This window comes from Artemia sp. Qi Xiang Cuo, chromosome 2 (genome assembly GCF_049724085.1).
Source record: "Artemia sp. Qi Xiang Cuo chromosome 2, ASM4972408v1, whole genome shotgun sequence".
Taxonomy (NCBI): domain Eukaryota; kingdom Metazoa; phylum Arthropoda; class Branchiopoda; order Anostraca; family Artemiidae; genus Artemia; species Artemia sp. Qi Xiang Cuo.
Window position 1 is genome coordinate 96,216,169 of NC_142795.1, and position 144,179 is coordinate 96,360,347.

At 34.4% G+C, this 144,179-nt stretch overlaps 1 protein-coding gene across 1 annotated transcript; it reads right to left on the bottom strand.

Annotated features, from left to right (window-relative positions):
* Window positions 1-3,322: 3,322 nt before the first annotated feature.
* Window positions 3,323-115,071, bottom strand: LOC148955860 (uncharacterized). Its single transcript, XM_089108388.1, has 5 exons — window positions 114,940-115,071; window positions 111,542-111,670; window positions 98,258-98,428; window positions 22,725-22,930; window positions 3,323-3,620 (listed from the first exon to the last, which is right to left on the bottom strand). The coding sequence occupies exons 2-5, from the start codon at window positions 111,668-111,670 to the stop codon at window positions 3,437-3,439; spliced, it is 690 nt and encodes a 229-aa protein (XP_088964514.1). The 5' UTR covers window positions 114,940-115,071; the 3' UTR covers window positions 3,323-3,436.
* Window positions 115,072-144,179: the final 29,108 nt, after the last annotated feature.

The following is a 144,179-nucleotide window of genomic DNA, read 5'->3' on the forward strand; positions in this document are numbered from 1 at the left end:
CAAAATCATCATAAATATCTTCGCGTAATAAACTTTTACTTTTAAGACGAACCAAAATAATAGTCACGATTCCTCAATCAGTGTCAGATGGCAATTTGTTTCCACTAGGCAGTTTTTTCCTAAACATGATTTTTGACTTTTGATTCTGACCGTGTTAAAGAATTTATAGTAAATTCTCCCAACGGACTAATGAAACTTGCTAAGGGGCCTGGGAGAGGGAGTATATGGGGAGGGTTTCTTGTCAATCTCCAGTTAAGGGTTTTGAAACATAATTATTACAATGGTACCGTTTTATACTTTGAAGCTTTTCAACTTAAGAAGTGGCACAAAAGATACCATTTTTTGTTCTATTTGCAACTAGATTTAAATCACGTAGATATGAGCAATAGCTTTCAAATCAGTCATTAAACATCTCTCTAAGAAGTTCTGGCAGCCCACTAGCCCCTAGCTTAGCTACTTGAGACATGGCATCAATAGTGCCATTTTTGGGCCATTTGGCAGTTGCAGGTTTTATAAATAAAACTCAGATATGAGAAATAGCTTTAATGTGAGCTATTAAACATGTGTCTACGATGTTTTTGTAGCCCGCTAGCCCCATCTCTTGAGAAATGGCACATAATGTGCCATTTTGTGCCATATGGCACTTGCAGATAGTGGAATTTATAAAAACCACCTAGATGTGAGAAACAGCCTTCTAATGAGCCATCAAGTATCTCTCAATGATGTTCTGGTAAACCGCTAGCCCTGGAAAAAAGGGAGAAAAAAAAGGGAGACAGATCAGTGCTACCAATACAAAAAAAGTGATTTTTCTTGTTTTTCAAGGGTAGGGACTGTAATTTCCCTGAATAAGGTTTTCGACTATGCTGATTCCAATGGTACACTTTTTATTTGGATCTGAGGCCATTTTTGAGTGGTTTCAGTCTTTTTTTTGAATTAGCCATTAGTTTCTTTTCGTAATAAACTTTTATTTTTAATACGAACTGAAATAATAGTTACCATTCCTGAATCATTGTCAGATGGAAATTTTTTCACTAGGCAGTTTTTTTTCTAAACTCGTTTTTTTTACTTTTTTTACTTTTGGTTACTATGGGCTGTTGTTCGCTCTTTGCTAGGTTGCAGCTGCCGCTGCAACCATGATTAGCTTTATATCTTACTGCTGTTATCAGCAAAGAACAAAAAAACTAAATAAAAATATAAACTAAACTTGAAACCAAAAGTTAGATTTAGAAAACTACAAAAGATAAAGTTAAATCGAAATTAGAAAAAAAGTCTAGCGTCATGATTTTAAACGAGCTTGACCGAGACTGCGTTTAGACCAAAGTATAATCACCTACGGAACAAGTACTGACAAAACTCCAAAAATGACCCCGCGTACCTCAGCGCCTCTAGACGCAAAGTGCTGTGCTACTTAATCACTCCGAGCCAAAATACCGAGTGACCGGGATGAATTGTGTAACTATGGGTTTTAGTTGCCAGGTTCGCATAGGTATACAGAGGGTCACTTTTTTTGTGTGGAGAGGATAGGTTTTGTCAGTACTTGTTCCGTAGGTGATTATACTTTGGTTTAGACTAACTAACAGTTTACGTAATCTTCTATTATTATGGTTGTTTTTCTGTCGCCAGCCCGTTGCATCTCCTAGATATATATCGAGGTTGACTTTTTGTTGATTAGATATCGGATTGGGTTTTGATTGGATAATGAATGGAAACTTGGATTCCAATAATGTAAAAAACTGTTACATCATATGTTATATCATCAACTGTTACAGTCATACTTCTAATCAAACTAATCACTTTTTTATGAAAGTAATGCTTACAAGTTAAGAATGCATTGACCCAAGTTTCTGTTTTAAGGCGTGTTACTGCTTGAACATTTAAACTGCTTCACTGCTTATTAATTTAAACTGCTTCAGGGATAGCAGTTGGGATAGCACTTATAGCTGAATAGAAAGATATGGATTTGTTTTTCTAGACTCAAGGCTATAATGTCTGTAATACCACAAAATAACATCAACCAATCTTAGAGGAGTTACTGTTGAACTGTTACTGTAAGGAATAGGAGGCTGCTAGAGGTGAATCACCCCTTACTTCCTGGATTTTCTTGAATATGATAACACAGGCAAACACACATGAGATTAAACAAGGTTTTTCAAATGAAACTAAAACTTGGACAATTTGTTTGTTTCTGTTGTTATTTTTAAAAAGTCATGAAGCCCTTTCTCCCAAAATACAAGTTAGTAAAGATGCCTCATATGCTATCTAACCAAATATACTGCCTAAGCCACTAACGCCGAAACTATTTTTGGTGGACCGAGATTTCGAATGATATATAACCCTATAATGATTTGCGTGCACAGATAAAAACCAAAAATCATTGATAATTTTTTGTAAAATATTTGAAGCTATAAAAAAAACATAGTGATCTCAAGATTTTCGTTGAGCCGTGGAACAAGGAATTTCCGCTTTTCGCGTGTGTCCGTGCTATTAACAACTAAGCAAAGAAAATCTGCCGCTGTGACTCTGCTTCCAGGAGATTAAACACATTTTTATAAATGTAGGACGAAACGGTACTTGAGTATTAAATGTACGCTTTTATATAACGAAATGAAACCAGTCACGAAAACCCGCTAAAGATGGGCTAATTCAAGAGACCGCTATAGAGTCATGCAATTCAAAGCTTGGTTTTCATTGCGTTTACGATATTTAAACTGTTGTTTTTTGGGGTCGGGGGGGGGGGGACGGTACCTAAGTTAGGTTTGGTTACGTATTTAATATTTTATATGATTTACCCCCCCCCCCCCCACCCCCTCTAATGTCCAAATATATAGCCAAAATGTGTTTCTAAAATATTATATATTCATCCTATTTTATTTTATTTTATTTTACTAGCATTAACCAAACTTTAGCAGTACATAAAAGAGTACGTTTAATAATCAAGTACCGACGAAACTAGAAACTAAATACTAGTGTCCTTATGCTGAAAACTGCATTGTGGGGGGGGGGGGATGAGCAGGCAATTTGAACTCTGTGGTTTGGCTTTCAACTAGATTGCACCCTTATTTTGAACATCAAATTTGATAGCCAGCTTTAACCTCAATAAAGTTTTCTTCATGTTCATAATTTAAAGTCATTTTTGTGGTTCTATGACTATTTTATCAACCACACGGAAACACATAATGGACTCGTTACATATATAAGAAGAATACGTAAAAAGAATATGGCCAAAAAGTTGAATTTATCAAAATATATTTAGTTGAATTGACTTAAATAGAACTTATAATAAATAAATAGTTGATAATATATAAATACTTGAAAATATATCTAAATGTTTGAAAGATTTAAAGGTTAAATTCATCCTATTTAAGTGCGTGAGTTTTTACATTCACTGCATCAAAAACTTTTTTTAAGCACTGAATTATCAGAGGCTAAGCTTCTGTTAGAAAAAAAAACTCTCCCTGAGAATTGATAAGAGTTCCTCATCAGACATCGAGCACTTATGCCTCAACTCACTATTACAATCTTCCTTGTACCGCCCTTTCAGCCAGGCACCAAAAAGCTTATTCAAAGGTAAATGAGTTAGGTCCTTCACGTCATATTTTTGTAGATATTGTTCAAAATCCCTGAAAAAGATTCAAATCATATCCTTTAAAAACAGTCAGATTAAAAAAAAGAAATAATAATCAGATAAAACTTATAGGATAAGCAAAATGTGCACTGGAATCAAACTTTATACGCCCACAATAATCATTTGTAGTGTAGAAATTCATGAGACGCCGTCGAATATTCTTTGGTTTTTAAACCGATTCCAATGAATCATAGAGTCTAAATTCTGATGAGATTCCCAATTCTTAGACAAATTGAATATGTTTTATTATGAATATATTTCATGAACGCTTAGAAGGAGGTCCAGGGGTGTCTTGGTTCTATCACGCAATCATAGGCAGCGCAGTAGCACTGCCTAAGTAAAGAACGATATTGCCACAATGCATTATTATTTTTTTTCCATACCCGGGCACTTCGTATCGAAGGAGTTGTCGTAGAAACTTCGAAAAGTGCTCATTCGATTGGAAATTGGAGTGGCTAGTGCCCTTTTTAATAGTCGAAAGTGATGGGAAGAGAACCAAAACCCTTCCACGCCCACCATTTCCCGAAAAACATCCAATAAAAATTTGGAGATAGCCATTTTGTTCAGCGTAGTTGATTTCCAGATAGAAATTATGTTTTTGAGGAGGACAGTCCCCCACAGCCTTCAGAACAAGGGTTGTAAGTTATGCTCTGGGGGCATATAAGGTTCTTATGGAAGGCGTTTTCGTAAAAACTTCAAAAAATGCTCATTCAATTGGAAATTCAAAGGGCCATTGCCCATTTTAATAGTCGAAAGTGATGGGAGGGTAACTAGCCCCCCCCCCACGCCCCACGCCAAAACATCATTCCCCAAAACATATCCAATCAAAATTTTGAGATAACCATTTTGTTCAGCGCATTTGATTTCCAGATAGAAAATATGTTTTTGAGGAGGACACTCCCCCACAACCCTCAGGGCAAGGGTTTTAAGTTATGCCCTGAGGGTATATAAGAACGATGTTGGCACATAGTACTATTTATTATTTTTTCTGTTTAGAGCAGGACACTTCGTATCGAAGAAGTTGTCATAAAAACTTTGAAAAGGGCTCATTCAATCGGAAATTGGAGTGGCTTGTGCACTTTTTAATAGTCGAAAGTGATTGGAAGGCAAATAACATCCGTCCCACGCCCACCGTTTCCCGAAACACATCCAATCAAAATTTTGAGATAGCCATTTTGTTCACCGGGGTTGATTTCCAGATAGAAATTATGTTTTTCAGGAGGACACTCCCTCACAGCCTTCAGGACAAGGGTTGTAAGTTATGCCCTAGGGGCATATAATGTTTGTATAGAAGGCGTTGTCGTCAAAAAAGGCTCATTCGATTGGAAATTCAAAGAGCTAGTGCCCTTTTTAATAGTCGAAAGTGATTGGAGGGCAACTAGCCCCCCCCCCCCCCCTATGTTTCCAGATAGAGATTATTTTTTTGAGGAGGACACTGCCCCACAGCCCTCAGGGAAAGGGTTGTAAGTTATGCCTTGGGGGCATATAAGGTTTTTATAGAAAGCGTTATCGTAGAAACTTCAAAAAAGACTCATTCGACTGGAATTTTAAAGGGCTTTAGAACGCGTTGTCGTAGAAACTTCAAAAAGGGCTCATTCGATTGGAAATTGAAATGGCTAGCACCCTTTTTAATAGTCGAAAGTGATTGGAAGGCAACTAACACCCCTTCCACGCCCTCCATTTTCCCAAACTCATCCAATCAAAATTTTGAGATAGCCTTTTTGTTCCGCGCAGTTTAAAGTTCAGAAAATTATACATTTGAGCAGGGCACTCCCCCACAGTCTTCAGGCCAAGGGTTATAAGTTATGCCCTAGGGCATATAAATTTTTATCGAAATCTTTGTAAGATTTAAGATTTTTTTAAGGTTTTTATAGAAAGCGTTTTTGGTAGAAACTTAAAAAAAGGCTCATTCGATTGGAAATTCGAAGGGCTAGTGCCCTTTTTAGTATTCAAAAGGGATTAGAGGGAAACTAACCCCCCTCTCACGCCCACCATTTCCCCAAACACATACAATCAAAACTTTGAGATAGCCATATTTTCAACGTAGTTTTAAGTTCTGTAAATTATGTCTTTGAGGATGACAACCCCCTCACAGCCCTCAGGGCAAGGGTTGTAAGTTATGCCCTGGGGGCATATAAAGTTTTTATAGAACGCGTTATCGTAGAAACTACAAAAAGGGCTCAATGGATTAGAAATTGAAATGGCTAGTGCCGTTTTTAATAGTCGAAAGTAATTGGAAGGCAAATAAGAACCCTTCCACGCCTACCATTTCCCGAAACACATACAATCTAAATTTTGAGATAGCCATTTTGTTCATCGTAGTTGATTTCCAGATAGAAATTATTTATTTGAGGAGGACAATCCACCACAGCCCTCGGGGAAAGGGTTGTAAGTTATGCTCTGGGGGCATATAATGTTTTTATAGAAAGCGTTGTCGTAGAAACTTCAAAAAACACTCATTCGATTGGAATTTCAAAGGGCTTTAGAACGTGTTGTCGTAGAAACTTCAAAAAGGGCTCATTTGATTAGAAATTGAAATGGCTAGTACCCTTTCTAATAGTCGAAAGTGATTGGAAGGCCACTAAAACCCCTTCCACGCCCACCATTTCCCCAAACTCATCCAATCAAAATTTTGAGATAGCCTTTTTGTTCCGCGCAGTTTAAAGATCAGAAAATTATACCTTTGAGCTGGAAACTCCCCTACAGTCTTCTGGCCAAGGGTTATAAGTTATGCCCTGGGGCATATAAATTTTTATCAAAATCTTTGTAAAATTTAAGATTTTTTAAGGTTTTTATAGAAATTGTTTTTTTGTAGAAACTTCAAAAAAGGTTCATTCGATTGGAAATTCGAAGGGCTAGTGCCCTTTTTAATAGTCGAAAGTGATTGGAGGGCAACTAGCCCCCCCCCACGCCAATCATTCCCCAAAACATATCCAATCAAAATTTTGAGATAGCCATTTTGTTCAGCGCATTTGATTTCCAGATACAAAATATGTTTTTGAGGAGGAAACTCCCCCACAACCCTCAGGGCAAGGGTCTTAAGTAATGCCCTGAGGGTATATAAGAACGATGTTGGCACATAGTACTATTTATTATTTTTTCTGTTTAGAGCAGGACACTTCGTATCGAAGAAGTTGTCATAAAAACTTTGAAAAGGGCTCATTCAATCGGAAATTGGAGTGGCTTGTGCACTTTTTAATAGTCGAAAGTGATTGGAAGGCAAATAACATCCGTCCCACGCCCACCGTTTCCCGAAACATATCCAATCAAAATTTTGAGATAGCCATTTTGTTCACCGGGGTTGATTTCCAGATAGAAATTATGTTTTTCAGGAGGACACTCCCTCACAGCCTTCAGGACAAGGGTTGTAAGTTATGCCCTAGGGGCATATAATGTTTGTATAGAAGGCGTTGTCGTCAAAAAAGGCTCATTCGATTGGAAATTCAAAGAGCTAGTGCCCTTTTTAATAGTCGAAAGTGATTGGAGGGCAACTAGCCCCCCCCATGTTTCCAGATAGAGATTATTTTTTTGAAGAGGACACTGTCCCACAGCCCTCAGGGAAAGGGTTGTAAGTTATGCCTTGGGGGCATATAAGGTTTTTATAGAAAGCGTTATCGTAGAAACTTCAAAAAAGACTCATTCGACTGGAATTTCAAAGGGCTTTAGAACGCGTTGTCGTAGAAACTTCAAAAAGGGCTCATTCGACTGGAAATTGAAATCGCTAGCACCCTTTTTAATAGTCTAAAGTGATTGGAAGGCAACTAACAGCCCTTCCACGCCCTCCATTTCCCCAAACTCATCCAATCAAAATTTTGTGATAGCCTTTGTGTTCCGCGCAGTTTAAAGTTCAGAAAATTATACATTTGAGCAGGGCACTCCCCCACAGTCTTTAGGCCAAGGGTTATAAGTTATGCCCTAGGGCATATAAATTTTTATCGAAATCTTTGTAAGATTTAAGATTTTTTAAGATTTTTATAGAAAGCGTTTTTGGTAGAAACTTAAAAAAAGGCTCATTCGATTGGAAATTCGAAGGGCTAGTGCCCTTTTTAGTATTCAAAAGGGATTAGAGGGAAACTAACCCCCCTCTCACGCCCACCTTTTCCCCAAACACATCCAATAAAAATTTTGAGATAGCCATTTTTAAACGTAGTTTTAAGTTCTGTAAATTATGTCTTTGAGGATGACAACCCCCTCACAGACCTCAGGGCAAGGGTTGTAAGTTATGCCCTGGGGGCATATAAAGTTTTTATAGAACGCGTTATCGTAGAAACTACAAAAAGGGCTCAATGGATTAGAAATTGAAATGGCTAGTGCCGTTTTTAATAGTCGAAAGTAATTTGAAGGCAAATAAGACCCCTTCCACGCCCACCATTTCCCGAAACACATCCAATCTAAATTTTGAGATAGCCATTTTGTTCATCGTAGTTGATTTCCAGATAGAAATTATTTATTTGAGGAGGACAATCCACCACAGCCCTCGGGGAAAGGGTTGTAAGTTATGCTCTGGGGGCATATAATGTTTTTATAGAAAGCGTTGTCGTAGAAACTTCAAAAAACACTCATTCGATTGGAATTTCAAAGGGCTTTAGAACGTGTTGTCGTAGAAACTTCGAAAAGGGCTCATTTGATTAGAAATTGAAATGGCTAGTACCCTTTCTAATAGTCGAAAGTGATTGGAAGGCCACTAAAACCCCTTCCACGCCCACCATTTCCCCAAACTCATCCAATCAAAATTTTGAGATAGCCTTTTTGTTCCGCGCAGTTTAAAGATCAGAAAATTATACCTTTGAGCTGGAAACTCCCCCTACAGTCTTCTGGCCAAGGGTTATAAGTTATGCCCTGGGGCATATAAATTTTTATCAAAATCTTTGTAAAATTTAAGATTTTTTAAGGTTTTTATAGAAATTGTTTTTTTGTAGAAACTTCAAAAAAGGTTCATTCGATTGGAAATTCGAATGGTTAGTGCCCTTTTTAATATTCGAAAGTGATTGGATGGCAACTAACCCCACTCTCACACCCACCTTTTCCCCGAACACATCCAATCAAAATTTTAAGATAGCCATTTTGATCAACGTGGTTGAAAGTTCTGGAAATTAGGTCTTTGAGGATGACAAACCCCCACAGCCCTCAGGGGAAGGGTTGTAAGTTATGCCCTTGGGGCGTATAAGGTTTTTATAGAACGCATTGTCGTAAAAAGTTCAGAAATGGTTCATTCGATTGAAAATTGAAATGGTTAGTGCCCTTTTTAATAGCCGAAAGTAATTGGAAGGCAACTAACACTTTATATAGCCTTTTTTTCCACGCAGTTTAAAGTACAGGAAGTTATATCTTTGGTTAGAACACTCCCCCCACAGTCTTCAGGGCAAGGGTTATAAGTTATTCCCTGGGGATATACAAGTTTTTTTGAAATCTTTGTCGTAGAGACTTGAAAAAGGGCTCATTCGATTGCAAATTCAAAGGACTAGTGCCCTTTTTAATAGCCTCGAAAGTTATTTGAGGGCAACTACCTCCCCCCCTCTCACGCCCACCTTTTCCCCAAACACATCCATTCAAAATTTTTTGATAACCATTTCATTCAACGTAGTTGAAAGTTTTAGAAATTAGGTCTTTAAGGATGACAACCCCTCCACCCCCACAGCCCTCAGGGCAAGGGTCATATGTTATGCCCTAGGTGCATATAAGGTTCTTATAGAAAGCGATGTTGTAGAAACTTCAAAAAGGCCTCATTCGATTGGAAATTGAAAGGGCTAAGAAACTAAAAAAAATACAAATGAATGTACATTGTCAGTTTAACATACATATACTGATATTTAGTAATCCAAATGTTAATATTATTTGATTTATTAAAGTTATAAAAGTAAAATCATTTATATTTTTTTCAGTAAAGTGCAAGTTATGTTCTGGCCTTGGGAAGGCATAGGGGTTTATCGCCCAACTTATGTTAATTTCTGCTCGTTTTGAGTTTTACTCGGTTATTTATTGTAATTTCTGTTCGTTTTGACTTACATTTGATTATCGATGCTGATTTCTGGTAGTTTCACTCTTGGTAGATTATTTGATATTATTTTTGCTCAACTTTTGTTTTAAGGAGTTCTTTACTTTCCTTTAAAAAACTTATTTTGTGCAAAAAGTTTTTTTTAATTAATCTATAAAATACCAATGTACATGTACAAGTGTAATTTTTCTTCCAAGTAAAGTTGAGTTCTTATTTTGACAAACTGCATCAAATCAACTAGTATTACTACCGGCACTACTATTACTGCTACTAAAGCTAAGGGTTTCAAGGTGAAATTTTCAGGCAATATTGAAACTGTATTGAAGTAAATTGAAACATGCTCACACAGGTTGTTAAGAGGACACCACCAATTCTTCAGGAACGGTTGATGGTATTAAGATTTTATTTGAAGCTTAATCAATTAAGTTGAAGCTTTCAAGGAATCTTTAGGCAGATGTTGAACTATATCAAAAGGTTTGTGCATGCTACTACGTATTAAGGTGGGACTTTCAAGAAATATTTAGGTGGATGTTCAAAACGAACTATGCTCATGTAGATTTTGAAAAAGGTGACGAAGCAATATCAAAATAACGGGTTTCATTATTAAGTTAGATCTTTCAGGGTAAGGTAAGCCAGATTTTGACCTAGCCAGAAGACACTATGTGTATGGTATACTTTTAATGCTGCTTCTACGTTTACTGTAACTAATGACACTAGGGGCATTAAGTTGAAACTCTTAGGGAACGTTTAGGGGGAGTTATAATTGAACGAAAAAAATCTATGTATGTATATATTAAAAGGGCATATAAGCAATATTATAGGCAGCCCTGCTCTATTATAGTTAGTAATATCATTGAAATTTTTAAAGGAGCTATTTTGACTGGAAATTAGTATTATTGGGTCAATCTGTTTAACGACACACATGCCCAATCATTCGTACGACACACATATTCTATCATTCCTACGACATATATGTATCCTGTCATTCCTATGACATACAAGACCCATTATTCCTAAAACACACACATCCTGTCAGTCCTACGACACACATTTCCTATAATTCCTACGACACACATATCCTTTCTCTCCGAGCGGATATTGGAAACATCAAGTTTGACTAGCATCTGGTTTACGGAAATATTATTATCAGAGTTTCGTGTGCCAAGAATGTCGTTCAATAATAAAACTGACTTTGGGGTAACATTATGTCTAATAAATGAAGTTCTAAGATGAATTGTAATAAAAAATTGGATGAGATCTTTTTTCTACTCTGATGGTATCGACCTGATTATCGATTATTGACTATTGATAATTGATAAGGACTACAACAGGGCAAGTATCATTATTGTAATGTAATGGTCCTATACACACCAGTTTTCCATTACCGGGATTGCGCAGGAGTTTGGGTCCCCACAACCTCATCCAGGGCCCTGAGTACCCCCAGGGCCCCATCAGACCACTGCAGGGCCTTAATTTCCCCTCCAGACCATTAAATTATTTGCCTTTCCTCTCCATTTTTCCTTAGAATTAAGAAAAGACGGTTTTTTTGAACTTTTTCCTGTTTTAAAATGACATGCAATCTGGTGAACATAGTTTTTGGAGGCGATATTGTTAACTATATTAGTAGATAGTGTCAAGTTTTGTTTTCCAACGATACATTTTTTAGCTTCTAAGCAGTTTTCCATTGATTTTATAAAGTTTATGTCTAAGGTATCAATCGAACGTGAAACCCATATGGTAAAACAACAACACGTTACTTGACTGAGTCAAAGAGTCATTAATGAAATTCAGACTTTAGAAATACATTCTAATGCATTTAATGTATTGCTTCCGGGTCGTTGACCAACTGATGTTAAACTTCTCTACATCGTAACAAGTTATTTACGCAATCGATTACTCAATTGTATTTATGGTAAATGTTGCCCCCCCCCCACATTATTCTTAGAATAAACACAAAATTATTTTACTTTTTTCATGTCTTGAAATGACATGCAATCTGGTGAACATAGTTTTTGGAGGCGATATTGTTAACTATATTAGTAAATGGTGTCATGTTTTGTTTTCCAACGATACATTTTTTGTAAACATAACACATACATAACAAAATACAACAAAACAGAAGACACTTTGAAAAAAATAGAGGTGAAACCTAGCAAAACAGAAAACACTGAAAAAAAAACTTTTAAGGTGAAACGTAACACAACAGAACACTTTGAAAAAAAACTTTTAAGGCGAAATGTATCAAAACAAAAGAAACTTTAAAAAAACTTTTAAGGTTAAAGTAAAAAAACAGAAAACTTTGAAAAAAAACTTTTAAGGTGAAACCTAACAAAAAAGAAGACACTTTAGAAAAACATTTAAGGTGAAACCTAACAAAGCAGAAGACACTGAAAAATTTTTTTGTGTAAAACCTAATAAAACAGAAGACTGAAAAAATAACATTTAAGGTGAAACCTACCCAAACAGAAGACATTTGAAAAAAAAACTTTTAAGGTGAAACCTAACAAAACGGAAAACACTGAAAAAAACTTTTCAGGTGAAATGTACCAAAACAGAAGACACTTTGAAAAAAACTTTTAAGGTGAAACCTAACAAAACAGAGGACAGTTAAAAAAAAGTTTGAAGGTGAAACGCTACAAAAAAGAATACACTTTGAAAAAAAACTTTGAAGGTGAAACCTAACAAGACAGAAGACACTTTGAAAAAAATTAAGGTGAAGCTTAACAAAGCAGAAGACACTTTTAAAAAAACTTTTAATGTGAAACCTAACAAAACAGAGGATTGAAAAAAAATTAAGGTGAAACCTAACAAATCAAAAACACTTTGAAAAAGACTTTTAAGATGAAACCTAACAATACAGAGGACTGAAAAAACTTTAAGGTGAAAAGTAACAAAACAGATGACACCTCAAAAAATTTGAGGTGAAACGCATCAAAATACAAGACACTTTAAAAAAAACCTTAAGGTGAAACCTAACAAAACAAAAAACACTGAAAAAAATTTAAGGTGAAACGTAACAAAACAGAAGACACTTAAGAAAAACTTTTAAGGTTAAACTTAACAAAAAAGAAGACGAAAAAAAACATTGAAGGTGAAACCTAACAAAGCAGAAGACACTGAAAAATTTTTTTTGTGTAAAACCTAATAAAACAGAAGACTGAAAAAATAACATTTAAGGTGAAACCTAACAAAACAGAAGACATTTGAAAAAAAACTTTTAAGGTGAAACCTAACAAAACGGAAAACACTGAAAAAAACTTTTCAGGTGAAATGTACCAAAACAGAAGACACTTTGAAAAAAACTTTTAAGGTGAAACCTAACAAAACAGAGGACAGTTAAAAAAAAGTTTGAAGGTGAAACGCTACAAAAAAGAATACACTTTGAAAAAAAACTTTGAAGGTGAAACCTAACAAGACAGAAGACACTTTGAAAAAAATTAAGGTGAAGCTTAACAAAGCAGAAGACACTTTTAAAAAAAACTTTTAATGTGAAACCTAACAAAACAGAGGATTGAAAAAAAATTAAGGTGAAACCTAACAAATCAAAAACACTTTGAAAAAGACTTTTAAGATGAAACCTAACAATACAGAGGACTGAAAAAACTTTAAGGTGAAAAGTAACAAAACAGATGACACCTCAAAAAATTTGAGGTGAAACGCATCAAAATACAAGACACTTTAAAAAAAACCTTAAGGTGAAACCTAACAAAACAAAAAACACTGAAAAAAATTTAAGGTGAAACGTAACAAAACAGAAGACACTTAAGAAAAACTTTTAAGGTTAAACTTAACAAAAAAGAAGACGAAAAAAAACATTGAAGGTGAAACCTAACAAATCAGAAGATATTTTGAAAAAAAATATAAGGTGAAACCTAACAAAACAAAAACACGGAAAAAAACTTTTAAGGGGAAACGTAAGAAAACAGAAGATACTTAAAATAAAATTTCAAGGTGAAACGTAACAAAATAACACTGGAAAAAAACTTTAGTGTCAAAACTAACAGAACAAAAAACACTGAAACTTTTTTTAAGATGAAACGAAACAAAACAGAAGACACTTCGAAAAAAAAACTTTTAAGGTTAAACTTAACAAAATAGAAGACAAAAAAAACGTTGAAGGTGAAACCTAACAAATCAGAAGACACTTTGAAAAAAACTTTAAGGTGAAAGCTAACAAAACAAAAAACACTGAAAAACTTTTAAGGTGAAACGTAAGAAAACAGGAGATACTTTGCAAAGAAAACTTTTAAGGCGAAACATAACAAAACAACACTGAAATAAAAATTTCAGGTGAAATCTATAATAAAAAAGCATAATAAAGCTCAAGACACTTTGAAAAAAACCTTAAGGTGAAACCTAACAAAAACAAAATACTGAAAAAATTTAAGGTGAAACGTAACAAAACAGAAGACACTTAAAAAAACTTTTAAGGTGAAACTTAACAAAACAGAAGACGAAAAAAACATTGAAGGTGAAACCTAACAAATCAGAAGACATTTTGAAAAAAACTATAAGGTGAAACCTAACAAAACAAAAAACACTGAGAAAAACTTTTAAGGCGAAACGTAAGAAAACAGAAGATAATTAAAAAAAACTTTTAAGGTTACACTTAACAAAACAGAATTCCAGTGAAAAAAATATTGAAGGTGAAACCTAACAAATCAGAAGACACTTTGGAAAAAAACATTTAAGGTGAAAGATAACAGCGTGCACGCACGCTTACTGAGCCCAAATGAACCTAACTCAAAATCAGTTAGCACAACGTAACCTAAGTAAAAAATCTGTTTTGTTGTCATCTATAACATAAAATCATCTTTTTCTAATGAGCGCCAAGTAAAGAAAAAAACCACATGGAATTACTAGGTTTCACCTCAAAAATTTTTTTTTATGGTTCTGTTTTGTTAGGTTTCTCTTAAAAAGTTTTTTCTTTCGGGTATCTTTTGTTTTGTTACATTTCACCTGAAAACTTTTTAGGTTTCCCTTCAAAAATTTTCCCTCCGTGCCTTCTGTTTTGTTATGTTTCACATTAAAAAAATTTTTTCAAAGAAATTCTATGTATTTGATATGATTTCTATGAGATTTTACTGGATTTCTATGGACCGGTTATGATTTATACATTTATTTTCTTGGTGTCCGTGGTTTGGTCTGGATTCTTAGGCTTGACCCTAATTCTTATGAATCAGTGTGGTTTTTCTATGCATTGCTTATAATTTCAATGAATTCTTCCGGATTTCTGTGTATTGGCTATAATTTCTATAGGATTTTTCTTGATTTCTATGGACCGGTCTTGATTTCTATAGTTTTGTCTTTATGTCTTTGGCTTAGTTTGAATTTATAGGGTTAACACTGATTTTATAAGAATTTGTTTGGATTTCTAAGCAATGCTTAAGATTTCTATGAGTTCATCCTGAACTTTTAAGGTGAAACTTAAAAAACAGAAGACACTTTGAAAAAAAACTTTTAAGGTAAAAAGTAACAAAACAGAATCGAATTTAAAAAAAACTTCTAAGGTGAAACCTAACAAGACACTTTAAATTAAGGTGAAACCTAATAAAACAGAAAACACTGAAAAAACTTTTGAGGTGAAATGTAACCAAACACAAGATATTTTGAAAAAACTTTTAAGGTGAAAAGTAACAAAACAACACTGAAAAAAATGTTTAAGCTAAAACGTAACAAAAAAGGAAACACTTTAAAAAAACTTTTAAGGTTAAAATTAACAAAACAGAAGACTTAAGAAAAAGATTAAAGGTGAAACCTAAAAAATCAGAAGACACTTTGAAAACAAACATTTAAGGTGAAAGCTAACAGCGTGCGCATGCGCTTACTGAGCCCAAATGAACCTAACTCAAAATCAGTTAAAATAATGTAATCTAAGTGAAAATTTATTATAGTGTCATCTATAACATAAAATCATCGGTTTTTAATGGGCGCCAAATAAAGAAAAAAGACACATGGAACTATTAGATTTCACCTTAAAAGTTTCTTTAGTGTTCTATTTTGTTATGTTTCACCTTAAATTCTTTTCCTTTCAGCGTCTTCTGTTTTGTTACGTTCCAACTTAAAAGTTTTTTCAGTGTCTTCTGTTTTGTTACGTTCACCTTAAAAGTTTATAGGTTTCCCTTTAAGAAAAATTTTCTCAGTGTCTTCTGTTTTATAGCGTTTCACCTTAAAAGTTTTGTTTTTCAAATCATCTTCTGTTTTGTTATGTATCACCTAAAAAGTTTTTTTTCAAAGTGTTTTCTGTTTTGTTAAGTTTCACCCTAAAAATTTTTTTCAAAGTGTCTTCTCTTTTGTAACGTTTCACCTTAAAGTTTTTTTGTCAGTCTTCTTTTATGTTAGCTTTCATCTTAAAAGTTTTTTTTCGACGTATCTTCTGATTTGTTAGGTTTCACCTTAACTGTTTTTTTAGTCTTCTGCTTTGTCAATTTTACCTTAAAGGTTTTTTAAAGCATATTTAGTTTGGTTATGTTTCACCTTAAAAGTTTTTATTTTCAAAGTATCTTCTGCATTGTTAAGTTTCACCTTAATTTTTTTTCAAAGTGTCTCCTGTTTTGTTATATATCACCTTAATTTTTTTTGCAAAGTGTCTTCTGTTTTCTTACGTTTAACCTTAAAAGTTTTTCTTAAGTGTCTTCTGTTTTATTACGTTTCACCTTAAAAGTTTTTTTCAGTGTTTTTTGTTTCGTTAGATTTCACCTTAAAGTTTATATTCAGTGTCTTCTGTTTCGTTATGTTTCAACTTAGAAAATATTTTCAAATTGTCTTCTGTTTTGTTATTTTTCACCTTAATTTTTTTCAAAGTGTCTACTGTCTTATTATGTTTCACCCTAAAAGTTTTTTTTAGGTCTCTTATGCTTTGTTACTTTTCACCTTAAAGTTTTGCTTTCTGTATTCAGTTTTGTTAGCTTTTACCCAAATTTTTTTATCAAAGTGTCTTCTGATTTGTTAGGTTTCACCTTAAATGCTTTCTTTCAGTCATTTGTTTTGTTACTTTTCAACTTAAAAGTTTTTTTTTCAAAGATTCTTCTGTTTTGTTCCGTTTCACCCTAAAAGCTTATTAAGGTTTCTTCTGCTTTGTTACTTTTCACTGTAAACTTTTTCTTTCAGTCTTCAGTTTTGTTAGCTTTCACCTTAATTTTTTTTTTCAAAGTGTCTTCTGATTTAACAGGTTTCACCTTAAATGTTTTTTTCAGTCTTCTGTTTTGTTAGGTTTCACCTTAAAAGCTTTTTTTTAAGTATCTTCTGTTTTGTTACGTTTCACCTTAAACGTTTTTTAACTGTCTTTTGTTTTGTTACGTTTCACCTTAAAAGTTTATTTGGTGTTTTCTGTTTTACTAGGTTTCACCTTAAATGTTCTCTTTTTCTTCAGTCTTCTGTTCTGTTAGGTTTCACCTTAAATGTTCTTTTTCGAAGTGTCTTCTGCTTTGTTCGGTTTCATCTTAATGTATTTTTTAAGTTTCTGCTGTTTTGTTACGTTTAACCTTAATTTTGTTTTAAAGTATCTTCTGTTTTTTACGTTTCACTTTAAAACTTTTTTTCAAAGTGTTGTTTTGTTACGTTTTACCTTAGAAGTTTTCTTTCAAAGTATCTTCTGTTTTATTGCGCTTCACCTTAAAAGTTTTTATTTAGTGTTTTATTAGGTTTCAACTAAAAGTTTTTTCAAAAACTGTGTTCACCATATTGCACATCATTTAAGACACGAAAAAAGTTCAAAAACAATTTTTCGTTTGCTCATTCTAAGAAAAAGGGGGGGCAAAAACACGGAGGGGCTTGAAGGGGGCCTGGGGTCCCAGGAGTAGGGATAAGGGACCCTGGGGGAACTCGGGGCACTGGATGAGAATGTGGGGCTCAAACTCATGCGCAAGCCTCGTAATGGAAGACCGGTGTAAATAGGACCATTATATTACAGTAATGATAGTTGCCCTGTTGTAGTCATACCAAAATAACAATAGTCAAAAATCAATAATTGGGTTGATACCACTAAAGAATAAAGAAAATCTCATCCAATTGTTTATCAGAATTCATATCAGAACTTCATTTATTAGACATAATGTTAATTAAAAGTCACTTCTATTATTGAACGACATTCTTGGCAAACGAAACTATGATAACAATGTTTCCAAGAATTTTCTTTATCGCACCAGTAGTGACAACGCAATACCAGATGCTCGACAGACTTGATGTCTCTTATGTCCGCTCGGAATGAAAGGATATATGTCGTAGGAATCATAGGAAATGTGTGTCGTAAGAAATGACATATCTGTGCCGTAGGAATGATGGGGCATGTATGTGGTTAAACAGATTTACCCAATACTACTGAAATTAAATGTTATAGTGTTATTTTGAATGAGGGCAAACAGCCCTCTATTTTAGCCCAAAAGCTTCCAAACACGTCAGATCAAAATCTTGAGACAGCCATTTTACTCAGGATGGTTGAACGGTCCAGTAGATATGTTTTTAGAGGTATTCGGTATGTCACACACCCCCACAGTTATGCATTTTGTCTTCTTTGCTCTTAAACTACATGTTGTTTTAAAACTAAATCAAAAAGTATTTTTGTAAACGGGTTGCCAATAAGACATCTCAGCAATTCCCAAGGACGACTGAGGGTTTTAAGTTACAATTTAACTAAATCAAAAGAGTGTGAAAGCATCTAGGTTGTCAAAGATTATAGATAGAAAATTTTGGAAATGGTATTAAGTTTTATTTTTCACGACAAATAGAGGAGGTATAAAACTAAATTAAACAATACTATTTGTGTCAAGATTTTCAATAGGGTGTATATTGCTAAAAATCATTGAAAAAACTCTCCAGCATACAAATAGCAAGTCAAACTATGAATTCATACAGAAAACCAAATACTTTAAAATTTTTATTTCCTTTCTACATGAAAAATACTATGTCAATAAAAAACCGAACAGAAGTCAACAGAAAATATTTTTCCACATAACAAGTTTTTCCCAGAAAAGTAAAGAACTCCATTAAACTAAAAATGAACAGAAATAAAATCGAATAATCTACCAAGCATTTTGTAAAACTACCACAAGTCATCATATATAAAGAAAAGAAACCCAAAAAGAACAGAAATCACAATAAATAACCGAGTCGAACTCAAAACAAGCAGAAATTTACATGAGCAGGGCTGATAACCCCCATGCCTTCTCAAGACCAGAAAAAAATTGCGCTTTACTGAAAAAATACAAGTGAATATGCACTGTCAGTTTAATATACATATGTTGATATCTATACCTTAAAGTCTTGATAATTTTTGATCTATTTAAGTTAAAAGGTTAAAATATTAAAAAAAAATTTTTTTCAGTAAAGTGCAAAGTATGTTCTGGTCTTGAGAAAGTATCGGGGGGGGGGGGGTGTCAGCCCTGCTCATGTTAATTTTTGCTTGTTTTAAGTTTGAAACTGTTCTTGTTCTTATCTTAATAAGTCCAGCTGGAGGTGTCTGAATCTGTTAGTCAAAATGTCGATACAATAGTAATTTTTTAACGTTTTAACATTGAAAGTTGCAATTTGTATAGTTTTTTAAGCTATTGAAAGCATTATACCCTCGGGAAAAGCAATGGTCCCAGAACTAGTGCATTATGGGAACTAAAACATCCTCTCAAGTCTATAGGGAGCCCTTAAGCCAGCTTAAAACCGGACAGTAAAGATGTCCCTGGGACCTTCAGTATGGATGAAGGTTTTGTGCAATCTTGGGTCATGCTCTTCTATCAACAAGATTCGAAACCCTCCCTAAGCTATCTCAAGCCTATTACGTTCCATTACCTCCCGCTAGATAGAATCCGGCCCTTGCAATTTTGATGAGTCTACGAGAGATCAATAAGTCAATAAAATTTTCTGTTTCGCTTCTCAGTAGATTCGGCCTCATTCTGATGCCTATATTGTTATTTGAAATATCATAATGCCATTTATTCTTTTCAAAAAGATCTGAATTTTGTAGTTTTCTAAGGGCGTTACACTTTGGAAGACCTGCCTATATCTAATATTTTTAAACGCCATCAATATCATGGGGAGTGTGGTAAAAATAAAAATTGGTGTGGAACTCTGAATCGTTCAAGTGGATAAAAACCTACTACTACCAGCAAAATATCACAAAAAAACAGGTTATGCAATGAAAATACCACTAAGAATGAACCACATTTTGCTCATCCTTAGGAATCTAACCATAGCCGTCGGATGTTGTGTTCAAATGCATGAATCACTTGGGCCATAAGCTCGTACTTTATGTGCTCGGTCTTTTAGGCAATTAAATAAAAAAAAAGTTTTTTTTTTAACTGAAAGTAAAGAGCGACGTTAAAACTTAAACGAACATAAATTATTCCTTATATGAAAGGGGCTGTCCCCTCCTCAACGCCTCGCTCTTGACGCTAAAGTTTTTTATTGTTTAAAAAAATAGGGTTGTGGGAAAGTCAAACTGTAGCGTAAAGAGCGAGGCGTTGAGGAGGGGACAGCCCCTTTAATATACCGAATAATTTATGTTCGTTTTAAGTTTTAACGTCGCTCCTTACTTTCAGTTAAAAAAAACTTGTTTATTTTATTTAATTTTTGAAAGTTTTTGAATTAGTGCAGGCTTTGAATTTGGCTCAGCGTACATGAATAATCAACACCAAATTTGCATATTAATTTTTACTTTTATTTGGTAAAATTGCTTTCTCGAACGTTGTTTAATTTTATTTACGAACGTTTTTATTAGTAATAAATATACGTGACTAACGAATTAGCTTACGCAACGAACTTCTATATTCGTATATTTTTAAAACGTAAATTAGAGGGTTCATCCCCCTAGTCAATACCTCGCTGTTTACGCTAAATTTCGAATTTTGCTCCAATTCTTTAAAATTTTCCCCTTAATTACAAAGGCCGTTAATTATAATAAATAGCTCTTATGAAAGTACTAAAAAATCTTTGGCTTAAAGAGCGAGGTATTGACTAGGGGGCGAACCCAATCATATACGTAATATTGTCTGTTCGTTTTAAGTTTTGATGTTGCTCCTTACTTTCAGTTGAAAAACTAGTTTTTTCTATTTAATTTCTTATCCTTTTTTTAAATTACGCTGGGAAATCCGGCAACCCCTTCATAGCAATTTTCCTTCCCACATGCAAACTTCCTCCATGTAAAGATCCTCCCACATAACCCCTGAACCATCCCCCCACTACCAGAAAAAAATCCCCCTGAAAACGTCTGTATACTTCCCAATAACCAATACTATATGTTAACATTCGGTAAAGTTCCTAACTTTTAGCCCTCCCCCCGGGATTTTTGGGGGATTAAGTCATCCTAAAAGACATATTTATCATATTATCGACCATGCTGAACAAAATGGCTATCTCAAAATTTTGATCGGGAGACTTTGGGGAAAAAATGAGTGTGAGAGGGGGCCTAGGTGCCCCCCATTTTTTCGGTCACTTAAAAAGGGCACTAAAACTTTTAATTTCCGTTCCAATGAGCCCTCCCACGATATACTAAGACAACTGGGTCGATATGATTATGCCTAAAAAAAAAAAAAATAAACACGCATCCGTGATCTTTCTTCTGGCAAAAATACAAAATTCCACATGTTTACAGATAGGAGCTTGAAACCTCTACAGTAGGTTTCTTTGATACGCTGAATCTGATGGTATGGTTTTCATTAAGGTCCTTTAATTTTTAGGGGGTCTTTCCTCCTTTTTTCATAAATCAGCCAAATTTTCTCAGGCGCGTAACTTGTGACGGATAGAAATAAACTTGATGAAACATAAATATTGTAAATCAGCATTAAAATTTGATTCTTTTAATGTATCTATTGGTATCAAAATCCCGTTTTTTAGAGTTTGGGCTACTATTGAGCCGGGTCACTCCTTACTTACAGTTCGTTATCACGAACTGTTTGACAAATAATCATCATACACAACCAGCCAGCTTAACTTTGAATTACACCTAACTGACTTCAGCTGTTCTTTTGCCCTTATATCAGACTCAATAGTGTTCGCTTAGTAAACAGTGATGTGTCCCTATTGTTTTATCCCTTCCCTATCGGCTATCTCATGGAATGAATGGTCATAGAAATTTGGCAAGGGACTCATTAATCACTGCCTATATTACAATATATTTATTAAGGGCTGATACTGTGTGAATGCCAACCTGCCACCACTTCAAATCTCTGTCTATCCTGCAGCCCTAAAAGAAATTATATCAAGACAGTTTAATCAGAACGATCAGAATGGTGCCTCCAGGATCCATACAATAGTTGAAGTTCCTAGTTTAAGGGATCAAATTCTGTGAAACAGCCCAAATAAAATTAAGGCTTTATAGCATCCAGTTTAACTGAAAAGTGGATGATTACACCCTGGTTAAACCAGTCTCGTAAAGATTCTCAAAAACAAAAAAAGATAGAATAACTGACAGTAAGGCCGGTCAGCCCATGACCTCTATAATCTCTCCAAGTTTCTTAGCGAGAAAAACTTGGATCTTAGTTCCTTAAGACCCATTGGTTGGGTTTATGGCTTCAACAAAGCCTCTCCACTTATCCTTAAGCAATGCTGTACTCGTAACATATTCCAATTAAAGTACTAACGAGGTCGCCATCCTTATATCTCAGTCCTAGGCTCTTCGTAATGTGTTAAGTTTTTTGGGGACACACTCGTCGTCTTAGGCCATTTAAGGAACAATCGAAAGATGTCAAAGAAAGGTGGTTTGGTTGCATATGAAAGACGTGTCCCAAATACGTACACCTCTTCTTCTTTAGAACAGCAGTTGCCTCTTCTTCCTTAATTGTCCCATCCAATGCGGATTTCGAAATCACCGACTCTTTGTTTCCAGCTTATGTTTAAAATTTTACTTAAGCACACATTTTCGAATGGGAAAATAATGTTTTCATACTACTGGCTCATTTTCCAACACAGAAGAGTTTAGAGAGTACGTTGTTATCTAAGAGATGTATCTTTAATCGCAGGAAATTGAAAGCTCTGGATGTCTGTCCAATTCTACATTTAATGTCGGTCATTATTTTGCCATCTGCATCGAACTAACTACCCAGGCTCTTCAGCTCCTTGACTTTCTCTATGTTCTTATTCTTGCAATGAAATCTTATTCTTATTCCTACTACTTACCGAAATGACTTATTTATTCTAGAGCCATAAGTTCCAAGCTCAATTTTGCTATGCGTCAAGGGTGACATGCAAACAAGTTTTTGGAGACAACAACCTTCATTGATCTTGTTTTCTCTTATCTTGTATAAGCTTGTTTCTTTGACTTTTCTTTCCAGCTCCATAATGGTGAAAATAATGTTTTCCAACATTGAATCAGTCAGGGAGCGCTGCAAAATAATATTAGAGATATGAGATCTCATGTGGATCAAATATATATGAGATCTCATGTGGGCTACAGAATGAAAACGGCCTGTGCTCAAAAATTTATTAGCCCCTGATGACCAAAGATCGGTAAGCAGAGACCATCTGAAATTTTGAACTAGTTTTTTGAGATAGAAGCTGTTGGCTACCATTTTTTCTTCTTTTTGTTTTACCTTAAACAGGGTAATAAGTGCTCTAAAGCAAAAAGGTAATACGATTTACATTGTGTTGACTGGAAAATAAATTTATAAGAACAGAAAAGCTTTGATAAGTGATAGTAGAAGACAGTACGAAAAAGTACGAGAAAATAAAACCAGACAATGGAAAAAAGTTTATATAATAAACAGGTTATAGAAAAAAGTTATCTTAGTAAAAGCGATAAATCTTCTATGTATTATTTTTTTTTCTTTTAATCAGGGCCCTTCGTATGGAACGAGAGGTCATAAAAAATTTCTGAAAAAGGTCATTGAATTGAAAAATAATAGTTCTAGTACCCTTTATAAGAGTCAAAAGTTATTGGAGGGTATCCAGCTCTTTCTCACTCATGTTTTAGCTACCCTCTCAGCCATCAAATACGTTCAATCAAAGAACTGAGATTCCCACTTTATTCGCAATATGTGGTTGGTCTAATACCTATGCCTCCAGGGATGTCATGACCCCCACAGCCCCTGGGACAAGGGCTAGTTTTATTATTAAGAAAGGGACATGTTTGGTCCTGGGTGTTCGAAAAGGCTAAGGGCATTAAGGTGAAACCATCAGGGAACGTTGCACCAAATAGAAAGATTTATAAAACATAAAATCGCGAAGAAAACGAGGACAATTAACTGCCAGTAAAAAAATTATGCAAATATTTCGGTCAAGACCTCCGCTTGGCCGTCCTCAGTGCAGAATAAAACTAATAAAATTATAAAAAACCAAACCTTAAAATAAAAACACAAAATTAAAATTGGACGACCCTTTCTGAGTAACGGTGAAAGAGTTACTGAATAAAAAACACAAGTCTAAATGGCATTTTACAATTTCGTTTCACGTAAAGCACTCTTGAAGGCCAATCGCTTTCCAGTTAGATTATTATTGGAGATATTATTTGATTGCCCAATATAATTTTGTGGGTGTATGTAAAAACGATCAGAATTAATAATTTCAACATAAATCGGACTTAGAAAAGTTTCTCCAGTGTCTCTATTGAGAGCTACCTTTTCAGTTTTTCGGTCAAGCGGAGGTTTTGACCGAAATATTTGAATAATTTTTCAATTTTTTCACTGGCTGTTAATTGTCCTCGTTTTCTTCGCGATTTTATGTCTTATCATGATTGCCCAGTGTGGTCTCAGAAAAAAAGGTAGCTCTCAATAGAGACACTGGAGAAACTTTTCAAGTCCCATTTATGATGAAACTATTAATTCTGATCGTTTTGCATGTATTCACAAAATTATATTGTGCAATCACATAAAATCTCCGATAGTAATCTAACTGGAAAGCGATTGGCCTTTAAGAGAGTAGGGATACATCAGAAGGCACTGTACGAACAACTGTACGAACAACTTGGACGAACAAGATTACACACCTCTTTCTAGGTCAATGGCAGGGCTATATTACTGTCGGGGCGATGTGACATCACCAGACTCTATGGAATTTCAGCATTGAATTTATGTAATTGTTATATCACAATGTCACCCCGTGAACATTCCATGATAACAATTATCATGAATTTGCAGGCAGGATGATGTGTAATTAGTACAGACATGAAGTACGTTGAACTTATAGAGCTCCGATTGTGTAAGAAATCATGACAGAAAAATCAATGGGCTGCATATGAATTTAAAATGTATCTGGGCACAGTTGCCAGAACAAAGTAAACGTCAGAGATGAATTGATATTTTAGGGGATTATTTGGGGTGAAACAGTTTGAGACATCTGACTTGACATAGCTTTACTTCTCGACTTTGGCCGCTATAATAGACAAATACACAATATGGGATTAGTGAGATGGTTATGGATTTGAACCATCAAGGTATGCAACCACCAATGACCCTAGCCACCATGGATCTTAACCTCCAAGGTTCCCTCCCCCAAACCTCCAAGGGGCCCCCTCCCTCCAACTTTTTGGACCCATCCCCCCATTTTGTTATACTTTTTGAAGTTTATTTTTTTTAACATGGCAATTTTTTTCAGTTTTGTTACATGTCTTAGAATGAACAAGTACACAATATGGGATTAGTGAGATGGTTATGGACTTGAACCATCAAGAACCGCAACCAACAATGACCCTAGCAACCAAGGACCTCAACCTCGAAGGTCCTCTCTGCCCAACCTCGAAGGGCCCCTCCCCCCTCCAATTTTTTGGGCCCATCCCCCCATTTTTTAATACTTTTTTTATACTTTTTTGTAGTTTATTTAATAAAGTTGGGTTTTAATTTTCAGAAATACGAACATCCCCGTTTAAAATGCATCTGATTTTATTAATAAAGTTGGGTTTTAGTTTTCAGAAATATGAACAACCACGATTAAAATACATGTGATTTTATTAATAATACTTGATTTTTTTTATAAAGTTGGGCTTTATTTTTCATAAATATGAACCCCCATGTTTGAAATACATGTGATTTTATTAATAATATTTGATATTTTAATAGAGTAGGGATTTAGTTTCCAGAAATAAGAACACCCACGTTTAAAATACATGTGATTTTATTAATATTATTTGATTTTTTAATAAATTTGGGTTTTAGTTTTCAGAAATAAGAACACCCACGGTTAAAATACATGCGATTTTATTAATAATATTTGATTTAGTTTTTAATAAAGTCGGGTTTTAGTTTCTAATTTTTTCAAAATAAAAGGGTTCCTCTTTTCATTTTTGAATTTTCTCAAAAAAAAAGTTACACATCAATTCTGATTTTTCCGATGAAAATAAAAAAGTTCCACTTCAGTTCTAATTTTCTTAAAGAGGTGAAAGTTCTATTCTAAATTTCTCGCAAGAGATTGAAAAAAGTTGTACTTTGATTTCGAATATTTACCATGAAGGTAAAGAGTTCCACCTTAATTCTAAGATTTATCAAAGAAAAGAAAAAAGTTACGGTTCAATTCTATTTTTTTCCAAAGAAAATAAAGAAGGTTCCACTTCAGTTTTTAATTTTCTCAAAGACATAAAAAATTTAAAGTTCTGTTCTAAATTTTTCCTCAAAAGATAGAAAAAAGTTATACTTTGATTGTGAATATTCGCCATGAAGATAAAAAAATCCAGTTTAATTCTAAGTTTTCTCAACAAAGTGAAGAAGAGTTCAAGTTCTCTTCTGAATTTTCTTAATGAAAAGATATAAGTTACAGATTAATTTTATTTATCTCCAGAGAAAATAAAAAAATTCCACTTTAGTTCTGATTTTTCTCAAAGATGTGAAAAAAACATTTAAACTTCTGTTCAAAATTTCTTATTAAAGATAGAAAATAGTTACACTATGATTGTAAATATTTGCCATGAAGATAAAGAGTTTCACTTTAATTCTGATATTTTCTCAATGAAGTGAAGAAAAATTCAAGTTCCCTTTTGAAGATAAAAAGTTCCACTTTAATTCTGAGATTTCTCAATAAAGTGAAGAAAGTTCAAGTTCTCTTCTGAATTTTCTCAAAGAAAAAAACAAGTTACAGATCAATTCTATTATTTGCTAGAGAAAATAAAAAGGTTCCATTTCAGTTTTGATTTTTCTCAAAGAGGTGAAAAAATTTTAAGTTCTGTTCTAAATTCGTCGTAAAAGATAGAAAAATGTTATACTTTGATTGCAAATATTCACCATGAAGATAAACAGCTCCACTTTAATTCAGAGTTTTCTCAAAGAAGTGAAGAAAAGTTCAAGTTTTCTTCTGAAAATTTTTCAATGAAAAGAAAAAAGTTACAGTTCAATTTTAATTTTCTCCAAAGAAAAAAAGCTTCCACTTCAGTTCTGATTTTTCTTAGAGGTAAAAGAAATATAAAATTCTGTTCTAAATTTTTCTGTTGAAGATAAAAAAAAGGCATACTATGATTGTGAGTATTTCCACCAAGATAAAATGTTCCACTTTAAATCGTAGTTTTCCCAATTAAAGAAAGAAAAGCTCAAGTTCTCTTCTGAAAACTTCCCAATGAAAAAAAGTTACTGATCAATTCTAAGTTTTTTCTAAAATAAAAAGGTTTCTCTTTTCATTTCTGAATTTTCTTTAAAAAATGTTACAGATCAATTCTAATTTTTTTAAATGAAAATAAAAAGATTCCATTTCAATTCTGTTTTTTTACGAATAGGTGAAACAAATTTTCATTCGCGTTCCAAATTTCTCGTATGAGATAGAAAAAAGCAACACTTTGACTGTAAATACTCGCCATGAAGATAAAGAGTTGCACTTTAATTATAGGATTTTTTAAAGAAAAGAAAAAAGTTTCAGTTCAATTTTAATTTTTGCAAAGAAAATAAAAAAGGTTCCACTTCAGTTCTTAATTTTCTCAAAGACATGAAAAATTTAAAGTTCTGTTCTATAATTTTCCATAGAAGGTAGAAAAAAAATTATACTTTGATTATGAATATGAAAATTTATCAATGAAAAGAAAAATTTACAGTTCAATTCTGATTTTCTCCAAAGACAATAAAAAAACCTTCCACTTCAGTTCTGATTTTTCTCAGAGGTGAAAAACTTTAAAGTTCGGATCTAAATTTTTCTATTGAAGACAGGAAACTCATACTATTATTGTGAATATTCTCCATAAAAATAAAAAGTTCCACTCTAAATCTGAGTTTTCTCAATGAAGGAATAAGAAGCTCAAGTCTCTTCTCTCTTGAAAATTTCTCAGTGAAAAAAGTTACGGATCAATTCTAATTTTTTCAAAAATAAAGGGATTCCTCTTTTCATTTCTGAATTTTCAAAAAAAAAGTTACAGTTCAATTCTAATTTGTTCCAATGAAAATAAAAATGTTCCACTTCAGTTCTGATTTTTCTCAAAGAGGTGAAAAAAAATTTAAAGTTCTGTTCAAAATTTCTTGTAAAAGCTATGAAAAAGTTATACTTTGACTGTGAATATTCGCCATGAAGATAAAGAGTTCCACTTTAATTCTAAGATTTCTCAAAGAAAAGAAAAAAGTTACAGTTCAATTCTAATTTTTCCAAAGAAAATAAAAAGGTTCCACTTCAGTTTTTAATTTTTTCAAAGACATAAGAAATTTATAGTTCTGTTTGAAATTTTTCCATAGAAGATAGAAATAAGTTATACTTTGATTGTGAATATTCTCCTTGAAGATAAAAAGTTTCACTTTAATTCTAAGTTTTCTCAACAAAGTGAAGAAAAGTTCAAGTTCTCTTCTGAATTTTCCCAATGAAAAGAAATAAGGAAAATTCAATTCTATTTTTTTCCAAAGAAAATAAAAAGATTCCACTTCAGTTCCGATTTTTCTCAAAGAGGTGAAAAGATAAAGTTAAAGTTCTGTTCTAAATTTCATATTAAAGATAGAAAAAAGTTATACTATGGTTGTGAATATTCGCCATGAGGATAAAGAGTTCCACTTTAATTCTGAGATTTCTCAAAAAAGTGAAGAAAAGTTCAAGTTCTCTTCTGAATTTTCTCAAAGAAAAAAATAAGTTACAGATGAAATATAATTTTTTTCTAAAGAAAATAAAAAGGTTCCACTTCAGTTCTGATTTTTCTCAAAACGGTGAAAAAAAAATTAAAGTTCTGTTCTAAATTTCTCGTAAAAGATAGAAAAAAGTTATACTTTGATTTTAATTTTCACCATGAAGATAAAGAGTTCCACTTTAATTCTGAGTTTTCTCAAAGAAGTGCAAAAATGTTCAAGTTCTCTTCTGAATTTTCTTAAAGAAGAGAAAAATGTTACAGTCCAATTCTAATGTTTTTCAAAGAAAATAAAAATCTCTGACTATTTAATAAACATTCTAAGCATTTGACATGCTAGCGTATCATAAAATAATGGAAATATAACAAAGTAATGCACAAAATGTTTTTATTGAAATAACAACATTTAGAATATTAACATAAAAATATGTTACATACATTATTTATACGTTATTAATATTATTGAGCAAATTTGGACATTTTGAATCTGTTCCTTAAAATAAATCATCATGTTCCCTTTTGATACTAGAGTTACTCGCTTCTCTTAGTTCATAACCACTAGAATAATCATTATTCCATTTTGAGTCCAGTACAGTTTTTACTGGGGTGTCACCTACAGGTTCAATACGCGTTTCACCCTTGGTATTATTTGATTCATTGACTGTATGATCATTGGTTGTAATAATGCAAACTTGTGCAATATTCTCCATTAATTTATCTTTATATTCATTAGTGAAATTGTCTGCCAATGCCCTTTTTATTTTGCCAGCGATTTCTTTGTCTATTATCACATTTTTTTTACAGAGGTAACAGTTCTCACACGTAGACAAGATATGATTTATGATATTAGTGCAGCAGTATGCATGTCTTCTATTTCCCTTTGCTTTCATTCGAATGCTAACACCGGAAAGATGACGATAAGATCTATCAATGGGTAACATGTTACCAGAACCATTAGCTAGAAGTTGCCCCTCTTCATCGACTATTATTTTTATTTTCGCATTCTCTTTGAGTGCTAACTTCTCTGGAAATGATATTTTCACATATCCACCATTTGCATGATGGAAATTCTTTGGTACTCCAAAGGAATTTAACTTTCCGAAGAAGATCTTCCGAAGAAGATCTCCACCACTACTTGTTTAATAGTTCAAATATATCTCTTTGTCAGCATTCAAGGCAACAATGACTTTATCATGTGTACACACTTTCCTTGAATAATTAATTTCCACTTTTTTTTAAATATGATGACGGTGATTATCCCTCCAATGGGCGAAAATTACTGATTTAATACATACAATAAACTAGGTAGTCTCGATAACCTACCATGGAATACCACTGGGAAAGCCCCTTTTGATGTAAGAGCAAGCATAGAGTACGATTTGTACAGCCGCAAGCATATTTCATGACATTTTAAGATTCGTAAAAAAAAGTTGAATATTTTTCTAAGTCCAAAAATTCCGTAAAAAAAAGGTTAGACTGGTTATAGATGACAGCACACCCGCTCAGACACACAGTCATAGTGAGAGATATGCACAAATTTAGGTTAATTTAGGTTTACTTAGAGTGGTGCGCCACTCTAAAAGAACCTAAATTAACCTGACTTTTTGCATGTCTGTCTCACTATGAATGTGTGTCTCATTTCGAGAGAAGTATCATTTCCAGAGAAGTTAGTACTCAAAGAGAATGCGAACATAAAAATAATAGTTGATGAAGAGGGGTAATTTCTAGCTAATGGTTCTGGTAAAAAGTAACCCGTTGATAGATCTTGTCGTCATCTTTCCGGTGCTAGCTTTCGAATGAAAGCAACGGGAAATAGAAGACATGCATACTGCTGCACTAATATCATAAATCATATCTTGTCTACTTGCCTCTGTAAAAATAATGTGATAATGGACAATGAAATCGCTGTCAAAATAAAAAGGGAATTGGCAGACAATATCACTAATGAACATGAAGATAAATTAATGAAGAATAAAGCACAAGTGAACATTATTACTACCAATGATCATACAGTCAATGAATCTTTTACGAGAAATTTAGAACAGAGCTTAAAAATTTTTTCACCTCTTTGAGAAAAATCAGAACTGAAGTATAACATTTTTATTTTCATTGGAAAAAATAAGAATTGATCTGTAACTTTTTTTTAGAAAATTCTGAAATGAGAAGAGGAACCCCTTTATTTTTGAAAAAATTAAAATTGATCCGTAAATTTTTTCATTGAGAAATTTTCAGAAGAGCACTTGAACTTTTCTTTCCTTCATTATGAAAACTCAGATTTAAAATGGAACTTTTTATCTTGATGGAGAATATTCACAATCATAGCATGACTTTTTTCTATCTTCAACAGCAAAATTTAAAACAGAAATTTAATTTTTTTCACTTCTGAAAAAAATCAGAACTGAAGTGAAAGCTTTTTTTTTATTTTCTTTGGAGAAAATTAGAAATAACTGTAACTTTTTTCTTTTCATTGAAAAATTTTCATATTCATAGTCAAATTATAACTTTTTTCTATCCTCTATGAAAAAATTTAGAAGAGAACTTTAAATTTTTTATGTCTTTGAGAAAATTAAGAACGGAAGTGGATCAGTTTTTATTTTCTTTGCAAAAATTAAAATTGAACTGTAACTTTTTTTTTGAGAAATCTTAGAATCAAATTGGAACCCCTTATCTTCATGGCGAATATTCACAATCAAAGTATAACTTTTTTCTATCTTTTACGATAAATTTATAACAGAACTTTAACTTTTTCACCTATTTGAGAAAAATCAGAACTGAAGTGGAAGCTTTTTTTTATTTTCTTTGGACAAAATTAGAATTGAACTGTAACTTTTATCTTTTCAGTGAGAAATTTTCAGAAGAGAATTTGAACTTTTCTTCACTTCTTTGAGAAAACTCTGAATTAACGTGGAACTCTTTATCTTCATGACGAATATTTGCAATCAAAGTATAACATTTTTCTATCTTTTACGAGAAATCTAGAACTTTCACCTCTGAGAAAAATCAGAACTAAAGTGGAAGCTTTTTTTTTCTTTGGAGAAAATTAGAATTAACTGTAACTTTTTCTTTTTATTGATAAATTTTCAGAAGAGAACTTGAACTTTTCTGCACTTCTTTGAGAAAACTCTGATTTAAAGTAGAATTCTTTATCGTTATGGCAAATATTTGCAATCAAAGTATAATTTTTTTCTATCTTTCACGAGAAATTTGGAACAGAACTTTAAATTTTTCATTTCTTTGAGAAAAATCAGAGCCGAAGTAGAACCTTTTTATTTTCTCTAGAAAAAATTAGAATTGATCTGTAACTTATTTTTTCTTTGTGAAAATTCAGAAGAGAACTTGAACTTTTCTTCAATTTATTGAGGAAACTCAGAATTAAAGTGGAACTTTTTGTCTTCAGAAGAGAACTTCATATTTTCTTCACTTCTTTGAGAAAACTCAGAATTAAAGTGCAACTCTTTATTTTCATGGTGAATATTCACAATTAAAGTATAACTTTTTTCTTTTTCTTCCTTGAAAAATTCAGAAGAGAACTGGAACTTTTCTTCACTTTATTGAGAAAACTCAAAATTAAAGTGGAACTTTTTGTCTTCAGAAGAAAACTTGAAATTTTTTTTCACTTCTTTGAGAACACTCAGAATTAAAGTGAAACTCTTTATCTTCATGGCGAATATTCCAAAATATAACTTTTTTCTATCTTTTGCGAGAAACTCTTTTTACCTCTTTGAGAAAAATCAGAACGAAAATCAGCAAAACAAAAGTGGAACATTTTTATTTTCATCGGAACAAAAAGAATTGATCTGTAACTTTTTTTGAGAAAATTCAGAAATAACAAGAGAAACCCTTTTATTTTAAAAAAATTAGAAACTAAAAACCAACTTTATTTAATCAATATTACTAATAAAATCAAATATTACTAATAAAATCACAAGAATTTTAAACGTGGGTGTTCTTATTTCTGAAAACTAACACCCAACTTTATTAAATAATCAAATAATATTAATGAAATCACATGTATTTTAAACGTGGGTATTCTTATTTCCGAAAACTACAACCCAACTTTTAAAAAAATCGAGCATTATTAATAAAATCACATGCATTCTAAACGTGGTTGTTCATATTTCTGAAAACTAAAACCCAACTTTATTAATAAAATCAGATGTATTTTAAATGGGGATTTTCGTATTTCTGAAAATAAAACCCATCTTTATTAAAAAAAATATACTAATAATAAAATCAGATGTATTTTAAACATGGTTGTTCTTATTTCTGAGAACAAAAAACCCAGCATTATTAGAAAATCAAATATTATTAATGAAACCAGATATATTTTAAACGTGGACGTTCATGTTTCTGAAACTAAAACCCAACTTTATTAAAAAAAAATATGCAAAAATGTACCTAATGAGGTCTTTGATCGTCCCCCACTCCCGAAACATTATTAAAGCTAATCATGGGTTTCATACAACAAACATTTATGAACGGCTATGAAACCTAGCTCAGAAAAGTGGGAAATAGTAAACCAAGTATCTCAAATCATAGGTTTCAGACAACATGCTTCTACGAAATGGTAGGAAATCTAGCTCAGAAAAGTCCAAAATAGCACAGCCCTTGGAGGTTGGGGAGAGGGTACCTTTAAGGTTGAGGTGCTTGGTGGCTAGGGTCATTGGTGCTTGCGGTCCTTGATGGTTCAAATCCATAACCATCTCACTTATCTCATATTGTGTACTTGTTCATTCTAAGACATGTAAAAAAAAGGCATAGAGTACGATTGGTATAGCCACAAACATATTTAATGTCATTTTATGATTCGTAAAAAAAAGTTGAATATTTTTCTAAGTTCAAAAAATTCAGTAAAAAAAGTTAGACTGGTTATGGATGAAAGCACACCCGCTCAGACACACAGTCATAGTGAGAGAGACATGCAAAAAGTTTTTCACCTCTTGTCACTAGTTTTTCACCACCTGTTGTCAATTTAAAATAGTTAAGAAATAAAAAAATTATAAAAAAAATGGTTGAAGTGTTTTGGGGGGAGATGGGTTGATTGTGTACTGTATAATACACAAGTGATGTTTGGACAGTGTTGTCAATTTAAAATATAATTCGATTTGTTGTCAATTTAGAATAGTTAAGAAATAAAAAAAATTTAAAAAGAATTGGATGAAAAGTGTTTTGGGGGGAGAAGGGTTGATTGTGTACTGTATAATACACAAGTGATGTTTGGACAGTGTTGTCAATTTAAAATATACTTCGATGTGTTGTAAATTTAAAATAGTTAAAAAATAAAAAAATTAATAAGAAATGGCTGAAAAGTGTTTTGGGGGGAGATGGGATGATTGTTTACTGCATAATACACAAGTGATGTTTGGACAGTATTGTCAATCTAAAATATACTTTGATGTGTTGTCAATTTAAAATAGTTAAGAAATAAAAAAAAATTTAACAAGAAATGGCTGAAAAGTGTTTTGGGGGGAGACGGGTTGATTGTGTACTGTATTATACACAAGTGATGTTTGGACAGTGTTGTCAATTTAAAATATACTTCGATGTGTCGTCAATTTAAAATAGTTAAGAAATAAAAAAATTTAACAAGAAATGGCTGAAAAGTGTTTTGGGGGAGATGGGTTGATTGTGTACTGTATAATACACAAGTGATGTTTGGACAGTGTTGTCAATTTAAAATATACTTCGATGTGTTGTAAATTTAAAATAGTTAAGAAATAAAAAAAATTTAACAAGAAATGGCTGAAAAGGATTTTGGGGGGAGATGGGTTGATTGTGTACTGTACAATACACAAGTGATGTTTGGACAGTGTTGTCAATTTAAAATATACTTCGATGTGTTGTTAATTTAAAATACTTAAGAAATAAAAAATATTAACAAGAAATGCCTGAAGTGTTTTGGGGGGAGATGGGTTAATTGTGTACTGTATAATACACAATTGATGTTTGGACAGTGTTGACAATTTAAAATATACTTCGATGTGTTGTTAGTTTAAAATAGTTTAGAAATAAAAAATTTAACAAGAAATGGCTGAAAAGTATTTTGGAGGGAGATGGGTTGATTGTGTACTGTATAATACACAAGTGATGTTTGGACAGTGTTGTCAATTTAAAATAGTTTAACGTTATACTATACAAAGAAGTTGATACAAAAGGGGTGTAGATGACAAGAAAAGAATTGTAATAACGGATAGCTTTACTTCTTCAATGTGTTCCATATAATACATAAGTGGTGGAGTGATGGGAGCGGGGTGTCTTAGAGTACTTATAGTGTGATTGTAGAGGGGGGAGTTGCGAGTACCAAGTCACACGATACTTACGCTATTATGAAAAATAATTTCAAAGTACCAAGTCACATGATAGTTACGCTATTGTAGAAAATAATTTCAAAGTACCATGTCACATGATAGTTACACTATTGTATAAAATAATTTCAAAGTACCTAGTCACATGATAGTTACACTATTGTATAAAAAAATTTCAAAGTACAAAATCATATGAAAGTTACGCTATTGTAGAAAATAATTTCAAAGTGCAAAGTCACATGATATTTACACTATTAAATAAAAGAATTTAAAAACACCATGTCACATTATATTTACGCTATTGTAAAAAATAATTTCAAAATACCAAGTCTAATGATAGTTACACCATTATAGAAAATAATATCAAAGTACCAAGTCACATGATAATTACGCTATTGCAGAAAATAATTTCAAAGTACCATGTAACATGATAGTTACGCTATTATAGAAAATAATATCAAAGTACCAAGTCACATAATAGTTACGCTATTATAGAAAATAATATCAAAGTACCAAGTCACATGATAGTTATGCTATTGTAAAAAATAATTTCAAAGTACCAAGTCACATTATAGTTACGCTATTATAGAAAATAATTTCAAAATACCAAGTCACATGATAGTTACGCTATTGTAGAAAATAATTTCAAAGTACCAAGTCACATGATAGTTACGCTATTATAGAAAATAATTTCAAAGTACAAAGTCACATGATAGTTAAGCTATTATAGAAAATAATATCAAAGTACCAAGTCACATGATAGTTACGCTATTGTAGAAAATAATTTTAAAGTACCATGTCACATGATAGTTACTCTATTGTAGAAAATAGTTTCAAAGTACCAAATCACGTGATAATTACGCTATTGTAGAAAATGATTTCAAAGTACCAAGTCACATGATAGTTACGCTATTGTAGAAAATAATTTTAAAGTACCAAGTCACACGAAAGTTACGCTATTATAGAAAATAATTTTCAAAGTACCAACTCACATGATAGTTACGCTATTGTATAAAAGAATTTCAAAACACCAACTCACATGATAGTTACACTTATGTAGAAAAAAATTTTAAAGTACCATGTCACATGAATGGGAAGATTGTGTATACTATTTAGATAATGTGGCCAGGAACATGAGATTTAATCTACTATATAAGCTATTAAAAAATTATAAATTAACATAATTGTATTGCGATTGAATAAAATAATTACAAAATGTATAAAAACCGGACATATACGCTATTGTTTAGAACAATTTCAAAACAACAATACACAGGATCGATACGCTATTATATAAAATAATTTCAAAGTACCAAGTCTAATGATAGTTACTCTATTATATAAAATAATTTCAAAGTACCAAGTCACAGGATAGTTACGCTATTGTAGAAAATAATTTAAAAGTACCAAGTTATATGATAGTTACGCTATTTTATAAAATAATTTCAAAGTACCATGTCACATGATAGTTACTCTATTGTAGAAAATAATTTCAAAGTACCAAGTCACATGATAGTTACGCTATTGTAGAAAATAATTTCAAATTACCAAGTCACATGATAGTTACGCTATTATAGAAAATAATTTTAAAGTACCAAGTCACATGATAGTTATGCTATTGTAGAAAATAATTTCAAACTACCAAGTCTTATGATAGTTACTCTATTATAGAAAATAATTTTAAAATACCAAGTCACATGATAGTTATTCTATTATAGAAAATAATTTCAAAATACCAAGTCATATGATAGTTACACCATTCTACAAAAAAATTTCAAAGTACAATGTCACATGATAGTTACAATCTTACATAATATAATTTAAAAATACCATGTCACATGATATTTACGCTATTGCTTAAAATAATTTAAAATTAACAAGTCACAAGATATTTAGGCTAGTGTATAAAATAATATCACAGTACCATGTCCAATTGTAGTTACGCTATTTTAGAAAATAATTTCAAACTAAAAAGTAAAATGAATGTAACACTAGTGTAGAAAATAATATCAAAGTACAAGTTCGCAAGATAGTTACGCTATTATATAAAAAAATTTTAAAGTACCAAGTAACATGATAGTTACGCTATTGTAGAAAATAATTTCAAAATACCAAGTCTTATGATAGTTACGCTTTTATAGAAAATAATTTCAAAGTATCAAGTCACATGATAGTTACACTAATATAGAAAAGAATTTAAAAGTAACAATTCACATGATAGTTACACTATTGTATAAAATAATTTCAAAGTACCAAGTCACATGATAGTTACGCTTTTATAGAAAACAATTTCAAAGTACCATGTCACATGATAGTTAAGCTATTGTAGAAAATAATTTCAAAATACCAAGTCACATGATAGTTACTCTATTTTAGAAAATAATTTCAAAATACCAAGTCTGATGATAGTTACACCATTATACAAAATAATTTCAAAGTACCATGTCACATGATAGTTACGATATTGTATAAAATAATTTCAAAGTACCATGTTACATGATAGTTACGTCATTGTATAAAATAATTTCAAAGTACCAAGTGACATGATAGTTACGCTGTTGTAGAAAAAAATTTCAAAATACAAAGTCACTTGATAGTCACGCTGTTATATAAAACAATTCTTAAGTACAAAGTCACATGATAGTTACACTATTATAGAAAAGAATTTCAAAATACCAAGTCTTATGATAGTTACACTATTATAGAAAATAATTTCAAAGTACCATGTAACATGATAGTTATGCTATTGTATAAAATAATTTCAAAATACCATGTCACATGATAGTTACGCTATTGTATAAAATAATTTCAAAGTTCCAAGTCAAATTATAGTTACGCTATTGTAGAAAATAATTTCAAAGTACCATGTCAAATTATATTTACGCTTCTATAGAAAATAATTTCAAAGTACAAAGTCACTTTATAGTTACGCTATTACAGAAAATAATTTCAAAATACCAAGTCATATTATAGTTACGCTATTATATAAAATAATTTCAAATTAACAATTCACGTTATAGTTACGCTATTGTATAAATTAATTTAAATGTACAAAGTCGCATGATAGTTACAATTATATAGACAATAATTTAAAAGTACCAAGTCATATGAAAGTTACACTATTGCAGAAAATAATTTTAAAGTACCAAGTCACATGAAAGTTAAGATTTTATTTAAAATAATTTTAAAGTACCAAGTCACGTGATAGTTAAGATATTCTATAAAATAATTTTCAAAGTATCAACTCCCCTGATAGTTACGATGTAGTAGAAAATAATTTCAAAGTACAAGGTAACATGATAGTGACGCTTTGATAGAAAATAATTTCAAAGTACAAAGTCACATGATAGTAACTCTGTTTTATAAAATAATTTCAAAGTACCAACTCACATGATAGTTACGCTATTGCATAAAATAATTTCAAAATACCAAGTCACATGATAGTTACGCTATTATAGAAAATAATTTCAAAGTACCAAGTCACATGATAGTTACGCTATTGTAGAAAATAATTTCAAAGTACCAAGTCACATGATAGTTACGATATTGTAGAAAATATTTTCAAAATACCAAGTCACATGATAGTTACGCTTTTATAGAAAATAATTTCAAAGTACCAATTCACAGAGTTTTTTGTAAGATAATTATGGAAAATACAATTCGTTGGTTCGTAGGTGAAAATTAAGTCCAGTTATGTCTCGAAAAATAAAAATTTTCTGTTAAAATCGAGCTAATTATTATTTTTTGCCGAGCGATCTAGTTTCTTGACTTAAAAGTTTGGAAAATACAATTGTTTGCGGCAAATCTAAAACTTTAGCCTATTTTTGTCTTCAAAAATAAAACATTTATGTAAAATATAATATAATAAGTTTTTTTGGCCGTAAACTCTTGGATCGAAAAATAAACTATTTCTGTAAAATCTGAGCTAATAAAGGTTTTTGGTCGCAAACTCTAGTTTCTTGTAAGAAAATTATGGAAAATACAATTCGTTGGCTCATAGGTGAAAATTAAGTCCAGTTAAGGATCGAAAAATAAACTATTTCTATAAAATCTGAGCTAATAATGGTTTTTGGTCGCAAACTCTAGTTTTTTTGTATGAAAATTATGGAAAATACAATTCGTTGGCTCATAGGTGAATATTAAGTCCAGTTATGGATCGAAAAATAAACCATTTCTATAAAATCTAAGCTAATAAGGGTTTTTGCCGTAAACTCTAGTTTTTTGTAAGAAAATTATGGAAAATACAATTGTCTGGTTCAAATCTGAAACTTTAGTCTATTTTTGGATCGAAATATAAAACTATTTCTGTAAAATCTGAACTAATAAGGGTTTTTGGTCGTAAACTCTAGTTTTTTGTAAGAAAATATGGAAAATGCAATTCTCTGGTGCAAATCTGAAACTTTAGTCTATTTTTGGATAAAAAAAAACTATTTCTGTAAAATCTGAGCTAATAAGGGTTTTTGGTCAAAAACTCTAGTTTTTTGTAAGAAAATTATGGAAAATACAATTCGTTGGCTCATAGGTGAAAATTAAGTCCAGTTATGGATCGAAAAATAAACTATTTCTATAAAATCTGAGCTAATAAGTGTTTTTTGCTGTAAACTCTAGTTTTGGATCGAGAAATACAACTATTTCTATAAAATCTAAGCTAATAAGGGTTTTTGACCGTAAAATCTAGTTTTTCGTAAGAAAATTATGGAAAATACAATTCGTTGGTTCATAGGTGAAACTTAAGTCTAGTTATGGATCGAAAAATAAATTCTTTCTGTAGAATCTGAGCTAATAAGGGTTTTTTGACCATAAACTCTAGTTTCATGTAAGAAAATTATGGAAAATACAATTCTCTCGTTCAAATGTGAAACTTAGATCCATTCTCTGGTTCAAATGTGAAACTTAAGTCGAGTTTTGGATGCTCATAATGATGAGGACTGAGGGTTCTAATTCACTATTTTTTTTTCATAAAAACAAACTATTTTTTTAAACTTAGAAATTATTCAACTTTATTTATTTTTTTATTTTTTTTGTACGTATCATAAAATGACAAAATATGCTTACGGCTCTAACAATTGTACTCTGTGATTGGTCAGAGACACGAAGTGGCTTTCCCACTGGTATTCTATGTCCGGATATCGACCCTAACTATTCTATTGATTGTATTAAATCAGTATTTTTTACGCAGTTGAATGATAAAGACACAAGTCACGTCTTAAAAAAAAGTGAAGATGGCGCATTTTAAGAAATTGTCTTCACATAATAATTGTATGGTAGCTTTGAATACCGACAAGTATAAGTATTTGAACTATGTAACATGCAAAAATGGTAGCACTATTGGAGATGTATGCGTGCATTGTCATGACAGTAAGGAATTTAATTTCTTTGGAGTACCATAAAAATTCAACTCGTATTATGGTGGATATGCAAGAGTGATATATCCAGAGATGATAGAACTCAAAGAGAATGCCAACATAAAAATAATAGTTGATGAAGAGGGGCATCTTCTTGCCAGTGCTTGTGGTAACATGCTACCTCTTGTTGCACCCCATAGTCAATTTTCGGGTATTAGCATTCAACGGAAAATCAAAAGAAGACAAGCATACTCTTCTACTAATATCATAAACCATATCTTGTCTACGTGTCGAAACTGTTACCTTTGTAAAAATAATGTTGTAATAGACAGTGAAATTGCCGGAAAAATAAAAATGGTGTTGGCGGAAAATATCACTAAAGAATATAAAGATGAATCGATGAAAAACAAAGTGCCAGCAAACGTCACTACCATTAATGAACCAAATAATAGCAAAGATGAAATGCATATTGAACATGTGGAGGACCCTCCATTAGAAATGTGTTCACACGTTAGTGTTATTGCAGCATTGAATGCTGACATGGAGAAGTATTTGAACTATGAAACAAGTACAAGTGGTAGCATTATTAGAAACGTATGCGTGACTTGTCATGGAAATAAGTAATTAAATTTCTTTGGAGTTCCAAAACAATTCAATAACGCTAATAGTGAATATGCGAAAGTATCATTTCCAGAGATGTTAGTACTCAAAGAGAATGCCAACATAAAAATAATAGTTGATGAAGAGGGGTATCTTCATGCTAGTGCTATAGATAACATGCTACCTATTGATAGAACCTTTCATCACCTTTTAGGTATTAGCATTCAAATGAAAGAAAAGAGGAAAAGAAAGGCCTACTCTTCTACTAAGATCATAAACCATATCTTGTCTACGTCCCGAAACTGTTACCTTTGTAAAAATAACTTTGTAATAGACAGTGAAATTGCTGAAAAATAAAAAGGGCATTGGTAGAAAATATCACTAAGGAATATAAAGGTGAATCGATGAAAAACAAAGTGTCAGCAAACGTTACTACCATTGATCAAACAGTTAATGAATCAAATAATATCAAAGATGAAACGTATATTGAACCTGTCGGTGACACACCAGTAAATATTGTGTATGACTCAAAATGGAATAATGATTATTTTACCAACTACGAGTTAAGAGAAGACAATAGCTACAATATCAAGAGAGAACATGGTGAACTATTTTATGGAACAGATTCAAAATGTGCAAAGTTGATCATAGATATTAATAATGTATCATAATATATTTTTTTATTAATATTCTACATGGCATTATTTCATTAAAAATATATTATGCATTACATTGTTATGTGTTCATTATTTTTAGAGTAAGCTAGCATATCAAACGTTTAGAATGTCTATTAAAACATTGGAGATATAAGAAAAGGAATTCGCATACATCTATTATCAGACACATGGGATAGAGTGAATAAATTTTATTTATCAACATCTTTTGTAAGATATATCATATAAAATTGACAGAATCTAAGTGACAGAGTGAATAATTTTTTCATTTATCAACATCCTTTGTCAGATACATCAAATAAAAGTAACGAAATCTAAATTTCAGAATGAATAAATGCTTTAACAACATCATTTATCGGATATGTCGGATAAAATTGACAAAATCTATGTATCAGAGTGACTAAATCCTATATCAGCATCCTTTTCTCGGATACATAGGATAAAATATCGGATGAAATTGACAAAATCTAAGTATCAGATTGATTAAATTCTATATCAACATCCATTTCTCAGGTGCATGGGAATAACATTGACAAAATCTAGATATCAGAATGAATAAATTCCTTATCAACATCCGTTGTTGAATATGTCATTATGTCATTATGAAAAAATTGTAAGTAAGTGAGTAAGTAGGTAGGTAAGTGACAAACTCTTTCTTGAATTCACCTCATGAATACACAATACAGAAATTTAATTCAGGAAATTATAAAAAAAAAAAATTTACAGGGTTACGTGAGCGCAAGTAACCCCGTTTAAATTTTTTTTCATCTTTGGTATTATTTGATTCATTAACTGTTTGATCAATGGTAATAACGTTTGCTGACACTTTGTTTTTCATCGATTCACCTTTATATTCCTTAGTGATATTTTCTACCAATGCCCTTTTTATTTTTACAGCAATTTAACTGTCTATTACAACGTTATTTTTACAAAGGTAACAGTTTCGAGACGTAGACAAGATATGGTTTATGATATTAGTAGAAGAGTAGGCCTTTCTTTTTCTCTTTTCTTTCATTTGAATGCTAATACCTAAAAGATGACGATAGGATCTATCAATAGGTAACATGTTACCTATAGCACTAGCATGAAGATACCCCTGTAGCTATTGTCTTCTCTTAACTCGTAGTTGGTAGAATAATCATTATTCCATTTTGAGTCATACACAATATTTACTGGTGTGTCACCGACAGGTTCAATATACGTTTCATCTTTGGTATTATTTGATTCATTAACTGTTTAATCAATGGTAATGACGTTTGCCGACATTTTGTTTTTCCTCGATTCATCTTTATATTCCTTAGTGATATTTTCTGCCAATGCCCTTTTTATTTTTACAGCAATTTAACTGTCTATTACAACGTTATTTTTACAAAAGTAACAGTTTCGACACGTACACAAGAAATGGCTTATGATCCTATTAGAAAAGTAGGCGTTTCTTTTCCCCTTTTCTTTCATTTTAAGGTTAATACCTGACAGCTAACAAAAGGTTCTAACGAATGGTAGCATGTTACTTATATCACTAGCACGAAGATAACAATCTTTATCAGCTATAGTTGCTATGTTCATATTCTGTTTCAGCATTAACTTATCTGGAAATGATACTTTAGCATATTCACCAATTGTACAATGGAATTGTTTTGGTACTCCAAAGAAATTTAATTCCTTACTGTCATGACAACGCAAGCATTCGTTTTCGATAGTGCTACCACTTGTACTTGTTTCTTTGTTCAGATACTTCTTCATGTCAGCATTCAATGCTGCAATAACACTAACGTGTGAACACATTTCTAATGGAGGGTCCTCCAGAGGTTCAATATGAATTTCACCTTTGCTATTATTTGGTTCATTAATGGTAGTGACGTTTGCTGGCACTTTGTTTTTCATCGATTCATCTTTATATTCTTTAGTGATATTTTACGCAGACGCCCTTTTGATATTTCCAGCAATTTAACTGCCTGTCACAACATTATTTTTACAAAGGTAACGGTTTCGGCACGTCGACAAGATATGGTTTATGATATTAGTAGAAGAGTATGCATGTCTTCTTTTAATTTTCCAAAGAAATAGTGAAAAAAATAGTGAACTAGAACCATCAGTCCTCATCATTATGAGTATCCAAAACTGGACTTAAGTTTCACATTTGAACCAGAGAATGGATCTAAGTTTCACATTTGAACAAGAGAATTGTATTTTCCATAATTTTCTTACATGAAACTAGAGTTTATGGTAAAAAAACCCTTATTAGCGCAGATTCTACAGAAATAGTTTATTTTTCGATCCATAATTGGACTTAAGTTTCACCTATGAACCAACGAATTGTATTTTCCATAATTTTCTTACGAAAAACTAGAGTTTACGGTTAAATATGGAATATAGAAATGGTTGTATTTTTCGATTCAAAAATAGAGTTTACAGCAAAAAACACTTATTAGCTCAGATTTTATAGAAATAGTTTATTTTTCGATCCATAACTGGACTTAATTTTCACCTATGAGCCAACGAATTGTATTTTCCATAATTTTCTTACAAAAAACTAGAGTTTTTGACCAAAAACCCTTATTAGCTCAGATTTTACAGAAATAGTTTATTTTGCGATCCAAAAATAGACTAAAGTTTCAGATTTGAACCAGACAATTGCATTTTCCATAATTTTCTTACAAAAACTAGAGTTTACGACCAAAAACCCTTATTAGCTCAGATTTTACAGAAATAGTTTTATTTTTCGATCCAAAAATAGACTAAAGTTTCAGATTTGCACCAGAGAATTGTATTTTCTATAATTTTCTTACAAAAAACTAGAGTTTGCGGCCAAAAATCATTATTAGCTCAGATTTTAAAGAAATAGTTTATTTTTCGATCCATAACTGGACTTAATTTTCACCTATGAGCCAACGAATTGTATTTTCCATAATTTTCTTACAAAAAACTAGAGTTTGCGACCAAAAACCTTTATTAGCTCAGATTTTAAAGAAATAGTTTATTTTTCGATCCAAGAGTTTACGGCAAAAAACCCTTATTAGCTCAGATTTTACAGTAATAGTTTATTTTTCGATCCAAAAATAGACGAAAGTTTCAGATTTGAACCAGACAATTGTATTTTCCATAATTTTCTTACAAAAAACTAGAGTTTACGGAAAAAAACCCTTATTAGCTCAGATCTTATAGAAATAGTTTATTTTTCGATCCATAACTGGACTTAATTTTCACCTATGAATCAACGAATTGTATTTCCCATAATTTTCTTACAAAAAACTCTGTTACTTGGTATTTTGAAATTATTTTCTATAAAAGCGTAACTATCATGTGACTTGGTACTTTGAAATTATTTTTTACAATAGCGTAACTATCATGTGACTTTGTACTTTGAAATTATTTTATACAATAGCGTAACTATCATGTGACTTGGTACTTTGAAATTATTTTCTATATTAGCGTAACTATCATGTGGCTTGGTACTTTGAAATTATTTTATACAATAGCGTAACTACGAGTATCATGTGACTTGGTGCATTGACATTAAATTTTCTATAATAGCGTAACTATCATCGGACTTGGTACTTTGAAATTATTTTCTAAAATAGCGTAACTATCATGTGACTTGGTACTTTGAAATTATTTTCAATATAAGAGTAACTATCATGTGACTTGGTACTTTGAAATTATTTTCTACAATAGCGTAACTATCATGTGACTTGGTACTTTGAAATTATCTTATACAATAGCGTAACTATCATGTGACTTGGTATTTTGAAATTATTTTCTATAATAGTGTAACTTTCATGTGACTTGGTACTTTGAAATTATTTTCTACAACAGCGTAACTCATGTGACTTGGTATTTTGAAATTATTTTCTACAACAGCCTAACTTTACTGAATCTTGTTACTTTGAAATCTTGGTCTATATTAAAAGATCTTTAAGGTGACTTGGTATTGTGAATTAGTTTTACACCGAGGTGTATATAAAATGTAGCATAGTGCATTCATAATAGTTTACTTATAGACGTCGCGTCCATGTTGATGGAAACATAGATATCATATTAAACATAATCGTAAATACATCTTGACATAGTCATTTCACCAACTTTTCTGTGAAAAAGCAACTCATATGACTAGCTACTTTGAAATTATGTTCTACAATAGTGTAACTATATTGTGACTTGGTACTTTCAAATCATTTCATATAATAGTGGAACTATCATGTGACTTGGTTCTTTGAAATTATTTTATATAATAGCGTAACTATCATGTGACATGGTACTTTGAAATTATTTTATACAATAGCGTAACTATCATGTGACATGGTACTTTGAAATTATTTTATATAATAGCGTAACTATCATGTGACTTGGTACTTTGAAATTATTTTCTATAATAGTGTAACTATCATAAGACTTGGTATTTTGAAATTATTTTCTACAATAGCGTAACTATCATGTGACTTGGTACTTTGAAATTCTTTTCTATAATAGTGTAACTACCTTGCGACTTTGCATTTTGATATTATTTTATACAGTAACATAACTATCATGTGACTTGGTACTTTGAAATTATTTTATACAATAGCGTAACTATCATGTGACATGGTACTTTGAAATTATTTGATACAATAGCGTAACTATGATGTGACAGGGTACTTTGAAATTATTTTCTACTATAGCGTAACTATAATGTGACATGGTAATTTTAAATTATTTTCTATAATAGCGTATATATCATGTGACTTGGTACTTTGAAATTATTTTATATAATAGCGTAACTATCATGTGACTTGGTACTCGCAACTCCCCCCTCCACTATTACACTATAAGTACTCTAAGACACCCCACTCCCATCACTCCACCACTTATGTATTATATGGAACACATTGAAGAAGTAAAGCTATCCGTTATTACAATTCTTTTCTTGTCATCTACGCCCCTTTAGTATCAACTTCTTTGTATAGTATAACTTTAAACTATTTTAAATTGACAACACTGTCCAAACATCGCTTGTGTATTATACAGTACGCAATCAACCCATCTCCCTCCAAAATACTTTTCAAATATTTCTTGTTAATTTTGTTTATTTCTAAACTATTTCAAATTAACAACACATCGAAGTATATCTTAAATTGACAACACTGTCCAAACAACACTTGTGAATTATACAGTACACAATCAACCCGTCTCCCCCCAAAACACTTTTCAGCCATTTCTTGTTAAATTTTTTTATTTCTATATTATTTTGCATTGAAATCTAATCTAATCTTATTCTAATATGTCAAAACTGTCCAAAAATCACTTTTGTATTGTGCAGTACACACTAGACTCATCTCCCTCAGAACCCGATGTCATTCCGTTCTTTGAAAATTTTTTTTATATCTAAGGGATTTTAATTTGACACAATCTCTACTTATATTTTAAATTGACATCACTGTCCAGACATCACTTGTGTATTATACAGTACACAATCAACCCATCTCCCCCCAAAACACTTTTCAGCCATTTTTTGTTAAATTTTTTTATTTCTTAACTATTTTAAATTGACAACACATCGAAGTATATTTTAAATTGACAACACATAAAGAAAGAAAAACGAGCAAAAATGGGGTTTTTATAGGCCAAATGACGATACTGAAAAAACAAAGCGAATATTTCGAGAGGACAAACGCCTCTCTTCTTCAGCGCGAAACGAAACGATGTATCAATAAAAGACAAAAATTAAAAGAATTAAAACCAACTACCTAACAACCATAAAAGCGAGTTATTCGCCAATATCCGCGATTTGCACAAAATCCAAAAAAACATGAACTGCCATCGACGGATACTAGCGAGCAACTGATAGATGAAAGGAATCAATTCATTCACTCGAAAAAATAAAACGAACCTGCTATTAAATAAGTTGGAAAACTATGTCGTTTGATTTCGGATTTTAATTAAGGCATTTCTTGCAGACACCCTTTGAGACCTAAGGGGTTGTTCTTGTGTTTGATTAGATGACTGGGAAAGTGGATCAAGGTTTATTTCAGGGATTACTAAAGTATCAGCTTCTCTTTTGAGAAAACCGAAATATGACTCGTTTATTCTTAAATCACCGGAATCTCTGTTTAAAGCTAGACCTAAATGTTGGTATTTATAAATTTCAACAGCTTCTCTGTAGTGCTGGACAATACCTTTATCATGCGAAATAAGACTAGCTTGACTAAACAAAATAGTATGGTCTGGTTTTTCAAAAATGTGCTCTGCAAGGGCAGAGTCAAAATTTTCTGGTTTTTTCCGCTTTTTAAGTGTATTATTAATTGAACTAGAATGCTGGGTTAATCTATCTGTTAGTCGCTGATTTGTTCTTCAGATATACCAAAGACCAAACGAACAAGGAATTCTGTAGACACCGGAGTTTTCACCTATCGGTATAGGGTCTTTACCTTGATAAATTTGGGACCTGATAGTTTTTCTGGGTCTATAATAAGTGTAAATGTTATTTTTCCTTAGATTTTTTGAAATGTGGTCTGAAATCCCTTTAATATATGGGAGACCAAGATAAACTGAATTTTTCCTTTGATTTGTGTTTTCTGTGGAACTATCTGATAATCTTTTAAAGCGTTTTGTAATTACAGAATTTATTAAACTAATTGGATAACCATTCCCAAATAAAGTATCTCTAAGGTGGTTGAGTTCTAAATCCAAGAAACGTGTTGAACAAACTTTCAATGCTCTATCAACTAGAGAAGTGACAACTCCTCTTTTCACAGCAGGAGAATGATTTTAGGAATAACTTAAGTAACGTTAATTTTGTGTGGGTTTTATATATAAACTAAACTCGAAAAATTAATAATTTCGGTGCACCTGAACATATAATAAAATAAAACGCCTCTATATCTCTGATTCCTGAGTAAATTTCAGTTTTGGATCCAAGGAGTTGAGCAAGTGAAGAAAAGAAGCCAGAGACTCGTCACCCTGCTTCCATAAATAAAATATGTCATCTTTAAAACGAACCCAACATTCAGGTTTACAAGAACTTTGCAAAATAGCCCTTTCTTCAAGGTCTTCCATGAAAATATAAGCCTGTATTGGAGAAAGGGGGGCACCCGTGGAGAGCCCATATTTTTGTCTATTAGAAATGCCTCTGTAATGGAAATAAAAGGAAGTTTTGTTACAAAGGGCTGTAAGCGAAAGAAGTGTCTGATTCGAAACAGTAGAATTTTCTGATATAGATGGGTTAGAATTAAGTTTTTGCTCTAAAAACAGTTCTGTCTTTTGAGGATCACAATTGATATACATTGAATCTGCATCAAAACTGCCAATTCTTGTATTTGGTTTAACCGAAACTTGCTTTACCTTGGAAACAAAATCAGCAGAATTTTTAATATAGGATTTTTGAGCCTGAATTAGTGGGCGAAATATCACTGATAAGTGATATTTGACAACACTGTCCAAACATCACTTGTGTATTATACAGTACACAATCAACCCGTCTCCCTCCAAAACACTTTTCAGCCATTTCTTGTTAATTTTTTTTTATTTCTTAACTATTTTAAATTGACAACACATCGTTTTATTTTTTAAATTGACAACACTCTCCAAACATCACTTGTGTATTATACAGTACACAATCAACCCGTCTCCCCCCAAAACACTTTTCAGCCATTTCTTGTTAAATTTTTTTATTTCTTAACTATTTTAAATTGACAACACATCGAAGTATATTTTAAATTGACAACACTGTCCAAACATCACTTGTGTATTATACAGTACACAATCAACCCGTCTCCCCCCAAAAAACTTTTCAGCCATTTCTTGTAAAATTTTTTTTATTTCTTAACTATTTTAAATTGACAACACATCGAAGTATATTTTCAATTGACAACACTGTCCAAACATCACTTGTGTATTATACAGTACACAATCAACCCGTCTCCCCCCAAATCACTTTTCAGCCATTTCTTGTTAAATTTTTTTATTTATTAACTATATTAAATTTACAACAAATCTAATTATATTTTAAATTGACAACACTGTCCAAACATCACTTGTGTATTATACAGTACACAATCAACCCGTTTCCCCCCAAAAAACTTTTCAGCCATTTCTTGTTCAATTTTTTTTTATTTCTTAACTATTTTAAATTGACAACACTGTCCAAACATCACTTGTGTATTATACAGTACACAATCATCCCCTGTCCCCCAAAACACTTTTCAGCCATTTCTTGTTAATTTTTTTATTTCTGAACTATTTTAAATTGACAACACATCGAAGTATATTTTAAATTGACAACACTGTCCAAACATCACTTGTGTATTATACTGTACAAAATCAACCCATCTCCCCCACAAACAAATTTCATCCCTTTCTCGTTAAATTTTTTTATGTCTGAACTATTTACATTTACAACCCATCGAAGTATATTTTAAATTGACAACACTGTCCAAACATCACTTGTGTATTATACAGTACACAATCAACCCGTCTCCCCCCAAAACACTTTTCAGCCATTTCTTGTTAAATTTTTTAATTTCTTAACTATTTTAAATTGACAACACATCGAAGTATATTTTAAATTGACAACACTGTCCAAACATCACTTGTGTATTATACAGTATACAATCAACCCGTCTCCCCCCAAAACACTTTTCAGGCATTTCTTGTTAATTTTTTTATTTCTTAACTATTTTAAATTGACAACATTGTCCAAACATCACTTGTGTATTATACAGAACACAATCAACCCATCTCCCCCAAAAAAATATTTTATTCAGAGATTTCATGTTAAGAAATTATCCAATCACTAATTAGAATTAATCAAACTCCTATTATTCAAAACATGAATTAATATCGTTCATAGTGTCCAATTTGTGAATTCCTTATCCCTTTTTGCAAAAACGTCAATCAAAACAATTCCTAAATACGTAATTTGACAATCTCTAGTTTTCGATTAAAAAAAAACCCAGCGGGGAATCCCCGATCGTAATTGCTAATCACCTTAACCCTTTTCTCTATTGTCAAGTACATGCTCCAAAAATATTTTATTCAGATATTTCATGTTAAAAAATTATCCAATCACTAATTACCCCTTTTTTGTAAATGTCAATCAAACACCAAGGAACGTAATCCCCCCGAACACGTCAAACTGTTTCCAAGGCAGATTAGCTTTTTAAAATGTTCACGCGTAAGTTTAATGTCTCAGGCATGCGTTTTCTTGTCCCGTTTCTTGTATCCTTTCATGTATACCTGAAACTGTATACAAGGTAACTACTAATGTTCACGGGGTGAAATTGTGATATAAAAGTTACGTAAATTCAATGCTGAAATTCTATGGAGTCTGGTGATGTCACATCGTCCCGGCAGTAATCTAGCCCTGTCACTGACCTAGAAAGAGGTGCGTAATCTTGTTCGTCCAAGTTGTTCGTACAGTTGTTCATACATTGCCTTCTGATAGTCCCTACTTAAGAGTGCTTTACGTAAAATGAAATTGTGAAATGCCATTTAGACTTGTGTTTTTTATTCAGTTACCCTTTCAACTTTACTGAGAAAGGGTCGTCCAATTTTAATTTTTTGTTTTTATTTTAACGTTTGGTTTTTATATTTTTATTAGTTTTATTCTGCACTGAGGACGGTCAAGCGGAGGTCTTGACCGAAATAATATAATTTTTACTACGCATAATTTTTCAACTTTTTCACTGGCTGTTAATTGTCGTTGTTTTCTTCACGATTTTATGTTTTATCATGATTACCCAGTTTGGTCTCAGAAATTATTAAAGAAAGATTTATATTAAAGTTTTTTTTTATTACTCTTCTAATTAGAGATCCGCTGACAAAACAAACTTTATCAAAAAATTACATGCAAGTGCTGACTTTGTACTATCAAAATACCCAAATGCATGAATCTTCCTGATGGGTGACGCAAATGATTTAAAACTTGAATCTACCTGTAATGCTTTTAATTTAATATAGATTGTAAAGGTCCCAACTACCAAAGCCAATACTACTATTGATCTAATTTGCACAAATCTGTCGAAATTTTACAAACCTGTCTCCAGTCTGCCCCAGGTGGTAGTTACCACTTTAGCCTTCTCCTTTCTCCGCTGGCTAAAGTTAAACAGTCGTTTTCTACTACTGAAACCGTCTATGAACCTCTTATTGACTTGGGCCTCTAGAATTTCGGCTCTGGAATTACTACAGAAAATTGGTCCATTGTGTATAAAACAAATGACGTTGCCTTGAAGGCTTTGTTCCTCCAAAACTAATTGAGGAGTAATTATAAAACCTATTTTCCAGAAAAAAAAAATTAAAACGGGTTCTACTGATAAGCCTTATGTTACTGAGAATTAAAAAAAAAAAAACTCTAAGAAAAAAATCAATTTTTTGAAGCAATGTCGTACTACTGAGGCTAATAGTCTGAAGAAGTTCCTAAGGAAAAACTGAGAAAAGCATTTACTGATTAGTATAATAGTAAAGTCTAAGACCTATATTCTAATAAGCTCAAGCAATGGTACAGAAAAACTTAAGAGATATGTCGAAAAAGTCCTTCTGAAATTGATTTTCATCTCCCTGAACCCCCTAATAATATTGCCAACGATTTCAACCTGTTCGTTGCTTCCATCGTTCAAAGTCTCCTCCCTTTCACTGGCTCATATCCAAATATTCTTCCCAGTACTTCCTTCCACCTTATTTCTCCTCCTGATGCTATAAATAAAATTCTAAAGCTTAGAAAATCAAGCACTTGCCCCTTGGACATCCCAATTGACTTAATTAAAGCCTTTTCAGACAAAATTGCTCGACCTTTATCTAATATTTCCAACCAAATCGCAAAATTTGATAAACTCTAAATTGCTGGTGTTATAACACCTGTCCCAAAAAAAATCTTCTAATCTGACTTTCACCAACGTATGCCCCATTACACTCACTCCAGTTTTTTCTAAAATTTTTGAAGGTTTCCTCTGTGACTGGCTTAAAGTTATTATTATTATTATTATTTTATTACCCATTATTAAACATACAAAATTTTGTAAATGGAGTACAAGAAAAGAAAAAAAAGTAACATCAAATAACAACAAAATATCCGAAGAGAACTCAACTACAGAAAAACAAGATTAGGAACATTCCTACGACAAACAAAGAAGACAAATTTAAGTTATTGCAACATATAATGGAGAGAGGCTTGGTTCAAACGCCTTTGCAAATCGAACCACGGCGATTCAGTACAGCCATAAGCGGGTCGGCTATACCATACTTCAGAGATGTATTCGAATTCCTCATCCAAACTGGAAGACGAAGCAGATACTTGCCGTATCTGTAGAAAATAGACCGAATATTGCGGCGATCAGACGAGGTAAATATTTTCCAAAACGGAGATAGAGCTAGCACATGTGGGAAAACAAAAGCATTATACACCCTTGCAAGTAGAAAACGGTTAAAGTGGCGCTTCATTGAAACGAGAATTCCATAAGGTCTGCGTGTCTTTACAGCGAACAAGGAAACAAGGCAATCGCGGGTTTCTTTAAGATCGCTACAAATTGGAAGGCCGAGGTACATAATCTTAGACGAAGACTTAATCGTATAAATTCCGAAAATAACATCAACTGGTACACTATCTTTAACGCAGCTATTAAATACGAGAAATTCACTCTTCTGGGGATTGAAAGAAAGGCCTATGTTACCATACTCCTTACTCAAAACACGGGAAGTCTCTTCGATGCCTATAAGTGTTCTACTCGCGTCCAAAATGTCGTCGGCACAATCGATCAGCGAAACATTGAGACCTCTAAAGATACATGTAGACTGAAACAGTTCTTGCGATGAAATAATACTATTATTGAATGGCAGTGGTGAAGTAAGTGCTCCTTGGCGTATTCCCTTCTCTACGGGTATAAGACTAGAAGATAGGGTTAAAGCATTAACACATGGTACATTTACACGCGCTTTTAAATTACTATACATATTTCTCAGTGCGCGTATAATACACTTATCCACGCCACGTTTCCGGGCCGACAACAATATCTGAGGGTGCACACCGGAGTCAAACGCACGGTTGACATCGTGACCGGCAAAATACAAAGTCTCATTTGAATCATCGGCGTCAATCAACAAATTAGCAATCAAATAATGCGCGTGTTCTCTACTAATTTTCTTCTTAAAACCAAATTGGTTATCCGGCGTGTTACATGTAGCACTAAGCCTATTTACAACAAGCAATTCAAGTAACTTGCACGGTATAGGCGCGACAGTTATTGGGCGGTAAGAAGAACACTGCCCCCCGTCTTTTCCCTTCTTTAATATAGGAGTAATTACACCCGTGCAGAATAGGTCTGAAACAACCCCAGCATTAAAAATCATTTGGTACAGGAGACAAAGGTGCTCGACAAGGTTCTGACTTCCCGCTTGCAGATGCAATCCGCACAGGTTATGTACCCCCCTTGACAACTTCTTCTTCAGTTTCGAGAGTGCCTCACTGACTGACGAATTAGAAACAACAAAACCAACTTCCCGTTAACATTCCGCAAGACTCGCATCGAGCTCAATAGAAATTATATATTTGTCCACGTATTGACGTCCGATAGTTTGATAATTTAAGGGAAATTTCCACCTTCCTTTATCTTGTGTACTTAGTACAAACCATCGTAAGTAACTTTAAGATACCAAATGCTTGGCTAAACCTTATCTTTGTTGATACCCAAAAATAAACAACAAGTAGAACAATAAGGAATTTTCTTAGGTAAGACAGTGGAATGCAACTTTAAATGAATATTTTGACCTTATATCCAAGGGCCGTCCTCAGCAAAACAAATGAAAAAGAAAAACGAAGAGTATAAAAGAACTCACATTAAAATACAATCTTTAAAACTAAAATATTTTCTCAAAACAGTCCTAGCATCATTACTTCAGGAAAGTTCAACCAGGACTGGTATATCAAGCGAAGTGAAAAAGACGGTTCATTCAAATGGAATAATAAAACATTTGCAAAGAAGCTCTTAAAGCTAATCTTGCCTTTTAGGGATGCTACCATTTCGACTAACCGTCACAAGCACTAAACGTCATAACATCTAAAAAATTTTATAAGTTTATATAATAGTAATAAGTATATAATAGTTAGGAACAAATTCTGGCTATACATTTGCACATCAGGGGGGGTGGGGTGGGAAAAAGCATAGCATATATTAAATACGTAACCTAACCTAGGTACCTTTTCACCCCTAAACCCCCAAAATCTAAAGTTTTAACATTTTAGATGTTATGACGGTTAGTGGTTCTGACGGATTTTTTTGTCACTGTTATGACGGATTTTGTTGACAAAATGACGTTAGTGCTCCTGACGGTTAGATCTTATGACGCCTTCCCGCCTTTTTGGCAGCCAGCCTAGAAGGTCTGTCAGTAACAGGGTGAGTGGTATTGCTTACTGTTTTTTTTTTAATATAATTTAATATAATTTAATATAATTAATATAATTTAATATAAATATAATTTTTTAATATAATTTAATTTTTAATATAATTTTATTTTTATTTTAATATAATCATTTTTAATTAAATTTGTATATAAGACATTAAGTGAATATTCTCCGCAATCCCTATTTAAAGAAATATTACTATTTATTTTGATTCTAATTTCAATTGCCTCTCGAACAACCTGTTTTATGCCTAAACCATTGCTAATAAGGATATTTTCTTCTAATAGCATTTTATTGCTAGGACTATCAAAAATATGACTGCTTAAAGCAGAGTCAAGAGAAATATTTGTAATATTAAAATATAAGCTTTGGTTATATCATCTTTGTGCTAATGTTGGCGTCTGTCTAAATTTTGATGGTGTTCTACCAACACAGTAGTTGTCACAGTCAAATGTATTTGATAAACCCTTCTTTGGCGAGTGACTGGGGTTATATCTTTACGAGAGTTTAGGAAGTTCATGATTTCAAAATTATTCGTATATGCTACATACAAATTATTTTGTGTACGATTTTTTTTTTAAATTTGTAATGACTTTTCGAATATATGGAAGGTAAATTATACTTGAGGGCCTAGCGGGAGCTTCGCATGGTAAAAAACCACTGATTTTATGGGAGTGTCTTGCCAGTCTTTGGCTAATTGTATTATTAATTAATTAAAAAAAAACTTTTCCACAAAATAAGTGTTTCAAAGAAAAGTAAAGAACTCCATTAAACATAAAATGAGCAAAAATCAAATCAAATAATCTACCAAGCGTGAAACTACCACAAATCAGCATCGATAAATAAATGAAACCCAAAACGAACAGAAATTAGAATAAATAATGGGGTCAAACTCAAAACGAGCAGAAATTAACATAAATTGGGCTCAAAACCCCTATGCCTTCCCAAGGCCAGAACATAATTTGCACTTTACTGAAAAAAATATAAATATTTTTACTTTTATAACTTTAATAAATCAAATAATATTGACATTTTGATTACTAAATATCACTATATGTATATTAAACTGACAATGCAAATTCATTTGTATTTTTTTTCAGTAAAGTGCAAATTATTTTCTGGCCTTGAGAAGGCGTAGGGGTTTTGAGCCCATCTATGTTAATTTCTGTTCGTTTTGGGTTTCACCTATACATCGATGTTGATTTGTGATAGTTTCACGCTTGATAGATTATTTGATTTTATTTTTGCTAATTTTTTTTTTTTAATGGAGTTTTACTATTCTTTTAAAAGCTTGTTTTGTGCAAAGAGTTTTTTACATAATTTTTGTTTGTTTTATATTGATATAACGTTTTCAGGGAAAAAGAAAATAATATTTTAAATCTTTTCGTTTTTTTAAGAATTTATAGTTTGGCCTGCTATTTGTATGCTAGAGAAAAATTTTCAGCAATTTTTAACAACATATATCCTTTTAAAAATCTGGACACAAATACAAGTGTTTAATTTAGTTTCATATCTCCTCTATTTGACCTGAAATGAAAAACTTGATACCATTCGCAAAAAAAATCTGTTTACTTTCTTTGATAGCTTGGATACACTTACGCTCTTTTGATTTGGTTAAATTTTAAGAGCAGAAACAGCCCCGAAAGTTTGAACATAATATCCTAAGTCATTCTTGGGATACTGCTGAGATGCCTTATTGGGAATTAGCATTAACACAATGCATTTTGATTTAATCTTAAGGCAATATTTAGTTTTTAAACATAAAGGCAAATGGGAAGGTGGGCGTGGGAGGGGGATTAGTTTCCCTCCGACCACTTTCGACAATTAAAAAGGGCATCAGCCCTTTCTATTTTCAATCAAATGAGCCCTTTTCAAAGTTCCTACGGCAACTCCTTCGATACGAAGTGCCCTGATCTAAACAACAACAACAACAAAAAATAATACAATATACCCACATCGATCTTTACTGTAAAAATGTCAAGCCGTCCAATCAATTTCGACTATTTAAAATGGCACTAGGCCTTTCGATTTCCAATTGAACGAGCCCTTTTTGAGTTTTCTACAACAACACTTTCTTTAAACACCTTATATGTCCCCAGGGCATAAATTACAACCCTTACCCTAAAGGCTGTGAGGGTGGTTGTCATCCTCTAAGACCTAATTTCCAGAACTTTCAACTACGTTAAACAAAGCAGCTATCACCAAATTTTGATTGGATGTGTCTGGGAAAATGGTGGGCGTGAGAGGGGCATTAGTCTCTCTCCAATCTCTTTCAACTATTAAAAAAGACACTAGCCCTTTCAATTTTCAATTAAATGAACCCTTTTGAAGTTTCCACGACAACGCTTTCAATAAAAAACTTATATCCCCCCAGGGCATAACTTACAACCCTTGCTCTGAGGACTGGGGGGGTGTCATCCTCAAAGACCTCATTTTCAGACCTTTCTGCAACGTTGAGCAAAATGGCTATCTGAATATTTGATTGGATGTTTTTGGGGGAATGATGGGCGTGGAAGGGGGTTAGTTAACCTCCAATCACTTGCAACTATTAAAAAGGGCACTAGCCCTCTCAATTTCCAGTTGGAAGAAACCCTTTTGAAGTGTTTACGACAACTCTATCTATAAAAACCTTATATGCCCCCAGGGCATAACATACAACCTTTTCGTAGGGGACTTTGAGGGGTTTGTTATCCTCAAATACATAATTTTCGGAAGTTTGAATTACGCTAGACAAAATGGACATCTCTAAGTTTTGATTGAATGTGTTTGGGGAAATGGTGGGTGTTGGAGGGGGGTTAATTACTTTCCACTCACTTTCGACTATTAAAAAATGAGCCCTTTTTGTAATTTCTACAACAACTTTTTATATAAACCTTATATGCCCCAGGGCATAACTTACAACCCTTGCACTGAAGGCTCTTATGGGATTATCATCCTAAAAGACCTAATTTCCAGGACTTTCGACTGCGTTGAACAAAATTGATATCTCAAAAATTTGATTGGATGTTTTTGGGGAAATGACGGGCATGAGAGGCAGGGTTAGTTGCCCTTTAATCACTTTCGACTATTAAAACGGCACTATCCCTTTAAATTTCCAATTGAATGAGCCCTTTTTGAAGTTTCTAGGACAAAAGATTTCAATAAAAACTGATATGCCCTCAGGGTATAACTTATATCCCTTGCCCTGAAGATTGTGGGGGGAATGTTCTAATCAAAGGTATAATTTCCTGAACTTTAAACTGCGTGGAACAAAATGGCCATCTCAAAATTTTATTGGATATTTTTGGGGAAATGGTGGGCGTGGAAGGGGTGCTAGTTGCCTTCCAATCCCTTTCGACTATTAAAAAGGGCACTAGCCATTTCAATTTCCAATCGAATGAGCCCTTTTTGAAGTTTCTACGACAAAGCGTTCTATAAGAACCTTATATGCCCCAAGGGCATAACATACAACCCTTGCCCTGAGAGCTGTGGGGGAGGGTGTCATCGTCAAAGACCTAATTTTCAGACATTTCAACTACGTTGAACATAATGACGGTCTTAAAATTTTGATTAGATGTAATAGGGAAAAAGCCGATTTTGAGAGGGAGGTTAGTTGCCCTCCAATCACTTTCGACTATTAAAAATGGCACTAGCCCTTTGAATTTCCAATTCAATGAGCCCTTTTTGAAGTTTCTACGACAAAACTTTCTAATAAAACCTTATATGCCCCCAGGGCTTAACTTACAAACCTTGCCCTAAGGGCTGTGGGTAAGTGTCCTCCTCAAAAACATAATTTCTATCTGGAAATCAACTACGCTGAACAAAATAACTATCGGAAATTTTGATTGGATTTGTTTGGGGAAAAGGTGAGCGTGAGAAGGGGGTTAGTTGCCCTGAAATCACTTTCGACTATTAAAAAGGGCACTAGACCTTTGAATTTCCAATCGAATGAGCCCTTTTTCAAGTATCTACGACAAAGATTTCAATGAAAACCTTATATGCCCCAAGGGCAAAACTTACAACCCTTGCCCTCAGAGCTGCGGGGGGGTTGTCATCCTAAAAGATTTAATTTCCAAAACTTTCAACTACGTTGAACAAAATGGCTAATTAAAAATTTTGATTGGATATGTTTGGAGAAAAGGTGGGCATGAGAGGGAGGTTAGTTGCCCTCCAATCACTTTCGACTATTAAAAAGGGCACTAGACCTTTGAATTTTCAATCCAATTAGCCTATTTTGAAGTTTCTACGACAACGCTTTCTATAAGAACCTTATATGCCCCCAGGGCATAACTTACAACCCTTGCCCTGAGGGCTATGGGGGATTGTCCTCCTCAAGAACATAATTTCTATTTGGAAATCTACTACGCTAAACAAAGTAGCTATCTAAAAATTTTGATTGGATGTGTTTGGGGAAAAGATGGGCGTGAGAGGGGGATTAGTTGCCCTCAAATCACTTTCGACTATTTAAAAGTGCACTAGACCTTTGAATTTCCAGTCAAATGAGCCCTTTTCATGTTTCTACGATAAATATTTCAATAAAAACTTATATACCCCCAGGGCATAACTTATAACCCTTGCCCTGAAGACTGTGGGGGAGTTTCCTGCTCACAGATACAATTTCCTGAAATTTAAACTGCTTGGAACAAAAAGATTATCTCAAAATTTTGATTGGATGAGTTTGGGGAAATGGTGGGCTTGGACGAGGTGTTAAATGCCTTCCAATTACTTTTGACCATTAAAAAGGGCATAGCCATTTCAATTTCAGATCGAATGAGCCCTTTTTGAAGTTTCTACGACAACGCGTTCTATAAAAACCTTATAGGCCCACAGGGCACAAGTGACAACCCTTTCCCTGAGGGCTGTGTGTGGGGGGGGAGGGTTGTCATCCTCAAAGAACTAATTTCCAGAACTTTCAACTACGTTGTACAAAATGGCTATCTTAAAATTTTGATTGCATGTGTTTGGGGGAAAAGTAGGCTTGAGAAGGGTGTTAGTTGCCCTCCAATCACTTTTGACTATTAAAAAGGGCACTGGCCCTTCGAATTTCCAATCGAATGAGGCCTCTTTCAAGTTTCTACGAAAACACTTTCAATAAAAACCTTATATGGCCCCAGGGCATAACTTGCAACCCTTGCCCTGAGGACTGTGGGGGATTGGCCTCCTCAAAAACATAATTTCTATCTGTTAATCAACTACGCTGAACAAAATAGCTATCTCGAAATTTTGATTGGATGTTTTTCGGGAAATGGTGGGCTTGAAAGGGGTGTTGTTGGCTTCCATTCACTTTCCACTATTAAACAGGGCACAAGCCACTCCGATTTCCAATTGAATGACCCCTTTTCGAAGTTTATACGACAACTTCTTTGATACGAAGTGCCCTAGCATAAATGAAATAAATGATAAATAATACATTGTACCAACATCGTTCTTATATGCCCCCAGGGCATAACTTAAAACCCTTTCCCTGAGGGTTGTGGGGAGTGACCTCCTCAAAAACATGTTTTCTATTTTGAAATCAACTACGCTAAACAAAGTGGCTATCTAAAAATTTTGATTGGATGTGTTTGGGGAAAAGGTGGGCGTGAGAGGGGGATTAGTTGCCCTAAAATCACTCTCGACTATTAAAAAGTACACTAGACCTTTGCATTTCCAGTCAAATGAGCCCTTTTCATGTTTCTACGGTAAATATTTCAATAAAAACTTATATGCCCCCAGGGCATAACTTATAACCCTTGCCCTGAAGACTGTGGGGGAGTGTCCTGCTCAAAGGTATAATTTCCTGAACTTTAAACTGCTAGGAACAAAAAGGCTATCTCAAAATTTTTATTGGACGAGTTTGGGGAAATGGTGTGCTTGGAAGAGGTGTTAATTTCCTTCCAATTACTTTTGACAATTAAGAAGGGCATAGCAATTTCAATTTCAGATCGAATGAGCCATTTTGAAGTTTCTACAACAACGCGTTCTATAAAAACCTTATATGCCCCCAGGGCATAACTTACAACCCTTGCCCTGAGGGCTGTGTGTATGGGGGGGGGGGTTGTCATCCTCAAAGACCTAATTTCCAGAACTTTCAACTACGTTGAACAAAATGGCTATTTTAAAATTTTGATTGGATCTGTTTGGGGAAATGCTGGGCGGGAAAGGGTGATTAGTTGCCCTCCAATCACTTTCGACTATTAAAAAGGGCACTGGCCTTTTGAATTTCCAATTGAATGAGTCCTTTTTGAAGTTTCTACAACAACGCTTTCTATAAAAACCTTATATGCCCCCAGGGCATAACTTGCAGCCGTTGCCCTGAGGGCTGTGGGGGAGTGGCCTCCTCAAAAACATAATTTCTATCTGGAAATCAACTACGCTGAACAAAATAGCTATTCTCGAAATTTTGATTGGATGGGTTTCTGGAAATGGTGGGCTTGGAAGGGGTGTTAGTCGCCTTCCATTCACTTTCGACTATTAAACAGGGCACAAGCCACTCCGATTTCCAATTGAATGACCCCTTTTCGAAGTTTCTACGACAACTTCTTCGATAAGAAGTGCCCTGGCCTAAATGAAATAAATGATAAATAATACATTGTACCAACATCGTTCTTATATGCCCCCAGGGCATAACTTAAAACCCTTGCCCTGAGGGTTTTGGGGGAGGGACCTCCTCAAAAACATATTTTCTATCTGGAAATCAACTACGCTGAACAAAATGGCTATCTCAAAATTTTGATTGGATGTGTTTCGGGAAATGGTGGGCGTGGAAGGGGTGTTAGCTGCCTTCCAATCACCTTCGACTATTAAAATGGGCACAAGCAACTCCGATTTCCAATTGAATTAGCCCTTCTCGTTGTTTCAACGACAAATTCTTCGATACGAAGTGCCCTGGTCTAAGGGAATAAAATAAAAAATAATACATTGTGCCCACATCGTTCTTATATGCCTCCAGGGCATAACTATCAACCCTTGCCGAGAGGGTTTTGGAGGAGTGTCCTCCTCAAAAAAAATTTTCTATCTGAAAATCAACTACGCTGAACAAAATGTCTATCACAAAATTCTGATTGGATGTGTTTAGGGAAACGGTGGGCGTGGAAGTGGTCTTAGTTGTCTTCCAATCACTTTTGACTCTTAAAAAAGGCACAAGCTACTCCAATTTCCAATCGAATAAGCCCATTCCAGTGTTTCTACGACAACTCCTTCGATACGAAGTGCCCTGGTCTAAAACCAAGAAAAAAATAATACATTGTGCTAACATTTATTAGAAAATTTGCCTTATTTTCGAAAAAAGTCAGAAACTACCCCTGAAAGTCATAGAACTTTTATGAAAAACACACAATCCGATTCAGCGTATCAGAGAACCCTAGTACGGAAGTTTCAAGCTCCTATTTGCAAAAATTTGGAATTTTGTATTTTTTGCCAGAAGAAAGATGACGGATATGTGTTTAGTTGTTTGTTGTTTTGTTCCCAGGGGTGATCATATCGATCCAGTAGTCCTAGAATATGAGAAGGCTCATTCGAACGGAAATTAAAAGTTCTTGTGCTCTTTTAAAGTGACCAAAAAATTGGAGGGCAACTTGCCCCCCCCCCCGCCACGCTCATTCTTCTCCCGAAGTCACCCAATCAAAATTTTGAGATAGCCAATTTGTTCTGCATAGTTGAAAATCTAATAAATATGTCTTTGAGGATAACTTATTGCCCCACAGTTCCCGGGGGAAGGATTGCAAATATGAACTTTGCCCATTGTTTACATATAGTATTGGTTAATGGAAAGTATACAGACGATTTCAGGAGGGATTTTTTTCTCGTGGGGAGGTCGAAGGAGGGGGTTACGGAGAGTATATTTCTATGGAGGATGTTTGCTTGGGGGCAGGGACATTTCTATGAAGGGTGTGCCAAATTTCCCAGCATTATTTAAAAAATGATTAGAAATTAAATAAAAAACGAAAAAGTTTTTTTCAACTGAAGGTAAGGAACAACATTAAAACTTAAAACGCACAGAAATTATTACGTATATGAGGGGGTTCGTCTCTTAGTCAATACCTCGTTCTTTACGCTAATGTTTTTTTTTTTAGTACTTTCAAAAGAGCTATCTATTCTAATTAACCGGCCTTTGGGATACAGGGGTTTGTGATTCGAACAAAATTCGAACTTTAGCGTAAAGAGTGAGGTATTGACTAGGAGGGCGAAGTTCCTAATATACGTAATAAAAACATACTAATGTAGAAGTTTGTTACGTAAGTTAATTCGTAAGTTACGTCAGAACAAAATTTCGAGAAAGCCATTTAGCCAAAAAAGCGCAAAATAAATATGTAAATTTTGTTTTGATTATTCATGAATGGTGAGCCAAAATCAAAGCTGCATTAATTCAAAAACATTCAGAAATTAAATAAAAAAAAGTTTTTTTTAACTGAAAGTTAGGAGCCACATTAAACTATTTTGTGTGAAAACTTTGTTTTAAACTTTGTAGTGACTTTTGGAATATATGGAAGGTAAATTATATTTTAGGGCTTGGTGGGAGCTCCGCATGGTAAAAGACCCTTTATTTTAAGGGAGTGTCTTGCCAGTCTTCGGCTAAATGTATTATTAACAAAGACAATAGGAGCCGTTTCCAGAAAGTTTGTCTCTAATAAAGTTTAGTTCATCTGTGATTTGAGATTCAGAGCAAATGTTTAGGGCACGACGACAAGAGAGGCAACAACAGCTCCATCACCTTGTTGGGGGTGATTGGATTTAAAATGTAGATATCTGTTGGTCTTTGTGGGTTTTCTGTAAATTATAAAATCCATTTTATCATTGCTACGAATAATTAATACAGTCAGAAACGGTAATTTAATTGCAATTTCGATTTCTAAGGTAAACTGAAGATTTTGGTCATATGTATTAAAATGATCTAGAAAACCCCTAAGTTCATTTTCTCCATATTTCCAGAGTAATATTACATTATCCATGTAACGCCCCCAATAGATATGTTTTAAAAAATAGAAATTTAAAGCCCAATTTCAAGCTGTTCTACAGAAATATTCGTTAATAAACCGGAGAAGGGAGTCTCCGTTGGGAGGTCAAGTTTCACTATTTTTCTACTTGTTGTCTATGATGGAAGGGCAGTGTTGTCTTCGTCACTATTTTATATCTAAAATACTTGGTTGCCACACCATCCCAATTCGATCATTACTTTGAACTTGATCCTCTTTTAGTAAATATTGTTATATCGTGCCTTTCAAATAGATATCAAGTTGTAAAACACAAATATGTTTTCTCCAGCCCCCTCCCTATTTACTGTGGAATTTCTCAAGGAACCTTATTGGGACAACTCTTATTTCTAATTATGATTAACGAAATTGGTAAAGAATTTCCCCAAAGGTGGAAATATGTGGATGACTTGTCATTCCTTAAATTATGTCATACAAACAATGAAAGTGACCCCCTCGAAATCATAACCCATGTTTCGGATAAAGCTAAGAATCTAAATATGAAAGTAAATTCCGCTAAATCAATTATAGTGACGAAAAAATCTGTCGAAATCCGTTCCCGTTTCCTATCCCACCCGAAACGCTAGTGAAACATGTTAAACCCCTTGGAGTCAAAATTTCAAATAATCTTAAGTAGGACATAGATATTTCCCACTTACATGTTTCCCGCATGATCCTGAGTGGTCCAAAAGAGTTCGCTGCAGATAATCTACAAAGAGTGCAAAATTCCATACTCCTTTCTCCTTAAATCCGCACGCATTACCACGTTAAAAGAAAGGAGGGTAAAAGTTTGTTTGCTATTTGCTAAATCGGCAATTTATAATGCTTTTACTGAGGACATTTCCCCTGATTTCCACGATCCGATTAGACCCCAACTCCCCTGCCTAGCTTCCTTGGCAAGCCCAACGTATTCTCCGATCCTTGCCGTTACTGAGAGCTTCCGGAAAAGTTTTATCCCCTTTATTCCGGAGTACCTTAATAACTCCTGATATGTGTCCTGAACCCAAATTAACTCCCATGTCCCTTATTTTACTTGATGCTGTTTGATCACAATAAACATGCCCCCCTTTTTTTCTTATTATCTTTGGTCACTTTTATTTGGTCCATTTGCGTTATTTATTTATGCTCTATTTCATTTTTAACCTAGTCTTTTGCACAATCCTTTCTTTACTCGTAAATATTTAATTACGATATTTTGACAGTTAATTTGACATTGATTTGAATTGTTTTTTTTTATTTTACAGTATATGACTTAAAATGCATATTCGGCATTTCTTTTTTTTTTAGCCTGTGATATCTTTTTATCCCCCATATTTTGTGTTTCTGTTTTACCATTAATCGCATAAAATTCATTTTAGTTCTTGGACTTGGATTTTTTTCTGTTTATTTTTATTTGCCATTTCTTATGCTTGTTTGGTGTTTCTTTTATTTTGTCTTGCTGTATTAGTTGAGTCTTTGTTTTTATTTTTGTTTTTAGACATATAAAACGAATTCGGCTCTATTAGACCTCGTTCTAGTCTTTTGAAAATAAATATTATCTTATCCAGTTTGTCAGTAGGGCTCCATCAGTAGTATCTCAGTAATAATAAGAATATCAAGTCGAAGCTTTCAGGATATGCTGAGGGGAATGTTAAAATCACTATGTGTATCCAAATTGTCAAAAAGCCGTATCTGCAACACATACGGAACGCCTAAGGGTGTTATGTTGAAAATTATATGGCATATTGTAGAAACATGTAGGCATATGGTAGTTCTTATATAGAAACTTGGTTACTTTATATTAAAGGCACTGAATAAACAACTAGTACTTATTACTTAAACTGTATAAAGCCAGGTGTAAAGAGCGAAATTGAAACTTAAAACTAACAAAAATTACAGATCCGCAAATTAAGCAAGATATCTGCAAAACCAGCTTAAAGAAACTGATTCCTGGTTTTTGCAATATTAGTAAACTTCGAAAAGCTATCACTTTACTAAAATACCAAAGCAATCCCAAAAAACAAGATTATGTCTTAGGGGTAAAATACTCCATAAAAAGCTTGCAAAAAAAATTAGAAATAAAAAATGAGATCCATGTTAACCATGAAAAGAAGCGATGTCTCTCATTTTTAAGATGGGTTGCTCAAAAACCACAGCTGAATGATTTGAAACATGACAAATCGATTAGTTCTCTAACCCACAAACACGCAGAAACAGGCAAACAGACGGTCAGACACACAAGCAGAGAGAGAAGGAAAGAGAGAGAGAGAGAGAGAGAGAGAGAGAGAGAGAGAGAGAGAGAGAGAGAGAGAGATATAGATATATATATATATATATATATATATATATATATATATATATATATATATATATATATATATATATATATATATATATATATATATATATATATATATATATATATATATATATATATATATATATATATATATATATATATATATCTACAAACACACAGAGTTAGACACACAAAGACAAACGCAGAGACGTGCAAACAATTGGTTTATCCGGCATTTTGATTCGTTAGTACAAAATTTCATGTTTTGTAGCATAAAATTGCAAAAAAAAGTCATATTGGTACGGCAGGACCCCTTTTCTTACTTAAAAACGTCATCATTTCATGATTGATCAATAGCCTAGGGAGTCACTGCAGAACTTATGACATCAGCTGACAATTTACAAATAAAGATGCAACCCATGGTGACATCCACGTCATACTGTAAGGCTTACTCTGCACAATGTACTACCATTTTCCAAGATAAAGAGGGGGGACTGAAAAAGTTATGTCAATGGTTTAAGACAATTGGAAATTGAGTTGCCATCTTACAATTTGATTCTCTTGATATTTTGATGCTCTTCGGGCAATTGGACATTTTGTGGCTAAAACTGGCAGAAAATGCCACTTTGCCGTGGCACGGTCTGCTGACGATTTATCAAAAACTCAGTAATCACTATAACATTCATATTATTATCATTTCACAATTTACGAATAAATATGGAGTTCAGTGCAACATTCAAGAGATAATTTAGAACCATTTTCCAACAAAAGGGGCTCAAATCCTCCTGTTTACTAGACTTCCTATTACTAACAACTCACTGCAGCATCAAATTGCAACACCTTGCAGCATCGACTAAAAATGTCCTCGCCCCATTCCTCTGCCAAATGGGCAAGTGAGAAGTCATTGTTCTTTGTAGTTTTTTTTTTTTTTTTTGGCATTCTAGAGAAACTATCCACTTTATTAAAAATCATGAAGTTGCACTGGTCATCATGATAAGACTGAAAAATATTAAAATTTTCCGACTTTTATAGTTCGCGAGATGGAGGGGAGAGTGAGAAATTGGCCAAGTGCTGTTTTCTGGCCTGAGTGGTCTGTGCTAGGTTTTTTTGTCTATTTCAATGATATCTTGCTTGAAAAATATAGTCTGCTATGTTTAGTGTGCTGTTTTGTTGTTTGAGTTATCAGTGATTTGCATTGTATTTCGAAGGTGTCTTGTTGGAAACTTATGGTAGTTATGTTTAGTTAGGCAGTTTCAAGGTTTCTCTGGTAGGTTTCTTGGGTTCCCGAAGGTGAAATGTTTGAAAGTTATTATATGGCATACTTAGTTTCATGTTTCATGCTTTGACTTATTTGTGATTTCTTTGCCTATTTCGAAGCTGTCTTGTTGGAAACTGGTGACTTGTTATGTTTAGTTGTGCTGTTTCGTGGTTAAAGTTGTCGATGCTTTCCTTGTCTATTCCAATCCTGACTTATTTGAAAATTATGTTTTGTCATGATTAGTTTTAGCATTTCATTTGTTTAAAATCTATGGTTTGATATATTTAACTATTCTGTTTCATGTTTTTCTTGCCGGTGAGGAGTTTCTCAAGTCCTTTCTGACCCTTCCAACTTTGTTTTTCACAACCTCCTTCATCCGTCATACCTTCCAATGACCCTCCTTTACCGTATACCACTTCTATCTCCTTAATTACGAGTTGATTTAGTCTTTTTCAAGCTTATGGTTTTCATCTGACCCTCATCGGGTGTCTTTCTTCTTCTGCTAGTGTTTTACGTCTTGGTCTAGCCTTTTCCCAAGCCTAATGGCTTCATATGGTCCTTTTTGCACCCCATACAACTTCCTTTCCCTGTCTTACAGCTTGATCTGGTCTTTTCTGACTGTCCCAACTTCTGTTTGGTCCCTTTGAGCTGGTTTTTGTGGCTTCCAACATCTTTGATCCCTTAAATGACCCTCCCCAGCACCCCTTTGCCCTATACCACTTTGTTTTGCCTTTTTAGTCTTTTCCAGTCCTCTTCATCTCACTTGGCCCTCCTCTAACTTAATTCACTGTCTTAAGATTTATTCAAGCTTTTTACAACCCTTTTGATCTCATCTGACTTCCTTCCCTTTCTATTCACTGGCTTACGACTTGTTCTAGCCTTTTCCCACTTTCCCAGCTGCTAATATCCTCTCCTATTCCAATAACTAAGTACAGATGAAACTTCAAGCTGGCACACAAAATACTCCGAAGGACTGCGGCCTTTCCCAACCTCTTGGTGTCTTTTCAACCCTCTTTTCACCTATGCCACTTCTATTCCCTGGCTTAAAACTAGGTAAATTTTTTTTTACTCTCCCAACTTCTGTTTGCTTCCTTTGGGCTGGATTTCGTGGCTTCCTATATTCTAAAACGTAAGTGCATAAAATTTAGTAATTAATAAAGCCCCCCCCCCCCCAAGGCTCATTTCCAAAACTAATTAGCTCCAACTCAAACCGTTCAAATAATCGTAAAAAGCTTAAAAATTTGAAGCTTGGAGGGAGTCAGCCTGGAAATAAGAAAACAGAAACCACGCTAATGTCGCTAATACCTTGTTTAAGCAATTAAAAGTCCTCACACATTTCCTTAAGAGCTTTTCTCACAGTGTAAATGACCACTTAAGCTAGCTAAACCTGGCGTAAGACAAAATTATACTTAGCTTAAGGAACTTATGACTATTTTCCCACTGCCTTTGGCCTATTCCAAAATCAAAAGTCTTTTTCTAGCTTGTTTATACTTATCAGTTTGAGGTAACATTCATTTGATTGGTTTTCTGTAGTGTTGGGCAATACCTTGATTAGCCAATATATCGACATATCGATATTTTTTCTGTCGATATACCGATATCGATATTTCCGATCAGTTCCTCTACTCAGATTAACGTATGGATTTGAGAGACTTTAGTGACGAAAATTGTAAATAAAGAACATTTTTCATATTTTTTCTTGAAACTTCGAATTTAATAAAATCAAGCAATAAAAACAAACTTCGACTTCGTAAATGAATAACACGAAAACCAAAATTTAAATTACTCAGGGCAAAGAAAAATAAACTACTGGCTATTTATGGCTATTTAGAAACAGCAACACATTAATTATTTTTCCTAAGAGTTGGTTACGCCTTTCAGTGGTAAACTGAGCAGCCTTAGAAAAACACTCTTAGAAGGGACACTGGTGGCAGCTAAGGACCTAAATTCGCTGGCAACCTCGTATTGGTATTTTTGAGCCCCCAAAGAAAGATTTATTAAAAGCAGAACAAGGCCATTCAACACAGTATTTGAAAATTCCATTCACTATATATTAACATAAATTTACTGTCCCCTCTCAGCCAAAAAAAAAAATGAAATTATATTATTCTCTTTTCCTTTCAACAAAAACATATCATGCATACGAATTTTTTTTTTTTTTTTTCCAATATTCACGGCGCCAGGTACTTCAAAGTATCTGATATGCCGCTATCCATTTACCTCGTTCAATGACCTCGAGGTTTTAAATGTCTATTGAACCTTCTTTTGAAGGTGTCAACAGAGGGATTTGCAGGGATGATATCCCCAGGAAGATCGTTCCAGATCGAAGTGCAACGCCGGATGAAGCTGTTCCTCAAGTACTCGGTTTTCGGCGTATCCTCCTTTAGATAATTGGACCAAGTTCTATACCTTCGCGTCTGCCTTGTCGGCTGGATAAAGGGGAGAATAATTTGAGAGAGCTCGTTTGTTGGAGGCGAATTTATGTACTTGTGGAAAACTGCCATCGACGCTACATCAAAGCTTTTATTTAGAGGCTGGAGCAATTCTTGTGCAGAGGCACAGCCCGCCCTATCTGCCCTAATCTGGATCTTCTGAAGTGGTGCCAACATTTTTTTCGGAGCACCAGCATATAGCGGGCATCCATATTCAGCTATGGGTCTGATGCAAGACTTGTAGAGTGGGATGATCGAGCTTGATGGAAGAAGGTTTTTGCAGCGAAGAGTAACTCCCAAAGACTGAGAAACCCCAATAACCCTACTATCATGTTTAACCCGTCTATTTTCAATTATATTGTCAATGAACTTAATTAATAGCCTTCTAAAGAGTGAATCAACAGTCAATTAGGGAGTTAAGATTTTAAATAATCACCAGGGGACTATTTTACCTGCTAGACCAAAACGATTTGCTTCAGTAATAGCTAACAAAAGGATTATTTCGCAACAGAATAATTAAAGTAATTTATGGTGTTTTTATTTTTCCTCAGTTACTCTGGTGTCCTCACTGAAGTAACTCTATAATAGCATCTTTTCCCTACGTTGATCAGTTTGCGCCAATTGTACATTTTTTTTTTTTTTTTGGTGGTGGTTTTATTGGTTTTTAGTTTTATCTTAGTTTTTTTTTTATCCTGTCCTTGTTGTTTTTATTTAGTGCTGAAGACGCCTTGTTTTGGATACAGGCGAAATATCCGCGTTGTTTTGCATTTGTCTTTTCTTTTCTCTCCACTGGCCACAGTCTCATTTTTTTTTTTTTTGAGATTTTTCTATTTGTTGGTTTTTAATCCTCAGTAGACGAAGCTCGTCGACTCTCTTTATAGCTTAATTTTTTGAAGATGAAACTGGGGTGTTCACGTCGCACCTTTGATCGGGTAATTAGAAGCTCCTTTGTTTTTGATGCATTGAAGCTGATCATCCATGCAACAGACCACTTTTCAATTTTCAAAAGATCCATCTGTAGGGAAAGGGAGGCTTGTGCTGGGTCTTCGTGTTTAGGGACGGCTGAGTGTGTCGTGGTATCATCGGCAAACTGATGCCGAGGGTTTGCGAGGTTGCCTCCCATGTTGTTTATGTAGATAAGGAAAAGCGTATATCCCGAGACACTGGCCTGGGGTACCCCTGCTTTCACTGGATATTTGCGGGAAATAAACCCATCGAGAACAACCCGCAGTGAACGATCGGAAAGAAAGCTCTCAATCACTTTTAACAGACATCCACGAACACCATACGCATAGAGTTTCTTTAGCAGGCCACGGTGCCATACTTTGTCAAAAGCTTTCGCAATGTCGAAGGATAATACCCTGATGTCGTATCCCATTGCCAGTAGTTCTATCCACTCCTAATACTGGGCCACTAGGCAGTCTAATGTTGAGCGTTTCTGGCGGAATCCATATTGGCGATCGCCTAGAAGGTCATTTGATTCCAGGTACTGATGAAGTGTTTTATTGGAGACGCTCTCGTAGACTTTGCCAACACAGGAGAGAAGGCTAATGTAGGAGCCCACACTTGTTGGATCGCCTTCTGTCTTTAGAGTAGGTATAACATGGGCGGACTTCCGTGTTCGTGGGAAGGTTCCGGAGCGAAAGCACAGCCGGAAAAGCAATGACAAGGGTCCAGCTAGTTCGGCACTGCAGGACTTGAGGACAACATTTGGTATGTTGTCAGGACCCATGGCTTTGGTCATATGAAGATGCTGCAGAATGTGAAGGATCTTGGGAGCAGAAAAATTCACGCGTTCCAGGACAGTGTCGGTTCGGTCGGAGAAATTTGGCACTTCTCTACCGTCGTCATCCAGATTCGAGAATTCGGCAAAAGCCCTAGCAAGAGCTTCAGCCTTTGCCTGTGGATCTTGTACCACTGTCCCGTTAGTCTGGAGAGAAGGAATTGCGGTCCATTTGGACGACGGTAAAACCTCCTTGACAATTCTCCACCAACTCTTTGCCGAAGCAAGTTGAAGCTTGGTGGCGAATTTCCCCTTATACTGAACCCAGGACTGCCGAATCGCACGAACTTCTTCTTTGCGTGCATTTATGAATGTAATTCTGTCCCCTTCGCTCTTCGAAAGTAGCCATCGCTTGTGTGCCTTTTGCTTTGCTCGGATTGTCTTCTTACACTGGGCGTTGAACCAAGGTTTGTCCTTACTGGACACCTGGATCCGTTTTGAAGGGGTATGCTTTTCGACAGAGTCATCTATGGCCTGCTGGCACTTTTCTGCATCTTCCTCTGAGCCTTTAAGAAGAAAGGATCTCCGCTGCTGAGAAAAAAGAGTGTTTTTCAAACCGTCCCAATCACCTCTTTTGTATAGCCAGATTGTTTGCTCATGCTGTGGTGGAGGTGGACTACGTAGATTTCCAAGTGTAACGACGGCAACGTGGTCACTGGTGAAAGCATGAACGTCTACCTTAAAGGAGTCAGGGTGATCTGTAAGGAAGCGGTCAAGACGAGATGATCCTTTTGGGCCGTGATACGTGTCGAAATTGACAAGTTGTTCCAGCCCGCAAGAGAGAGATAGATCATACAAGTCCGACCCCTCCCTATCAGAATTTTGGCTGCGAAGCCACACGCTATGATGGACGTTGAAGTCTCCATGGAGGATAATGGCAGACTTAGCATACTTGCCCCGAATATATTCGAGGTACGCTTCAAGGTAGCTGGTAATCTGGTAAGTTGGAGGGTTATACACGGTACCAACAATCACGGATTTCTTTGGGAGGGTCACCCTGACCCACAGAGCTTCTTCACCTGCTGAATCTGGTATGTTCAGGCATGAATAAGGTATATGGCTCAGTAGATAAACAGCGATACCTCCTCCTCCGTACTTAGCGCCGTCAGTACGCTCTCGATCCCGCCTGAGGAGCGTGTATCCCTGTATGGCAACCTCACTGCTCTGTATTTCTTGGTTTAGATTGGTCTCAGTGATACACATGATAAATGGCTTGACTAAATTCACTAAATGTAGGAACTGGTCAAACTTAGATCTGAGACCTCGTACATTGCAGTGGGCTACCGTAAACAGGTCCGTTTGGATGGTCGGTGGACGTGCTACAGGTCGTCGTCGAAATGGCTGTTTGGTCCGAGGCTTTTTGTTACTAAACATAACCAGGTAAAAGAAGCTTTGCCGGGTGGTTAGCCCTACAAAGATCATAAATCCATTGCCTTGCATCATTAGACGGGGAACGGTGCCACCTGCCAACGCACCTCATTACCGCATGTTCAACATGGAGGTGGTACCTCATAATGGGTTAGGATTCGGCACAAGTGCCTCCCACCTATAAATCAAAGAACTGCAAAGATTCTTAAATCAAAGAACTGCCGACATCTAGTCAGAATGTGTGCCATATCCTCAACCCCTGTATTGCATCTGGGGCAAGAGTAATTCATTTCTGGGGCCATTCATTTTTCTTTCTAAAACTTTTTCTTCTATTTTTGAATGGTAGATAATTATCTCAAATACAAAACCATGTCCATGTCCCATCAAATACAAAACCATGGTGAATCTAATTTAGAACAGTATTAAAAACGCAAAACCTCTTTTACTTAGGCATAAAACTTCAACGCCTCTGTTCTCCTTACTGCCAGGATCCAAATCTGGATTTCTTAGTATTCTATTTTACTCATAAACTGAGCCATAAGAGGACTCCCACAACTTAAGAGGACCAGTCTTTCTTGGGCCTGTAGATCCCTGCTGCAAATCTCCAGAGCTAAGATAGATTCGGCTACAGGCAAAGCATGTTTTGCGTTGACTACTAAACTTCGTCATGTAACCCCCATATAGTGACTTTATTCTGTCGTGGCTGAATCAAAGTGGCTGTCACAGGGCAGTAGTATCTTATATTGCTACACAAATTACACATGAAATTACACAAGCCTGAGGCATGAAGATACAGTGCAGTTTAACCGGTACATTGACTTACCAAGGACAGTCAGCTATTACTATGAACGATACATGAGTTACCAGACGGGTTTCTGAGGCAACACCCATTTTTTAGGGTCAATCGGAAGGAGCGGAGGCTACTCCATATACGGTGACTTCATTAGCAATTGGATTCAAATAAAAGGAGGGATTTTCATTGTAGTTCATATTAGTAAGAGAATTGAATTCGGGGACTAGTTTATTTGAGACGATATTAGTAGAGAAAATGAGTGGAACATTTATACTATTGGAGGTTGATGGTAGAGCAGGTAGCAGCAGCAATGATACAAGAGTACCAAACGTGGCTTTGGAAACAACACGAGGATGTAGACTAAGCCTTGAATGGGATGATATTTATGGTAGATACTTGATAACATTGAGCAAATTTAAAATGGAGTAGCAATTGCGTTTTGCTGCGAAACTGAACATTGTGCATATAAATAGACTTCAGGTAGCATTAGATACACTATTGATGAAAAAAAAATTGAATCAGTGATTATTATTCTTGTAATTATGCTCAATTAAAAACTGTTTCTAAATCGAAGATATTTTTCTTTCTATAGTAGGTTAGTGTATAAAGATTTTAGAGTAGAAAAAAGAATTCTGGTTTGTCTGAAGTTTGTTGTGAGAGTGTTAGGACTCTAAAAAATTGATAGATTTGAGAAAGAGCTAATCATGGGGAATCTTGTGTTTATGGAAAAACGTTTGATTCTAGATAGGCTAATGATTTTCTAGAGTTATCTATTCAGAGAAAGATATTTTCTCAGGGAATGCTTGTCGATATAATGAAAACTGATTCTTCATCATTAGACTATTGCATGAAGCTTTTACGTCGTGGACCAACGGTATTTACACAATTTATTGACATATTAATCACGACACAGCAAAATTATGTTGTGGATATGCTTTTAAACACTAGCTTAGACATTTATGACTTTTTCATGAAAAAGATGGTGTTCAAGAATTATTTACTTCTCTTTCTGTCTCTATCCCACTCAATTTGTTGATAGTAGCTCAAATTCATTTTGACGGTGAGAGTGTCAACACATGAAAAAATCTTCCATACATGTCCACTATGCATGTACACACTGGGCAGCTGGTCATCATGTGAGAATTGTACAATGATTGATGAGTATGAGGAAAAGTTCAGATTATGCAACCCGTGTAAATGGCATAGAGGATATGCTGTACAAATTAAAGGTTGTAATTCATGTCTTGAGGTGGTGTTTGACTCTCATCCTAGAGGGCACCTATGCTCAAATTGCCACTATGGTAAATGTAATCAGTGGGAGAATACATATCCTGGTATGATTGGAAAGAATCCTAAGCGTGATTTTAGTTTATTGCTAAGAGATTGGTATCGTCGTGGCTTTAGATTGTTCTGGGAGGAGGAGCCAGGTCAGTGATTCAACTGTTGGAGTAACAAAAGAATTTGGTTTCTACGTCATCGTTGTGAAGACAATGGCTACTATGATTATAAGCGCACTGATTTTTATTTGGCTGTGACGGAATGTGATTCGCCACTTGAGGACACTGTTTGGGAAATTGCTTCAAATAAGCAAATTGATAGATGCGAATTCTACAAAATGAATGAGAATAGTATCATTGACTATACAAAGAGATATGATAAGAGTGAAGTTACACTCAACTGTAGAAAATGTGACCCTGACATTGCAGCACATCAGGATCAGTATACCGTGAATTCAGATAATATACCTGCATTAGTTGTTATTGAAAAGTACCTATGCATAGTAGAAGAGGAAAACTAAAGAGTAGAATAATCGTTTTTTTTAATTTTCACACATTATTTTTATGAAAAAACAGAGTAAAATAAATTTTTAGAAAATTTTATTAGTAAGGTACTAAAATAAATATTAAACACACTTGAACGTATATTTTCCACTAGAAAGTCGTTCAATCGAGGAAAGGCAACGTAAATGTTGAGAAACTGCTTGTAGGTATAGCCACGACATCTGATCATGAAAAAGGTGTAGTGCGTGAAAGCCGCATGTCTTAGTCGTTAAATCCTGTACTCTCCTTTGATTTTGAATAATAGTTTTCCCACTGCTCTCAATAAAGTTGCTGATGTTGGGAGTGTAGAATTCATATGATAGGCCAAGAGGATCAAAAAATTCAATATTCTTCGCTGTTTGAAAGATGCACAGCCAATGGCCTGTCTTCAAGGTCGATGGACTGCTGTTAACAATGATTAGGTTATTGTTAACACCTGGAATTTTTTCAATGAAGTCCAATGGTATGCAATAGGACTTGTGCTGGGACATGTATGGATCCATACTAAATACGCTGATTATTTTGTTTGTGTTCATGGTGCTAGGTCTAGTAGGACACTGCCGTTGGGTGTGATTTCCCAATAGGTTTCAAATTGACTCAATGATATTAGCTTGATACTTCAGTCAAAGCATCGGCAAATATGCATTCTGAACGTACATTCCCTGTTCGTACTATGCTTCTATCCTGGGTCCCTGACAGGTCCAAAACAATTACACCGTGATTTTTTGAAAACATTGAATCGGTTATTCCATTTTCAAATAGTTGGGAGTCATGATTCAGGGATTGCATGGTCAACTCATAAAGAGTTGTAAAGGATTTTTTGTCAAATGATAGAGTGTACAGTGGAATACCATTCACTTTGCACACAAGGCTAGATAGACCGATAAAATCAAAATCATGGGGGGATGCAGTCCAGGATCCGACGGCACTCCCACTCTTCAAAAAGACCAAGACGAGTTTTGATGGGAATTATCCATTGATAAATGATTTATCGGTATAACTACGAAAGCCGGTGGCAATGTGACGTTGATTAGTGATCGTATGGGGGACAAGAAGTTTTATGTTGTTGCTATTGGTTCTTAGCTTTTCAACTGCCAATGTACCGGGAGCAAATTGCTATATATTTAAAATACAAGATTCTTTTCTTCTAAAGATGATTCGGACAGAAATTAAACGTCCCCTAATCGAGTTCAAATACCGCATCCAAGAGTCTAAATTCTTAATCAGCAAAAAGAGAAATTGCATTCTAGCTTCAGTCAAACAACCACGCTAGTCGGTTCGAATTTCGCTAAGATAATTAGTAACAAACAATTGCTACGCACAATATTTCTAAGGAAGTTTAAATAGTAAGAACCGTGTGAACGCTTGAATCATCAGAAATATTTAAAAGAATTTATTGGACGAAAGGTTCGCATCCTTGGACCACTCGGGCCAATTATGAGCCAGTCCTTACAGCGCAGGACTGAAGAGCTACCTTTGATAGTGGGGTAGAAGTGCTCTTTGAAAAGATTCATAAAAGAAAGTCAATACCATTCAGGTAGAAGTCCTGAATCTGTTCATATTGTATCTTAGTAACTATTATTTACCTTTGAAATGACCCACTTCTTTGCACTTAAGTATGTAAGTTTCAAAAAACCTATTGCTTTTTTTACCTCTTTATTTCCTCTTATATTTCTGGAGTTAGCCTAAAAACGGGTAATTAATTCGCATGTCTCTAAGGTAACGCTCCCAGGGAATCGGATCTCCAGATAGCTTAAGAAAAAGAGGTCACATTTACATGGCTGTACGTTTTATTTTCACTCAATAATTGAGCGTGATGTATGCCTTGTTGACACAATCTTCAGCGCTATAAGCGGCGCTATCGGAGAAATTACAAGGTGTAAGTTCACGACCTTTGGGCATAATATCGCCTTTGACGCGGTCAGTATTTAATACCACATTTAGTATAGCCAACCAATTTTTTCATTGCTACAAATACTAAATTTTTCATCGCTACAAATGCCAATTTTTCCATCGCTACAAATGGCACGGTCAGAAATTGGAGGAAAACTTGCGAACTAATTACGCTATAAAACTTTGTAATTTGAATTTAATTATTGGAGAGATAAAGACATATAAGTAAAGTGATTAGACCTATTCCCGCTAAGCTATTACAGGTAAACCCTTTAGAATATCTCATAGGAGATAATAGCCTCCCCCAAAATAGGTTAATTGAAAAAATAAATTTATTTTGAGTTGATTCAATGCTTGTATACATATATACTATTTTTAATTTTCTTTAAGTTTTAACTGGTGGAAGTTGGGAAAACTGGGTTGAGTTGACTAAATAAAAATTGTATATTGAAAGAAAAATGGCTTTTTCAAAAGAGGGAGGTAAATGGACTTCGTTTTTAGTGGCGCTCGAATTAGCAAAGCTTCGAGCAGCATTGCTTGAACTTTGGCTATTAAAAATAAATTTGTATCCCCTGAAAGAGGTGGGTAAAATAGAAAAAATGGAGAAAAGGTTCAATGAAGAATTGTAAAATTAAAAAAAAAAAAAATATTATTAAGTTTTTAACAAGTAGAAGCAAGTGTATAATTAGTAGTTTTTTTAGTGTTAGTAATAAATGAAATGTAGTAGTGCCGTATATTACTAAATAATAAAGTATTTGTACCGTGAATTGAAAGAATAAAATAAAAGATAATACGTAAAGAAAAACAAAATCTAGCTGGACCGATGAAACGTTGGTAGAAACAGAAGAATTTTAGGCATAATAGTAGCAAATGGGGTCCTAATTCAGCCTTACTACAGGTACAGGCTATAAACTTATTGTTCAAGGATAACACTACTACAATTTAGCAAAGGAAGCACATAAATTGTGGTGCGAACAATTATAGGTTAGAAGCTGCCATTTCCGATTGTTTTAGGAGCAGAAATGCTTCGAAAATATGGTATCTTACGACATAATAAGCAATAGAATTACCTTTGTTAAATCTAGCAAATACTAAGTTAGTTATGTGGTTTCACCAGCAAAGGGAAGGAAAAGATATATAAATACATAATTAAATTACTTGAGGAAAGGGATGAAAAAAAACGATAAAAGTAACAATAAGTAAGAAAACAAAAGTGGAAGCTTAGCAAAAGTCGCCGAAGGAAGCAAAAAAAAAGAGTTGTTACCCAGCTGTGACTGGAACTCTGCATAAGCCGAGAAATCGGCGAAAGAAACCGTTAATCACAGAAAATGGAGGCATGGGGATAGGTCTTAAAGGGAACTCCTTTACCTACACAGATGACCTTCATCTGAATAATGGTGTTAAAAAAAATTCAAATTCTGAATTAGCTCCGCAAAATGAGTCACAAGAAAGTTCGAATTTGAATTTTAAACCATGGCTGCTTTAGAGCCATGTAGATGTAAAACAAGCCAGTGTTCATGCTTGTTTACAAAAAATATCAGCACAGATTAGCAAAAACAGAGAAGGCAATGTATTTTTTTGGGAAAGCTGATACCGTTAATTCTGGTCTACTCATACGGTTACTCAATGATATATCATCCTCAAATTTAGTCTGATTATACATCAGTAGAGTTTAGCCAAATATCAGATAGATTTTATATCAGATAAATACGATCTGATAGTAGAAATCAAATAGAGTGAAGCCAATAGTCCCTTATATCCCAATTAGTCGACAAATAGATTGTGCCTAGAAAGCCAACAGAAACCTTATCACGGAAACAATTACACAGGGCGTTAATAGGTGACACGTAACTTTTAAATAGGTGCAGTGTAACTAATTAAATTACACATATTTAGAATCAGCATTAAAAGGCGATTCTTTTTATATGTATATTGAAAAAAATATAATTTGGGGGAATAAGTTAAAAAAAAAATAAAATAAAAATAGGATAACAGTATAATTATGTGCTGCTAGCTTACTTATTTATGTGCTGCTTACTCGAAAAATATAAAGCAAAGTTAAATTGCATGGCGATTATTCACAAAGCTTTAAAGTTATATGTCAACCAGTCATTGTAGTATATAATAAACAGAATTAAGATTGGGAGTCCCGACTTTACTTCCCTAATCTATATAGTACTAGGATATTTACTCTGTTTTACGCCCACAAATCTCTTTTATTTGGCCAATGCCACAAAATTATTACATATTAAGAAATTACCTAAGTAAAAAATAAAGTGCCTTTTAAAACAAAATAATGATAGCAAAGCAGTAAACAAAAAAATTTTGCAAAAAATGGGTACAGTTAATGATTAATTAATTTTAGAAACAAACAATAAGATGGGGCCTAAGAATATCATCCTAACCCTCGTTGTTCACGCAATGGCCCAAGACATTATAAAACATGAAGTAATATTCAAGCATGAAAAATCATTGCTAGCGAGCCATGACACATGGGAAATCCTTATGAATTTGGACCCAAAACCCATCGAGACCTTGTTTCAACAATTAAAAAGACTAGAAAAAAACACTAATGAACTCAAAGAATCGACCAATTTCCGGTGGAACTCACTATTGGCCGTATGTTTCGTATTCGCGACTTCCCTGACCATAAGAACCCTATTGAATTGTAATTATGGAAAAATCCTGAGACTAAGAAGGCTCAGGATTTCAGGAAAACCAAGAGAAGAACACAGGGATACAGCTGAAATGCAGAGGTTAAACCCGGAGCCCCATGAGAACCTCTAAGCCAAGAAATAGGGAAGACATTAGAAAACGAGTGGGTATAGAGGTCTCCACTCGTCCTTGTTATGTCTTGTTCCCTCATTGTAGTACCGTTTACGTAAAACCGTGTGGTTATGACGTTGCAACATGCGTTTCTTAAATAGCACGGACGTGCGTGAACAATTCAGGCATGAAATATGTTGTAAAATTAGACCTCAAAAATTAACCATGTAGCATAAACTCTGTTTAAATGATTATTTTAAATCTAATGTAAAATTAACTAAGTGTTGAAAGAAGTTAAAATAAAGTGTATGTAGTAGTGTATATTAGAAAGTATAATAAGAGACCACACTTAAAGTTGAAGAATTAATAATTTTATAACGCCGTTAGGTTATAACAACTTCGAAGAAACTTCTATGTATTGAATTTCCCAATGGGAATTATGTCGTATTTATTATAACCTAAACAATAAAAATTTAGTTTTTGTACTAATATTAGTGTATTTATTTAACTCTGTCTCATAGTGTAAAAATTCATATACCCAATTAATACGTGACTTATTTGTACTATGAGTATTTACTTCAAAGAACGTGTGATTCTGCCTCGTTATTTTTATTACAGGAAGTGGATGGACACATTGGATATTGAGCATTACAATGAGTTGCCCAGTACAGATACAACCTAGTAGCATCTATTTTCATCAAATCTCAACCAACTAAGAGCACTCGCCATACACTCCAGGCAATTTTCATCCCAGCTTCGTCTACGAAAACAACAGTTACCTTTGATCGCTGTTTCTTCGACCATGAACCATATTACGTATCAGGTAACACTATATTTGAATATCAGTATCCAGCGCATTATCGAACTATATAATCACATAAATTCTAACAACCCCATTGATCAGTATAAAGTACAAATACAGATATATCGCCCTTGATAATCATTATGAACCCCAGAATCATTTGACCGTATAGTGATGATATTTGAAACTAAATTATATTTAACAATATTTGAAGTTAAACGACATTTGTAGATATTTGAAGATATTTGAAGTTGAAATTAAAGACAATATGTTGAAAGAGTCACTATAGTTTGATGCCAACCCGTTCCTAATCCAAACTTCAATTCCCCCGTGATTAACCTAGGAATCACCGAAAAGGTTAATCGACGCAAGCCATGAGCTAACAATTTTATAGAAAGCACAAATGAACAATTTTACGCAAGAATACATTCTCTATGTGCCTCAAAATATCCTAAAAATGATATGCTGAGAAAAAAATAAACGCACTCCCAGTGTTCGACCCCTTAATGATAAGGCACCCTATGAACTATCGAAAAAAGGCAGGTGAGAATAAACCCTGATAGCATATGCCAACACCTGTAGTGGGAATCATGATTTCCCAGTTGACAATTAGAGAAAACTTGTCGTGTGAACACAATCAGGCTCGAACTGTTCCATGGCGAAACCATAACGTAAATGCTTCAAAATTTTTACCGAAACAAAAGGAGTGAAGGATAATAATTTACAACAAAAGGAGAGAATACACTATATGCTCGAAATTAGTAAAATAGATGTGATTTTAAATGTGTTTCCTCCGAACAACTTTGGGGACTCAAAATTCCCAATAGTGAAAGTGTTCTAAGGTTACCAATGAATATGGTAAACCCAATATTGTTTATTATAAATCATTCATGTATGTACCGCTAGACGTTCAAGTAGAATGAGGTGTATTATTATCATGTCATTCATTTAATGTAGTGTAGATAGAATTTAGCATGCCATATAGACAGCAAAATAAAAAAAAAAGAATTGTAAAAATTGAATTAAAAAAAAAATGTTTAGTATAGTATCTAGCCAAGAACCATGAATGATCTTAGTCCAGTAGATGAATTGTAGATAGGGACATAGAATAAAATAATAAAAGTAATAGAAAATTTTTTTAGCACTCATGATTAAGCCATAACATAAATATAAAACAATTATGTAGAAGAAATAGTTAATAAATGGCGAACATTTTAAAAGCCGAAAGGCAAGCCAGTACTAATGACGAGGCGTCATTAATTAATGGGTCGGGTAATATGTACTGGGAGCAAAATGCGATATATTTAAAATACAAGATTCTTTCCTTCTAAAGATGATTCGGACAGAAATTAAAAGTCCCCCAATTGAGTTCAAATACCGCTACCAAGAGTATAAATTCTTAATCAGCAAAAAGAGAAATTGCATTCTAGCTTCAGTCAAAAAACGACGCTAGTCGGTTCGAATTTCGCTAAGATAATCAGTAACAAAAAAATGCTACGCACAATATTTCTAAGGAAGTTTAAATAGTAAGAACCGTGTGAACGCTTGAATCATCAGAAATATTTAAAAGAATTTATTGGACGAAAGGTTTGCATCCTTGGACCACTCGAGCCAATTATGAGCCAGTCCTTACAGCGCAGGACTGAAGAGTTACCTTTGATAGTGGGGTAAAATGCTTTTTGAAAGTATTCGTAAAGGAGAATCAGGACCATTCAGATAGAAGCCTTAAATTCTTTTATGTTGTATCTCGGTCACCCTTATTGTCATTTGGAGTGACCCACTGCTGTTCACCTAAATATGTAAGTTTCAATAAATCTATTGCTTTTTTTATCTGTGTTTATTTCATTTTATATGTATGGATCTAGTCTAATCATAGGTAATTAGTTTGCATGTCTCCAAGGTAACGATCCCAGGGAATCGGATCTCCAGATAGCTCGAGAAAAAGAGGTCACGTTTACATGGCTGTACATTTTATTTTCACTCAATAATTGAGCGTGGCGCAGGCCTTGTCAGCACAATCTTCAGCGCTACAAGCGGCGCTATCGGAGAAATTACAAGGTGTAAGTTCACGACCTTTGGGCATAATATCGCCTTTGACGCGGTCAGTATTTAATACCACATTTAGTATAGCCAACCAATTTTTTCATTGCTACAAATACTAAATTTTTCATCGCTACAAATGCCAATTTTTCCATCGCAATGCAACAGAGCTCATAACCTGTTGTATTCGGACATGAACAGTTGCCGATGTGATAATGACATTTGCATCGGGATCTGCAGGAAGTGTTTTTCACAAAATGAAATTCGATTGGGCTAGTTGCAACTATATGTCAACCTTGACATTGGGGGGTAACCGTTGGGATATATTGAATATCTCATGATTTAATTTTCCAACTTAATGATACTCCTGGGTCACTGCAGTAGTCAACTCACGGTCAGTATCAACTCCTGATCGATATTCATAGCCCAATGACTGTCCTCTCAACTCCTTATATGCCTTTGGTGTCATCATCATAAATTATATGTAGCTTGCATAGTTGGATAAATTATTGCTAGTGCTCATCAATGTTCCATTAATAAATACATTAATTTGAACAGGTTGTGTAGAATACAGTTTTCGTAGGATAGACCATCGGCAGCAGTTCGAGTTGTATCATCAGACATTTTCTTCACCGCAAAATTTAAATCAATAAATGTTTATGACAAATCAGTGAAATAGTCTTCATTGGAAAATATCTGAAAGTGTATATTTTCCGAGAGGGGCTGCTGGGGTGAAATTGTTCATAGTAGCCATACTTGACATGACGCGTGAATGACGTGCACGCATCCTTTTCAATCCCTTCCCATTTTGCTGAGATTTTAATTGCTCTCCAACGGCTCTTGCTGAAGATCTCTCGTTGAAATTTTCACCCGACTCCCAGCCCTGTAGTGTTGAGGCAGCAAAATTTGATGCAGCAGGTACAAGATATTTTCTGGCAAGGGGTAGTTCAGAACGAAATAGCCTAGCAAACCAGCTAACAAGACCAAAGCCAGATATTATCGTACGCCCTTTGTAATAGGCCAATCCAAGACCAATTTGACGTGGACTCAGAGCACCAACATAGTAATTGAAATAAGGACAGCCAAATGGAAATCTTGTTTTGTTCATTTTAGGTGGTGGTGGTGGTGTTGACGATGATGGGTCGAAAATGACATGTAATCACTGCTAAAACTTTTGTTCTTGCTAGAGGATCACCCAATTCACTTCTTAGTGTTAACTGAAGTGTTTTTCCAATCTGAAGTGTTTACAGGAACATACTGAAGATGCTTTATATTATAGTGATGAACAAGTTAATGAGATGATTTTCGTTCAAGAACACGTAGGAGGGGGACATTTGAATTACCAACTCTCGATGTTTCCACAAAGGATGCATACATAAATATGCAAGAGTCCAAGGTGAAACCAGGTGGATAATCAGCAAAAATAACTTGATCCATCCCGTTAACAGTGCCTTCGTTTTTCCCATTGATCATATTCTGTTTAAGGCCAAGAACGTCTCTCAGATTATCATTGAGATGAATCTTTTTAGTATAAACAGGTGAGGTAATGTAAATCCTATCGTGTTCCATTGAATAATTAAAATGGTATGTACCATTCCTACGATATGAGATTTTTCTATTGATTGTACGACACAAATCTGTCATACTAGCTTATTCAATATATTTCAATTTGACATGTGGATATTCACTAGATTTAAGTGCTTCAACCCATTCATAGTTGACAAATAGTGACCAATCAAATGGCATAACTTTTTTGCTATACACACGATCTTTTTTCAGGATACCGTAGGTATTTTGAAAATGCAGCCGATAGAAGTCACTTCATACTTCCTATCATCGAATTTGTTTGTGGGTGAGGGTTTCGTCTAAAAATAACTTGTTTTATTCAAATCATTGTAGAGAGATTTGGGAACGTTGGAGACAAATGCTACATAGAAGTCATTGGGCATTTTCAATGTCATCAATACTGATCCAAGAATCAAAATCAGAGTTGCGTCATAGCCATCGAACAAGCAACTGTTTCTTACCCCTGTGAGTACGAGTCTTTAATATCATTTCAATTTGGTAGATTTCACTATTATTTTTAACTTTTTGTAGTTCATAGTCATAAAAGCCACCGAGAATTTCTTCATCTTTGGTATCGCGCAAACGATAAGTTATGGGTTTAGTGTCTAGGAATTGCCAATTTAAAAAGTTCAGTGGACCACAAGTAATTACCCTTTTCAAAAACATTAGTTGTTCTATTAATTCGAACAGTATCACCAATATTGAATTTTTTCTTCTTCTTGACAATCGTTTCATTGGAATATTGCTTAAAAAAAGTGATGAACTTCCGTTGGGGTTGAGTTGGACAATGCTCGATGAGATCGTTGATTATAAATCAACAGGATTTTATCTAAATCATGAATAAAAGCAGGTGTATTTTTCAATGTACAATATCTTGAAATTAAAAGTCGAATAGTTCTTATCAATCGTTCGGCCAATGCAGCCTTTATAGGACTATGACTATGATAGAGCAGTGTATTATATTTTTTGCAACATGGGAATTAACAAATTCACTACCGCGATCCGTTTGAATTTTTTTATACGAATCCTGTTTGAAGTTACTTCCAATAGCCTGAGCAACTTCAACACCTCTCTTTGACCGCAATAGAATTGCAGATGCATAACGACTATAAACACTGATTGCAAGTAGAATGTACTTGTATGGTGTATTGTGACGTCTTTGAAACTCATCTAGAGTTAAGTCATCTGCTTGCATTATATGCAGGGGGAAAAAGGCTTTAGTTTCTCGATAATGATTAGCACAAAGCCTATGATTTCTATGCAGAGTGTAACTTGTTTCATTTTGTAGATAGTCTTGTACATTTTTAGTATGAACGACAGTGACTTTGGAAAGAGTGATGGGGGAACCTAAACTTCCCGCTTCACCAATACTTTGATAAACACGTTTCAGAACTTCAATCATTTTGAACGTAAACGCGTAGTGTAATGTCCTCTACCCGTTTGTTCATTAGTGGTTGGTGGTTGTGTGAAATTGTCTTTACACGGCTTCGTTTTCGTCTATCTCTCAGCGGTGTGCTTCTCTTTCACCGCATTGTGAAATCAATGTTCACACTAGGGTTGCTAGTTTTTCCCAGGATTAATTAAAAATCTTCTTCTGCTTCTTCATGTTCATATTTTAATGATGTTGACGACGAGGGTGCATGTTCATTTAATATTTTTGGAATTTGCCTATTGCTAATAAGGCTTTTGGGGAAGTTTAATGTATTTAAAAGGCTATATAGATGAGTGTTAAATGATAATAATCCTTCACGATTTGTAACCATATCGTATATTAAATCAAGTAGATTATAGCTCTTGCCCTGAATTATAATCCCTTTCCCATTGATGTCAACTTGAATATGATCTTAACCGCTTTCCATGAGATATGTTATGCGTCGTTTACTTAGTTCACGATATGTGTGGGGCATTAGATTTCCAATGCTCGACACTATTGAATCCAATTCCCCCTCCTTCTTTAAATGGGTTCCAGTAATGATAGCTGAAGAAGAAGAATCCTTAGAAGACGGTTCTTTTTTGTGATCTATACCACTGGTCTTCGCACAATAGGGCTTATGTTTTTCCACTGGGCGAAGTGCATCTTGAATTAAAAGCAGTTTTTTATCATCCATAATATTCTCGTTGTCAATGAATTTACTCAGATTGTTCTCAAATCGTTCCACGGGTGAGAGAGCGAGTTCTATTGGAGTCAATTTATAGGGTTTAGCCATCTAGAGAAAACTGTTTACGAGTCCTGCAATTATCGGCAGTAAAAGTGTGAAAAAGCTACCGCCCGCCTGAAGAAGACGTTTCCTTTTAAAATTCTTTCCTTTCTTTTTACAGGCCAATGTACGTACGAAGGAACAATGTTGCTTTGCCTGTTGCTTAACTACTTCTGGCAGTTGAACATTGCCCTCGGTCAAATTTAAACTAAGTTCAGATATTAGATTAATGAAATCATTGTCAATACCAAGTTTGAGTATGGCTTTCCTAAGTGGGGGTTTTGAAGTGCTTAGAACGGAAAATAAATGTCTATTTTCGTGTAGTTTCTTCAGTGTCAAGATGGCAACTAATAGCATTTTTTACTATTCACGGGAAGATATACTGTAATTTCATTGTCAAAAATATTTGTGACTACACGCAGATCCTCGGGTGTATTTTGATTGAGATCCAATAGGACATAACCGTAGGGTTTATTAGTTGCCTGATTTTATGCTAAGAGCAAACCTTTAGGGGCCGGGGTGTATTTTTTTATTGAGAATTATTATCGAGCTAGAATTACGAACAACTCTGTAGATGATATAGTAGGTGCAGTTCAATGCAAGTGTTCGCATACATTTGCTCTGGTGAAAGAGATTGTGTAGAACCAGAGTAACGGAAATCTGTTCATGATGAGAGCAAACAGTGAACAGTTGTAGCATTTCCTGGGACCATTGTTCAATAGATTCAGCTAAATCGTCAATAATCAGCCAAGAGTTTGGTTCAATAATGCTGAAAACATCAAGTCCCTGAATGAATTGCATCTGCACCAACCCTGATATAGGAATTGCTTTTATTTTATCGTATGACTCCTTCCAAATACTTTAAGAATAGTTAATCTTTTTCGGATTTACCATAAACATTTTATAGCAGTTTTTAATTATTTTAGTTAAGAGTGTTGTTTTGCCTGACATTGATGGCCCACACAGAAGCGATCTAAATGGTCTTTTAAATTGATACATGCTTCCTTCAACAGTTCACTTACAACTAATTGTAGACTATAGATGTCTAATGACTAAATAACATCCCTATTAGTACTACTAGTCTGTTCAAGAATAATGAGAAGAACAAAATCAATAAAGAATCATATTTTCTTTTATTATTATACATAAAAGTAATAATACTTTATAAATAATACATTGAACATGAAAACAGCACATTCAACAAGAAAAATACATTTTTTTTAATTTATTTATAACAAAAATAAAACATTTATTTTACGTAAGCACTAGAAAAACACTTTAATAAATACTCCTTTTTTCAATTAATTTATGTATAAAAAATACAACATTTACTAGAATATACACACTTAAAATATTATCACATTTTTTTATTTACAACACTTTAAATTTGAAATGGGGTCCCCCCCCCACGGGGGTGGCCGCTGTGGCAGCCGAGGGTCGGGAAGCGCCGCGGGGTGGCCAGGAAGTGCCATGGGGCCCGCTGTGGGGGGCCGGGGCTGGAGGGGGACTATCATTTTAGATAGTGAAATTTATTAAGAAGAAATTGCTCTGCCTTGCACACATTGAAAATTGTTTGATAGAAAAAAAACAAAGAATTTAAAACAGCCATCACCACACACCTATCCACCCACCTTGTACTATTAAAGAATTTAAGTTAACTTTTTCAGACCGAGTGGTATTCTGTACTCTATAATGGTATTCTGTGTGGTAGTACCTTCACACCATCCTCAAGTACATAGACTTTGTCCGATATGGCCGACATGGCGTTTTTCTGAACTCTAACTGTGTAGTTTTTAAATTGTAAAGAGCGAATCGCCATGACTTTCGCTCTTGGGACTAAACTACGTTCCACACAGTTTCTATACCCACTCATGTCGAAATTGTGTTTTCAAAGTGTGTAGGTACCCCCTTGCAAACTTGTTTGATATCCTAGTTATGCGTTTCCACAGATTATACCTTCGGACAAGGAAACACACCACTGGATATCAGATCGATACCCGTTCAGATTTTCACAATAACAATTGATTTGGGGCCAGGCGTTTCACTAGCTCTGGGTAGAAGGATTCATTTCAGTTTATGTAGTCCATTCGTGAGCTAATGTACTCGCCATTTTCCAAATCATTAAATAAATTTTCAGTTTTAACTTTTACCAGGAGTGAATCAGTGTCCCCGTAATACACTTGAACTTGTCCCTCAATCGGTCACTGTACCTTACATACATTATAAGAAAATGAAAACATGAGTTTTTTAGATATTTCCGTTATTGCACTCCCGCCTGCAATTTTTATTTAAAAAATGTTTCTTTTTTTGCGATGTAGGAGCACCATATCAGAGTCTATGGTGAATGATGTGAAGTCTGGACCCACAATGATTCAAGTATAATCTTTGGGGTTGGTAACAATATCAAAGCGGCTTCAGTTTTGTACGCTTTCGCACATTTTACCGAAGGCTGAGTTCAAAATGAGTTTATAGGTTTGTTTTTCAACTTTCGTTTTTGCTCGTGAACGCTTACTGACAATGGTTTCAATAGACGTTCTCATGTAAGGCTTTTGATCAAATTAGAAGGCTCAATGTATCTTTGTGACTTTGTCACCATTGGACACCATCCATTTCAATAGCACGTGATGAGCAACGATATTCTGTTTCGGGTTGAGGTTGGCAATTAGTTTTTGTTTTGAAGGCACCCAGTGCATACTCCCATCCTCTACTTAAGATAGATTGTAGGGGATCAGAAAGTCCCAACCAACTGTCCTATTTATGTACGGAAAAACAAAGTCTTTTGCTGAGTCATTGATTTTCATGGGCATTTCACCGTCAATTTCAAAAAAACATCCCTGTGCCCCATTCTCCTCAACGCTAGCAATGTCGGGGAAATTCGGAGCACATGGATTGTTAAGCCATTTATAATTGCCACACGGCAAACAGTAGTGAGACATTGCCGATGGGTAAACGGAATTCATATCCAAAAAAACTGCGTCTGACTTTTCATCGGTGTGCTGTCCGGTCGGATCAGTTTTCATGATACGATCCTCATGAAAAACATACCCACCCCTCATTGATCTCTCTAAAAACAGATGCTGATCTATATCGACGATCAGACTTATTTCTTCTTTACTGATTTTACGTATCAAGTCCATCACCAGATGAGGAGTGGAAAAATAATACCCTAAATCCAACCCAAATTCCCCATAGGTTTTATCTGTATTTTGGCAAACAATGTCCAGAAGAGTGAGTACGTCACTGGCCAAGTATAGTTTACCATAATCCCATCCATTTTTACATCCACCCTTTGCCCAAACCCTCTTAGAAAATTCATAGTCACTAGTGGTGCACTCACTCTCAGTAAGAGAATTGTAAAAAGCTTCAATGGGCGGTAATGACACCTTATTTAGCCTCGAGGCAGAAATGTAATAATCATATGCATATATGCCCTTACACGTTAATTTCATACATTTCATACATTTCTTCAACGAGGAAGCGCTGTTTGAGGAGGGGGAAGCTATCAAAATTGTCGCTTTTCTGTACCTGAATCAATGGACTTACGGATTTGGGGAATAAGCTGAAAAAGTATAAAAACGGATTTTATTCAGGCACGTGTTACCCTTGTCAACTGTTTCCCACATGAATTCTAGCAGCAGTAGCTTCTCCGATGATTTGGGTATGATATTATATGAAAAAGAACCATCTATCCATGCGTTATCTACAACTCCCCCCTTGGCAATGCCGGCCAACGCCGGTAAAACAAACTTTAAGTCGTAATTGGAATTGTGTATAAAAATCGGTTTGAAATATTGCTGACTAACGTTTAAATTGCACGACTGATGTGTAGCCCCTCTAAAGTTACTCCCTCCCGATGTAATTTCCTGCCACAAATGATCTTGGTCGATCACCTTCCTCCTCCCCCCATTCCCAACACCATCATCAAATTCTCCCTTGCAAACCGAACATATTTTACGATTTTTAATGGCCAATCTGTCATCTGGTGATAGGAGCATAGGATAGTTTGTGTAACGAAGGTGCGAAATTGCACTGTTCGCTGTTTTGATTAGACTGACCAATGCCGAGCGCAGTCTTCGCCGCCCAACGACTCAACTACATCCAGCACTTGCATGGCATTACTGGAATCTCGTTGCGCATGAGCGTAGAGACCCCTATAGCTTCATGTATTTTAAGACAATTTGAATTTGACGAATCGTACACATCTTCGAGTTTTTCTTCGCAGTCTAAACTGATATTATTGCTCTTTAGGAGCGTGTTCTTGAAATTCTTAAAACGTAAGATCGCTCTATCCCCGCTTACCGTTTCCACAGCCTGGTGTCCATGACGTTTACAGTGTCTGATGTGATGCTTCAAATTTAAATCAGTCCAAAATCTGGAGAGGCATGTGGGACAGTAATAATATACCCATTACTTTACTCTCACATAAAACCCTACTAATATTTGTAATTGGATTAAAATGTCCAATTGAATCAGGCTCTGTGGGTGGGGTGTATAGTAGCCACACCCAATGCTCCACTGATTCAATTGACGGAGCCCTCACTGGAAATAATACACCCTTTTTTATCGGAACGCTGGCCCTCCTCAAAATCTGTTTCATACTGCAACACCGTGACACCAATCTTTAAATGTGCATTAGCCCACTCAAAAATATCTATTACTTTTAATGTCACGGGAAATTGACCATCTAAACGTTTAAAATCTACTACGGGAAACTTTTAACTCTCCATCCAATTAACTGCTAATTCGTCCAATTTTTTCTTAGAGGCATCCTTCAATAGGGGTCTATAGGTGGCAATTAAAATGTATACTTGAAATACTGTAGCCTTGCATCGAGACAAATTCTTTGTACCCCTTGACAACCCTCTAAATCTGAATGATATTTTTAAACTATAGCCCTCTCCCCATACCCGCCTCTAAAAATAAAATCCTTTTTAAATCTACAAATATTAACGTTTAAACTCTCAATAAATAAAACCATCGATCCGCTACCACCCTCGTTATAATTATCCACTTTAGTCGGAATGCTATCCAAATCTAAAAAACTCCACATAATTTGATAAATGCGGGTGAATTACCAACATCTCTGTGTGCAAGTATTTCGGATACAGCTTGCTCGCATTTTCATTTAAAAAATATTTTTGTGCTATTGATGCTTTTAAACTCTCCCTTCCAGCCCAAACCCCCCATCTGCTGTTCAAGAAGGTCTCGAATCTTGTTTACATATAAATGGGTAATGTCCACAGGATGTGTTAATATATCCCCTAACGCCAAAGAGTTAAAGGGGTCACCGAATTTGTCGCTGTAGACTTTTGTATGATGCAAGGCAGAGTTGGAAAGAAAAAAATCCGGAAGTGGGAATACTTGTGGGGATATTTTATCATTACTACTACTAGTATCATTAACCAGCATGGTGGGGGTGGCATAGAATCGTTAATAGCACCACCCCCAGTCTGTTCATTTGCATTAGTTGGACGTGGCGTGAAATCGCCCAGGTCACTTAATTTGTCTTTCAGGGTGTTTGGGGATTGCTGATCAAGCCAGCGTGTATTGTCTTGTGACGGAATTTCTTTATGAGGACCCGTTTTAGATGCAATAGTACTACTACTAACATCACCTAAATGCTCTCTCATAAATCTGTCTGTCCATTCTGGGTCCTCCATCATGCCCATGTCACAAGTTAGATCATCTAGGCTGGTCATGTCTCCAAAAAATCATTTGGGAAACCCCGATGCAACACCATATTATCATCAGGTAGAATATTATCGTCCCTGAACTCCACTGATGTTACGATGATTCGCCCAGTTCCTGTAAAAATAGGTGCTTCGTTCATTGATGGTGACGGTGATGCTAATGAATTAATCTATAGAAAAAAGGTTTTATTTTCCATGTGAAATGTCCATTATTTTATAGAGTTATAAGACAATGTGAATTTTTCACCCCCCTCAAAACTTCATTCCCCCTCCGAGCCGTATATCGGTTAAATACTTGCCCCCACCCTTCACCCATATGCAGTAGTCACATATAGGTTAATCAATTTTATATTTCACCATTTTTATGATGTTAATTAAACTGAAAATAATTGAACAGAAAAAAAAACACGATAAATATTCAGTAGTTGATGTAGTACACACAAAGCAACGTTTGGGGTAATAGCAATAAAATACAATAAAAAAATATTTGTCAAGGAACTGCGATCCCTTTAGTAAGAAACAATAACTTATTTCTAAAGAAGCATTTCAAGTGTAATCACATGTTTACCGGGTACTAAATAAGTACCATTTTTCACCCCTTCAAAACTTAATTCCCCCTCCAAGTATTATATTAACTAAATACTTGGCTCCACCCCTCACCCATATAAATTAGCCACATAGAGCTTAATCAATTCTATATTTCACCATTTTTATGTTATTAATTACACTGAAAATAATTGAACAGAAAAAAAGCCCTATAAATATTCACTAGTTGGTGTGGCACACACAACGCGATGTTTGGGGTAATAGCAATAAAGTAAAATAAAAAAAATATCTGCCGAGAAGGTACCATTAGCACAGTAAGAAGCAATAACCTATTTTTCATGAAGCATTTCAAGTCTAGTCACGTGTTTACCGGGCACTAAATAAGTACCATTTTTTACCCCCCTCAAGACTTAATTCCTCCTCCTAGCATTATATTAACTAAATACTTGCCCCCACCCCTCACCCATATAAAGTAGCCAAATAGAGCTTAATCAATTCTATATTTCACCATTTTTATGTTGTTAATCACAGTGAAAATAATTGAACAGAAAAAAGGCCCGATAAATATTTACTAGTTGGTATGGCACACACAACGCGACGTTTGGGGTAATAGCAATAAAATACAATAAACAAATATCTGTCAAGGAGATACCATTAGCTCATTAAGAAGCAGTAAGCTATTTCTCCTGAAGTATTTCATTATAGTTCCACTTTCATGTTTACCAGCTACTAAATAAGTACCAAAAGTCATGTAACAGATTTAAGTTTTTTTCCCATCCCTCCATCTGTTTCTTCAAGACCCCTACTCCGTTTTTCCTATGTTAAATTGTGAGCACATTATAAATTTGAAAGCTATCTGATAAATGGGAGTTACCTGGGAAATTACAGGTAGGTCGGTATAAACTGTTCGGGGTGCGAAATGGATCATACCATACCTCCTCAAGTTCGTGGTTCTGATTATGTCCATGTCAGTGCTAACTGGGCCGGCATCCATCTTTGACCGCTTTTGTCTTGATGTTTGAATATCAGAGTCCTGGAAATAAAATCAATTTAAGTTTTTTCTACTCACATGTTTACCAGCTACTAAATAAGTGCCTTTTTTCACCCCCCTCAAAACTTAATTACCCCTCCTCGCATTTATATTGACTAAAAACTTTCCCTCACCCCTCACACATATAAAGTAGCCAAGTAGAGCTTAATCAATTCTATATTCCAACATTTTTATGTTATTATTTACTGTGAAAATAGTTGAACAGAAAAAAAAGCCCGATAAATATTCAATTGTTGGTATAGCACACACAACGCGACGTTTGGGATAATAGCAATAAAGTAAAATAAAAAAATATCTGTCGAGGAGGTACCATTAGCACAGTAAGAAGCAATAACCTATTTTTCATGAAGCATTTCAAGTCTAGTCACTTGTTTACCAGGTACTAAATAAGAACTATTTTTCACCCCCCGCAAAACTTAATTCCCCTCCTAGCATTATTTTAACTAAATACTTACCCCCACCCCTCACCCATATAAAGTAGCCAAATAGAGCTTAATCAATTCTATATTTCACCATTTTTATGCTATTAATTACACTAAAAATAATTGAACAGAAAAAAACCCGATAAATATTAACTAGTTGGTATAGCAAACACAACGTGACGTTTGGGGTAATAGCAATAAAGTACAATAAAAAAAAATTTGTCAATAAAGTGCAGTAAGAAGCAATAACCTATTTCAGATGAAGCATTTGAAGTCTAGTCACATGTTTACCGGGTACTAAATAAGTATCATTTTTAACCCCCTCAAAACTTAATTCCCCTCCCAGTATTATATTGGCTATAACCAGACTCTTTTTTCATACAAATCTAAGCCTTCGTGGATAATTCATTAGTAACGAAAGTGGCAGAACCCTCCATTGGGCGCTGCCCCCCTTCAATTCCACAATACCCAATCCCAAAAGATAACAATAACAGATCTTTTTCAATTATATATGACACGGAAGATAATTGCTATCTGTTGAGTTAAAATATAAATATGCAGTTGCGTACGCTCTTTTAGGCAGATATCATTATACCTGGGCACCTGCTTTGAAGCTAGCGAAAAATATGCAATCCCTTGTCAATTCGAAAACTATTACAGGTAATTAAAAGACAGCTATAACAAAAAACCTTGCTCACTGCTTAAAGTAAAAACCCGATTTAAATATCGTTAAATGCTAATTATAATCACCGAATCATACCAAATCCGAAAGACATATTGGCAGATATCTATAGGAAAAAAAAGGGTCATGTTTTTATGATAATTCAAGAATAATGTACATTTACTTACCATCATAATTCTTTTGGTGTTCTCCATTAGAAAAACGAATAAATTTAATTGTTTTACGCTTAATACAAGTTCTATTAATCAACTGATCCAGAAAGACCAATTTGCTCTATATTTATTTCAGGAAAAACACGAATATAAGCCATCCAGCTGTAAACCAGTATTTCTAGAATGAGACCATCCTTTGAACATGTAATATAAGGAACTTTAAATATGAATATTGAACCAGGAAAAAAATACATGTTATGCTGATAGATGAACAAACTTGCTAAAGCATATATCGTCTAAACCAGTCTGATTGCATTACACAATCTCGTCCTTAGTTCCAAATGTAACATGTTTGGTCACTTTATACAATGTGCTCGTCAAACTGCACACATATTCATGCCTCCGGCTTGCGTAATTCCATGTGTAATGCGCGTAGCAATATAAGATACTACTCAGGACTTTCATCTACCGATACAGATTCAGGAGCCAGCAAGGCCAAATCCATCCCTCTAGCAATTTTACTATCAGCTCGGAGAAGATCGTCAGGAGAGATATACTACAACTAATACTACAAACAAGAACTCACAGCAACACCAAGCCACTCGAGACCATCAGAGCTATGCCAGCTCCTTCGCCCCAGTCCATAAAAAGCCTCCCTCTTTACTCGCTCCAAAGACGTTCAAATTTCCTTTAACTCTTTCCTTAAGACGCCTAGCCATTCCTTTTTGGGAAGAACCTGTTTTTTGTTACACCATGATTATATGTGAATAACAAATTTTTGACATAGCACTTTTATGCAAATTAACCACTAATATAGATTAATGAGGAAAGGAATTTAGAAAATTCATAAGATTTCTCTTATCGATTTTATCTTGCGTTATCTCTGCCCTATAGAAAGAGAAAGAAAAAATAGCAACCTATCTTAAACACGTAGCTAAACCTACTGGTTAGACTCAATTCAACCTCCTTCTGGCAAAATTGTAGCTTTAAAATTTTGCTTTAACGTCTTTGAATTTGCTTCCTGTGGGGTCGATCCTCTGATACTCCCCTCCATCCTTCAAAGGTGCTGCTAGATGTAAACCCACCTAGTCTACAAATCTATGCTTAATTTTGTTCCCACGCCATCCCAGGGAGGCTTTAGTTAGGCTTTGCTCAATTCTATAGTTATTCTAATCAAGGAGGCACACTTGTGCCCCTTTAAAGAGGCGACCGACCACAATGTTAAGCGATTTCCTGTCCTAGCGGTCGCAGAGAGACGGCGGTGATCGCATTTTGTAGCCTAAGCTCAAACTAAGAGACATGCAAAATTTCATCGCCCTCTGACTTTATCTTCATGGGAAAAAGTGGGCCGGAAGTTTCGACCCTCCCACCACAGCCCCCTTTAAAGTTGTCCGATCGGGCTGAAATTTAGAGGATAAGCTTTTCTAGGACCTGGGAGCTTATACTCAAAATTTCAGCTCAATCCAATCACTCTTTCCTTGTTTTCAGAAAACCAAATATGGCCACTTAATGTTCATCAATTTTTTTTTATCTGACACGCCTACAGGCCAGAGTTGGCAACAGATCCGGGTGAATGAGGACTCATTCGAAGCGGAATTCGACCTATTAGGGCCTTTTGATATTTTCAGACCGAAAAAATTATCCCCAAATTTACATTTACGAAAAACCTCGTTTTCCTATAAGAGCCCATGTTAATATTTGATATTCCTAAAAGTATAGTATTTCATTATTAAATTAGATCAAAATAGTCCTCTTAGCCTTACAAGACTCACAGCAAGCTTTCAAAAATTCCAGCTCTTTCCCAGAAGTTTTTTTTTTGTCGAAAAACGAAAATTTTACTTTGTATTTGCTTGCGTCGAAAATAGATTGCGGAGACTAAAAATATTTTAATAAGAGTCTCTGATGGTCCATTGGTCACTATTTTATAAAAAAAAGTAAATTTTTTTAAAAGAGTAAATTTTTTATATATTGACTTTGAAGTAATATCTCTTAAATTTAAAGTTTAAAAAAGAAATTCAGTTTCTTTTTTAAATCAAATCTATTAAATCCTTCGGCTCAACAGGCGTCTCCAAAAGAATATCACAGTTGGCCTTCAGCTTAAAGGTAAGTCTTCACTGCTTTGATAACATGCCGTATACCCGAATACTGCAAGAAAAGTTGAAAAAAGAAAATCTTACTGTGCATTTGATTTGAGTATTCAGGAATTAAAAGCCTTAACAAAAGAATCATCAAAATCGGGGGGTTTGGGGGGTGGCAGCCCCCCAACTTTAACTCCTGACAAGATCAGCTAACAGTTAGTCAAGCAATAATAAGTAATAAACTGTAAAAAAAACGTGCAAAAATTATTTGAAAAAAATACGTTTTCTAAAGAGTTAAAGAGGCTGAGTCACAAGTTCGAACCTTAAAACGTACAGGGATAAGGAGGTACAGTTAGGTGGCTGCCGCCCCCCGAACCCCCCGATTTTGCAGCCTCTTTTTTTAAGGTTTTTTAAGTCCTGTAGCCTGCAATCAGTTGATCGTACCAAGTTCATCACATTATAGCTTGTTATCGGTTAGGCAAAAATCTCCTGTACAAAATCGAGCAAACAGGCTCAGTACTGTTTCTAATCAAAGAGATGCAATAGGATGTACTTACGGTAAAAAATTCAAGCAGACTTCGTTCGTGTTGCAAAGCATTTCTTTGCAAGGTAAAAAGCGGGGGTTGAGGGGGCGGTAGACCCCCAAAATAAAAATCTTAACAAAAGAGGCTGCAAAAGTGGGGGGTTTGGGTGGAGGCAGCCCCCCAACTGTACCCCCTAATCGCTGTACGTTTTAAGGTTCAAACTTGTGACTCAGCCTCTTTAACTCTTTAGAAAACGTAGTTTTTTTCAAATAATGAATGCAAACAATAAGTGAAATCCAGTGTAATATAACAGTATATTAGGTCACATAGAAACAGCTTACCTTTTTTCTGTAACTACCTCCATAGGTACTACCATACTCACTGTCTTTTTTGTTCTTGTTTAAATGGACATTAAGGAACGCCCAATATGTTGTGGCAGCTGACACGGCCAATCCCAAAAGAAGAAATCCAGTTAAGTTAAATGTGTAGTTTGCTGAGCGAGTATCTGATAACTGAAAAAAACTGGATAAGTAAGGATGGGTTTTTATCAGCGGCAACTCTCTAGTGTTGCCTACAGTAAAGAGTTATAAGGTTTCAATCCATTATTATTTTTCTTTCGGAACCATGTAATATGGAAGGGATGACCGATGAAACTTCATAGGGGACTCATTCGATTACAGCTTAAAAGTTCTAGTGACCTTTAGAAGCACCAAATGGCAAGAAATCCCCCCACCCATGCCCTTTTCGGCTGCCACCGTCTAATCAAAACTTCGAGATGAAAATTTGTTCAAAATAGTCTAAAAGCTAAATAAGTGTTCCTCCGGGGGAATATGGAAAGTTCTGGGGTAGTACTTACTTACTGACTAATTGCTCCTGTTGTTGGTCCAGCATAGAGAGAGAAAACCACTCTTCACCTCCAATCCAGTCGGTCCTGAGCTAGCTTGATAGCTTTGTCTGGGGTTCTACCGATCAATGACAGGAAATTACCAAGGCTGTCCTTCCATCTAGAACGAGGCTTTCAACGCAGGTGCTTTCAGCTGTGTGTTAAGGGATCAAAACTAAAGACAATTCTGACTGCCGATTCTGCTGGCATTGGGCCAGTGGCCGATCCACTGAAGAGTTCCTGCAGCAAGCTGACGTGAGTTAGTTGTCTGGCTGGTAAGTGAAAGCAGTTGGAAGTTGGAGACGAAGTCATACCACTTAATCCTTTCTATTTATCAGAAAAACTTGGTTTGAGCCACGTCTCTGGCTTTTCGGACCGAAATGGCAGGACGCCGGGTCTCGGCACCATAGAAGAGAACTTGGTTTATAGAGGTGATGTAAATTCACATCTTTGTTCTGTGGGAAATGCCTGGCTTCGACCAGACAGAGCGACAGAGTCGGGCCATGATCGAGGTGGCTTTCGCGATACGGGACTGAGTTTCAGCTTTGATAGATCCACTGTCCGTGATGACGGAGCAGGAATTCAAGATATGTGAACGATTTCACAACTTCAACGGTATGTCCTAATATGCTGAATGCACTTGAGTTCGAGGTTGCGTCTGCCAGGTCGTTATCAAAGTCTTTTACCAGCTGATTTTCAGGTCCACTGTAGATGTTTCTTCTGACAGTGTGGTAAGCGCTTCTTTGAGTTCAGCTGTAGAGGTGCATACCAAAGTGATAACATCTGCGAAGTCACTATTGTTTAGGACTCCGTCGCCAAATTGCAGTTCAAAGTCGAGACGATTTGTGATTCGGTCCATAATGTAATTGACGACGGCGATAAAAAGCTTGGGAGCGGCAGCAAATCCTTGCCTCACACTATATTTATTTTGAATACTGGGCTGCAACGACTGTTCATTTGGACTGAGCTCTTAGTATTAGTATAGAGGGCCTTGGGGACTTGTCAGGAAGTCCTGTTCGTTCAAGTATCAGCCAGAAAGAATCACGGTACCCCGAATCAAAGACTGCGTTGAAGTCAACAAAGGCAATATATGCTGTACGTTGGAACTCGTGGGATTTCTGTACAAGCTAGCGGATAAATAAAATCTGCTCGGTCGTGGACCGGTTTTTTTTATCCCACCTCCTCTGCTCTCGGTGACCTTCAAAATTTTCTTTAAACATATCTCATAATTTATCTAATGTCAACTACTCTTTTCTTAATAAAAATAATATTTTCAAAAAATTTAATTTATTAATATTATATAAAATTGAGCATTCCAAAATATACCAGGGTATAAAAATAGAAGCATACTACATTTCAATTTTCTTATACCATTTAGGTTCATTCGATATCTCAGGCTGCCCTTCCCTCTTAGGAAACCCTTTCCATCGTGACCTTTAATTTACACATTTCATAATCTTTTTCATCAACCTCTATTTCCCCCAATATATAATTCACTTTTATCCCAGTCCCCCAAAATAAGTATATATAAAAAAATTTAATAAAGTAAGAAAGAAATGAAATACTCCACCTTTACAAATAAAAACCAATAGGTAGAATCTTCCATTATCTTCCTACTTCATTTCCTTTACCCTCATTCCTCATCTTTCATTTCCCCTTTGGCTGCTCAATCCTCATTAAAACGTTATGATTATCCTACTTTCAATACTTTTCAAACCTCTTTAAAACTTTATCTTGGTCCTACTTTTAATGCTTCTTTCTTTATCATTTTTTTAATTTCTTTTTTAAATAACAACATGTCATTTTCTAGATATAAAAATTTTTAACTTTTTTGACTCTCTTCTATAAAAAAAAAGAAAAAAAGAAAAACTTTTACCTTTACCTTCACTTTTATACTTTCTGTTTGCCTTTCCTTATATTCACTAGCCTATCCCACTGAACTCTTACCTTTTTTATTACCTCTGTTGGGTTCGTATCTTTCATTTACGCTTTCCAAAAATAGTTGCTGAAATGTGTGAAAATGTATGCCAAATCTTCGTGTTTTTTCATTTGATTGGTTTCCGTGCATAATTTTAATTCTACAATCTTTTCTGCGGTGACCAGTTCCTCATTTTCTTGTATTTCACTACCTAACAGTTGTTTCAATTCTTCTAATTCTGTTTTTACACTTGTGCACGGTAGAATTAAATGTTCAAGTATTTCAATTTGATTTCCACACCTTCCGCACATTCCAGTCGACTTGGTGGGGTCTATCTTGTGTTTTCTCTCTTCAGTTGGCAGTATTTTGTGAACTTGGAAAAACGCATGCTCTTTAACCTTCGGCGGTAAGAAACTAGAGTGTATCAGGGGAACATTTTTTTCAGTTTTTCATCGTCAAGATCATTCGTCTCTAGAATTTTCGCTGGAGGTAGGTTTTCCTGCAAAATGAACCATTGTTTCATATCCGTTTTATTGATTTTTTTGCTATCAGAGTCTGCGATGCTTTTTTCCAGTAATTCTTTGACAGTTCCGAAATGTTTTTGTACCGAATTTGGGCAGTTACTCCTTTCATTTCTCACCCATGCGTTATACCAATTTTGCATAGGGGTTGTTTCTTCAAAATATATTTCTTCAATAATTGTGTTCATGTGAAGTTCTTTTATCTTGGCTTCTGTGTTAATTATTTGTCAGCCTTCTGGCTTTTCATTAGAAACAAATCTTTAAGTTAAAGCTTTGGAGGTGTTTGTCCGTACCAGACGAACTGATAAATCATTGATTTTATTTTCTTCTGGATGCCTTTTGTGGGGTTTGATACTGAAGCGAAATACCCTATCACTGGACAACAATAAATATTAACGTACTGAGCTTTTTGAAATATTGTGAAAGCTCTTCCATATCCGTAAGCAAGTGCCGACTTAAATTTCTGCAATGTTTTAGCCCAGTTTACTTTTTCCGTCTCTTTCCATGTTTTTCTTCATTGGATACCTAAAACCCTTATTTTATCTTTACTCTTTATCCCGCCAATAAACTGAGGTTCTTCCTCGCTTAAAGACAGGGCTTCGCATTTTTCTTTGTTTAATTCTAGTTTGAACAAATCATAGTACTTAGTTATACAATGCAGAGCTCGTAAATAATCCATGTCTGTTTCCGTGAATCGTGAGGTCGTCGACAAATCCTTCATTTTTTGTTGTGTTCCTCCTATCTCGATTCCTTGTATCTCTTGCTTCAAATATCGCAACAAAGGGTCAATATATATTTCGAACAATAAAGAGCTTAATGGGCATCCCTGTCTCACTCCTGTCTCTGCTTCAAAGCTATTGCTTTCCATATTACCTATCACAATTGTCTGTTCTATTTTCTCCAAGGTCTGCTTTATCCATTCGATGAACTCATTACAGAAATCGTATGCCACTAGTATAATAAGCAGGATTGTTCTTCTTATTTTGTCAAATGCTTTTCGAATGTCAAAGCTTGTGATTCTGTATTTTCCTTTTTCTTTCTTTTTTCCATCGCTTGTATTACGTTTCGTATGGCTCTTAGAACATCAGCTGTTTTACGTCCATTTAATCCTCCTTTTTGTCGCTTACTTAGCAACTTAGAAAATACTTTTTTTAGTCGGTTTGCAAGAACTCTGGTGAGGATCCGATAGTCGCAGTCTGTTAAATTTACAGGTCCTCAGTTCTTCAATTCTTCAAGATTTCCTGACTTTGGTAGGAGCTTCATTGTTCCAATGCATCCAATTTTTTCTTCGGGGCTATTTAGCATCTCGTTGAACATTTCAGACAGAATCGAGGTTATTTCATTTGAATGATGCTTATAAAATTCGTAAGGTATGCCGTCTTGCCTGGTGATTTGTTATTTTTCGTTTTTGATAATGATTTTTTTATTTCTTCTGCAGTGATTTCGCTTATTAGCATTTCATTCTGTTCATCGGTTACTTTTGTTATGTGGATTAAATAAAAAAAACAAGTTTTTTAAACTGAAAGTAAGGAGCGACATTAAAACTTAAAACGAACAGAAATTATTCCGTACATGAAAGGGGCTGTCCCTCCTCAACGCCTCGCTCTTTATTCCGTATATGAAAGGGGCTGTCCCCTCCTCAACGCCTCGCTCTTTACGCTAAAGTTTGACTGTCTCACAATTTTTTTTTAAAACAATAAAAAACTTTAGCGTAAAGAGCGAGGCGTTGAGGAGGGGACAGCCCCTTTCATATACGGAATAAAGAGCGAGGCGTTGAGGAGGGGACAGCCCCTTTCATGTACGGAATAATTTCTGTTCGTTTTAAGTTTTAATGTCGCTCCTTACTTTCAGTTTAAAAAACTTGTTTTTTTTATTTAATTTCTGATCGTTTTTTAGTTAATGCAGCTTTTATTTGCATAAAAATTTTACTTTTCTTTTGCTAAATGAATGTCTTTACAAATTAACTTACGTAACTAACTTCTATATTCGTATATTTTTCTTCTGGCAAAAATTCAAAGTTGCAGATTTTTGCAGATATGAGCTTGAAACCTATGTAATAGGGTTTTCTGATACGCTGAATCTGACGTTGTGATTTTCATTAAAATTCTTCCACTTGTAGGGGATGTTTCCCCCTCTTTAAAAAATCGAGTAAATTTCCTCAGGCTTGTTGCCTTTGATGAGTAATACTAAACTTAATAAAATTTATATATTTAGAATCAGCATTATAAACACATTCTTTTGATACATTTATTGACATCAAAATTCCGTTTTTAAAAGTTTCGATTACTATTGAGCCGTATCGCTTGTTTTTTTATTGTTTTTTTTTTATTACGTATATGTTATTACGTATATGAGGGGGTTCTGCCCTTAGTCAATACCAAGCTCATTACGTTAAAAGTTAAAAAAAAATTTTATTCACAAACCCCTGAATCACAAAGGCCGTTTAATTAGAATAGATATCTATTTTGAAAGCACTAAAAAAAAAACTGTAGCTTAAAAAGCGAGGTATTGACTTGGAGGAGAACCCCCTCACATACGTTATAATTTCTGTTCGTTTTAAGTTCTAATATTCCTTCTTACATTTCAGTTGAAAAAACTTGGTTTTTTTTTATTTAATTTCTGATCGTTTTTTAAATAATGCTTGGAAATCCGGCGCCCCCTTCATAGAAATGTCCCTTACCCCAAAGAAACATCCTCCACGGAAATATTCTCCAGAGTAACTCCCTCCTCTAGCCCCCCTCCAGAAAAAATCCTTCCTGAAAATGGTTGTATACTTCCCAATAACCAATAAATAATGCTGGCAAGTCCGGCGCCCCCTTCATGGCGATTTCCCTTCCCCCATGAAAACTTCCTTCATGAACAGATCCTCCAACATAACCCCCGAGCCCCCCATCCCCCCCACCAGCAGAAAAAAAACCTCCTGAAAACTTCTGTATACTTCCGAATAACCAATACTATATGTTAACATTGGGTAAAGTTCATATCTTTTAGACCTCCCTCTGGGTACTTCGGGGGATTAAGTCATCCCAAAAGACATAGTTATCGTATTTTTGACCATGCTGAACAAAATGGCTATCTCAAAATTTTAATCGGGTGACTTTGGGAAAAAAAATGAGCATGGGAGGGGACCTAATTGCCATCCATTTTTTTGGTTACTTAAAAAGGAATCTAGAACTTTTTATTTCAGCTCAATTGAGCCCTCCCTCGATATTCTAGTAAAATTGGGTTGATACGATAACCCCTGGGGAAAAAAAAAACAAAAAAAAAAAAAAAAACAAAAAAACAAAAAAACCCGCATACCGGATAGTTATTAGTGCAAAAAATTCAAAATAAAAAATTTTTGTAGTTATGAGCTTTAAAACTCAACAGTACGAGTATCTGATATGCTGAATATGATGATATGATTTTCATTAAGGTTCTATAACTTTTAGGGGGTCTTTCCCCCTTTTTTCGAAAATCAGCTTAATTTTCTCAGGCGCGTAACTTTTGATGGGTAGCTCTAAACTTGATGAAAGTTATATATTTGAAATCAGCATTGAAATCTGATTCTTTTGATATATCTATTGGCATCAAAAACCCGTTTTCTAGAGTTTCGGTTACCATTGAGCCGGGTCGCTCCTTACTTACAGTTCGTTACCACGAACTGTTTGATTTCCTCAATAAATTCTCGTACCTTCTTTTACTCGTCTTCGGTTTCTTCTTTTTCTTTCTTGAACACATTCTGGTAATAATCTCTGGCTTCGTTTAATATATCATTTTCGTTTTCAAAGACTTCCCCTTTCTGATTTCTTATTCTTCTCATTTGTTATTGGCTTATATTTTTCTTCTCGCGGCATATGAGAGTTGTTGTTAACTGTTCGTTTTGAATATGTTCATCTATTTTAGTTCTTATTTTTATTGCTTCTGTCCGCTTATGCTCAACCCCACTTATCTCTGATAGAGCCTCAAAATATTCCTTGTTTGAGTTTTTCCTTGCATTTATTTCTTCTTTTAGCTGGTAAACTACTATATATAGAAAGCTGACGTGTACCTCTTCAAACCTTGCTGTATCACGAGAGATTTGTTGGGCCACTTCTGTAATCGCTGGTTTAGCTACACTTTCCCAATGTTTCGGAAGGCTACTTTTCTCGACAGTTCTCAGTACCTCTAAAATCTTTTCTGTTGCGTTTGTGAATTCTTTGTTTCTCATTACTTCAGTATTCATCTTCCATGACAGATTTCTGAACAAAGATTATTTTTTCTCGTCGTCTCTCAATGTGGCAAACACAGCTTGATGGTCGGAAAACGGTACAATTTTGTTCTCAATTTTGTATATTTGTGGAAGGATCTCAAATGACGTGTATATGCGGTCGAGTCTAGCTCCTCCTCCGTATGCCGTCTAGCTTATCCGAGTGAAACTCCTTGGATTCACTGTTTCTTTCCAAACGTCTAGAAAGCCTGCATCACGCACGAATCGTTTCAGTAACAAGCAAATATAGTCAGTTTGTGCCATAGCATCTTGCTTGTCTGTTATGCAGTTAAAATCTCGTAGGAAAACTGTGTTTTCAATATCTTTCGGTATATATGGGGTTATTTTTTCTTCGAAGAATACTTCTTGTAATTTTTTGTTTTGCGACCCAGATGGAGCATATATGTTGACAAATTTGCACCCACCTATCTCACGCCTGATAATTCTCCCGTCTGTATCGGTTCGAACGTCTTTTTCATGGAGCTTTTCTTCATATATTATCGCCACGCTTCCTCCACCCGCATTGCAATTCGTAAAATACTTATATTCAGGTTCTAAACCTTTTAATTCCCTTGTTTCATTCTCTTGTATAAATTCTAAGTCTATTCTTTCTTTTAGTAGATACCCTTTTAGCATTATTTGTCTACTTTTTTGCTTTATTCTATTTACGTTCAAAGTTGCGAATTTTTTGGGCGCTCTTGCTGATTTATGTCTTCTGCATTTTCCCTAGTTCTTGCTTTCTTGGTTTCTAATCTTTCTACCGACGACAAAAACGTCCAGCGTAATCGATTAGTTCCAATGCCTGGCTTGCCGAAGGGATGTCGCTGCTCTGTACGATTTCTTCCACACTATCGATCATACTTTCGATGCTTTCAAGTCGGCTCGAAAGTTCAGCTTGCCCTGTCTGTGATTCTGTTCTTTGTGATCTTTTTTCCTTGTCATACCCCTAGTGAGTACTCCCGGTAGTGAGCTACTCCTGCTGCGGGCCTCTTGGAACTCGTCATCTTCGCTATCAGCATCTTGTCCTTTTTTCTCCAGTTTCTTTTTTCTTTCTAGCAAGTCCTTGTATTCACGGGTCGTTCTCCGCTTTTCCGATCTTGAGCGTTGCGATTTCATTTTCTCCATTTAGCAATATATTTTTTATTCCTGATTCTTACGCGCATTTGTATTTTACTCTTCAGTTTCTTTTTCTTTGGGTCTCAGATTTGTTTGGTTTGCAGGTTGTTTTTCCGGCCGAACGTTGCTTTGGCTACTAACGGTAATAGGGCCACTTGATTTGTATTTTATGTTTCTTTGCGACCTCTGTGAGGAAAAAGGACACTGAGCTGCAAAATGTTCTGTTTCATCACATATAATGTAAGTTTTGATTTGGCCATCATACCATATCCACATTCTCATTCCATTTATGAAAATGAAAGAAGGGATGTTCTTATCTACTCTCATGCTTGCTATGGTCCTTGTTTTGGCTGTTTCGAGATATCCGTCACCAGAGTAATACTCACATTTGCATGAGAAAACCCTACCATTCCTTTCCAATGTCTCTCGAACATCTAAGAACTCCATATCTAGTGGCATTCTTTCTATTATCACAAAAGTGGGTTTCGTTTCGCAACTTTCGACAGATACAACTCTTTCATGAAATGATAACATCCCGTCTTCAGCTTTCGCGAGGAACTTATGGAGTTCGTTGCTGGTGGTGATCTTCACATACATAGTTTTTCTATATCGCAGCCCTGATCCGTCTATGCCTATCAGGTTCTCTTTTTCGACTCCATAATGTTGCAGCCATCTGTGTACTTCTACCTCTAAAGGTGCATCTGCATCCGGGAAAGCCAAAAAGCTCAGAAACGCAGTGTTTGTTCGTACATACCTTGCTGGTACCCCTCCTGGTTGTTACGTCATTCTTTTCTTTTTTTTACCTTTTCAGGTAATACCAATGCCTTATTTTTTTTTCTCTCTTCTTCTTCCCTTTCACTCTTTTTTTCTCTTACCAACTATTTTAATTCACCAACAAAAATTGAATAAACCTACTACAAAAACAAAAAACACAAAGGAATTTTTTTCCCTCTTTCTTTTCCTTTTTTCCCTTTTTTTCCTTCTTCCCCCTTTTTTCCCTTCCTCTTTTTTTTCCTTCCTTCCCTCTTTTTCTCTTGTTTTTTTCCTCCATTTTCCCTTTTTTTCCTCCCCCCTTTTTTTCCTTTTAATTTACAACTCTACCAAGATTAGCTTCTATCTTGGAAAACACGTCGATTTTAACCTTCTTTCGCGCCTGAATACCAAACTCACAAGCGAAATTGGCAACGCTGCGTGGCCGATAGTCACGCAATCAGCGCGTTTACATCCAAGAGACGCAAAGGATTCCTACAATATGGTACTTCTTAACGGAAAAAAAACATTCACTTACTAGGAAGATCACAATTATAAAGCTGGTTTCAAAATTATCCCCAAAAGTTACCAAAATCTTATTCAAAACTAGTGAATTGACGAAGTATATTTTCCTTAGTTATTTCACCAGGGTTTCACAAACAGGTCGTGGACCTGTTATGTATGAAACCCGCGTGCTGAATCCGGTAGCACTTTCGGATTTGTTGGGTGTTTCTGTCCAGTAGAGTCGTGGTAAAGGATTTACAGAGGACTGATAGGAGGGTGATTCCTCTTTGGAGCAACTGCTTCTGCTGCCTTTGCGCTTCCACAGAGGATGGAATAGTCCTTCTTTCCATTCTTATGATATTATCTCTGTCGTCCAGGCAAGGGAGAAAAGCATTTGTAGCCAGAGAAACATTGCTGGTCCAACAAATCTCAGCAACTCGATGGTGATCACATAGTTTCTGGGCGGATTGTTGTTTTCATTCTCCACAAAGCTTTCTGTATCTCTTTCACTGGAGGAGGTTCAGCCTTTGGATGATTCTGACGTATGGTTTGCCTAGCGGACGACAGCAGGTGAGGATCAACGTTCACTCTATCAGCGTTTAGCAGCTTTTCAAAGTGTTCCTTCTATCTTTTTAGTTGGGTGCTTTCATTTTCAAGCATTTCATAAGATTTCGATCTTACTACTCCTATTTTTAGAGGTTTCCCTTCACTCAGGTGTCTGACTTGCTTGAACATGGACATAAAGCTTATCACGCTGAATAAGTTTGTTCCTGATCCCCTTTGGCCGTTTGTATGTGGGTATATCACCAGCCATCCGGGACTTCCTGCGCTGTTCAATGATCTACAATGCTTTCTGTGACAGCCATGGCTTCTTAGAGTGCACCGTGCGCCCATTGTTTCAACAATGTTGCTCTGTGTAAGCTTGCCAGAGATTATCTGGGTCATCAAGAGTATTCAGGCAAACAGACTTATTTTGGACTTCAACCCAATACCTTTGCCAGATTTCCTCCAACTCGAGTTTCTGAACATATATTTTGTTGGTGTCACCCTAACGGCTGAGTCTGTAGTCTGAGACGGAAGTTGGTGGCTAAAAATCTGTGGTTGGTGTTCCTGATTTTGGTGGAATGGTATATTCGACAATTTGTGACTCATGATCACCGTCTCTGGTTGACTAGGATGTAGTCGTTCATCTTGCGGGGGCCCCATCATTGCTTTACCATGTTGGCTTATATACATATTTTCTGTGAAACAGTGTGTTAGCAATAATCAGTTCGTGCATGATGAACAGCTGGAGTCTGGTATCGTTTAAGCCGTCCGGAATGACAGGGCCAATTATGGACTCGAAATATTCGTAAGGGTTACATACTGTTGCCTTGAAGATGCCCACCAGGACTAGTACGTCGTTAGAGGAGGTGGAAATACAACTGTTGTCAACAGCAAGTAAAATTTGTCTTTCTCGTCATTTGAAGAAACATTGGTTGGTCCGTAGCACACGACTATTGTCATCTTTCTATGCTTGTGGTTAAAACGTGCAGTGAGCAGTCTATGTGAAATTGGGCTGCGGGATATGAGGTCTTTCTTCGCCTTCTTGTTTAGCAACAGGCCTATGCCACTACTTCAACTAGAATTTTCGCCTGACCATATCAATCTATGACCTGTGTTGGAGATTTCTTCATCACCTTATCCCGTCAGAAGGGTTTCAGTGATAACCGAGAATATCAATTCCACATCGCAACATCTCGAGCCCAAGATGGTCTTTGGATCCGGGGTTATTCACAGTCAAAACATTCCAGGTGGCTATTCTAAGCCCACCTAAGTCGGCAAGGTTAAAAAGGTTCCAGGGACGCACTGAGCTCGTAAGGAGTGAAAACAGGCAGGATCCGAGGCTTGAGTGACATTTCTTTTCTTTGCAATTATTTTCAGGAGGAGGGTCACAAGCCCAACCGTCCGGATGCCTGGGCTCTGATTGATACCAGGGAAACCCCGGGCACTGAGAGACCCTGGGGTGAGATTCACTCCTACACATGAGGTTGGAGCTGCTCTATTTGGAGTCATTAGAAAGGAGGCTATGTTTGATCCTGGGTTTCAAAAAAGGTTTAGGGCATTAGAGTGAAATTTTCCAGAAATGTTGAGGGGGATGTTGAATAAAATCTAACACACCGCGAGCATACTGGTTGTTAAAAGGGTACATCAGAAATATGTCGGAAACGGCTCAGAGCCTTAAGTTGAAACTTCCAGGACATCCTTAGGGGGGGGGGGTAAAGACGTAACTAGAGGGCAACTACCAACTCCCTTCTGCCGTTTTAGATACACCCTCTAAATACTGATCAAAACTTGACACAGGCATTTTGTTTAACTTAGTCAAAAGTTCCAATAACTATGCCTCTGGGGATGATATAACCCCACACAGCCCCTGGGCAAGATTTTCAAATCATGTATCTGCTCCATTGTTTGCTTATTAGGAAAGGGGGAGAGCCATTGAAGTCTAGTGGGTCCGAAACGGCTATGAATTTTAAAGAGGAACATCAGCGAATATTATAAGGGTAATTTTTAATTAAATCATAAAACACTATGCGCATCTAGGCTATCAAAATGGTGTATCTGAAAAATCTTAGGAATGGCAAAGAGTACGTGAAATTTGTAAATTTGACAGAGTGTTAAGTTTGAGGAACTCCAAAATCTAATATACTCGAATATAACCTGATTTTAACACATGTAATCATAAGAATACCTGAAATTAAAAATTATAGATATAAATTAGTAATCATGTACCCAAAATTGCTAAAATTGGCACCAATTATATATAATTGCAACATCTCTATTAAAATAAGATATAAGTAAGACATAGGCATTATCAAACTTGAAACTCAGTAATATGATGGGATGTTTATTTCTTTATCCACCCTTTCTCGCTCTGACGCTCTGTCACGACATTTTTACTTACTTTACTTGCGCACTTAAATGCTAGCCTGCTCTAAATCGGTAGATGTCTAAAGCATGACAAAATTTTGTTTCGTTTAGCTGCTTTGCTGCTCAGAACATCCTAGCTCATTGTCATAGCAAATAACTTTTGTTTTTCGATTAACAAAGGACAAAGGTCAGGGTTGCCAACGTGGTTAGTTCCTTAAGTGCTAAAATAGCCCAAATTTGAGTGCTACACAGTGATTTTCGATGGTACGGTCAAAGATTTTTTACTTGTGTCGCGGCTTGCGCCGAGACACGCGCTTTGTTGTTTTAAAGTGTACGAGGATTAGTTTTAGGTCAAATTTTGCTTCTGGTTATTTCAAACTTAGCTTAAATCTTTCGAAACAAACACAGCAAAAAGGCAGTCCAGGTTATATTAACTTTGCACCGATCTTTCAAAAACAAATGCGAGAAAAAGATGCTCCGCATTTTTTGTTAATCTTCCGATTAACTTAGATTCCCTTTTTTAGAATCTTCATTATTTCTTCCAAGATAAAAAAAAAATTGTAGCAGGAAAGTTCTACAAATTGTAGCACGAAGGTGTTACTATTTGGTCATTAAATATAGCACGTGATACAGTGCTACTCATGATGAAATTGTGCTAAAGTAACACTTTCGTGCTACAGGTGGTAACCCTGACCAAGGTACGCCGAACTTAATCTCCTATCTCTCTTTCTCGCTCGTTCTCTCTACTCCTAGTTTAGTCACGATTAAAGTTTAGTCAAAAGTTTATAGACATACCGAAATAAGACCATAGCGTGCTGTCTGCTCCAATATATTTTCGTCCTCAAACGTCAGACTGGACGTGGCTTCTGTCTTGCTTCTCTGCACCAACAAGAGTAGAGTGATGTACACAACATGCTTGGTCATCTGCGATAAAAGCGAGTTCAAACCATTTAAATGTAAAACATTTAAATGGTAATATTCGTAAAACATTGTTTGGAGAAAGATAATCATTCGTGAAAAATAAAAAGGTGACAGATATCCAAGACGCTTGGCTATCTTTTCAAAGGTATTTTGCTTGTTGACAGCAATAGACCCACTAAAGACATTCCATTCTTGCTCAAATAATTGGGGAGACTAAAAGCCATTATTTAGTAACAATCATTTTTTTCAAATGTTCTGTAAATTTTTTTTTAAAGACTTTATTTTAAAATATTATTGGTTTACTCAAGAAAACTAAACATACAAGTTCAATAAAACTAATACGAGTTTGTAAGGCATTTTAAGCATAATAAATTAGCTACGCATTTTCTGTTGATTTACTAAATGAAAAAACATTTCTTTTATCGTTCTCTTTTTATGTAGCTTCTTACGATCGGTTTGAAGTTATAGACCCCTGAAGTTTGTCAGCCTTTAGCTTCAATAGACACAGTTTGAAAACGGGCCGTACCAATTTTCGAGTTAGTGTTTCAGCACGCATTGTACAAATCACTGTAGAATGTAGCGTCTTCTTTTCCAAACATGAAACACATTTGATACCGCGCGTACTGACCCTGGGAATATACGTGAGAACCTTAGTTTAGTTGCTAGTGGCTGGACAAAAAAAAAAAACAGGTTTTTCCATTGGCTTCCCATGATGTTTACATCGGTATCGCGCGTGCGCGAAGGCGTAGGATGAGTCTTGTGTGGTATTAAATATGTTTAACATTTTTTTTTCCGAGAGTAAATCCTTTGTCGATACTGTATATTCTGTGTACTGTGGTACAAATATGACTAAACCTGGATCCACACCAGTTAAAATCGATTATCAAATTAAAAATTCTATAAGAGAATTTGAAAGACGGTTGTGAAACACGAGGGAAAGGCGCAATAAGGGGGCTTGGTTTGGCTAATATGCAAAAGTATAGGGAAAAGTTAAAGCAAATACACTTGGAACATGGAAAACTAATGTCTCCAAAGCGTTTGCTAGAAGCATCTGAAGTATCGCTTCAAGAGGAAATCAAAGATTTTCCAAAGGGTTATCCTCTTGGATAACTTTTAAGAGTGAAAACTGGCGCTAGTGTCACAAGAAAGCTATCAGCACCATCTTTGTCTGACGATAATTGGCCTTTTTCAAGATTTGTAATCGTTTTCCTGTCAGGAATTGAGATCAGACACTTATTACTACCCTAATTTTACCAATTACACTAATTAAATTAATTGTTTTTGCTGTCGTATTGGAAAAAGCCAAGTGTCGCCAAACAATAGATGATGTTGACAGTTTTTTGTCAACACTAGCGCCAGTTATCACTCTTATAGGTTACCCACACTCTTTGGCGGAAGCCATAACAGAACCACTGGGACCAAAAACAATACCAGCTGACCAGAATTTAGCATCAGAAATCTTGAATCTTAAAATCTTGTATTTTTAAGAATTAGGACGTTGTAATGTAACATATAGTACCATTTTTGCATTTACAGAAAAAGAACTTTATTTCTCCGTAATAGGAATTAATTTTTTGTCACTGACGGCCAACGCAAACCATTTTATTTTTTAACAGATAATGTCTTTCATTGGTTGTCAGTGATCAAGTCAATTGCAATCGATCGTAATAAGAACTCCCCCCCCCCTCTCTTATAATCTTCATGCTCTACTCCAATGCTATATTACTTCCATTTCAATAAACTTCAATGCTAAATTTAAGGGGTGCTTTAGTCCAATTTATCACCAGTATGTTAGTCCAATTTTTTTTCAAATTGTTGTTTTGCGAAACAGCACTCTTTGTTGCAAAATAAAATTTTTAACTTAAAAAAGTGCTTGGCATTTTGATTTGTGTTCAAAATAAATAAATAAAAAAGTTTTTTTTAACTGACGCTAAGAAGCGACAATAACACTTAAAATGAACAGAAATTATTCCATATATGAGTGGAACTGTCCCTCCTCAATACCTTGCTCTTTACGCTAAAGTTTTTATTGTTTTATAAAGTAGAGTTGTGACAAAAAGTCAAACTTTATTTTGCATCCTATTTTGGCCAAGATAGATATTTTGTGCCATGAAATGACAGAAAACGGCACTTTACTCCATTAGGTATATTTAATATATGTTTAAATTTCCGTTCAAATAATCCCTCTTTCCATTTTATCCTACAACTGGTAAAGAAGGTCACCCCAGGTAAAAAAAAAAATGAAGAAAACAAAAGGAGACGGATTAGTGTTACCCCCTGTAAAATATTATTTTCCTCATTTTTCAAGATGGGGTGTTGTAAACCACCAGTTAAGAGTTTTCCACAATGGAAAATTTCAGTGGTGCACTTTTTATTTTAATGTGATGTCAAGTTCTCAGTATTCTAAGCTCTTTTTGTAAAATTCTTAGAAAAATAAAATCGAACTTACAAATTGCTATTATGCTAAAGCTAAATGAATATTACTATTCCCAAATTAGTGTCAGCTGAGAAAAATTTGTGACTAGACAGTTTAATTAAGAAGCTATTTTTAAACTTCGGTTAATACATCCGTGATTGAAGCTATTTATTCAAAGCTTTTTTGACAGTAATGATGTACTGGTACAATTTCAAGTCATCTAGTAAATAATATTTTTGAAAGTTCAGTAAAGCTCCTTGATTATATTCATACTTTATAATTCTCTTTTTACTATTAGAAATCCTGCAGATTCTAAGAAAGATATCGTATGTTATTTTAGCTGACTTGATGAGGGATAAATTTGACCATGCTATAAGGAGGTCATAAGGAATAGGTCGACAATACCGACAATAGATCGACAATAGATGCATAATCCAAGAGATCAGCCCTGGAAAAATGTTCCATATTTTTTAATTTACATTCAAAAAAATCGTCAAAATTTTATGTGTTTCTATGTAAGCCACATCTCTAATTATTAGACAGGGTGACGAAGTTCATTCAGAAAACAAACTTGTAAATTTAGATAGCACCAGAATTTATTTTTAAGGTGGGCTAGTCCGATCTAGAATAGTAATTCTCAAATTAGTCTAAATTTGTCTTGGAATTAAAACAAAAAAAGTCAATTTGAGACATAATTTTCTCATTTCTTCAAGCTGACCTTTTCGGTGGTAACCTTACAGCCGTTCAAATGAAAAACTGTCTCTGATATTTCGGAAGAGAAAAATCTTATTATTTATACTTAACACAAATGAGCAAAGAAGACACAGAGTAAAAAAAAAGACATGAAAAGGCTTACTGTTTAACCGTCCTAAATATAGCTAACTCAAGTTTGCAAAACGACTAGCTAAACATAGATACAATCAATGATCACAACGGTTTTTGCGGTCGATAATCAAATTGAAATTTTTAACACCAAAGTAGATAATCTGAGGTTCTTTATGGACCATTTGTCAACTCAAAATTAATTTGAAATTTTGTGAGAGTTCTTTTTATCATTTTAGTAGGTTAATGATACAAACTTTTTCCACTAAAGTTATTCGTTAACCATATTCGAGATGTAATGATTAGTTTTGCGCAAAAATAAAGATGCAGACGGGGGCGGAAAATAAAAAAAATCAGGAAATTAAAGATCCTTAATTACTGGATTTTCATTCTTAGTCAGAGGATTTTGAAACTTCTTTGCTTTATTAAAGACATCAACAACTGCTTCTGGAAAAGGCACTTTAATAGTAACTGGAAGGATTTAAGTACTGGAAGTTTAAGTACTTAGATTAAGTACTGGAAGGTAATTACTTTATTTTTTCTCTTTTTTGGAAGTTTCTGGTGGTGGTGTTGGTGATTTCTTTTTTCTAACTGTGGTGTTTATTGTTTGTTGTTCGCTTTGTTTTCGCGTCTTTTTGCTTTTTATTTATTTGCTTTAATTACTCGTGTTCAGTGTGTTGTGAAAAAAGGAGAAAGAATAATGATTATACGAGGAATTGCAGGAAAAAATGGGAAAGCGCTGAAGTATGTACGAAAGAACACTGCATTTCGAAAATAAGATTTACTACAAAAACGAAAATAGCTAGGAAAATTCCATCTTTCGTGTCTGTGGATGGATAACGATTGCGAGTATAGTACGATGACCAGATAAGAACGTCTGCCCGGTGCAGCCAAGATGGACATACAGCAGGGAATTGATCTGTGTCTCCATCAAAATCAGTCACAAATCGTAGAAAAGAACAGGAGACAGTAGAACTTGATGAATATGTGTCATTTCCGTCGTTGACAACAGATGAGCGACGTAAAGATTCAAATATGGACAAATCCTCATGCAAAGATGAAAGAAAAAATGAACTAAGAGTAGAGCAAGAAATTCAGAAAATGAGAGGAACTAAAAAAGAGACAAAAAATGAGACAGGAAACAAAGAGGCTACAAAGAAAGAGAAATGAAAAAAAACTTATAGGAAGACAGCTTACATAACGGAAACCGACAAAGATAGTGAAAAAGAGGAACAGCACACAGATATGCGGCCTTGTAACCAATCCACACCAGGAATCATACAAAGAGAATGAAAAGAAACAAAAAAGACAGTGAAAAATGAAGAAAAAGAGGAAGAATCTGGAAAGTTGAAATGTATGGAAAATATGGAGGCTACGCTGAATAGCATTACACTAGTGTGGACGGTAGACGAGTAAGTGGATAATGCATTGGTGAATATGGTAAACGTAATAACGGATACGTCAACGTCATTGAGAGGATCAGAAAAAGAGAACAAAAACCGAGAACCGGGGAGGAAGACAAAACTGAAACGAGAACAGAATCGGATCCGAAAAAATTTCGAAGTATGAATGTAAATGGCCTGAAGCAAAGAAAGAGAGCAGCTTTTAAGAGATATTCTGATGAAACAGAGTATAGAATTATCTTTTATACAAGAAAGTAATACTTATAATTTCAAAAGTGCAGAACCCGAATACAAATACATAACAAACACTTAAAATAACGGTGGTAATTTAGCAGTGGTATGTAGATCTCAGTTTTAGCCAGAAAAATCTCAGAATCGACAAAGAAGGAAGGATTACTAGTTGCGTGATAAAAAGAAGAACATATCTCAATGTATATGCGCCATCAAGATCCCAAAATGAGCAAAACAAAGAGCAATTTTTTCAGAACTATATTGCGACGTTTATCCCTAAAAATACTTATGAACTGAAATTTCTTGGAGACTTTAACTGTGCAACAAGTAAGAACGATGCCATAACCCGAAAAGAGAATATTTGCAAGGCACTGGCTGAGCTAATAAATCGACTGGAACTGGTGGATGTCTGGAAAGAACTTAAGGATGTAAATAGCTTCACAAGAATGAACTGGGTAGAAAAAATGGAGGTGGAGGAAGACTTTATAGAGACTATGCATCAAAACCACTGATACAAAGTGTGGCAAACATAGAAAACAAGATAGTGTCTTTCACGGACCGCAACGTGTAGAAGCTTTTGTTGGTTAGTGACCAACAAAAGTGAAAAATTGCAAGGAAAAAGGAAGAAATCTACATGAAAAATGAATGCAGCAGTCCTAAGAAGTGGTGAATTTAAGACGAAGATACTGAAGTCGATGAAGAAAAAAGATACCAAGTTGCTACCCGAATAATGGAAACATACGGTAAAGTTCAGAATTACGCAAAAGGTAGAGACAACGTCAAAAGAATTATCAAAAACTGACGATAGCTATCTGAAATTTCTTTATAGAATGGCGTATGAACTAAAAAGAGAGATAAATGAAGGGGAAAATTCAAACAATGAATATTTCAAACTCTAGCAAAAAGAGAATTAGAACAAAAGAATGCAAAAGCTTATGGATAAGAGCAAAATGCAAGGACCAGATTAGGAATGAACAAGTGACGGTGATACCTATTTACAAAGAGAAAAAGCAAGCAAAACAAATGAATCTTAGAAGAGTAAAAAAAGAAAAAGTTGGAAAACAACTGGGGAAATGTAAGAATCCTGAAAAGAAGTAAAATCACTCACCAGAAACATATTTTTAAGAGAGACGGAAAAAGAAAAAAAGAGAATGGACGAATCCCTTCGGAAAATTGAATATAATCAAGCGACAAAGGAAGAGAATGATAGACTAGCGGCTAAGTTAACAAAAAAAGGAACAAAGAAAGCTATAGTGGAGACGGGTAACAACAAACACCAAGACTTGACGGAATACCTTAAGAATTTTGTATAACACATGTCGAAGAAATTGCAGATCCTCAGGCAGATATTTCCAACGAATTACTAAATAACGATTATATGAAGATACAATTTTTTGGGATGATGAAATTAATACCGAAAACTGATTGCCCTGAAGACCTCAACAACTGGAAGTCAGTTAATATAAGAGATTGGGAGTACGGAATCATGTCTAAAGTATTAGCAAACCGTCTAAAAAAGGTGCTACCATCTAAGCGTAAACTAAAGAAAAGGACTGGAAAACCGGAAAAGAGCCGATGTATTGACTAATATAAGAGATGTGATAATACATCTCTGAAATTTATGGTTTTTGGGAGACCTAAGCAAGGAGTTGCTAAAGTTGGGATTGATGAGTTAGTTGTTTCTGGGTGTAGAATTAGATGGGTTAAGACACATAGATATTTAGAGATTATTCTTGATGAGCTTTTATATTTCCCTATTCATTCTGACCATCTCCGTATAAAATTAGCCCAACATTTAGCATGTTTACATCGATTAAAGTATGTTTTTACTTTTTCAATTATTAAAATTCTTTATCATTCTTTAATAGAATCATACCTAAGATATTGCCCCATTATTTACCTAAATGCATTTCCTAATCATTTTAAACCCCTCCAGACATTGTAAAATAAAGCCGTAGGAATCCTTGGTACTTTCTTTCATCGTCCTGCACAACTTCAAAATCTTTCTGAAACAAAACTTTATTTTATTTCTTTATACAATAGACCTTAATAAACTTAGGGATTTGCAATTATCGCTCTGGCATTATGATATTCAGTCTCCGGTGAGTTATTTTTATGAATCACAAATTCTTGTCACCCCTATTCGCTCACTCGCTTCTTCGTCGGCTCGTTTTGGAGTGTATAGAATCCCTTTGGTTAATTGTGAAAGAGATAAATTTTCAATAAGATACCAAACCTCTTCTATGACAAATAGGCTAAAATTTAATACTAAATTTAAAAATCTTAATAGCCGATCACTTTAAAGACTAAATTAGTAGAATATATTATTAACCTTTGATGACAGGGCGATTCTTCTTGATAAAAATAAAAAAAAACAAGTTTTTTAAACTGAAAGTAAGGAGCGACATTAAAACTTAAAACGAACAGAAATTATTCCGCATATGAAAGGGGCTGTCCCCTCCTCAACGCCTCGCTCTTTACGCTAAAGTTTTTTATTGTTTTAAAAAATAAAGTTGTGAGAAAGAGTCAAACTTTAGTGTAAAGAGCGAGGCGTTGAGGAGGGGACAGCCCCTTTCATATACGGAATAATTTCTGTTCGTTTTAAGTTTTAATGTCGCTCCTTACTTTCAGTTTAAAAAACTTGTTTTTTTTATTTAATTTCTGATCGTTTTTTAGTTAATGCAGCTTTTATCTGCATAAAAATTGTACTTTTCTTTTGCTAAATGGATGTCTTTACAAATTAACTTACGTAACTAACTTCTATATTCGTATATTTTTCTTCTGGCAAAAAATACAAGGTTGCAGATTTTTGCATATATGAGCTTGAAACCTATGTAATAGGGTTTTCTGATACGCTGAATCTGACGGTGTGATTTTCATTAAAATTCTTTAACTTGTAGGGGATATTTCCCCCCTCTTTAAAAAGTCGAGTAAATTTTCTCAGGTTCTCAGCCTTTGATGCGTAATACTAAACTTAATAAAATTTATATATTTAGAATCAGCATTATAAACACTTTCTTTTGATACATTTATTGACATCAAAATTCCGTTTTTAAAAGTTTCGATTACTATTGAGCCGTATCGCTTGCTTTTTTATTGTTTTTTTTTTTTGTTACGTATATGTTATTACGTATATGAGGGGGTTCTCCCCTTAGTCAATACCACGCTCTTTACGTTAAAAGTTAAAAAAAAGTTTTGATTCACAAACCCCTGAATCACAAAGGCCGTTTAATTAGAATAGATAGCTCTTTTGAAAGCACTAAAAAAATCTGTAGCGTAAAGAGCGAGGTATTGACTTGGGGGAGAACCCCCTCACTTACATTTTAATTTCTGTTCGTTTTAAGTTCTAATATTCCTTCTTACATTTCAGTTGAAAAAACTTGAATTTTTTTATTTAATTTTTGATCGTTTTTAAATAATGCTTGGAAATCCGGCGCCCCTTCATAGAAATGTCCCTTACCCCAAAGAAACATCCTCCACGGAAATATTCTTCAGAGTAACCCCCTCCTCTATCCCCCCCCCTCCAGAAAAAAATCCTTCCTGAAAATGGTTGTATACTTCCCAATAACCAATAAATAATGCTGGAAAACTTCCCCCAGGAAAACTTCCTTCATGGACATATCCTCCAAAATAACCACCGACCCAACCTTCCCTCACACTACCAGAAAAAAACTCCTGAAAACTTCTGTATACTTTCCAATAACCAATACTATTTGTTAACATGGGGTCAAGTTCATAACTTTTAGCCCTCCGCATGGGAACTTCGGTAGATTAAGTCATACTAAAAGATATATTTATAATATTTTCAACCCGATTGGACAGAAATGCTATCTACAAATTTTCAATGGGTGATTCTGGGAAAAAAATATCTGTGGGAGTGTGTCTAGCAGCGCTCCATTTTTTTTGCCCTTTTGAAAGGGACCTAGACATTTTAATGTCCAGTTCAATGAACCCTACCAAGATCTTCTAGGATCACCTGGTCGATATGATTACCCCTGGGGGAAAAAAAAACAAAAAAACAAACAAACAAGCACACATCCGTGATCTTTCTTCTGGCAAAAAATGTAAAATTCCACATTTTTGTAGATAGGAACTTGAAACCTCTACAGTAGGATTCTCTGATACGCTGAATATGATGGTGTTAATTTCATTAAGGTTATATAGCTTTTAGAGGGTCTTTCCCCCTTTTTTCGAAAATCAACCAAATTCTCTCATGCGCTAAACTTTCAATGCGTAGCACTAAACTTGATGAAAGTTATATATTTGAAATCAGCATTGAAATCTTATTCTGTTGATATATCTATTGGTATCAAAAACCCGTGTTTTAGAGTTTCGGTTACCATTGAGCCGGGTCGCTCCTTACTTACAGTTCGTTACCACGAACTGTTTGATTTGTTTCTTAGTATTATTTTTAGATTTTGCCGTGCTGGGGTAGCCTCCGTTGTCCTTCTCCTTCTATATTTTATGATTTTTTTTGGTTTATCTTCTTTATTTGATTTTTGGTGTACTTGAACTCATTGTAATAATTGTTAGCCTTCCTTTCGAACTTAGCTCCCTCTTGGCTCTATTTAATTTTTTGTGTTGTTTATATTTGTATGAAATAAAATCTATCTATCTATACATAAGGAGAATGTCGAAAGGAAAAAAAGAAAAGAAAGTACAAGTTATGATATTAAACAAGCCTTTGATAGAATAAGAAGAAAAATTCTAAAATAGATAATGTAACACTACGGCTTACATGAGACGTTCATTAAATTGATAAACAGGATATGTGAAAAAATAATACAAGTAGTTTGTGTGAATGCTGTTATTACCAGAGAACTTGAAGCAGAAACTGAAGCATGCCAAGGGTGCCCACCGAGTCTTTTTCTGCTTGAACTGCCTTTTGACCTTTTACTCAAATATCTAGAAAAGAAAATAAGTGGTATTTTGATGGAAGAAGGGCTGATGAAGTTGAACGATTTTGTGGATGATGTGACAACTGAACTTGCACGGAACCTGAAGAAGATTTCGAAGTGGAGGTACAGTGTATAGATGAATACAGCGACATCTTCAAGCTGGAGCTTAATAGAAATAAGCGTGAAATTCTATCATTGGGAGATGAAGTAGAAGAGGTGTTTGAGAAAATCCCGAGAAAAGAAAAAATTAAAATCTTGGGTGTCTTTTTTCAAAGAAGTTGGAAACAAAGGGAAAATAAAACTAGATAAATACGATATCAAAATTCAAAATTGCCCTTAAACAAGGATAAGGAAGAGGCCAGTAGAAAGGGGTCAGGAGGTACAGAACGAACACATGTGCTGCCATCTACAATTTAGTTTAATGCTGGCGGGACATAATTTATTCAAGGATTATCGATCGAGTCTAATGGGGGTGTCAAGGTCAATCGGTCTGTTGTTGTTGTTGTTTGGCCACGTGTAATGGCATGAGGGGTGATTTACATAATCGATGGGGGACTTATTGATTCACGTCTGGGTGGAATTATGAAACAATATGGTCATAGAGTCCCTAGGGAGAAAGATTACGTAATCGCTCAGTGACCTCTTTTTCCAAGGTCGATTTATTTGATGTTTTTCTCGGATGTCAACATCAAATTATGGATGTTTTATGGTTTTTGTCAGTGAGAATTTGAAAAACAGGAACATTGTCACATTTATGGATGTCAACAGCAATTCATGTCTGTTATATGGTTTTCTCAGTGAGAATGAAAAAACAGGAATTTTCTCACTTGGATTTACATAATCGCTAGGGGAAATTATTGATTCACGAAGGGGTGAATTGAGAAACAAACATGGCTTCATTGTTGTTTTGTTAGCTTATACTGTTAACTTGATTTACATGCACCCTAGGTTTTATTATTGAGTCACGATGCGGGGAATTAAGAAACACACATGGCTTAATTGTAATTCGGTTAGATTAGCCGAGAACTTGATTTACATAATCGATAGGGGACATTATTGAGTCACGACGGGGAAACTTCAGAGACATTAAGGCTTCTTTAGTCTTAGGTCTGAGGGATAAACGTTCTTTAGGTCAGAGAGAAAAATTAATATTCTATTTTTAAATAGGGCTTCATTGATCTTTAGTGTCAGGAATTATAATTGACGAAGGGGAGAATTAAGAAACATTAAGGCTTCTTTAATCTTAGGTCTGAGGGATAAACGTTCTTTAGGTCAGAGAGAAAAATTAATATTCTATTTTTAAATAGGGCTTCATTGATCTTTAGTGTCAGGAATTATAATTGACATCACTTGTTATCTTGGAATTATGCGGGAGTCTAAAGAGATAGAAATTCTATTTTTAAATACGGCTTCACGGAGCTTTAAGTCGGAGAGATAAATTGATATTCTAACGAAACCCTAATAGTTTAGCTAGGAAAATTTATGAGATGAAGAGATTAACGTAGGAAAGGGTTTCCTAGAAATTTGAAATGCGTTAGCGCAGAGATGCCAAACAAAAGGAACACGCTGAAATTACGTTTAGGGATTATTTGGGCGAAACGGTTTTAGATATTTTATGGGATTATTTCGGCGAAACAGTTAGAGACATTTGAAAGAAGATTTTAGGAAAGGTTTTAGAAGAGAATTTGAGGGTGAAACTCTGTGGTCGTTATAATACACAAGTTCCATTTGAACAGTGTTGTGAGGTCCTCTACCCCAACCCCAAAGGGTTCCGATCCCCCACCCCAACCCCGAAGGAAGCCCCCGCTACTCAAAGGTCCCCCAAGCTCCCATAGAGCCCCAGCCCCCCAAACGCCCTCCTCAGACCCTCAAAGGCCCTCCTCTGGTCCTCAAAGGGCCCCCGGACCCCAAAGGGCACCCCGGACCCCAAAGGCCCTCCCCTCAGTCCTCAAAGCCCCCCCGGGCTCCCAAAGAGCCACCGGCGCCCCCAAAGGCCCACCCAGACCCCCAAAGGGCACCCCCGGGCCCCCCAAAGGCCCATCGAGCTCCCAAAGAACCAACGGGGTCCCAAAGGCCCTACACCGGTCCCCAAATGTCCTCCAGGCCCCCAACTGTCCTCCCGGACCCCCAAAGGCCCTCCCCTGGCCCCCAAAGGGCCAACCGGCTCCCAAAGGACCAATCGGTCCTCAAGTGTCCCCCCGCCTCCCCAAGGGCCCCCCAGTCGCCCCAACGGCCGCCCCCGGGCCGCCAAGGGCCCCCCAGGCCAGAGAAGCGCCTCCCCGGGCCCCCCAAAAGTTCTAGTTCAATTTAAAATTTTCTCAACGAAGTCAAGGAAAGTTCAAGTTCTCTTCTGAAATTTCTCAATGAAAAAGAAATTAGTCATTGATCATTTCTATTTTTTTTCCAAATAATAGAAAAATTTTCTACTTTAGTTCAGATCTGTCTCGAAGAGATGAAAAATTTAAATACTGTTCCATATTTTTCAAAGAAGATAAAAAAGTTCAAGTTCTCTTCGGAATTTTAGCAAAGAACACACTTCAATTCTAATTTCTCCAGAGAAAATAAAAATCTTCCACTTCAGTTCTTTATTTCACAAAGACATAAAGAAATTTAAATTTCAATTCTAATTTTTCGGTGGAAGATAGAAAAAGTAATAGAATACTTGTGAATATTTTACTGGAAGATAAAAAGTTCTAGTTCAATTTAAAATTTTCTCAACGAAGTGAAGAAAAGTTCAAGTTCTCTTCTGAACTTTACCAAAGAACACACTTCAATTCTAATTCCTCCAGAGAAAACAAAAATTGTCAACTTCATTTCTATATGTCAAGGAGAGAATAATAAATTTAAAGCTCAAATCTATTGTTTCGGTGGAAGATATAAAAAGCAATACCATAATTGTGAATATTTTCATGAAACATGAAAATTTCTTTTTCAATTTAAAATTTTCTCTATGAAGTTAAGTAAAGTTCAAGTTCCTCTTCTGAACTTTACCAAAGAACACACTTCAATTCTAATTTCTCCAGAGAAAACAAAAATCTTCCACTTCAGTTCTTTATTTCACAAAGACATACAGAAATTTAAAGTTCAATTCTAAATTTTTCGGTGGGAGATAGAAAAATTAATACCATACTTGTGATTATTTTCACGGAAGATAAAAAGTTCTAGTTCAATTTTAAATTTTCTCAATGAAGTGAAGAAAAGTTCATGTTCTTTACTGAATTTTACCAAACAACACAATTCAATTCTAATTTCTACAGAGAAAATAAAAATCTTCCACTTAAGTTCCTTATTTCACAAAGACATAATGAAATTTAAAGTTCAATTCTAAATTTTTTCGGTGGAAGATAGAAAAAGTAATACCATACTTGTGAATATTTTCCCGGAAGATAAAAAGTTCTAGTTCAACTTAAAATTTTCTCAACGAAGTGAAGAAAAGTTCAAGTTCTCTTCTGAATTTTCCTAAAGAACACAATTAATTTCTAATTTCACCAGAGAAAATAAAAATCTTCCGCTTCAGTTCTTTATTTCACAAAAGACATAAAGAAATTTAAAGTTCAATTCTAAATTTTTCGGTGTAAGATAGAAAAATTAATATCATACTTGCGAATATTTTCACGGAAGATAAAAATTTCTAGTTCAATTTAAAATTTTCTCAACGAAGTGAAGAAAAGTTCAAGTTCTCTTCTGAACTTTACCAAAGAACACACTTCAATTCTAATTTCTCCAGAAATAATAAAAATCTTCCGCTTCAGTTTTAAGTTCCCCAATGAAATAAAGAAATTTAAAGTTCCATTCTAAATTTTTAGATGGAAGATAGAAAAAGTAATCCTGTGACTGTGATTGTTTTCCATGAATATCAAAAGTTTAACTTTATTTATAATTTTTCTTAAATTAAGTTCTGATTTTTATCAAAGAGATGAAAAATTTTAAGTTTATTTCTAAATTTTTCTATATAATATAGGGAAAGTTATACTACGATTGTGATTATTTTTCAGTGAAGATAAAAAGTTTCACTTTAATTCTAATTTTCTTAATTTCACTTTCCGATTTTTTGCAAAGAGATGAAAAATTTAAAGTTCTGTTCTATGAAGATAAAAAGTTTCACTTTAATTCTAAATTTTCTTAAATTCAGTTCCGACCTTTCTCAAAGAGATGAAAAAATTTAAAGTTCTGTTCAATATATTGTCTCGGAAGAAGAAAAGTTCAACTTCGATTCTGAATTTTCTCATTGAAAATGAAATAAGTTATTTATCAATTCTATTTTCCCTAAATAATATAAAAATTTTCCACTTCACTTCAGATTTTTCTCGAAGAGATGAAAAATTTAAAATACTATTCCAAATTTTTCATAGAAGATAGAAAAGTTCAAGTTCTCTTCTGAATTTTACCAACAAACACAATTCAATTCTAATTTCTCCAGACAAAATAAAAAGCTTCCACTTCAGTCTTATGTACACCAAGACATAAAAAATTTAAAGTTCTGTTCTAAATTTTTCTATAGAAAATAGGAAAAATTATACTATGTTAGTGATTATTTTCCATGAAGATAAAAAGTTTCACTTTAATTCTAAATTTCCTTAAATTCAGTTCCGACTTTTCACATAGAGATGAAAAAAATTTAAAGTTCTGATCCAAATTTTTCATAGAATATTGGAAAAGTTATACTTTGATCGTGAATTTTCAAGTTCTCTTCTGAATTTTATCAAAGAACACACTTCAATTCTAATTTCTTCAGAGAAAACAAAAATCTTCCACTTCACTTCATTATTTCACAAAGACATAAATAAATTTAAAGTTCAATTCTAATTTTTCGGTGGAAGATGGAAAAAGTAATACCATACTTGTGAATATTTTCACGGAAGATAAAAAGTTCTAGTTCAATTTAAAATTTTCTCAACGAAGTCAAGGAAAGTTCAAGTTCTATTCTGAATTCTCTAAATGAAAAAGAAATTAGTCATTTAAAATTTCAATTTTTTTCCAAATAATATAAAAAATTGCCACTTTAATTCAGATCTGTCTCGAAGAGATGAACAATTTAAATACTGTACCAAATTTTTCACAGCAGATAAAAAAGTTCAAGCTTTCGTCTGAATTTTAGCAAAGAAAACACTTCAATTCTATTTCTCCAGAGAAAATAAAAATATTCCACTTTCAGTTCTTTATTTCACAAAGACATAAAGAAATTTAAAGTTCAATTCTAAATTTTTCGGTGGAAGATTGAAAAAGTAATAGCATACTTGTGAATATTTTCCTGGAAGATAAAAAGTTCTAGTTTAATTTAAAATTTTCTCAACGAAGTGAAGAAAAGTTCAAGTTCTCTTCTGAACTTTACCAAAAAACATACTTCAATTCTAATTTCTCCAGAGAAAACAAAAATCTTCCACTTCAGTTCTTTATTTCACAAGGACATAAAGAAATTTAAAGTTCAATTCTAATTTTTCGGTGGAAGATAGAAAAAGTAATATCATATTTGTGAATATTTTCACGGAAGATAAAAAGTTTCACTTTATTTATAATTTTTCTTAAATTTGGTTCTGATTTTTCTCAAAGAAATAAAAGATTTAAAGTTCTGTTTCAAATTTTTCATAGAAGATAGAAAAAGTTATACATTGATTGTGAATATTCAACATGAAGATATGGAACTCCACTTTAATTCAGAGTTTTCTCGAAGAAGTGCAAAATGTTCAAGTTCTTCTATCTATGACTAAGTTTGCTAAAGACAAGCTATTTTCTTGTGAAAACACACAAAATCAGAAAAATTGATCAATGTTCCTCTAGTACCTACGCAATTAGACTAAAAATGAAGATATTTATGCAGAGTTTCAACTAGCTATGGCTAAGTTTGCTAAAGACAAGCTATTTTCTTGCGAAAACACACAAAATCAGAAAAAATGTTCAATGTTCCCTTAGTACCTACACAATTAGACTAAAAATGAAGATATGTATGCAGAGTTTCAACTAGCTATTGTTACGTTTGCTAAAGACAAGCTATTTTCTTGTGAAAACCCACAAACTCAGAAAAAATGTTCAATGTTCCTTTAGTACCTACCCAATTAGACTAAAAATGAAGATATTTATGCAGAGTTTCAACTAGCTATGGCTAAGTTTGTTAAAGACAAGCTATTTTCGTGCGAAAACACACAAAATCAAAAAAATGTTCAATATTGCTTTAGTACCTACGCAATTAGGCTTAAATGAAGATATTTATGCACAGTTTCAACTATCTATGGCTAAGTTTGCTATAGACAAGCTATTTTCTTGCGAAAACACACAAAATCAGAAAAAAATTATAAATGCTCCTTTAGAACATAAGTAACTATACTGAAAATGGAGATATTTATAAAGGGTTTCAACTAGCTATGGCTAATTTTGATAAAGACAAGCTATTTTCTTGTGAAAACACACAAAATCAGAAAAAATGTTCAATGTTCATTTAGTACCTACACAATTGGACTAAAAATGAAGATATTTATGCATAGTTTCAACTAGCTATGGCTAAGTTTTTCTAAAGACAAGCTATTTTCTTGTGAAAACACACAAAATCAGAAAAAATGTTCAATGTTCCTTTAGTACCTACGCAATTAGACTAAAAATGAAGATATTTATGCACAGTTTCAATTAGCTATGGCTAAGTTTGCTAAAGACAAGCTATTTTCTTGCGAAAACAAACAAAATCAGAAAAATTATCTATGTTCCTTTAGTACCTACGCAATTAGACTAAAAATGAAGATATTTATGCAGAGTTTCAACTAGCTATGGCTAAGTTTGCTAAAGACAATCTATTTTCTTGCGAAAACACACAAAATCAGAAAAAATGTTCAATGTTCCTTTAGTACCTACGCAATTAGACTAAAATGAAGATATTTATGCACAGTTTCAACTAGCTATGGCTAAGTTTGCTAAACACAAGCTATTTTCTCGCGAAAACACAAACAAAATCAGAAAAAAATGTTCAATGTTCTTTTAGTACCTACGCAATTAGGCTGAAATGAAGATATTTATGCAGAGTTTCAACTATCTATGGCTAAGTTTGCTAAAGACAAGCTATTTTCTTGCGAAAACACACAAAATCAGAAAAAATGTTCAATGTTCCTTTAGTACCTACGCAATTAGACTAAAAATGAAGATATTTAAGCAGAGTTTCAAATAGTTATGCCTAAGTTTGCTAAAGACAAGCTATTTTCTTGCGAAAACACACAAAATCAGAAAAAATGATCAATTTTCCTATAGTACCTACACAATTAGACTAAAAATGAAGATATTTATGCAGAGTTTCAACTATCTATGGTTAAGTTTGCTAAAGACAAGCTATTTTCTTACGAAAACACACAAAATCAGAAAAAATGTTCAATGTTCCTTTAGTACCTACACAATTAGACTAAAAATGAAGATATTTATCCAGAGTTTCAACTAGCTATGGCTAAGTTTACTAAAGACAAGCTATTTTCTTGTGAAAACACACAAAATCAGAAAAAATGATCAATGTTCCTTTAGTACCTACACAATTAAACTAAAAATGAAGATATTTATGCAGAGTTTCAACTATCTATGGCTAAGTTTGCTAAACACAAACTATTTTTTTGTGAAAACACACAAAATCAGAAAAAATTTTCAATGTTCCTTTATTACCTACACAATTAGACTAAAAATGAAGATATTTATGCAGAGTTTCAACTAGCTATGGCTAAGTTTGCTAAAGACAAGCTATTTTCATACGAAAACACACAAAATCAAAAAAATGTTCAATATTGCTCTAGTACCTACGCAATTATGTTGAAATGAAGTTATTTATGCACATTTTAAACTACCTATGACTAATTTTGCTCAAGACAGGCTATTGCCGGGCGAAAACACACAAAATCAGATAAAATGTTCAATGTTCCCGTAGTACCTAAACAATTAGACTCAAGTGACGTTATTTGGTAAGAGTTTAAACTTACTATGGATAAGTTTTGCTAAAGACAAGCTATTTTCTTGCGAAAACACAAAAAATCAGAAAAAATGTTCAATGTTCCTTTAGTACCTACGCAATTAGACTAAAAATGAAGATATATATGCACAGTTTCAATTAACTATGGCTAAGTTTGCTAAAGACAAGCTATTTTCTTGAGAAAACACAGAAAATCAGAAAAAATGATCAATGTTCCTTTAGTACTTACGCAATTAGACTTAAAATGAAGATATTTATGAAGAGTTTCAACTAGCTATGGCTAAGTTTACTAAAGACAAGCTATTTTCTTGCGAAAACACACAAAATCAGAAAAAATGTTCAATGTTCCTTTAGTACCTACGCAATTAGGCTTAAAATGAAGATATTTATGCACAGTTTCAACTAGCTATGGCTAAGTTTGTCTTTAGCAAACTTAGCCATAGCTAGTTGAAACTCTGCATAAATATCTTCATTTTTAGTCTAATTGCGTAGGTACTAAAGGAACATTGATCATTTTTTCTGATTTTGTGTGTTTTCACAAGAAAATAGATTGTCTTTATGAAAATTAGCCATAGCTAGTTTAAACTCTGAATAAATGTATACTTTTCAACCTTATTGTGTAGGTACTATAGGAACATTGAACATTTTTTTCTGATTTTGTGTGTTTTAGCAATAAAATATCTTTTGTTTATAAAAATTAGCAATAGCTACTTGAAACTCTGCAAAAATATATTAATTTAAGCCTAATTGCGTAGGTACTAGAGGAATATTTAACATTTTTTTGATTTTGTGTGTTTTCGCACGAAAATAGCTTGTCTTTAGCAAACTTAGCCATAGCTAGTTGAAACTGTGACTCCATATATTAATAGTTAGCCTCGTTGCGTAGGTACAAAAGTAACATTGAAAATTTTTTCTGATTTTATATTTTTTCGTAAGAAAATAGTTTTTCTTTAGCAAACTTATCCATAGATCGTTGCAAATCTGAATAGATTAATTAATTGATAGTCTAATTGTGTAGGTACTAAAGGAACATTGATCATTTTTTCTGATTTTGTGTGTTTTCACAAGAAAATAGCTTGTCTTTAGCAAACTTAGCCATAGCTAGTTGAAACTCTTCATAAATATCTTCATTTTTAGACTAGTTGAGTAGGTACTAAAGGAGCATTGAACATTTTTTCTGATTTTGTGTGTTTTCGCAAGAAAATAGCTTGTCTTTAGCAAACTTAACCATAGATAGTTGAAACTCTGCATAAATATCTTCATTTTTAGTCTAATTGTGTAGGTACTAAAGGAACATTGATCATTTTTTCTGATTTTGTGTGTTTTCGCAAGAAAATAGCTTGTCTTTATCACACTTAGCCATAGCTAGTTGAAAATGTGCATAAATATATTCATTTTTAGACTAATTGCGTTGGTACTAAAGGAACATTGAACATTTTTTCTGAGTTTGTGTGTTTTCGCAAGAAAATAGATTGTCTTTAGCAAACTTATCCATAGATAGTTGAAACTCTGCATAAATATCTTCATTTCAGCCTAATTGAGTAGGTACTAAAGGAACATTGAAATTTTTTTCTGATTTTGTGTGTTTTCGTGAGAAAATAGCATGTCTTTAGAAAACTTAGACATAGCTAGTTGAAACTCTGCATAAATATCTTCATTTTTAGTCTAATTGCGTAGGTAATAAAGGAACATTGATAATTTTTTCTGATTTTGTTTGTGTTTTCACAAGAAAATAGTTTGTCTTTAGCAAACTTAGCCATAGCTAGTTGAAACTCTGCATAAATATCTTCATTTTTAGTCTAATTGTGTAGGTACTAAAGGAACATTGATCATTTTTTCTGATTTTGTGTGTTTTCACAAGAAAATATATTTTCTTTAGCAAACTTAGACATAGTTAGTTGAAACTCTGCATAAATATATTCATTTTTAGCCTAATTGAGTAGGTACTAAAGGAACATTGATCATTTTTTCTGATTTTGTGTGTTTTCACAAGAAAATAGCTTGTCTTTAGCAAACTTAGCCATAGCTAGTTGAAACTCTGCATAAATATATTAATTTTTAGTCTAATTGCGTAGGTACTAAAGGAACATTGAACATTTTTTCTGATTTTGTGTGTTTTCGCAAGAAAATAGTTTGTCTTTAGCAAACTTAACCATAGATAGTTGAAACTCTGCATAAATATCTTCATTTCAGCCTAATTGCGTAGGTACTAGAGGAACATTGAACATTTTTTTTTCTGATTTTGTGTGTTTTCACGAGAAAATAGCTTGTCTTTAGCAAACTTAGCCATAGCTAGTTGAAACTCTGCATAAATATCTTCATTTAAACCTAATTGTGTAGGTACTAAAGCAATATTGAACATTTTTTTGATTTTGTGTGTTTTCGCACGAAAATAGCTTGTCTTTAACAAACTTAGCCATAGCTAGTTGAAACTCTGCATAAATATCTTCATTTTTAGTCTAATTGCGTAGGTACTAATGGAACATTGAACATTTTTTCTGAGTTTGTGGGTTTTCACAAGAAAATAGCTTGTCTTTAGCAAACTTAGCCATAGCTAGTTGAAACTCTGCATAAATATCTTCATTTTTAGTCTAATTGCGTAGGTACTAAAGGAACATTGAACATTTTTTCTGATTTTGCGTGTTTTTGCAAGAAAATAGCTTGTCTTTAGCAAACTTAGCCATAGCTTGTTGAAACTCTGCATAAATATCTTCATTTTTAGTCTAATTGCGTAGGTACTAGAGGAACATTGATCATTTTTTCTGATTTTGTGTGTTTTCACAAGAAAATAGCTTGTCTTTAGCAAACTTAGTCATAGATAGAAGAACTTGAACATTTTGCACTTCTTCGAGAAAACTCTGAATTAAAGTGGAGTTCCTTATCTTCATGTTGAATATTCACAATCAATGTATAAAGTTTTCTATCTTCTATGAAAAATTTGGAACAGAACTTTAAATTTTTTATTTCTTTGAGAAAAATCAGAACCAAATTTAAGAAAAATTATAAATAAATTGAAACTTTTTATCTTCAGTGAAAATATTCACAAGTATGGTATTACTTTTTCTATCTTCCACCGAAAAATTAGAATTGAACTTTAAATTTCTTTATGTCTTTGTGAAATAAAGAACTGAAGTGGAAGATTTGTGTTTTCTCTGGAGAAATTAGAATTGAAGTGTGTTCTTTTGTAAAGTTCAGAGGAGAACTTGAACTTTTCTTAACTTCCTTGAGAAAATTTTAAATTGAACTGGAACTTTTTATCTTCCAGGAAAATATTCACAAGTATGGTATTACTTTTTCTATCTTCCACCGAAAAATTAGAATTGAACTTTAAATTTTTTTATGTCTTTGTGAAATAAAGAACTGAAGTGGAAGATTTTTATTTTCTCTGGAGAAATCAGAATTGAAGTGTGTTCTTTGCTAAAGTTCAGAAAAGAACTTGAACTTTTTTATCTTCTTTGAAAAATTTGCTACAGTATATAAATTGTTCATCTATTCAAGATAGATCTGAACTAAAGTGGAAAATTTTCCTATTATTTGGATAAAAATAGATATTATCACTGAGTAATTTATTTTTCATTGAGAAAATTCAAAAGAGAACTTGAACTTTCCTTGACTTCGTTGTGAAAATTTTAAATTGAACTAGAACTTTTTATCTTCCGTGAAAATATTCACAAGTATGGTATTACTTTTTCCATCTTCCACCGAAAAATTAGAATTGAACTTTAAATTTCTTTGTCTTTGTGAAATAATGAAGTGAAGTGGAGGATTTTTGTTTTCTCTGTAGAAATTAGAATTGAAGTGTGTTTTTTGATAAAATTCAGAAGAGAACTTGAATAGTCACGATCAAAGTATAACTTTTCAAATATTCTATGAAAAATTTGGAACAGAACTTTAAAATTTTTTCATCTCTATGTGAAAAGTCTGAACTGAATTTAAGAAAATTTAGAATTAAAGTGAAACTTTTTATCTTCACGGAAAATAATCACTATCATAGTATAACTTTTCCTATTTTCTACAGAAAAATTTAGAACAGAACTTTAAATTTTTTATGTCTTGGTGTACATAAAACTGAAGTGGAAGCTTTTTATTTTCTCTTGAGAAATTAGAATTGAATTGTGTGTGTTGGTAAAATTCAGAAGAGAACTTGAACTTTTGTATCTTCTATGAAAAATTTGGAATAGTATTTTAAATTTTTCATTTGTTCGAGAAAAATCTGAAGTGAAGTGGAAAATTTTTATATTATTTAGGGATAATAGAATTGATCAATAACTTATTTCATTTTCAATGAGAAAATTCAGAATCGAAGTTGAACTTTTCTTCTTCCGAGAAAATATATTGAACAGAACTTTAAATTTTTTCATCTCTTTGAGAAAGGTCGGAACTGAATTTAAGAAAATTTAGAATTAAAGTGAAACTTTTTATCTTAATAGAACAGAACTTTAAATTTTTCATCTCTTTGCAAAAAATCGGAAAGTGAGCTTAAGAAAATTAGAATTAAAGTGAAACTTTTTATCTTCACTGAAAAATAATCACAATCGTAGTATAACTTTTCCTATCTTCTAGAGAAAAATTTAGAAATTAACTTTAAATTTTTCATCTCTTTGAGAAAAATCAGAACTGAATTTAAGAAAAATTATAAATAAAGTGAAACTTTTGATCTTCATGGATAACAATCACTGTCATAGTATTACTTTTTCTATCTTCCATCTAAAAATTTCGAATAGAACTTTAAATTTCTTTATTTCATTGGGGAACTTAAAACTGAAGTGGAAGATTTTTATTTTTTCTGGAGAAATTAGAATTGAAGTGTGTTCTTTGGTAAAGTTCAGAAGAGAATTTGAACTTTTCTTCACTTCGTTGAGAAAATTTTAAATTGAACTAGTACTTTTTATCTTCCGTGAAAATATTCACAAGTATGATATTACTTTTTCTATCTTCCACCGAAAAATTTATAATTGAACTTTAAATTTATTTATGTCTTTTGTGAAATAAAGAACTGAAGCGGAAGATTTTTATTTTCTCTGGTGAAATTAGAAATTAATTGTGTTCTTTAGTAAAATTCAGAAGAGAACTTGAACTTTTCTTCTCTTCGTTGAGAAAATTTTAAGTTGAACTAGAACTTTTTATCTTCCGGGAAAATATTCACAAGTATGGTATTACTTTTTCTATCTTCCACCGAAAAAATTTAGAATTGAACTTTAAATTTCATTATGTCTTTGTTAAATAAAGAACTTAAGCGGGAGATTTTATTTTCTCTGGAGAAATTATAATTGAAGTTTGTTCTTTTGTAAAATTCAGTAAAGAACATGATCTTTCCTTCACTTCATTGAGAAAATTTAAAATTGAAGTAGAAATTTTTATCTTCCGTGAAAATAATCATAAGTAAGGTATTAATTTTTCTATCTCCCACCGAAAAATTTAGAATTGAACTTTAAATTTCTGTATGTCTTTGTGAAATAAAGAACTGAAGTGGAAGATTTTTGTTTTCTCTGGAGAAATTAGAATTGAAGTGTGTTCTTTGGTAAAGTTCAGAAGAGAACTTGAACTTTACTTAACTTCGTTGAGAAAATTTAAAATTGAACTAGAACTTTTTATCTTCCGTGAAAATATTCACAAGTATGGTATTACTTTTTCTATCTTCCACTTAAACATTAGAATTGAACTTTCAATTTCTTTATGTCTATGTGAAATAAAGAACTGAAGTGGAAGATTTTTGTTTTCTCTGGAGGAATTAGAATTGAAGTGTGTTCTTTGGTAAAGTTCAGAAGAGAACTTGAATTTTTCTTCACTTCGTTGAGAAAATTTTAAATTGAACTAGAACTTTTTATCTTCCAGGAAAATATTCACAAGCATGATATTACTTTTTCTATCTTCCTCCAAAAAATTAGAATTGAACTTTAAATTTTTTTGTGTCTGTAAAATAAAGAACTGAAGTGGAAGATTTTTATTTTCTCTGGAGAAATTAGAATTGAAGTGTGTTCTTTGTTAAAATTCCGAAAAGAACTTGAACTTTTTTATCTTCTGTGAAAAATTTGGAATAGTATTTAAATTTTTCATCTCTTCGAGACAGATCTGAACTAAAGTGGAAAATTTTTATATTATTTGGAAAAAAATAGAAATGATCAATGACTAATTTCTTTTTCATTGAGAAATTTCAGAAGAGAACTTGAACTTTCCTTGACTTCGTTGAGAAAATTTTAAATTGAACTAGACCTTTTGGGGGGCCCCGGGCGGCGCTTCTCGGGCCGGGGGGGCCCTTTGGGGCCCGGGGGCGGGCCGTGGGGGCCCCGGGGGGGCCGGGGGGAGGCTGGGGGCCACTGGAGGCCGGTTGGGGCGTTGGGGCGCGGGTGGGCCCTTGGGGGGCCGGGGGAGGGCCTTGGGGGGCCCGGGGGGACAGTTGGGGGCCTGGGGGACATTTGGGGACCGGTGTAGGGCCTTTGGGACCCCGTTGGTCCTTTGGGAGCTCGATGGGTCTTTGGGGGGCCCGGGGGTGCCCTTTGGGGGTCTGGGTGGGCCTTTGGGGGCGCCAGTGGCTCTTTGGGAGCCCGGGGGGGGCTTTGAGGACCGAGGGGAGGGCCTTTGGGGTCCGGGGTGCCCTTTGGGGTCCGGGGGCCCTTTGAGGACCAGAGGAGGGCCTTTGGGGGTCTGAGGCGGGCGTTTGGGGGGCTGGGGCTCTATGGGAGCTTGGGGGACCTTTGAGTAGCTGGGGGCTTCCTTCGGGGTTGGGGTGGGGGATCGGAACCCTTTGGGGTTGGGGTAGAGGACCTCACAACACTGTTCAAATGGAACTTGTGTATTATAACGACCACAGAGTTTCACCCTCAAATTCTCTTCTAAAACCTTTCCTAAAATCTTCTTTCAAATGTCTCTAACTGTTTCGCCGAAATAATCCCATAAAATATCTAAAACCGTTTCGCCCAAATAATCCCTAAACGTAGTTTCAGCGTGTTCCTTTTGTTTGGCATCTCTGCGCTAACACATTTCAAATTTCTAGGAAACCCTTTCCTACGTTAATCTCTTCACCTCATAAATTTTCCTAGCTAAACTATTAGGGTTTCGTTAGAATATCAATTTATCTCTCCGACTTAAAGCTCCATGAAGCCGTATTTAAAAATAGAATTTCTATCTCTTTAGACTCCCGCATAATTCCAAGATAACAAGTGATGTCAATTATAATTCCTGACACTAAAGATCAATGAAGCCCTATTTAAAAATAGAATATTAATTTTTCTCTCTGACCTAAAGAACGTTTATCCCTCAGACCTAAGATTAAAGAAGCCTTAATGTTTCTTAATTCACCCCTTCGTCAATTATAATTCCAGACACTAAAGATCAATGAAGCCCTATTTAAAAATAGAATATTAATTTTTCTCTCTGACCTAAAGAACGTTTATCCCTCAGACCTAAGATTAAAGAAGCCTTAATGTTTCTTAATTCTCCCCTTCGTGAATCAATAATTTCCCCTAGCGATTATGTAAATCAATTTCTCAGGTTAAGCTATCCAAACAACAATGAAGCCATGTTTGTTTCTTAATTCCCCCTTCGTGAATCAATAATTTCCCCTAGCGATTATGTAAATCAATTTCTCAGGTTAAGCTAGCCAAACAACAATGAAGCCATGTTTGTTTCTTAATTCCCCCTTCGTAAATCAATAATTTCCCCTAGCGATTATGTAAATCCAAGTGAGAAAATTCCTGTTTTTTCATTCTCACTGAGAAAACCATATAACAGACATGAATTGCTGTTGAAATCCATAAATGTGACAAAGTTCATGTTTTTCAAATTCTCACTGACAAAAACCATAAAACATCCATAATTTGATGTTGACATCCGAGAAAAACATCAAATAAATCGACCTTGGAAAAAGAGGTCATTGTGCGATTACGTAATCTTTCTCCCTAGGGATTCTATGACCATATTGTTTCATAATTCCACCCAGACGTGAATCAATAATCCCCCCATCGATTATGTAAATCACCCCTCATGCCATTACACGTGGCCAAACAACAACAACAACAGATCGATTGACCTTGACCCCCATTAGACTCGATCGATAATCCTTGAATAAATTATGTCCCGTCAGCATTAAACTAAATTGTAGATGGCAGCACATGTGTTCGTTCTGTACCTCCTGACCCCTTTCTACTGAGGCCTGACTAGAAGGCCAGGATATGTGTGAATACTTATGTTTGCCCAGTTTTGTGGTATCTGTCCTGTGTTTCGCAACCCAAAAGACATTTCTAAAGAAAATAGTCATTTACCGGATAATGAAATATACTATATCATACGATAAAAATTTCTATCTAAAGTTAAAACAGAAAATATATTCATAGATAGAAAACATGGAGATAGAAAACATACATTTGGAATATAAAAAGAATGAACTGTTGGTTAGGATAATGTCGGAAAAAATGATAAGGAAAAAAGAATCATCAATAAGAGCTTGATATGAAACATGGAAAAGAAAAGAAAAGAAACATCCACCAAAATATAGACAAGCATTCAAATAAAAATGTGAAATAGAAAAATTAGGAATATCGCTTGAGGTAAGTGGAAAAATTGACAAAGAAAAACTAAAGGAATATTAAGAAAAAAAAACAACAGTTTCCTCCACTAAAGATAATTGAAAACGAGTAGTAAGGGGCAATCTATTTGAGGACGCCTATAGGGGCTACTGTATTCTTCTACATCGTTAATCACGAAGAAATATAATGGCAATTCTCTCAAGATGCCGATGTTATTAATTTTCTTCAAGATTCAGGTGTCTGTTACCTAATAGGGAGTGTTTTATTCAAATTGCAGGTGTCTGTTACGGAAAAAGACTTTTTTGTTACGTAATAGTTTTTTCTTTAATTGCTTTAAAACTACCGGGACAAAGTGTGAAAAAACCCTCAGGGCCCACCGATCAAGATGCAAACGTAGGTGTTACGTCATAGTTTTTTCTTTGGTTCTTAAAAAACCTAAGGATGTAGGAGAAAACCTTCCGGACCCACCAAAGGGGAACCTTCAAGACACAAGGCCCTAGATGACAAGTCCAACGGGGCTCTAACATCCAAGTTCACCGGGGCTCTAGAAAGCAATTTCAACGGGGGCTCTAGTGAGCAATTCCAACGGAGGCCCTGGCGAGGCATTCCACCGGAGCCCTAGCATCTAATTCCAACGGGTTCTTAGCAATTAGTTCCAACTGGGCACTAGAAAAAAACTTCACCGAGCCCCTAGCAACCAATTTAAACAGGGGCCTGCTAGTCAAGCATGAAACCCCCACTTGTAACTGAGAATGACGTATTCTTGTGTGATATGTTAGAGCTCAGGGCCACAGGGAACCCCTCTTATAACTGAGGATGGTGTAATCTTACGTGACTTGCTAAAGCATAGGGCCCGCTAGTCAAGTGGGGAACCCCTGGTTGTAACTCTGGACAGCACAAACGTGGGTATTAAATAATGATAACGAACACGGGGATGTTACGTACGCACACTTGAGTGTTACGTAATGACGACGAACACGGGAGATGTTGAGTATTATGAGTAATACTTTAAGAGATGTTTTTTTCAAGATTTCATTTTCTTAAAGCTTCTTTTTTTCGTTGCGATATTTTCTTCAAGATTTTTTTCCTCAAGAAATTTTTTTCTTTCAAGGTGTTTTTTTTCGAGATTTATTTTTTTGAAGATTCTTTTTCTTTTTTCTTCAAGATTTTCTTTTTTTTAGATTTTTTTTCCACAATATGTTTTTTCTTCAAGACACTTTCTTCAAGATTTTTTCCTCGTGGAATCTTTAAAATCAATCATCGAAAATTTTTGTCAGCCTTAGGAATCGAATGTAAGAACAGAGGTTTCCCTCAACAGAATGTTGCCTTAACCACCAGTGGCAAGAAAACTTCCCTAATATTATGATTCAGAAAATACTTTCTAGTGGAAATGATTCAATAGAGCAATGGATTGCATGTTTTCTATCTCTAGAATAAGTCATATGCAGGGAGAAAATAGATCACTGAAAATTGGTTATATTTGACATACCCCTGTTTGTTAAGTAATAGTTTATATGGTATTATGAGAGACTATTATAGATTGTTCTTAACATATCATATTTTTCTTAGCTCTATTTAGCAATAGAGCCGTTTACGCTGTTGGAAGTTGAACGAGCTAGCAGATGTGAAATGAAACCAAGAGTATTTTTCCGGCTAGAATATGGTATACCTTGATATACGGTCAAAAGTGTATCCTTTCCTCATCGCTACACATAATTTTACACTTATATTAGAGGCAATTTTGAACGAGTGAACATATGTACATAGGCTACAAGAAGTATAAATTGCATTACTGAAATATATTGAAGATTCATCCTGGAATAATGAATCTACAAGACAGAGAGTTTTTATTGTACATGCGAGTTTTATTAATAATCAAATTTACAAATATTATTAAAATACTTTATTTTTAGGGAAAGGGGATCATAGTATTTCATTTCATAATTATAATACTCTATCGCAATTCCCAGCCTGTGACAGTCAATGCTTGGCAAGTGGCATTTTCTGGCATAAAACTGACATTCCTAAGGCATTATCAGATATTTTCTTCTTAAAAATCATTCTTTAAATCCATTGTCTCATGTTTTATGAAGCCACCCCCAACGCAATACACAATTTAAATTCCCGACCTGTGGCAATCTATGGCTGACACCTTCTTGTACAAACTATTATTTCTGAGGCATTCTCAGATATTTTCATGAAAAAAGTATGCTTTACATCCATGGGTTCGTGTTTTCACAAGCAACCCCCAACGTGATACACCAAGTCAATTCATGCCACCGTGGCAAACTATGGCTGGCACACGGCAGCCCCTGGCACAAACTATCATTCTTAAGGTATTTTTCAGATATTTTCATAATAAGAATATGCTTTAAATCCATAGGTTCCTGTTTTCGCAAGCAACCCCCAACGTGAACCACCATGTCAATTCACGCAACCATGGTACACTATGGCTAGCATATGAAATTCCTGGCACTCCTCATTATTCCTGAGAATTTTTATACATTTTCTTCACATAAATCATGCTTTAACTTCATTGCTTTGTGTTGTTACAAGCCAATCACATTACCCCATAGGTATTTTCAGATATTTTTTAAAAAGAAAACTATATCCAATTCCACCTCCCCCTTTCTGCCCCCACTTACGGAAATTCTAGTTCCAATTCTACTGACTCTGAACCCGGTTCCTGTTCCAGTCCCGGTTCCACCGATTCTGGTTTTGTCAGTTCCGGTATTGCCACTTCTCCCCCACTCTCCCCTCCGATTCAACGGTTCCGGTTCAACCAATTCGGCCCCAAACTCTATCGGTTCCAGGATATCTTATGCGGCTGTACCCGATGTAGTCTGTGGCTGGTCATTGACAACAGCTAGTTCATTGTATTTTGGGGCCATTTTGACTAACGACCTACAGGCTTTTGAGGGTTTTGAGAAATTATTTTCCATTTCTTAACATTTGTTTCATAATTTTTAATATCTTCTAGGGCTTATGATCCGAGATTTTCAGAGTTTTAAAATATTATTTTCTATATTTTAAGCTTTTTTCATATTTTTCATAATTTTCCCTGGGTTTAATGGATACCGGGCAAGAAAAAATTCAACTTTGAGAGCAGAGTGGCACTGCGTTACCGTTTTCACACACATGTGGGGGCCATTATAACTAAGGATATACTAGCATTTGATGATTTTAAGCGGAAATTTTCTATATTTCAACATTTGCTTCATGTTTTTAATATTTTATAGGGCTTATGGGCAGAGGTTTTGAGACGTTAAGGATATTGTTTTCCGTACTTCAATATTTTTCATATGTTTGCTATTTGCCCTGGTTTTAATAGATGCAGGTCATGAAAAAAATCAACATCAACAGTAGAATGGCACAGCAAAATTGTTTTCACACACATCTGGAGGCAGTTTTGACTAAGGGTATAATAGCTTCTGAGGGGTTTTAGCAATTATTTACCAAATTCTAACATTTTTTCATGTATTCAATGTTTACTATGGCTTGTGGTTCTAGGTTTGAGAGTCTTAAAATATTATTTAACCCATTTTAATTTTTTTTTTCGATATTTTTCATTATTTTCTGCGGGTTTAATAGACCCAGGGCATGACAAAATTCAACCTCGAGAGCAGGGTGGCACAGCGATACTTTTTCACACACATCTGGGGGCCATTTTGACTAAGGACATACTAGCATTTGAGGATTTTAAGTGATTATTTTCCATATTTTAACATCTGCTTCATATTTTTAATGTATTCTGGGGCTTTTGGGCCAAGTTTTTCAGTTTTAAGATAATATTTACCATATTTTAGTATTTTTCCATATTTTTCATTATTTTCCCCGGGTTTAACAGATCCAGGGAATGACAAAATTCAACCTCGAGAAAAGAGCTGCAAAATAATATAGTTTTCACCCACATCTGGGGGCAATTTCTACTTTGAGCATGCTAGCTTTTGAGGGTTTTGAGTAATTATTTTTCATATTCTAACATTTGCTTTCATATTTTTAATATTTTTTAGGGTTAACGAACCGAGGTTTGTAGAGTCTTAAGAGATTGTTTTCCAGATTTGTATTTTTTTTCATATTTTCATTATTTTACCGGGGTTTAATAGATCTAAACCATGAAAAAATTCAACCTCGAGTGCAGAATGGCACAGAGATAGACAACAATACTGCTTACAAAACAGAAATAATTCTTGAAAATGCAAAAGTTCTAAGAAAACCCAAAATACTTCTTAAAAGTATAAATTCTTCTTACAAAACACAAAATAATACTTTACACAAATCCAAAATTGTTCTAACAGAATAAAAAATAGATGCTGCAAATACAAAATACTTGTTACAAAACACAAAAGCTAACAACATCCAAAATAGTTATTACAGAATACAAATAAGTCTAAGCAAAATCCAAAAATGGTTCATACAACACAAAAATAATTCTTGCGAATAAAAGAACTTCTAATAAAATCGAAAATAATTGTTAAAAAACAAAATTATTGTTACAAAATACAAAAAATACTTTACACAAATCCGAAATAGTTCTAACAGAATAAAAAATAGTTGCTACAAAAATGAAATACTTGTTGTAAACACCAAAAATTCTAAAAAAAATCGTATATACTTGGTACAGCATACATAAAGTTAAAAAAAAAACCAAAATACCTCTTACAAAAAAATATTTATTTCTTACACATTATAAAAATTTGAAAGTAAAATCATAAATAGTTGCTACAAAACAACAATTGTTCTCACAAAATACAAAAATACTTTACAGGAATCCAAGTGCTTCTAATAGAGTCGAAAACAGGTACTGGAAAATACAAATACTTGTTACAAAACATAAAATGTTCAAACAAAATTCAAAATAGTTCTTACAAAACAGAAATAATTCTTGCAAAATACAAAGAATTCTAACAAAATCCTTAATACTTCTTACAGAACAAAACTTATTCTCACAAAATACAAAAAAAATACTTTACATAAATCCAAAATAGTTCTAAAAAATAAAAAAATAGTTGCTGCAAGATAAAAAATACTTGTTACAAAACTTAAAATTCTAACAACATTGAAAATTGTTCTTAGAGATAATAAGAAATTCAAAGAATATCCAAAAATAGTTTACAAAACAAAAATAATTCTTACAAAATACAAAAACTTCTAATAAACTCCAAAACAGTTGCTGAAAAACAAAATAATGCTTATAAAATACAAAAGATATTTTCCACAAATCCTAAATAGTTCTAATAGAACAAAAAATACTTGTTGCAAATTAAAAATACCCGTAAAATAGTAAAGAAATTCTATCAACATCGGAAACTGTTCCTATAGAACACAAAAAAGTTCAAACAAAATCCGAAATAGTTCTTACAAAAAAATCATTTGTTGAAAATACAAAAATACTTTAAAAAAAATAAAAATAGTTCTAACAGAACAAAAAATATTTCTTACAAAACAAAAAATTATTTTTATTACATAAAAAATAGTTTACAAAAATCGAAAATAATTCTAACAGAATAAAAAATAATTGATACAAAATGCAAAATAATTGTGAAAGACATACAAATTATAAAAGCATCCAAAATACTTCTTACAGAATACAAAAAGTTGAAATAAATTCCAAACAGTTCTTACAAAACAGAAATAATTCTTACAAAATATTAAAAGTTCTAAAAAAATACAAAATACTTCTTACAAAACGAAAATTATTCTTAAAAAATATAAAAAAAATTTGCACAAATCTTAAATGCTTCTGACAGAATGAAAACCACATAAATCGTGACAAGAGTTGCTAGGCTAAATAGTTTGCGTGTGCTAATTGAAGTAGAAATCACCAAAGCAATAGTTTAATCTATTCCGAGCTCAAGAAACACTTACCGGTTAAAGGGCCCGCTGTCAGAAGAAAACAATTTGTCCCGCGCTCGTTAAAAGTTATGTTCTTAATGATATAGTTTTTGTTTTCTTTCAAAACATTAATGGTGCCCAAGAAAAGCAAACAACTCTTGAGAATTTGGTTAATCGTTATGATATTGTTGTTTAACTGAACACTTACTTTTTGCTGATAATACTTCTATACTGGAAGTTTCACCTAATTATTTATATTTTATTAGACCTGCTAAAAATACCGTGGGCTGTACCTCTGGTGGTCTATGAGTCGGTTAATCGTTATGATATTGTTTGTTTAACTGAACACTTACTTATTGCTGATAATACTTCTATAATGGAAGTTTCGTCTGATTATTTATATTTTATTAGACCTGCTAAAAATACCGTAGGCCGTACCTCTGGTGGTCTAG

Bases quoted from the DNA above. Each gene is read 5' to 3' on its own strand.
- LOC148955860 (XM_089108388.1), bottom strand. From the start codon at position 111,670: ATGACCAAGCATGTTGTGTACATCACTCTACTCTTGTTGGTGCAGAGA. The intron at 22,931-98,257 runs GTAAGCTGTTTC...ATTATTTTGCAG, and splicing joins GAGGTAGTTACAGAAAAAAG to CGCTCCCTGACTGATTCAAT. The intron at 3,621-22,724 runs GTAAGTAGTAGG...AATCTTTTTCAG, and splicing joins AGAATAAATAAGTCATTTCG to GGATTTTGAACAATATCTAC.